Source organism: Pelophylax lessonae, assembly GCF_965119305.1.
Source record: "Pelophylax lessonae genome assembly, chromosome: 7".
NCBI classification, from domain to species: Eukaryota; Metazoa; Chordata; class Amphibia; order Anura; family Ranidae; genus Pelophylax; species Pelophylax lessonae.
This window is the reverse complement of record NC_138774.1, coordinates 59,874,418-60,005,160: the sequence shown is the minus strand read 5'-3', so window position 1 is coordinate 60,005,160 and position 130,743 is coordinate 59,874,418. Positions and strand designations below refer to the sequence as shown.

The 130,743-nt window shown below is 44.1% G+C and overlaps 2 protein-coding genes across 6 annotated transcripts in view; one reads left to right on the top strand and one right to left on the bottom strand.

Moving 5' to 3' along the window:
* The first annotated feature begins 25,789 nt into the window (after window positions 1-25,789).
* BAG6 (BAG cochaperone 6) lies at window positions 25,790-89,479 on the top strand. Of its 2 annotated transcripts, XM_082264596.1 has the most exons (26): window positions 25,790-25,877; window positions 38,603-38,720; window positions 38,814-39,001; window positions 40,711-40,770; window positions 41,169-41,225; window positions 45,866-45,940; window positions 50,330-50,460; window positions 50,596-50,722; window positions 58,304-58,498; window positions 58,885-59,140; window positions 59,235-59,279; window positions 60,677-60,772; window positions 62,818-62,969; window positions 68,862-68,934; window positions 71,768-72,084; window positions 72,920-73,217; window positions 74,162-74,331; window positions 75,740-75,793; window positions 77,314-77,416; window positions 78,741-78,865; window positions 81,944-82,090; window positions 83,232-83,288; window positions 84,601-84,750; window positions 84,869-84,976; window positions 85,057-85,203; window positions 89,193-89,479. In XM_082264596.1, exons 1-26 carry the CDS (start codon window positions 25,800-25,802, stop codon window positions 89,286-89,288), a joined length of 3,423 nt encoding a protein of 1,140 aa, XP_082120722.1. In that variant the 5' UTR covers window positions 25,790-25,799; the 3' UTR covers window positions 89,289-89,479. The 2 variants fall into 2 exon arrangements, with proteins under 2 accessions (XP_082120722.1, XP_082120723.1); XM_082264597.1 differs by lacking the exon at window positions 41,169-41,225.
* Window positions 89,480-110,046: 20,567 nt separating this feature from the next.
* PRRC2A (proline rich coiled-coil 2A) overlaps window positions 110,047-130,743 on the bottom strand; it is a 184,656-nt gene continuing 163,959 nt past the window's right edge. For all 4 annotated transcript variants that reach the window (XM_082264592.1, XM_082264593.1, XM_082264594.1 and 1 more), the window contains 5 exons: window positions 123,020-123,115; window positions 122,724-122,882; window positions 117,572-117,651; window positions 112,769-112,832; window positions 110,047-110,422 (listed from right to left, as the gene is read on the bottom strand). In XM_082264592.1, the coding sequence (XP_082120718.1) occupies window positions 110,306-110,422; window positions 112,769-112,832; window positions 117,572-117,651; window positions 122,724-122,882; window positions 123,020-123,115 (516 nt within the window). In that variant the 3' untranslated portion in view covers window positions 110,047-110,305. The remainder of the gene's footprint in view (window positions 110,423-112,768; window positions 112,833-117,571; window positions 117,652-122,723; window positions 122,883-123,019; window positions 123,116-130,743) is intronic.

The following is a 130,743-nucleotide window of genomic DNA, read 5'->3' as shown; positions in this document are numbered from 1 at the left end:
TAAATTTCCCGTAGTTAGTAGCTACGATAACTTTTGCGCAAACCAATCAAAATACGCTTATTGCGATTTTTTTTACCAAACATATGTAGCAGAAAACAAATTGGCCTAAAATGTTAAAAAATTTTGATTTTTACATTTTTTTGGGGGAATTTCATATAAAAAAATGTGAAAAATATTGTTATTTTTTTCAAAATTGTCGCTCTTTTTTGGTTTATAGCGCAAAAAGTAAAAATCTCACAGGTGATCAAATAACACCAAAAGAAAGCTCTATTTGTGGGGAAAACAAAGACATAAATTTAATTTGGGTACAGCGTCGCACGACCGCGCAATTGTCCATTAAATTAACGCAGTGCCGAATTGCAAAATATGGCCTGGTCAGGAATGGGGTAAAATCTTCCGGTCTTAAAGCGGTTAAAAATACGCTCATTGAGAATTTTTTTGTCAAAGACATGTAGCTAAATACATTTTGGCCTAAATATATGACAAACATTGAATATATTGGATATTTTTTAACTGTTAAATTAGAAAAATAGTTATTTTTTCAAAATTGTCGCTTTTTTTTATTAATATCGCAAAAAATGAAAATCGCACAGGTGATCAAATACCACCAAAAGGAAGCTCTGTTTGTGGGAAAAAAAAGGACGTAAATTTTGTTTGGGTACGGCGTTGCATGACCGCGCAATTGTCAGTTAAAGTCGCACAAAGCCGGATCACAAAAAGTGGCCTGGACGTAAAGCAGGAAAATCCTCCGGTGGTAAAGTGTTTAAAAGTCAGTAGCTACAGTACATATACTGTAACTTCGGACTTGCATTTCAAAACGGGTGAAATTCTTTAAAAAGCTGAAGAACACTAGCTAAATGGGAAAACTTTCAGAGAATAAGTTTATCCAAAATGAATGTTACATGTGGAGTTTGTTGGGTAAACTCCCCACTGATTTCTTTATAAGGACCCCAGTGCTCAGATCTCTCTGTTGAGGTTTCTGTATCTACCCCTCCACTGTAACAAATTCTTCTGTATCCATTCTTCATAAATTTAATTATATGTAAATTGCAACATGAAGAGTGAGATTTTTCTCAAAAAGTCAATGACAGGTGGTCTGAGTTGGGAAATCAAATTGTCTATGATCCTGGGGTTTTGAAGGGTCCAACCATGAACATTTTAAATAGCAATGTTCTCTAGTTTTTAAAGTGAACTTGTGCTTGTCCCATGCTGGACAGCTAAGCAGATTCACTTTATTTAGCCATTCCCAGCAGCATATACTTAGTTTTCTTTTGCTTCCCCTCCGCTCCATTCAGCCAGAGGGAAGAAAAATCCTATGTAAGCTACTGAGTCAAGGGACAGTAGGACCTATTTGGGTGGGACTTTGAGTACACCACTGGTGACCACCAAATATAATAAAGCCCAATATATATAAAAATAAAAAAAATAAAAATGTTATTGTATATACAGTATCTCACAAAAGTGAGTACACCCCTAACATTTTTGTAAATATTTTATTATATCTTTTCATGTGACAACACTGAAGAAATTACACTTTGCTACAATGTAAAGTAGTGAGTGTACAGCTTGAATAACAGTGTACATTTGCTGTCCCCTCAAAATAACTCAACACACAGCCATTAATGTCTAAACCACTGGCAACAAAAGTGAGCACACCCCTAATTGAAAATGTCCAAGTTGGGCCCAATTAGCCATATTCCCTCCCCGGTGTCATGTGACTCGTTTGTGTTACAGGGACTCATGTGTGAATGGGGAGCAGGTGTGTTAAATTCGGTGTTATCGCTCTCATTCTCTCATACTGGTCACTGACAGTTCAACATGGCACCTCATGGAAAAGAACTCTCTGAGGATCTGAAAAAAGAATTGTTGCTCTACATAAAGATGGCCTAGGCTATAAGAAGATTGCCAAGACCCTGAAACTGAGCTGCAGTACAGTGGCCAAGACCATACAGCGGTTTAACAAGACAGTTTCCACTCCTCAGGGGTTATTTTTGTTCCACTCAGAACAGGCATCGCCATGGTTGACCAAAGGAGTTGAGTGCATGTGCTCAGCGTCATATCCAGAGCTTGTCTTTGGGACATAGACGATCACCAGATCATGGGTGCAATGAAGGGCTCTTGCAGACTGTCAGTGTAAGCTGTCTGCTTGTACCTTGTACAGACAGAAGTTACACAATGATAAGAAGCATTCATGAATTACCTAGAACGATTAACAGCACCCTGGTAGTTTATTGAAAACTACAAACTGACATCTGCAAAGGCTGTCGGAACTTGTAATTCTCACATTCACAGAACTCTGTAAATGAATAATGCGGCCGGCAGGAGGAAGTCCTGCACGGCCGCAACTTTTTTAAATTGTGACAGAGAGTGAGGGGAGATGAACCCCCACTCGCTGTCGCAACGGGGGATTGAGGGGGGGTCGTGGGGGCTGCTGCATCTGTAACATGTTACATGTTACACCCTTAATATGAATGAACTTATCCTTTAAAGCGGAACTAACCCCCCCCCCCCCCAGAAATGCTCACCTCCAACTTCCAATGATGCGGAGGTTACATCTCTTGCTGGTTGCTGTCATCTTCTCCCCGGCTACTTCCCCAGCACTGACACTAAGGGCTCATTTAGATGGGCAGCAAAGGGACAATAAAAACAGGCATTCGAGCCACGGTTTTACTGTCCCTAAACTGCCTACCTAAAAAGATAACATAAAGCGGGAGGGGGCTGTACCCATGCTGCTGCCTCAGCAAATTTGACTTGGCCTACCGAGTTTGACAGGCTTCACTGACAGTGCCTGTAAAACCTGTCCATTGAAGTCAATGGGACTGCAACATAAACCAATCACTGGGCTTATGATTGCGGCACTAAAATTACATTGTAAATCACTGTTTGCCAAAAAAACCCAAAAAATTAGAAAAAAGAAACGAAACAGGAGCTGGCAGAATTGCCCCCTGAATGCCTGCAAGCTGCTCCTGTAATGCTGTCTGATGTCCAATCTAAAGCGTAGAGCGGAAACTGCCACATATCTAAATGTAGCCTAATGCTAACCCAGATAAAGCCCTTATCTAACTTTTTTATCCCTGTTTATTTTTTCAGCAGACTTTTTTTGGCTATGCCCCAACATGGGCGTCTGCAGGTAGGGGCAGGGGGGGGGGGGGGGAAATGCCCCCCCCCCCCTGGAATCTCAACTTCCCCTTTCAAGTGCTTGTTAAGCCACTTTATACCATCCTGTCTGGTTTGTTTAATAATCCTGTGTGCCTGTGTGTCTGTGTTTTAAAAAAATAAGCCGTTCTTTACCAGTTTTCAGAGGGCCGAGCACCGCTCTTGTGACCCATCGGCTCTCTCCTCTCCCTGTCTGACAGCTGCCTGCAGCAGGCGGGGCCGAGGATTCCTCACTTATGTCAGTCGGGAGGGGAGGGGGAGAGGAGGGGGAGAGGAGGAGAGAGGCGCCCGATCACGTGAGCGACAAGTGGCGCTCTGAAAACTGGTAAAGAATGGCTTATTTTTATAAAACACAAACACAGGGGCACACAGGATTATTAAACAGACTGTAGACAGGATAGGAAACTTTAAATGAGGCTAAAGCAGCAGGAAAAGAGGGGGGTGGGCACTGACACAGGAGCAGACAGGCAGGGAGTGAGGACAGAGGAGGACAGGAGACCTGCGGATGATGGAGGCACGCAAACTGACCATGGTGTCAGGGCTCAGCAGCCATGGTATACCGTGGTCAGTTTACATAGGGGAGGACATAGCCAGGCAGGATCAGCCGGGTATTTTAGGTGATAGAAGGGTCCAAATTACACAGCAAAGCGCTGTGCTGTATAACTATGCTTAATTATTATTATTTTTTTTTTTTTAAGGGTTAACAAATGCTTTTAAAAATAAATGCTGCTGTTTGCTCTTTAAAAATGAATACTCAAAATAAGTATAATGACTAAGCCCCTCCCCACCATGACATTGTTGAAAAGGGGCGGAGCATGGGTGACCTTAAAATGATGTCCCCCCCTGAAAAAAGTTCTGCGGACACCCATGTTTCCCAATCTTATAGGTGTTGTCCAATCTGATCAGCATGGGGATCTGTTAATAGACCCTCATGCTGTATCGGAGCAGAATGGGAAGAGATGTTACTTTTGCGACATTAATTCCTATTCATCAAGTTTCACAGACCTGTGTTGGGTCTATCTTCATTTATATCAGACTGCACCAATCTATTTAGGTCTTTTTTTTTGGACCTGGATGAACCTAACAGGATAGGGGAACAGGGGTGTGATGTTACACAGGATACATTAATAATGTGGAAGTCAGATGGAGGAACCATTGAGAGCCATGGGGGGGTCCCTGGAGATTGACTCTCCAGGAAGTGTCAGTTACCAGGGGACTTTAGCAGATTTTTTGAATTGGAGCAGCATTTAGCAGCACAAGCCGCAGAAACAGTATGATTAGAAGATCCGCTGAGGTTTCTGTTATTTTGTCGAGTGCACGCCCGCGCATGCGCAGTATAGCCATATCGTTGAAATCAGCTGCTGGAGAGTCACCGGAAGTAATGTAATTGGACATTTGGCTATTTCGACAGAACACCGTTGTTCTGTCGATATGGGACGCTCTGTTGGTATGGAACGTTTGCAAACTGCGCATTGCAGTACAGCACAGGTGTCAAACACAAGGCCCGCGGGCCGAATCCGGCCCTCCAGGCCATTTTATGTAGCCCTCGCACCTCTCCTGTAGCTGCAGGAGAGCTCCAGTCCTCCTCCAGATCTTATACTCTCTGCTTTCCAGCAATGCCTCCAGCTTCTTCCCAGCAGCACCACAAGCTAAGGGAGGTGCACTGTGATGTAAGGGAGGGTGGGGGACTCAACTTTTGATGGTGGTGAGGCTCTTGACGTCTTATGTAATGGTAGGGGATGCTCTTTACATCTAGTCTTACAGATACAACCGGCCCTTTTGAGGGCAATCATAATGCTGATGTGGCCCGCGATTAAATTAGAGTTTGACACCCCTGCAGTACAGCCAATTTGTCTAAATCTGCTGCTGGAGAGTCACCGGAAGTAACGTAATTGGACATTTGGCTGTTTCGACAGAACACAATGGTTCTGTCGATATGGGACGCTCTGTCGGTATGGGACGTTTGCAAACTGCACATGGCAGTACAGCCAATTTGTCTAAATCTGCTGCTGGAGAGTCACTGAAAGTGACGTAATTGGAGATTTTGACGAGTTGGCTATTTCAACAGAACACCTGCAGGAGCACAGTCAGGGCGGTGTTCTGCCTAAAACTCCAACTCACCAAAATCTCCAGCCACATCACTTCCGGTGACTGCACAGCAGCAACAATTGTAGATTTAGACGAGCCGTTGTTTTCACAGAACCCCGGCAGCCTGTACACTCCAGTACACGATGAGTTGAGTGCTTTGACAGAACACCGGGTAAGTAGGAAAAAAGTTGTAGCTGCCTTGGAGGCGGCCATGTTTTTGGTTAGTATTGGGCAGACTAACAATGTCCACTCATTATATTGTGTACCGGTGTTCTATCAGAATACCTCTACTCATCAGTTGAAAAAAATTGGATTTGGATCTTACATTGGAAGGTTAATAGTCGTGTCTGCCACCATCCCAAGAAATGTTTGTAGTTTGTGGTGCCTCAAGTCAAAAGTGGGATTTTAAGGGCAGGAGTAACAGGAGTAAGCGGTAGTAATGCAATAAGTAAAATTTATTTACAAATAATATTATGTACAAACTTTCAAGGTGAAAAATGGGTGAAGGCCCATTGTGCCAGTGAAAGAGGAAAAGTTCAGATGTGATAACAAGTGACAATTAAGTGACTTGATTTCGTTATAGGTGGTCCTGCTCTGCTGGTTCTCGTGTCAAACGACCGGAATGCATGCAGAGGAGGTATCCTATCGGTTATCCGACATGTTTCGGCCAAATGCGGCCTTTATCAAGGATGTCACCGATTCTAAAATAATCAAAAAGTAGTATCAAGTAATGGCAATTAAACTGAAACATAATTGTAGTGCCAAGAAACGCACAATATATAGGTTACATACATGTTGTATATGTCCACTTCCTAAGGTTGAGCCTCCCCGGAGTTTCTCCAGGAGCTACGGGAACAGGATGCTGTGAGGGCGAAATAGGTGGGTAGTTGAGTATAGGGAAGGGAGGGATACGTTACTGGTAAATATACTGGGTAATAATTACTTGCTGGGCAGAAAGATCTGGTCCAGGAGTCCAATGTGAAGTTGGATATTCATCAAAAATCCCACATGGTTAAGGATTGTTCTGTAATCTGGTGGGGTACAGCATATAAAATTGCCAAGGGGGCAACGTGTAAATAGTATGAAGTATGGTGTATATAATGAACATAGTAAGGGTTAGGACTAAAAATAATGATAGCCCTTGGAGACTTGGTAGGAGAGATATCTGGAACTCTCCTCCAAGTCTAACTTACATTTAAGGAGATCGTTGGTAGGGTCACAGCATAAGGGCTCTGGGTCTGCCTTCTCCCTCGGTCGGAGAGAGACTGACAGGCTCAGAGTGTTCCCCGGCCTATAAAGGCAGTCACGCATGCGCAGTGGTGTGCTGTGTGACGCTATCTGGTATCATCCGTGGCACAGTGTAGAGTGCGCTTGCATGCAGCAAGGCGCATCCCTAGAGACCGTGCGGATGTGCCAGTGAGGCCGCCGACACAGTGTGAGAAGCCAAGTCATCCCCGAGGAGATGGAGGAAGGTGCAGAACCAACCATATGGCTTCGAGTGCCCCGATCCAAAAGGATTCGGGGCTTGCTGTGCCGGGAGTTCATGGAGTTTGGGGTTGGGGCTGAAGGAAGTGGACAGTAATGTAGACAATAGCAAAAGTACAAGTGATACATAGAAAACCAGTGTGGTCATGAAAATTGATAAAGTAAACAGAAATTATTAATTAGCAGCAATCATTTGAAGAAGAATTTCTGTGAGAGAAAAAGGAAGGGGGGCAAGGGGGAGATACAGTCAGGCATCGATGGTTGGTTAAGTAATGGTGATACGGGGAACAGATTTGGTATATCGAATATGAGGTCCATACAATATGGTTGGCTCACAGTCTGTCAATCTGTATTGGATCGAAGATTGTAAGGTTTGTGCAATCTGATTGGATCAAGATTGTACAATCAGGTTGGGTCAGGTATTAGAAAAAGTGGATGGAGAGAATCTGAGGGTAGAGAGTTTAGTCGGTTTTGCCTGATGGATGGCCTTAGAGGGATGGGCGGAAGCTTTTTCTTCCTCCGGTTCCTTCTCCGGTGGGTTCTGTTTTTTTGAAGGTTTGGTGTTCGTTTTTCCAAAGAGAACCCCCTGTTGTTTGGGGTCGGTCTGTGGTCTTGTGAAGATCTGATGAGGTCTAGGGGGTGGATTCATTTCCCCTGAATGTGTAACTTGTTCATTCGGTATCTGATTGGTTTCTTGAGGTTGTGTTTCTTTGATGTTTCCCTCATCTGTTGTGGATTGAGGGTCCTGTTGTTTAAAGGCACCTCTTCTTCTGCTCTTGTACTGTTCCGTACCCGAGGTATATAAGGAGGAGTCTGAAGAATAGTAGGGTTGTCCAGTTCTGTCAGTAGGTCTTCCATATTGATTTTGGCGATTGGGGTGTTGATTGGACCATTTGTAGGCCCTGCCTTGTGCAAAGGCGTTTTTGTCACGCCAATATGTCCTCTCTTTTTTTCTAAGAATGTCTTTGCCATATTCTTCCAAATGGGATTTGAGTTTGTTTTCTTGCACACTGTATAATTGTACCTTCTTGAGGGGAGCCAATTGTTCGTAGGTTTTTTTGATATCTAAATCAAGAGATTTGATTTGTCTCAAATATTCTTCTTGCAATAAGATCATAAGATTCCGCGAGCATTCATTTAATTGATCTTCCCACTCTTTCTTAAGTTGGACTGAAATGTTTTCCATGGTAGGAAAAATTTGGATTCTTAATCCTACGGGATTAATTTTCTCGCTCATACTATTTACACGTTGCCCCCTTGGCAATTTTATATGCTGTACCCCACCAGATTACAGAACAATCCTTAACCATGTGGGATTTTTGATGAATATCCAACTTCACATTGGACTCCTGGACCAGATCTTTCTGCCCAGCAAGTAATTATTACCCAGTATATTTACCAGTAACTTATCCCTCCCTTCCCTATACTCAACTACCCACCTATTTCGCCCTCACAGCATCCTGTTCCCGTAGCTCCTGGAGAAACTCCGGGGAGGCTCAACCTTAGGAAGTGGACATATACAACATGTATGTAACCTATATATTGTGCGTTTCTTGGCACTACAATTATGTTTCAGTTTAATTGCCATTACTTGATACTACTTTTTGATTATTTTAGAATCGGTGACATCCTTGATAAAGGCCGCATTTGGCCGAAACATGTCGGATAACCGATAGGATACCTCCTCTGCATGCATTCCGGTCGTTTGACACGAGAACCAGCAGAGCAGGACCACCTATAACGAAATCAAGTCACTTAATTGTCACTTGTTATCACATCTGAACTTTTCCTCTTTCACTGGCACAATGGGCCTTCACCCATTTTTCACCTTGAAAGTTTGTACATAATATTATTTGTAAATAAATTTTACTTATTGCATTACTACCGCTTACTCCTGTTACTCCTGCCCTTAAAATCCCACTTTTGACTTGAGGCACCACAAACTACAAACCTCTACCCATCAGAAAATGCAACAAAAGTGACGTTGCAAACAAAATTGCTTACTGCACATGCGCTATGCGTTCCAACATGGCCGCTATGCGTTTCAATAGGTTTCCTAATCTGACAGAACACGAAGGCGGCAGTGGACATGTTCCTATACCCAGGCAACTCTTCGATTTCACACTTATTTTAGCAGTGAACTCACCTTATATACTGAAAAAGACTATTTCACTGCAACTGAGTGAAGTAGACTATTTCATTATATAGTTTGGCGCTGAGAAGTGTGGGGTGTACCGAAATGGGCGTCGCCACCTTCTGCCTGCAGGCTTGTTGCTGTATTTACTATAATACTAATAATATTTTAATAATAAAAAATGTCATACTATATTTCAGCACATAAGGTTAGTTTACTGCTAAAATAAGTGTGATATTGAAGACTTGGCTGGGTGTGAGAAGATGTCTGCTCCCGCCTTCATGTTCTGTCAGATTAGGAAACCTATTGGAACACATAGCGGCCATGTTGGAACGCATACCGTATGCGCAGTATGAATTTTTTTGCTCATAACGTCACTTCCGTTACATTTTCTGATGGGTAGCAGTATTCTGCCAGGACACCGGTGTTCTATCTTATTTCCCTACCCCGTCAGATTTCCCTACCTACATCATTTCCGGTTGAGATCAGCTGTGGATTCGTCATGCAGCAGCTTGTAACCGCGTCACACGTCCTATTGGGCATGCGCAGAATTGGTAGGGAATTTGATAACATCGTAAGGGGTCAGGCAAAAGTCCTAGTGCGCATGTGCCGGTGTTGTAAAATTTTGTCAGACCCGTGAAAAAATCGGACCTCGTCACTTCCGGGGACAGAGCATCACAAAACAACTGATGGGAGTCGTCCGTGCGCATGCGCAGAAGACATTTTTCGAGGTTTGGCAAAATTATAACAGACAGCGGACAGTTGCCTGAGAGGAGGCGGGGCTGAGGGGGGACGGAAGACACCGCCGCGTCATCTGCAGAGCTGAATAGAGGAGGCGGGACGGAGGTGCGGCCGTGTAATAAATGCAGGGCTTAAAGCGGAGTTCCAGCCATTTACTCACCTGTCCAACGGTCCAGCGATGCGGCCGCCCGAAGCCTCGATCCTCTCCCTCGGCGCCGGCATCACTGCTGTGGGCACCCGGCTGTTACAGTTTGCGGCTTCACAGCCGGGTACCCACTGCGCATGCGCGAGTCGCGCAGCGCGCCGTGATTGGCCGGCAATCTTCTGGGACCTCTGACGTGTCCCAGAAGATTGCAGGGAGGGAGGGGGAGAGGAGAACTTCCGCTCAGGGCGCCGCGGCGCTCCGAGCGGAAGTGGGAGCGGGTACCTGTCAAAACTAGGTACCCGCTCCCCCCCCCAAAAAATGACATGCCAGATGTGGCATGTCGGGGGGTCAGGACTCCCTAAAGCGGAAGTTCCACTTTTGGGTGGAACTCCGCTTTAAGCGACTCCTTCTGTTTTATTATCTTTAGTAATTATCGTATTATTTATCCTTAGGATTTCATTACATTTAGTATTTCTTATTTTGTATCATAGAAATACTAAATGTTATGAAATCCTAAGGATAAATAATACGATAATTACTAAAGATAATAAAACAGAAGGAGTCGCTTAAGCCCTGCATTTATTACACGGCCGCACCTCCGTCCCGCCTCCTCTATTCTGCTCTGCAGATGACGCGGCGGTGTCTTCCGTCCCACCTCAGCCCCGCCTCCTCTCAGGCAACTGTCCGCTATGTGTTATAATTTTACCAAACCAAGATAATGTCTTGTGAGCATGCGCACTTGAGACTCCCATCAGCTGTTTCATGACGTAGGGCCACCGGAAGTGACGAGGTCCGATTTTTTCATGGGTCAGAGAAAATTTTAGAACACCGGGGCATGCGCACCAACGGGTCGGGGTCTTATAACAAACATCCATCCTATCTCCATGGCCCACACTGCGCTGACCCGACACTGAACCGACCCGACAATCCGATCTCCATGCCCCACACTGCGCCGACCCGACAATGAGAAAGTGGGTGTGTGGGTAGGGAATAGGATTGTCCCATTGTCGGTTCGGCGCAGTGTGTGCCATGGAGATCGGATGTATGTTTGTTATAAGAGATGCCGCTTCCCGATCCATTAGTAGGACTTTTCCCTCACTCCTTACGATGTTATCAAAATTCCCTACCTATTCCGCGCATGCGCAGAAGGACGTGTGACGCGGCTACAGCTGGTGCATGACGAACTCGCACCGGAAATGACGTAGGTAGGGAAATCTGACGGGGTAGGGTTTTCTGATAGAACACCAGAGTGTACATGCTACCTATGTTCTGTAAAAACAGCAACTCGTCGAAATCTCCAATTATTGCTGCTGTAGAATCCCCGGAAGTGACGTAGTTGGAGATTTTGGCGACAGCTGCAGCAAAGGAATCAGTGTCTAAAAGGGTAAGCTCCATTCACACCTGGGCGTTTTTGTTTTAGGTGTTTTTTCGGGCGTTTTTTCAGGCGTTTTTAGGCTTCGTTCACATTATAGCGTATGGATCACGGGCAGAACCGACGCGGTTCCGCCCGCGATCCGGAGATTAACGCTGAGCGATGTTGCCGCGATTTCCGCCTGCCGAATCGCGGTAACATCGCGCAAAAAAAAAATCGCGGGACGCATTACGACCAAAAAAGTACAAGAGCTTCTTTGGATCGTATTGCGTCCCGCGATTTTTTTGCGCGATGTTACCGCGATTCGGCAGGTGGAAATCGCGGCAACATCGCTCAGCGTTTGGGGGTCTATTGCAAATCAACGGGCAACGCACAGGCGTCCCGCGATTTGCAATAATCTCCGGATCGCGGGTGGAACCGCGGCGGTTCTGCCCGTGATCCATACGCTATAATGTGAACGGAGCCTTATGGGCGTTTTTTCAAGCGTTTTTTCTGCAGGCGTTTTTAGATTGAATAGAGAACAATGGAAAACGCCTGTAATCTGCCCAAAAAGAAGCTCATGTACTTTTTTGAGCATTGGGCGTTTTGCTTCAGGCATTAAAACGCTCAGATGTGAACAGGGGCCATTTAAATGAATGGGATTTTACTTGTTGGGCGTTTTGGAAACGTTTTTTTTAGCGTTTTTGGAGCTGAAAATGCCCAGGTGTGAATGGAGCCTTAGAGCAAAAATGGGAACAAGGTAAGGGCGAAAGTAAGGAAACAGCGCCTATAGCGGAAGTAAAAGGAACAGCAACAGCGACGTGTGGGCGGGAGAAACGGAAACAGGATGCACAGTGTGAGGGCGGAAGTAAAAGAACTAGCGTCCACAGTGTGAGGGCGGAAGTAAGAGAAACAGCGTCTACAGCGTGGGTGCTGAACGTGCGTTCCACAGGCCGGAAGTCGCTCACTTTTAACCTTCGCCCTCAGAAGCGGAAGGCAGGGAGTGAGAACCCGGAAGTTGGCCGGCTGCTCCTGTCTGCGTTATAACAGTTGATAACTGCCGGTGTCTCTGGTTGCCGGGGGCCCGGATTCGCAGGTGAGATTCATTGGAGGGGATGTAGGAGGAGAGTGGGGGAGGGAGGCAGGGGTACTAAGCTGTATAGCACAGTGGGTCAGTCCTATGGAGACAGGCACATTATACAACATGGCTGCTGTCATGTCATACATAGATGTGAGGAGCTGGCCCTGGAATGTTGTCTCTGGTCTACAGATATCACCCTGACCTGGTGTACTATCATCCCAGATTATTGTGTCTATTAGATTATCCCCTTGTAGGCCTTCTGTATGTGTTTCTGATATGAAGAGGACCTGTCATTATAGATGAACTCCAGACACACCTACAACTCTGATTAAAGAGACCCTGTCACCATGCCAGACATTTCACAACAACCTTCCCATAAGATTATATGTGTATTTCCCTGAAAAATCCTCCCCTGTCTAGACATCCACAATACCTGGAGACCGCAGCGGGTTGCTGCCATCTTGGATGTGAAGTCGGCAGCCTCAGCGCTGTCATTTACGTGATTCCCCTTCACTCTTGCTCGGGCAGCTGTAGTTATGTAGTAAGGGGAGGGGCACAGGAGCTGGGCCAGCACAGACTGTAATAAGATGCTCCCAGAATAGGAGAGGGCTAGCAGGCAGGGATTTGCTGGAGGATGGACTCTCCTTGGAGTTGTCTGACATTCTAGCACATCCAAAGGTACATTGCACAAGAAAAAAAATAAAAAAATTATCTGTTAAGGAAAAATGCTGCCAAAAAGCAGTTGAAATCCTAATTTCTCTGTCCTTTCATCTGCAGATTTTTATGTTGGGGGGAGGGTCACTAATGACCGTGCCTACAGCTCACCATACATTACTGTGTACAGTAATAAAGAAAATAAGAAGCAGTGTAGGGTATTCGGTGTATATGACACTCAGGGCTGCTCTATACAGAAAATTTATACTCTGCAGTAATAATGAAAAAACTAGCGGTATAAATAAAAAGGCCAGATGAGAGAGACAGTAAATTTGTAGTCTTCCCTCACATTTGTGGTCAGTGAAATGTCCTTCCTACATCACTGGTCAGTGAAATGCTCCCTTAGATTGGGGGGCTTGGCAGAGAAGGGCCCCCCTTAGATTGGGAGTTGGCGGAGGAGGGCCTCCCTTTAGATTGGGGGCACCTTGGCGGAGGAGGGCCTCCCTTTAGATTGGGGTGCCTTGGCGGAGGAGGGCCTCCCTTTAGATTGGGGTGCCTTGGTGGAGGAGGGCCTCCCTTTAGAATTTGGGCGGCTTGGCGGGGGAGGGCCTCCCTTTAGAATTTGGGCGGCTTGGCGGGGGAGGGCCTCCCTTTAGAATTTGGGCGGCTTGGCGGAGGAGGGCCTCCCTTTAGAATTTGGGCGCCTTGGCGGAGGAGGGCCTCCCTTTAGTATTTGGGCGGCTTGGCGGGGGAGGGCCTCCCTTTAGAATTTGGGCGGCTTGGCTGAGCAGGGCCGCCCTTTAGATTAGGGGGGGGGGCTTGGCTGAGCAGGGCCTCCCTTTAGATTGGGGGGGGGGCTTGGCTGAGCAGGGCCTCCCTTTAGATTGGGGGGGGGGGCTGAGCCTCCCTTTAGATTGGGGGGGGGGCTGAGCCTCCCTTTAGATTGGGGGGGGGGGCTTGGCTGAGCGGGGCCTCCCTTTAGATTGGGGGGGGGCTTGGCTGAGCAGGGCCTCCCTTTAGATTGGGGGGGGGGGCTGAGCCTCCCTTTAGATTGGGGGGGGGGCTGAGCCTCCCTTTAGATTGGGGGGGCTTGGCTGAGCGGGGCCTCCCTTTAGATTGGGGGGGGGGGGGCTTGGCTGAGCGGGGCCTCCCTTTAGATTGGGGGGGGGGGGCTTGGCTGAGCAGGGCCTCCCTTTAGATTGGGGGGGGGGGCTTGGCTGAGCAGGGCCTCCCTTTAGATTGGGGGGGGGGGGCTTGGCTGAGCAGGGCCTCCCTTTAGATTGGGGGGGGGGCTTGGCTGAGCAGGGCCCTCCTTTAGATGGGGGGGGGGGGCTTGGCAAAGATGAGCCCCCTTTAGATGGGGGGGGGGCGGGAATATATTCAAGTAATATGTGCATTGGCATTACAGCCAAAAGATTTTACACTTTTTGCTTTTTTTATATTTTAAATTTGCACTTCTATTTGTCAAAAAGCAATATTTTTGTTTCTGAAACTTTTTTTTTTTTTTTTTATGAAGACGTTGTATATCACAAATCTGTGTCTGTAGTGCATTTTCAATCCTAATACCATAAATAATAACATGTTGTTCGATTTTTCCTCCAGGAGTATATAATGAGTTTGGCATTTCTAGAGAAATGCTTTAGTAATGCATTACAATTTATCACCTTGGTGGCACGGGGCTGCATATTTGTGTGAATTGCTGTCAGTAGAGTTGTGTTGAGAGTGTCTCTGACACGGTTACCGGTGCCTAACCAAAAGCTCCGGATCACTGCTTGTGAACAGGAGTTTTCGGATCACGTGACTGCCATGACAGCCAATCACGGCAGTCACCTAATCTTAAGCCCCGCCTCGCCTCCTGCCGTCATAAACCTCTTAAGGGGCTGGGAGGCGCTAGTGTGAGGAGGTTAATTAAGCCCATAAGATTTCAACTGAAATGTACTGGAGATTTTAGTAGACTAAAATAATTCAGATGACTAAAATACAACTAAAATGGAATTTTAGTCAAAAGACTATGACTAAAACTAAATTGAAATTCATCATCAAAATAACACTGCTGACAGCTCATCACCCAGGAGGTAAGTAAAGCCAGGACCAGAGGGGGGGGGGGGGGTTGTAGAATGGTCTCCTTTTCTTTCTTTTTTTGAAAAGGTGAACTAACCCTTTAAATTTCTGGCTTGCTATGAATGGGCGGTCTTGGATGGCCTGGACTGACCTTGTAAATAACATCGTATACAATACCAGTGTTCCTATTCAGATAAAATCACTTTTAGATGACTGTAAAGTAGGTAAAACAGTAAGTTTAGGATCTTCCATAGTCTTGGTCTTGTTGATAATTACAAGGCTAATTTCCCTGAAACTGCCTTCCATCAGATAGTGCCGCCATGACTGTCATTTCCCATTTATTGTAATGTCGGGTTTAACGTGCGCAGTGACAGGGTCATTCCCTTGTCCTAGTTGGAGAAGTTTTTGACCAACCCCCACTCTGCAAGTTAACCAGTAAACTCCTTAACCACTTGCCGCCCACCGTAGTTTTACTGCGTTGTAAGGCTAATGAGGTGGGTGGCGCTGCCTAAAGATATTGTGGTATATTTGTAGTGGTGGTGATTGGGTGTTTGACACCACGGAAAAAATATATAGTAGATAATTTTAGTTCAAACACAATTAGCATTAAATAGTATTAGTAATACAACAGTAACAATCAGTAATATAGCAGGTGCAATAAAGTGATAGTGATCGTGATATTATAAAAAAAAAACTGTAATAAAAATAAGGTGCTAGGTGGGCAACAGGTGACAAATTAAAGTACAGTGATATCTGGGAATAAAGAAGATAAAATTGTGATAAAAAATACAAAGTGACTCTATGCTGGGTGAGTCCAATTATTCAATTGGCAATGATAAATTAATTGAAATAAATAGGTAAATATAATATGACTAAAAGTGATCCAAATGCAATCTCTCAAAAAATGTGCCAATGTCAATCAATAAGTGAAAGCTGTGATTATAAATTTATAAGAAATATAAAAAATGTATACAAAATGTGATAAAAGTCCATAAGGTGATTAATTGGTGAATGAGGCTTCCAGAAAGAATTGATGGGTGACTTCCGAGGTGATCCAGGTATACGTGCCAGGTGAGGAAACCAGTGCTCCCCTTTCAATATCCCCCACATTCACCAGAGCTCAGCACCTGTGCAGGGTAACCAGCATGAAGTAAATGAGGTGTTCCCTCAGCCAGGTAATTCCCGTGTGCCGATCTTCTCAGAGGTTATTCCTGGATCAGCTCTCCCATAAGTGTGATATATTCAATATAAACTATATGTCCTCATATATGTTTCACATCCATCATTTATATAGGCAGATCCCAGGTTATATAAAGAAGAGCCTCATATGGTGAAGTACTGTATAAACTCACTTCTTTTTTTTTTTTATATAAAAGTATAGTACTCACATTTAAAAGCAGGTAAACAAATGCACAATGTAATGGGGACCGCAAACTTCCGGGATGCTATGCGTTCCAGCAACCGGATCTGTGTTCCAGTGGAGTGGAAATGATGTAATTACGCTCTACGTGTTTCGTCACCATTGACGGCATCAGGAGCAGCGTTGGTTGCAGTGGGGATGCTGATGCACGGGGCCGGCGATTGCCGCCAACCACCCGTGATCGCTCCCCGCTGAGAGAAAAGGACGGTCTGCTGTTGTAAACACAGCTGACCGTTCTTCTCTCCGAAATGATCAGAGTGCCTGTGATCCTTCTATATAGGATCACATGTCTCTATGGTCATTTCAAAAGCGCATCCCCCCACAGTTAGTTAACACTCCCCTTTGATCACCCACTAGGTTAACCCCTTCCTTCCAGTGTCATTATAACAGTAACATTGCATATTTTTAGCACTGATTACTGTAGTAATGTCACTGGTCCCCCCCCAAAAGTGTCAAAAAGGTCAGTTAGGGGGTCCGATCTGTCCGCCACAATGTCGCAGTCTCGCTAAAATTTGCAGATCATCGCCATTACTAGTAAAAAAAATAAATTAATAAAAATGAAATAAATCGTTCCCCTAGTTTGAAGACGCGATAACTTTTGCGCAAACCAATCAAAATACGCTTATTGCGATTATTTCTTTTTACCAGAAATATGTAGCAGAATACAAATTGGCCTAATAGGGTGAACATTTTAGATTTTTACTTTTTTTTTTTTTTTTTTTTGCAGAATGTGAAAAATATTATTATTTTTTTTTTTTTTTTTTCAGGATTGTCGCTATTTTTTTGTTATACCACCAAAAGAAAGCTCTATTTGTGGTTAAAAAAAAAAAAGGACATCAATTTTATTTGAGTACAGCGTCGCATTATCGCGCAATTTTCCGTTAAAGTAACGCAGTGCCGAATTGCAAAAAATAGCCTGGTCATTAAGTGGGCAAATACTTCCAGCCCAGAACTGGTTAATTATTATTTGCAGTGCTTGTTATCTCCATTATTAGGGAACATTATGTAGTGCTTGTGTATGCAAATTATTAGAGAAGTCAGGAGCTTGTCAGTTCAGGCGATGACCTAATAAATGTATTTGTTACCTTGCTCCCGGTATTTGGTTTTGGATTCTAGGTTTATTGGCAGCATTAGCACATGAGCTGCTGTTAGTAGAGCTATCATGCTACTAAAATTACTGTTAAATGATGGGTAGCATTTGATCGCTTGGAATCTGGGAGGGTACGATGAGCCATTTGGGCCTGCTGACAGGAGAAGGGAGTAGAGGGAAAAGAACTGATAACTTATCAGTTTATTGCTGCTCCTCCATTGTCCAGTTAGCAAGCCACAGGTAGGGATCTGACACTATTGTATTACCTAAAGTGGGGTACACACTAGTAGAAAATCTGCCGAAAATTCCCGTCAGAGGTAAAATCGTACGATTTTCGCCTAGTGTGTACACAACTTTCAGCAGCCGATGCCGACATTTTCAACGAAAAAAAACAGAGGGACAAACGCCAAAATTTTTATTGTCCGTCCCCAGACGACCAATTTTCATTTAATGTGTATGCAGTACATCCACGAAAAATCAGATACGAAAGACCGCGCATGATCTGAAGTTGCTGACGACCCGGAAGTCCAGGAACAAATGTGCCAAAAAAAAAAAAAAAAAAATGGGAGGAGAAATTTCGTGAACATTTATGCACTGTCAATTAAAAACGGTTATGACCGCTGAGCATGAGAGAAGAATCTGAGGATATTTCGTCCGATTTTCGTCAAGTGTGTACGAGCCTTAACTGGCTTATGTTGGCCACACAACTGCCGAAAAATCATTTGAAAATCTGTCATTTGGTCCATTTTTCGTCCAGTTAATGGGCAGAAATAGAAAATCATTTTTAACTTTTTAGAGCCGAAATATCGAAGGAACAGTTTTTAACGATAAACGAACGATAAATTGAAAGGTTAATGTGTTTCTTGGTCGACCTGCTTGCACTAGGTATATGTGACAAACTGAATTAATTTATGTCTACAGTAAACCCCCCTCCATTGCGGGGGTTACGTTCCGGATTCGCCCGCGAAAAGTGAAAATCCGCGAAATAGAAAAACCCTATTAAAATGCATTGTAGGCATGATTATTTCATTGTCGCTGTACGTGGGAAAGCATTTTAAGGTCTTTAAACACACTTTTAAAACAATAGAAACTCATTTAAACACATAAGATACTGAGAGACAGAGCAAGAGCTATGAAAAACACAAAAATCTTTCATTTTTAATGATTTATATAGTAAAATAACATTACAAAAAAAAACGCGAATTACCGGGACCGCAAAAACTGAACCGCGATGTAGCGGGGGATTACTGTATTGAACGAATTTTTCGAAAGATAAAATCGTTCATTACATGATGGCACGATCGTCTGCTCTCACGGCTGAGTTTTCATTTTTCTAAAAATTAGTCCGATATTTCGGCTAGTGTATGGCCAGCATAAGTTCAAACTGGAGGCAGAATGGTGGAAAAAAAAAACAGGAGGTTTATCTGTGTTTTAGCCACCCCCTAATGGTTTGTCTATGGTGGACAGTGGGGTGAGTTGACATTGCTGTAGCTGCAAATGCTTTGGGACAATGTAAACTTGCAGTGTGGAATATGACAGGTGGTAGCGCTGGTCATACTTGCCCATTGAAGTTAATGGAACCATGTGCTAACTGTGACCATGGCAGTTGCAGGGCAGTAGTTTGATGAAAAATCATCTTTGGGGTAAAAAAAAAAAAACTTTTCCACTGGGGGTTGAAAAACAGGCATGCTGAAGGTAGCAGTATCGCCTCCTAAACTCACGTGAGACCGGTGTCAAGCCCAGTCAGAAAAACCGTCCACCACAGATCACTTTTTCAGAGTGGAATAAAGTTTGCCACCCATGACTGCAAAAAGAAGGGTCATCCTCCTGGCAGTGCATGTACAGTGCCTTGCGAAAGTATTTGGCCCCCTTGAACTTTTCGACCTTTTGCCACATTTCAGGCTTCAAACATAAAGATCTAAAACTGTATTTTTTTGTGAAGAATCAACAACAAGTGGGACACAATCATGAAGTGGAACAAAATTTATTGGATATTTCAAACTTTTTTTAACAAATAAAAAACTGAAAAATTGGGCGTGCAAAATTATTCAGCCCCCTTAAGTTAATACTTTGTAGCGCCACCTTTTGCTGTGATTACAGCTGTTATGTCGCTTGGGGTATGTCTCTATCAGTTTTGCACATCGAGAGACTGAAATTTTTGCCCATTCCTCCTTGCAAAACAGCTCGAGCTCAGTGAGGTTGGATGGAGAGCGTTTGTGAACAGCAGTTTTCAGTTCTTTCCACAGATTCTCGATTGGATTCAGGTCTGGACTTTGACTTGGCCATTCTAACACCTGGATATGTTTATTTGTGAACCATTCCATTGTAGATTTTGCTTTGTTTTGGATCATTGTCTTGGAAGACAAATCTCCGTCCCCCAGTCTCAGGTCTTTTGCAGACTTCATCAGGTTTTCTTCCAGAATGGTCCTGTATTTGGCTCCATCCATCTTCCCATCAATTTTAACCATCTTCCCTGTCCCTGCTGAAGAAAAGCAGGCCCAAACCATGATGCTGCCACCACCATGTTTGACAGTGGGGATGGTGTGTTCAGGGTGATGAGCTGTGTTGCTTTTACGCCAAACATAACGTTTTGTATTGTTGCCAAAAAGTTAAGTTTTGGTTTCATCTGACCAGAGCACCTTCTTCCACATGTTTGGTGTCTCCCAGGTGGCTTGTGGCAAACTTTAAACAACACTTTTTATGGATATCTTTAAGAAATGGCTTTCTTCTTGCCACTCTTCCATAAAGGCCAGATTTGTGCAGTATACGACTGATTGTTGTCCTATGGACAGAGTCGCCCACCTCAGCTGTAGATCTCTGCAGTTCATCCAGAGTGATCATGGGCCTCTTGGCTGCATCTCTGATCAGTCTTCTACTTGTATGAGCTGAAAGTTTAGAGGGACGGCCAGGTCTTCGTAGATTTGCAGTGGTCTGATACTCCTTCCATTTCAATATTATCGCTTGCACAGTGCTCCTTGGGATGTTTAAAGCTTGGGAAATCTTTTTGTATCCAAATCTGGCTTTAAACTTCTCCACAACAGTATCTCGGACCTGCCTGGTGTGTTCCTTGTTCTTCATGATGCTCTCTGCGCTTTAAACAGACCTCTGAGACTATCACAGTGCAGGTGCACTTATACAGAGACTTGATTACACACAGGTGGATTCTATTTATCATCATTAGTCATTTAGGTCAACATTGGATCATTCAGAGATCCTCACTGAACTTCTGGAGAGAGTTTGCTGCACTGAAAGTAAAGGGGCTGAATAATTTTGCACGCCCAATTTTTCAGTTTTTTATTTGTTAAAGTTTGAAATATCCAATAAATTTAGTTCCACTTCATGATTGTGTCCCACTTGTTGTTGATTCGTCACAAAAAATTAGTTTTATATCTTTATGTTTGAAGCCTGAAATGTGGCAAAAGTTTGAAAAGTTCAAGGGGGCCAAATACTTTCGCAAGGCACTGTAAATGTCTGCAGCAGCTCCACAAATCTTCCCCAATGAATTTGAGATTGAAGCTCCTCACCAAGGATTGAGAGTCCATATATGGATTTATTTCAATGTAGGATTGGGTAAAAAGACTTCATCACTGAGCCAATGTGTTTTTCAAGGATCAGAAATGACCCCCTTCCTTAGGGCTGAAACCCAAGAGTTCAGACACTTTGGGAAATGTCTTGGATTACTAGGGGGGGGGGGGGGGGGGAGTTATTTAAGTCCAACAAGGTGCATGTCAACTTGTGGACTTATCTCTAATTTACAATTTTACAGAGTGCCAGAAGCATAGTTCTCTCTATACTTCCAGCGCCCCAAAGCTGGACTTTCTGGTGCCTACTTCAGCGGATGCAGAGTCGCCCGCATCCATTTATGATTCTGGTCTGAATTTTTCCCTAAATTTGCACCTTAAACAGACCCAAGCACGCACAGAACCCTTTTGCAATCTGCTCCACGGCCACTCCAGACCTGTGTGAACCGGCTCCATTGAGAGCCTGTCATGCAAATTGAATGCAGAGAAATCTGCATCCAATTCGCCCAGCCTTAAAGGTGTTTCCACCTTTACTTCCTAAGATGAATTCCCAACACCTTCCCCGCTCCTCCAGTCCATGCTGCTCTTATCTGCTATGCCAATTGGTCAGTGCAGTTAAGTGATGGCACTGACCAGTTAGAATCTCTTTTCCAGTCCTTGAAATAAGCAGAGATTTCCATTGTGCTGACCGGTGACTGCTTGCCATTGTTGGCATTATTCCGCTACAAAGGCTCTGGGACTGTGTACAGCTCGGTAAACCTACAGATGTGGGTAGTAGATGAGTGCAGCAGGAAGGTGTTGGGAATTCATCTTTTTACATTTTTTATTTTTATTTTTTTAAGGAATTCCTCTTAAAAAATGAACTCCAGACATGAAACAGTTAGGCATTTATTAAAAAGGACATTAATTTACTGCTAATGTAAATATCAGAATATATGCCGACACCACCGCTCTCCGACTAGGAGAGGGAGGGACAGCACTAAGTACTAGGGATGTATCTTTGCCGGTACCAAGAATTTGCACGAGCATCGGTACTCGCGAAAATGCTCCCAATACTGAAACTGATACTTTGTGGTGCGATTTGCTTCAATACAAAATGAATGGGTGCAAAGATTTGCATGTGATTTGAACAGGAATGCGGTGCGATTTCTCCTTACTGCTTGTATGTGTGTAGAGAAAGGGAAAAGGGCCATCTAGTGGGCAGTTTATTAAAAATATTAGAGCTCACAGTACATATCTGGCCAAATGCAAAATCTGCATAGGTGTCCTGATCCTGCCAATAATAACAAATCGCGGCCGCTGGATGTAGGTGTTCACAGTATTATGGATTTTTTTAAATAAACCTTTGAGCATTTTTTAATTTACTACACGATGAGGTGGTGTCTGTTTTCATTTTGACACATGTGACCTGCCCGGAGATTGCCTCAGAGGGGCTACCAGGACCTATTTGGATGTCATTATTGAGGATTAAAGACAAGCCAGGGGAGTTTTTGAACGCTTGTATGACCACCTATAATCTAGTGGTCCATACCTAAGGGGCAGTGTTTCTCAACCTTTTTTCAGTCAAGGCACCCTTAAATGATTGACCGTCTCAAGGCACCCTTTAAAAATTATTGACCGTCTCAAGGCACCCTTAAAAAAAATTGATTGACTATCTCGAGGCACCCTTAAAAAATTATTGACCGTCTCGAGGCACCCTTAACAAATGGTTGACGGTCTCGAGGCACCCTTAACAAATGGTTGACGGTCTCGAGGCACCCTTAACAAATGGTTGACGGTCTCGAGGCACCCTTAACAAATGGTTGACGGTCTCGAGGCACCCTTAACAAATGGTTGACGGTCTCGAGGCACCCTTAACAAATGGTTGACGGTCTCGAGGCACCCTTAACAAATGGTTGACGGTCTCGAGGCACCCTTAACAAATGGTTGACGGTCTCGAGGCACCCTTAACAAATGGTTGACCGTCTCGAGGCACCCTTAACAAATGGTTGACGGTCTCGAGGCACCCTTAACAAATGGTTGACGGTCTCGAGGCACCCTTAACAAATGGTTGACGGTCTCGAGGCACCCTTAACAAATGGTTGACCGTCTCGAGGCACCCTTAACAAATGGTTGACGGTCTCGAGGCACCCTTAACAAATGGTTGACCGTCTCGAGGCACCCTTAACAAATGGTTGACGGTCTCGAGGCACCCTTAACAAATGGTTGACGGTCTCGAGGCACCCTTAACAAATGGTTGACGGTCTCGAGGCACCCTTAACAAATGGTTGACGGTCTCGAGGCACCCTTAACAAATGGTTGACGGTCTCGAGGCACCCTTAACAAATGGTTGACGGTCTCGAGGCACCCTTAACAAATGGTTGACGGTCTCGAGGCACCCTTAACAAATGGTTGACGGTCTCGAGGCACCCTTAACAAATGGTTGACGGTCTCGAGGCACCCTTAACAAATGGTTGACGGTCTCGAGGCACCCTTAACAAATGGTTGACGGTCTCGAGGCACCCTTAACAAATGGTTGACGGTCTCGAGGCACCCTTAACAAATGGTTGACGGTCTCGAGGCACCCTTAACAAATGGTTGACCCTCTCGAGGCACCCCATTCTAAAAGTAAAAGCAATTCTTATAATTTTTCATAATGCAGCAACATCCACAAGTCCAAGTAGGGCACCCAACATTTGAGGTGATTTATTCTTCCAAAGAAAATACACTTTTGCAAACTGGTACTGACTAGTAATCCTATGTTTCTCTTCTCCCTCAGTTTTTCTCTATCACTCAGCTAATGTGACCCAAACGCTGATAAAGCGGGGCAGGGGAGGGTCAAACAATGATACTATGCAGGTGACTGACATCCTCCTCTTTAACTGATTGGGCCATTGGTCATTAGGACCTCGCCAGCTGGAAGGTTGTAATGGTGAAAACCCGTGGCTTTGTGTAACTAAAAAGGCAGCCTTCATCCACACGCCGTCTTGTTAAGTTTTTGGCCAATTTTTAGGCGTTTTGCCAAGGCACCCCTAAGGAAACCTCAAGGCACCCTGTTTTAAAAAGGCTGCCTTAGGGTAAGAGGCCCGGTGTGCTATCGTGTCCAGTGCTTTTTTCACATAGGACAGTGGTCCTCAACTCCGGTCCTCAGGACCCACTAATAGGCCAGGTTTGCAAGATAACTGAAATACATCACAGGTGATATAATTTGCTGCTCAGTGATTGCAGTATTCTAGTCTGCATCTCCTTAAGGTAATACTTAAAATCTGGCCTGTTAGTGGGATCTGAGGACAGGAGATGAGAATCACTGACCTATAGTATATTTTTATGCACCGTGGGTGTCCCCTGGGACTTATGGACTTTTACATTTAGGAACTTTTATTTCCTGTTCTAAATTCTTGGCGTTCTCAGTAATTGTGAACTTTTTTATGAATGAACTTTTAAGCACTGCATTTCTTTCCTAAAGTAGGGGAAATCGAAAGCGATTCAGACAGGAAGCGCACTGCATTCCTGTTCAAATGTAATGCGATCCTTTGCAATGCAATTTGCGCCAATTTTTTTTGTATTGACGCCAATCACACTGCAAAGTATCGGTATTTGGTATAGTTACTTGACTAAATGTATCAGTGCTGAAACTCGCCGATTTTTAAAAAAGCAGTATCGGTGCAATCCTACTACCGTAGGTACCATTCGGGTATTTTTTTTTATACACGTGCTGAAAAGGGAAGATGCTGACAGGAGGGCAGAGTAGAGCGAGTAGATTGATGACTTCTCGGTGTGCTGGTTCATTATTCAATATGTAGGCCTGAAATGTGTTCTTGACCAAGCCAAACTGGAGCTGTGATGAGGCCCATGATCTGGCTGTACTATCTGGCTCAAAATACTGGCCACACAAAGTTAATTATACTTTGCTTGGTGTAAGCAGTTTCCACATCTACTGTGTAATTTTTTATTTTTTTTTGCTTTAACCTTCTTAGCGGTATTCCCGAGCGTGGCTCGGGGTTAAATTTCAGAGCCAAAAGCGACAACCCTGAGCCACACTCGGGGTACCGCCAGAAGCATCGCTGGATCCTGTAAAATAGGTTTCTTACCTTGTCACCGGGATTCAGCGATGTGTCTCGCGGCAGATCTTCCTCCGGATCGTCTCCGTGCCCCGGCTTCCGTCTCCTGCGACGTGACGTTCGCAGGGGGGTGGAACCGGCGGCAAATTCAAATGTAAAACACACCAAACACACTGATACTATTCAAAATAAATTCACATTACATTGCCCCCCAGTGCCCTTTCCTGCAGTCTTGCTGTACTTTATATGTATGTGTAATATATATAATATCTTTTTTATAGTTTTTTTTTTTTTTTTTATTATAATTTATGATTTTGTGTCTCAAACTTTATCATACCCGAGATGTTATAAAGAAGAATGCACAGTAAAAAAAAAAATAGTTGGTTTGGACTGCTCATTCTCAAGAATTGCATGCAAAATAATGGTACCGCTTTCAGCACCTAAAATCCGAAAGAATCATACCGCCAGGGAGGTTAAATAAACCTTTAGTGTTCCACTTAGTCCTGATTCATTTTATGGTAGTTGGGTTTGGCAGGGACCGTGTCCTCTGAGCACTTGGGGTTATTTATGTCCCTAGATGTTTGTCAGAAGTCTAATCGCTGTGTGTAAATAGCGTCTGATAATTCTAAAGCTGTTTTTTTTGGACTGGAAACACAGGCTTTTACTTTATAGATATCCAAAGTCAATGTTAGGGTCTGATTTCATCTTCTATTTTGTGGAACTACAAGCCACAGCATACCTTCTCCTCCAATGACGGGTCAAAATTCTGCCTGGAAATGTCCTTCAGCTCACACCACTCTTACCTTCTCTTCTTTGTATTTCAGGGAGGGAGATGGCGGCTGACGAGAAGATGGAGGTGACGGTGAAAACATTGGACTCGCAATCGCGGACCTTCACAGTAGATGCAGAGGTGTGTTTACAGCGTGTATTCTAATTACTGGATGTGTGAGGAACCAAAATACATCAGCTGCCCCATATTGTTTTAGGTCTCATTTACGCAGGCTTCTAAAAGGCCACACCGACCTATTGCAATACCATAAAGCATTTATTGGAAATGGTTAAAAGTCACAACATACATTATACTTACAAAAGTATGCTGTGTGTAAGCATAAAACCAAAGTATTCCTTCGGCTATCCAGAGACCTCAGGACCAAATTCCTAAATAATGACAAGCAAACTTGAAACTATCCATATTGTTTATATGCTTTCAGTTTGTGTGGATACCCATCATCCTGAGAGGGCAGCAAGACCCTAGATGCCAACTATGTAACCACTACCTCTTTGGATTTCACGCAACATTTCAGTGCAGGAGACATTTACTTGTCTTTTTTATTTTTGTCTGAAAGGCCACGTTTAGATGTGTTTAGTTTTGTATGCGTCTAAACACAGCACTATAGTAGTCAATGAGGCCGTACACACAGTTGCCTCTACAATGGAAAATGTGCGCTGCGTTTCGTTAAAAAAAGTAGGACACAGTTGTGTGCAGGGCTGCACAGCTTTGCAGATTTTACACATGTGCATGCATAAATGCATCTAAACACAGGCATGCATAAGCCATTAGAATATTTCACTCTTCTAAACTTGAGTACTTTAGGCACGTACATTATATCACCAAAAGTATTGGGACGCCTGCCCTTACACATTAACGTTAATGGCATCCCAGTCTTAAGCTGGATACACACTATCCATCTTTTGTGGTTAGATTTCCTTCAGATTTACCTTTTCTATGTAGTGCAAGGGCCTGCCAGATTGCATACAAATGGAAAGTGTTTAGGTTTGACCTCATATTATATGGTTTTGGTAAGTCTAAAGGAAAAAGTCTTCAGAAAATCTTATAGTCTGTATGGCCCATTAGTCTGTAGGGTTCAATATTGAGTTGGCCCACTCTTTGCAGCTATAACAGCTTCAACTCTTCTGGGAAGGCTGTCCACAAGGTTTAGGAGTGTGTCTATGGGAATGTTTGATCATTCTTCCAGAAGCGCATTTGTGAGGTTAGGCACTGATGTGGACTAGATGGCCTGGCTTGCAGTCTCTGCTCTAATTCATCCAAAAGGTGTTCTATCGGGTTGAGGTCAGGACTCTGTGCAGGCCAGTCTCTACCCCAAACTCCCTTATCCATGTCTTTATAGACCTTGCTTTGTGCACTGGTGTGCAGTCATGTTGGAACAGGAAGGGGCCATCCCCAAACTGTTCCTACAAAGTTGGGAGCATGAAATTGTCCAAAATGTCTTGGTATGCTGACGCCTTAAGAGTTCCCTTTACTGGAACTAAGGGGCCAGGCCCAACCCCTGAAAAACAACCCCACACCATGAGTGCTGCCAGCATTGCTGCTGAGGTTGAAGGGGTGGGGGGTCAGCCTGTCAGTGTTCAGACCATATGCTGCACACTGCATCAAATTGGTCTGCATGGCTGTGGTCCCAGAAGGAAGCCTCTTCTAAAGATGATGCACAAGAAATCCCGCAAACAGTTTGCTGAAGACAAGCAGACTAAGGATATGGATTACTGGAACCATGTCCTGTGGTCTGATGAGACCAAGATAAATGTATTTGGTTCAGATGTGTCAAGCGTGTGTGGCGGCAACCAGGTGAGGAGTACAAAGACAAGTTTCTTGCCTACTGTGAAGAATGATGGTGGGAGTATCATGGTCTGGGGCTGCATAAGTGCTACAGCTCATTAAGGGAATCATGAATGCCAACATGTACTGGGACATACTGAAGCAGAGCATCATCCCCTCCTTTCGGAGACTGGGCTGCAGGACAGTGTTCCAACATAACTGCAAACTTGCCTCCAAGATGACCACTGCCTTGCTAAAGAAGCTGAGGGTAAAAGTGATGGACTGGCCAAGCATGTCTCCAGACCTAAACCCTATTGAGCATCTGTGGGGCATCCTCAAATGGAAGGTGGAGGAGGGCAAGGTCTCTAATATCCACCAACTCTGTGATGGGAGGACTGGAAGTGGACTCCAGTGGAAACCTGTGAAGCTCTGGTTAAGGCAGTGCTGGAAAATAATGGTGGCCACACAAAATATTGATACTTTGGGCCCAGTTTGGACATTTTGACTTAGGGGTGTACTCACTTTTGTTGCCAGTGGTTTAGACATTAATGGCTGTGTGTTGAGTTATTTTGAGGGGACAGCAAATTTACACTGTTATGCAAACTGTACACTCACTACTTTACATTGTACCAAAGTGTCATTTCTTCAGTGTTGTCTCATTAAAAAATATAATAAAATATTTACAAAAATGTGAGGGGTGTACTCACTTTTGAGAGATACTGTACATACAAAGGAACCAGAACAAATAAGTTACGAAATCAAGTTATGTGTAATAAGATGATTGAAACAGGGAAAAAGCATTAAACACATGAACAAAGGGAGGTGCAAAAAGGCATGGAGAGTCAAGACACTAGCTGAAATGTATCTATAATTAAAAAGCAATCCTACCCCTTGTCAGTGCAAATGTATGTCCGCTGTTTCAGTCTCAATTAATGGCCTATAAAAAGGTGTCTCGTTACCAAGGTGTCTAATGATGGGTAAAAGCAAAGAGCTTTCTCAAGAGCTTTGCAATCTTATTGTTGCAAAATATACTGATGGCATTGGTTACAGAAGGACTTCTGAATGTTCCAGTGAGCACTGTTGGGGCTATAATCCCGAAGTGGAAAGAACATCCTTTTACCATAAAGCGGCCATGACCAGGTGCTCCTTGCAAGATTTTTGGCAGAAGATTTAGCAGCTAATATTGTTTTTTTGAAAAGGTAGAAATGTAAAAACATAGAAAAAGTAATGCACTCAACCGCCATGGCCTGTATGCTGAAGAAAAAGCGGGCTGAAGCTTGTTTAAAGTTTGCTGCACAACATTTTAGACAAGCCTGTGAAATACTGGGAGAATATAGTCTGGTCAGATGTGACCAAAAATGAACTCTGGATGCCATGATACACGCCATGTACTGCACATCACCCCCATACCAACAGTGAAGTTTGAAGGTGGGAACATCATGGTGTGGGGCTGTTTTTCATCATACGGTACTGGCAAACTTCATATTGTTGAAGGAAAGATTAATGGAAAAATGTACCAAGACATTCTTGATATAAATCCGCTGCCATCTACCAGGAGGATGAGGGTGGACATTTCAGAAAGACAATGACCCCTAACACAAAGCAAAAGAAACTATTGATTGGGTTCAAAGAAAATAAAGCTGCTAGAATGCCCCAGCCAATCACATGAATTGAGTTGAGTCCAATGGAACATCGATGGAAAGAACAAAAGATTCGAGTTCATAGAAGAGGCCCACAAAACCTTCAAGATTTGAAGACTGTGTGGATGAATGGGCCAAAATCACATCTGAGTAATGCATGTCACTAGATTCTCCATACAGTAGGCATCTTGAAGCTGTCATTACCAACAAAGGATTTTGATGAAGTATTAAAAAAATTTCAGCTAGCATGTTTAATACCTTTTCCCTGTGTCATTTTATTTTTTATTACACATAACTTCATTTCTGAACTTAATTGTCCTTTGCTGCCCTGTTCGCCTGTCGGAGCCCTAAGTTTATGATGGAGCTTGCACAGATTTAACCCCTTCCCGCCAACGCAATGCAAATGTATGCGGCCTCGGCTTCGAGGGGTTGTACCGGGTGATGCCTGCAGCTAGAGGCATCGTCCCGTACTAGTTTTTAGAGCAGACAGTTGGCTTTCTTGTAATAAAAACCAAAGCAGCTGCTTAGTTATTACAAGGAGAGGGAGACCCGAGTGACAAGCTGGCACATCCGCCGGCAGGCGGAAGACCCAAATAAAGCCGGATTCGGCATTGATCGGGTCTCAGATGTAGAAGCCCGGAAGTGATGTCCGGTTACTGGAGCCTTCGATGCCAGATTTAAATAAAATAAATAAAAATTACAGTATTCAAAATAGCCAAACTTGGCGTTTTTATGAATGCTTTTAAGTGCAGAGGAGGGATTTGGGGTCTTTAGACCCCCAGATCCCCCCATAGAGAGTACCTGTCACCGTCTATTACTGTCACAGGGGATATTTACATTCCGTTGTGACAGCAATACAAGTGATAAAACAAAAAAGTTTAAAGGGACAGGATAGTGTAAGAATAATAAAAAAAAAAAAAAATTAAAGAGCCCCTTCCCTCCGTACTTGTGCGCAGAAGGGAACGCATACGTAAGTCACGCCTGCATATGTAAACGGTGTTCAAACCACACTTGTAAGTTAAAGCGGTAGTATCCCGCTTTTTTTCACTTTTACCTACAGGTAAGCCTATAATAAGGCTTACCTGTAGGTACAAATAATATCTCCTAAACCGGCACGGTTTAGGAGATATTTACAGTGCATGCAGCCGCTCGCGCGAGCGGCGCATGCGCTCTGAAGGTCCGGGGGGACCTTCAATTAACTTGCCGGGAGCTTGCCGGAAAAATCACTCCCGCGCGCATGCGCGGGAGTGACGGCATCGCGGCTCCGGCCAATCAGCGCGCCGGAGCCGTCTCTTCCAGCCAATCAGCGCGCCGGAGCCGCCGAACCCGGAAGAGACGATGAGGGATCATGGCATCGCCCGCATCGATGTCCGGGGGTCCGTGTCGGGGCTTCGTTTTAAGGTAAGATACACATAATGGGCTAGTATGCGATGCATACTAGCTCATTATGCCTTTGTCTTGCAGGTTTTTTTTTTTTATTTTATTTTTTATAGGGTTTACAACCGCTTTAACGCTGCGATCATTAAGACCCTAGTTTGTCACCATTCCCCATGTACGTAATTTTTAAGCATGACATGTTTGGTATCTATTTACTGGGCGTAACATATTCTTTTTCTCATTATACAAAAAAATTGGGCTAACTTTACTGTTTTTTTTTTTTTTTTCTAATTAATGAAAGTGTATTTCCTACAAAAAAAAAAAATGCATTTTAGAGACCACTGTGCAAATAGTGTGAGACAAAAAAGATTGCAACAATTGCCATTTTGTTCTCTAGGGTCTCTGCTAAAAAAAAAAAAAAAATATATATATATATATTATATATAATGCTTGGGGCTCTAAGTGATTTTATAGCAAAAATAACAGATTTTAACTTTAAGCAACAAATGTCAGAAAAAGGCTTGGGCGTGAAGGGGTAATTGGCCACCTTCCCTCTCTGCATGACAGTTTTTAGCCTAGGAATTAGCTGCTAAAGCCCAAGGTTTGCGATTGGTAAAAATAAAAATGACATTGCGTTCCCTTTTTACAGTAAATGGGTCATTTGATATCATTAGTGGGACCTGGGGATTAATCTTGGGAGAGATTATTTATTATTTTTTTTTTCTGCTTTTATTTTGAAGCAAAAAAAACTAATTTATAAATTGAATATATATTTTTGTGTGTATTTTTTTTTTTTTTTTTTCTTTTTCTTTTCTTCAAGGGGGTTCTGCATCTGGTCAAATCCAGACTCCCCATGTCAACTCTGCAGCAACAGATCTCTTCAAATAGTGATTTACTTCTGTAGTACCACTGCCAATGTAAACCTAATGTGACATTGTATTTTCATGAATCTTTCACAAGCTCTTTATTGGATTGCTGTGTAGCAAGCCCTGGAGATGATTGTTTCAGCTCCCGGGCTTAGTGCTGGATGCTAGCTGTCACAGCCTAAACCCCCACTGGAGCCGCTCTCCCAGTGCCATTTCCAATCTGCACTGGGGACACAAGCGGTTCAAATCACACATTGCTTTTTTTATTATCTTTTGTCTGTGCCTGGTATTTATAGACAGTAGTTTTTTTTTTTTTATTTTAATTTTAAACAACCTTTTGTATAGACAGACATGGAAGAAACATTAGCCAATGCATACCAAGAGCTATAGCTTATAGCATAAATCGCATTGAGAATACGCACACAAGGCATAGAGATTATAATCCTAGTAATAAAACACCACTGATAGCAGACACTGGGGTCTCTACCATCCTGACTGTACATTATTTCCTTTAGGCTACATTCACACCTGAGCGTAGCGTTTTCGCGCATTTTTTACCGCAATTTTTACCGCGATTTACAGGCGTTTTTAGATTGAATAGAGACCAATGGAAAACGCCTGTAATCTGCCCAAAAAGCAGCTCATGTACTTTTTTGAGCGCTGGGCGTTTTGCTCACAGCGTCAAAACGCTCAGATGTGACCAGGGGCCATTGAAATGAATAGGATTTGTCTTGTTGGGCGTTTTGAGAGCTGATCCTAGAGCAGAAAAACTCCCCAAAAACGCCCCAAAACGCCTACATGTGAACGGAGCCTAAACAACAAACTAACAAAACCTATAAAAAGAAGAGAGAAAAAAATAAAGGGGGGAGGGGAAAATAAAGCAAAAAATAATTGACTGAGTTTGGAGTCTCTATTCCCCCTCCAGTAGTACGGTGCCATATTTCCTAGAGCAGGTATAAAGGGACCAATAGAACCACTTTTTGTTAAATTTTACTTCTTTACCTCTCAAGGTTGCAGTAATCCTCTCCATGGCATAAATATCACCTATTGATGAGCCATAGTGGGACCGAAGAGGGTGATTCCCACATCCACAGGGCTGGAATGCAGGCCTTTCGCTGCGTTTAGAAGGTGGTCAGCATTGAATTTTTATATTTTAAGTTTTGAGAGATCTGAATACTGTAGTGGAGAAGATATCTGGCCAGGTCAGAGCCCAAGTCATAGTCAGTGAGCTGCTTTATGGTGCCTTGGAACAAAACCCCTCTAGTTTTTGACAGGACCAGAAGATATTCAACATGGTACCCACTGCCTCTCTGCATCGCCAACAGGTGTTCACCGCATCGGGATAAATTTTCTTCAAAAGAGACGGGACCTTATACTAAAGTGTGAGGGCCCTATAACTCAACTCTTGATACTTACTAGCCACTGAGGATTAAGGTGAAAGATAGAGGACATGATCCTGCTGCTCAGGGGAACGTGTGAGACCCAGGTCCCTTTCCAATTTCTGGAGAAATCCAAGGACAAATCCCCCAGGAGGACATATTAGCAGTTTATAGGCCTCCGAGACCCCATGAGCAGAGGGACCCTGTTCCAGACACAGGTTTTCTAGTGGTGTGTTAGGACGGGTCGAACACCCCCATTGAGTATACAGCTAAGGAAGTGGGTGAGTTGCTGCATATGCCAGGGGTCTACAGCTCCCTTTCCCCCCCAGAGCCCCCTTTTACTTACTTGAGCCCGATCCACTCCAGCGATGTGCACGAGCACAGGGGCTCCAGGCGCTGTCTCTCTCCTCGTTGGACAGATCGATAGCAGCAGGAGCCATTGGCTACCGCTGCTGTCAAAAAAAAAATCCTGTGACGAGGTGGTGGGGTCGAGTCCCACTGTCTGTGTCAATGGACGCAGCAGCCAACTCAGGAGCGCGCTAGTACAGGTACCCCAATGGAAAGCGGCTTTTCACGGGGGTACCTGCAAAAAAAAAGACAATTTTGAAACTTTTTTTTTACTTTCTGCTATAAAACCTATCCAATAAAAAGAAAAAAAAAAATTTGTAAAAATCAAATTTCTTCACTTAGGCTGCTCTGTATTCAGCTACATATGTTTGGTAAAAATAATCTGTCTACAAACTATGGTATATACACTTACTGGCCACTTTATTAGGTACACCTGTTCAATTGCTTGGTAACGCAAATTGCTAATCACATGGTATCAACTCAATGCATTTAGGGTCAGATTTTTTTTTTTTTTTTTTATTGAAAATTTTCGCATACAAAATTCATTATTTCAATCCCTCCCTTAAAGGGGAGGACATAACTATGTGCATAAAACATACAGCAACCTTGATTTCCCCCCCCCCCCCCCCAAACCCACCCGCCCTCCCTCCCTCTTTCCAAAGGACATTCGGTGAACCCTTAAATTTCCTTTTTATATTCTTGCCATACTTCCCAAATCTCTACTCTACTTTCAAATTCTTGTTCTCCCCAGGGCCTTGGTAATTCTAATTTTCTTGCTTTCTCCACCTGCACCACCCAATCTTTATATGACGGAGCTTCTATTTTCTTCCAGTTTAATGGAATTAAACTTTTTGCTGAATTTAGCAAGTGGGGTATTTAAGGTTTTTTTATATTGTTTAATCGACATTGACGTCCCATGAAAGAGACATGTCCATGGATCTTCTTTAACCTCTGTTAGTAATTCTTTTTGATTGATTGCAATACCTCCTTCCAATATTTGTTAATTTTTGGACATTCCCACCAAAAGTGTGTCATAGTACCCAATACCTTACATCCTCTCCAACAAAATCTTGAGGTCTCCTGATGGTATCTCCCCACTTCATTTGGGGTTTTATACCACCTTGAGATCAATTTATAGTTCATTTCCGCAGTACTTCTATCAATCGCTGAATTATGAACCAACCTTACACATTTATCCCACTGGACTCCCTCTCTTCGAGCGCCCAGTTCGCTCTCCCATTTCTCCACCGTTGGATGGGCTATCTGCTTACCCTCATTCAATATTTTATAGATATTTGAGATGTTATTCTTATTCTTTTCGGATGTGCATATTTGTTCGTATGGGTTAAACTCGTTTCTATCTCTAATTGGATGGGATAAAGATGCCACAAAGTGTTTTAATTGGCGATATCTCCACTCATCAAGTTCCAAATGATTTTCTTTTTTTTGAGCTCGGAGAGCGTAAATATTTTCCCCCTCTCCATTATATCTTTTAGTCTGATATCTCCTCCTCCTAGCCAATTTCCATGTTCTTTCCCTTCTCCCGGTGCGAAAAATTTTGTGTCCTGTAGTGGAATTAGTGGTGAATTATACTCCCCTTTTCCTCTATTATATATTAAATCCCACACTTTTAGTGCTTGTCGTGTAATGGTGTGTGTGTCATTTTTCAATTCTCTATATTTTGGTGGGATCCAAATAATTTTTCCTAGTTTCGTACCACTTATTGTGTTTTCCATTTTAACCCAATTTTTCCTACTATCTTTTTTTCCCCATTCCATCACCCGTGTAAGAATTGAGGCTTGGTAATATTTTTTAATGTCTGGTAGTGCAAGTCCCCCCTCGTTTTTACTTCTACTTAATGTTGTGTATTTTATCCTTGTTTTTTTATTTTTCCAAATAAACTTAGTTATTAATGCCTTTAGTGTCCTAAAAAATGCCTCCGGGATCTGTATTGGTATCATTTGGAACTTATATGAGATTTTTGGGAGAATCCCCATTTTTATTATATTTATTCTGCCCATCCATGATATAGCTCTTAGATTTAATCTATTTATTTCGGATTTTATTTCATTCAATAATGGGATGAAGTTAGCTATATATATATAATTTTTCTGGCGTAGGTGTTAATTTAATTCCTAAATATTTTAAGTCCTCACTTCTCCAGACAAAGGAAATTCAGTTTTTAACCCTGTTCTCTCGAGTGCTCATTTTGATACTTAATATTTCGGACTTAGTTTGGTTAATTTTTAAATTTGAGAGTTCTCCATATTGCTTAAACATTTTGACTATGTTTGGCAGGGAGATCCTTGGGTTGGAGACATAGAGCAACAAATCATCGGCGAATGCCGCCACTTTATGCTCCACTCTCCCAACCACCACTCCCTTGATATCTGGGCATTCTCTTATTGTTGCCAACAGGGGCTCCAAAGAAATCACAAACAACATTGGAGACAGGGGACAGCCCTGTCTCGTTCCGTTGTACATGTCAAAGGATTCTGACATTGTCCCATTTATTTTTGCTGATGGTCGGCTGTACAAAGTACCGATCCATGCCATCATTCTGGGTCCAATGCCCATTTCCTCTAAAGTTCTCAGCATGAACTCCCAGTTGACCCTGTCAAATGCTTTTTCAGCATCAATCGACAGTATCAAACTGGAGTCCCTGTTTTTTAACATTTGATCTATTAGTAGGGTTGTTCTAATCCCATTATCTTTCCCCTGTCTACCGGGTATAAAGCCCACCTGGTCAGCATGGATCCACTCTTCCATCAGCCCTTTCATCCTAGTTGCTAATATTTCCGTGAATAACTTTGTGTCGGCATTCAAGAGGGAAATGGGCCTGTAACTTGAGCACAGCGTTGGATCTTTCTCTTCTTTTAAAATAACTGTTATCGCAGCTTGGAGTGCCTCTTTACTCATATTAAACTGGGTACCCAGACCATTCATATACCCTCTTTATCTTGGGATCAGAAGATTTTTATATTGTTTGTAATAACTGATGGTAAAACCATCAGGTCCTGGGCTTTTTCCTACGAGGGTTTCTTTTATAGCTTTTTCTATTTCTTGTTCCGTAATTGGTGCCTCAAGGAGTATTATTTTTTCCTTCTCTATTTTTTTCATTTTTGCATTTTCCAGATAGTTTTTAATCTTCTCTTCTCTATCGGGGTTATTTTCCTGTTTACCTACCCCCCTTACCGCATATAGATTTCCATAATATTTTTGGAACTCTCCTGCTATCTCAGTAGATGAGTGGACCAAGTCCCCCCCTTTATTTCTGATCTTATCTTTGAAGTTTGATTTTTTTTTTTTTAAGAATTCTTGCCAGATTTTTTCCGATTTTATTACCCTCTACGTATTTCTCTCTTGCTACTTTATTAAATTCTTGTCTAGTTTCTTGTTCTAATAGTTCTTTTAGGTCTTCTCTTTTCCTTTCTAACATAGATATTAGGGTCAGAATTTGACGTTAAACATCATGAAAGCATTGATCCATCTGCCTTGTATCAACGTTCAGGCTGGTGGTGGGGGTTTAATGGTGTGAGGGATATTTTCTTGGCACACTTTGGGCCCCTTAGTACCAATGAAGGATCAAGCCAGTCCCATTGGTTTCTGATTTGTAGCCCAAACTAAGAGGTGTCTGTGACAGCTTGGTCTATGCACGAAGAGCACGCAGTGAGTGCTCTTTAGGCACGTAAACAAATGTCAACTAGAAGCGCATATGTGCGATATGTGGGCGTTAAAGACGCATATGTGTTGGGCAACCATAAAGATGTTAAAAAAACAAAAAAAAATTGACTTTACACTTAACCACTTGCCGACCGCCCGCTGCATAGCAGGTTGGCTCGGCTGCCCAAACCGCCGTACCTGTACACTGGTTCGCGGAATCGCGGGTGCGCTCCTGTGGGCACGCGCCCACCCCCTTTAGGAAGTGGGAAAGCCGATCCATGGGGCCGGCAACTGCGATTGCCCCCGGGTACCTGCAATCGCTCCCCGTGGAGAGAGAACGGCGGTCTGCTGTTTTAAACACAGCAGACCATTGCTCTCTCTGGAATGAACACGGAGCGCCTGTGATCCTCCTATTTAGGATCACAGGTCTCTGTGTTTCCACAAGTCCCTCCCCCATACAGTTAGAAAACACCCCCTAGGCTCACACTTAACCCTTTAAATGCCCCTGGGTTAACCTCTTCCCTGCCAGTGTCATTATTACAGTAACGGTGCATTTTTTTTTAGCACTGATTACTGTAGTAATGACACTGGTACCCCCAAAAGTGTCAAAAATGTCAGGGGTTCGATCTGTCTGCCACAATGTCGCAGTCCCGCTAAAAATCGCAGATCGCTGCCATTACTAGTAAAAGAAAAAATAGATGAGAAATCTTTCCCCTAGTTTGTAGACGCGATAACTTTTGCGCACACCAATCAAAATACGCTTATTTGGATTTTTTTTTTTTAACAAAAATATGTAAAAATACAAATTGACCTAAAAGGATGAAAAAATTTGATTTAGATTTTTTTTTTCAGAATGTTTTTTATTTTTTTTTTTTTTGTTTATAGCACAAAAAATAAAAATCGCACAGGTGATCAAATACCACCAAAAGAAAGCTCTGTTTGTGGGGAAAAAAATTCAACCAATTTTATTAGGGTGCAGCATTGTACAAATGTGCTATTGTCAGTTAAAGTAATGCAGTGCCAAATCACAAAGAATGGCCTGGTCATTAAGGGGCTAAAACCTCCCGGTCCAGAAGTGGTTAAGACCCTCTTTAGGCTTAGGCTCCATGTACACGGGACGTTGTTAAAAGTCCCTTTTGAATGCTGGAATTTTTAGGACGTTTGAAACGTCCGGCCGCGTTTGTACCCGCGTTTAGCGGGCGTTTAGTGGGCGTTTGCGGGCGTTTGCGTTTAGAACCGTTCCTAGAGGTCAAAAAAATTATTCCCCTTTAAAATGTAAAAACGCGAACGCTAAACGCGGGTAATCGCGTTCGGACGTGTTTGTGCGTTTCAAACGCCGGGAAACACACGTTCGAACGCAAATAATTGCGTTCTAAAAAAAGTCCCTGAACGCAACTGCCTGCAAATGACTGTAAACGACCTGGTGTACATGGACAGATAAGATAAAATGTAGATGGGTTCAGGGGCTTCTGAAAAAAATGCCCAACTGCTCCTAAACGGCCATTTCCAGCGTCCCGTGTACATGGAGCCTTAAAGAGGTCATTTTATATTGTTTTATATCAGAATTACTCACAGCCACCTGTATATTGGGAAGAATCTCCTTACAGCTAAAGCTTGTTTACAGTGTATGCAGCGCTTATAGCTTTGTGTGTATGGATGTTTTATGTTCTTACATTTTATAAACCAAGGGTAAGCTTACTAGTCTCTGGGTTTAACACCCAGAGCAGAATTTTGATTGTACTCTGTGTGTGCACAACAGGCCTTTGTCTGAGCCGCCATCTTCCTCTTTTTTTTTTTCTTCCCTACAGATAACTGTGAAGGACTTCAAGGATCACATATCTCCCTCGGTTGGCATTCCTCCAGAGAAGCAGCGGCTCATATATCAGGGTCGTGTGCTGCAGGAAGATAAAAAGCTGAAGGAATACAGTGAGTACCTGACATTGTCAGCTGCACAGGAGGCTTTGAACAGAGGTTGTGGCTCTTTTTACCTAATAACCAGCTTGTGTTCTGCTCTTTCAGATGTGGATGGGAAGGTCATTCACTTGGTGGAGCGTGCGCCTCCTCAGACACAGACCACTACTGGGGGAGCTTCTGGATCGTCCAGCACATCTTCCAGCTCTAGCAGTAGTGCTGCGGGCGGACCAGGATCCAGCGGTCCTGAGAGGAACGGAAACGGCTACGTTATGGTGGGAGCGTTTAATCTGCCGGTGAGGAAATCTACTAGATCTATTCACATATTGGCTACATTTCATATGTCTCCCTGTCTCCTTTTTCACCATTGCTGTGTACCTCTGTGGCTCAACGTCTTTGTTAAAGTAAGCTGTTGTTGAAAAAATATCTGAAAAATACCAGCGTTCAACGCCTCAGCCTCAGCACTCACCTGCGGTTATGGCATTGACATCTTGCTAGTTTTGCGGCACTGCTGCTTATAAGATGAGCAAAATTCTGCAGAATTTTGGCTCACAGTGTAGTAATGCAGTAGGGGCAAGGTTTCAGCCTCTGTACTGATCCTCTGGCTGGCTTTTTGCCACCAGCAACATGATTGCTAGTGTGGCCCCAACTAATATTTTATATGATTCCATATTTGCAGTGTTCTCAGATTGGGTTTTGTAGTTGGGTACACGTCACACACCATCTTCAGGCTTCTATGCATCTGTTTTTCCTCTAATGCTGCAGAGCACTATACTCTGTACGAACTGTGGTCACAAACAGGCTTGGCTGCTCATAGAGGCCTCCAGAGAGAAGTCCATGCATTGCAGTCTAAAGTACAGCTTTTATGTTAAAATGGTACTAAACGTACCTCCACTCCAGCGATGCAACGTCCAGCATTTTCATCTTGATTGGCCAGCTCACGGTGACATAAGTCCTTTGCAAGCGCAATGGATTGATTTACCCCAGCCCAAGATGGACACAGACACAGTGTAGGACAAGGCATAATGGTAAGTCCATAATAGAAAAAGATCAGCTACAGGGAGAAGACAGGCAAAACTGGTGACTAGTTCTCTGCGTGCCTTTTATTTAGGCACAACTTCCACCATTTAGTTCCCTCCAAAGTGAATTTATACCTTCCTCACTGACAACTGAATATAAAAACAATAAAAATGCCGGTGCTTGCTTGTTCAATTCCCCCCCCCCCCCCCCCCCCTTTCATGGCCTGCTGGTTTCATGCTTGGATAAGGGCCTGGTATGCACTTTAAGGGTAACCACATGCCACAATTTAAAAAAATAAATAAATGGCGTGTGGCCCCCAAAAATGTTGGTAAAGACAAAGGCCCCTTCCCCACAACCCTGGCCGGTGGTTGTGGGAGTCTGTGGGCGGGGTGGCTTATCGAAATCTCAAGATCCCCCCCCTAATGTGAATGAGTAGGGTTACATAGTACCTAATTCTCCAAAAAATAAAGTGTAGTGCACTCGACGCTGACTCCCGCTGTTTGACAGTTCTTGCATAGCTAAGGGGCGGGGTCACCTGATGAGGTCCCCAGGTTACCCCGCCCCTTTGTGACGTCATCGACCGGGGGCCATGCTAACAGCTGATGACATATTGGTTGCTATGGACGCAGTCGGCAGCTTGCCGGCCCGCTCCTAGTAACCAGCTATTCTTCAATTAGAATTTGGATCGTTCTATTATTATTATTATTTTTCAGAAATAATTTTTATTGAGTTTTATAATATTATTATTTTTATTATAATTTTTTTTAATCTAATCATTCCAAAAATGAGAAATCCGTCAGAAAATAGATATACACAACGGATGTAAAAACTAAGTCTGGATTAATTTTTCATCCAATTTTCTAACAAAGAAAACTTGACTGAATGGAAATAGAAAATGGAAAGGGGCCTTAAAAACCTTTGACAAGTTTTGTTGAGCGCAGAGTAGTTCTTTAGGTTAACATGCTTTTCATCTCTCTTCCTATAGCATGTCATGTCAGGTCTGGGCGAGGCTGGCAGAGCTCCACGTGTTTCCACAGTCAGTGGGGTAAGTTTTATAAAGCCTCCATCAGATTTCCCTTTCTCTGTGTTGGTTGACATCCTGTCCCTGTAAGCAATGTGTCTTCTCCTGTGGTGTTTGCATGTATAACCCTTTCCTGGATGGGTTGGTTTACATGTAGAATAGGAGATCTAATATGTTTAAAACAATTCTCTGATTTATACCGTTTACTGTTGTCCTCCTTCTTCTTCTCTTCTCCCCCACCTGTCCTGCTCCTCTTTCACGTCTTTCTGTGTCTCTCCTTGTCCTCTCTACCTTCTCTCGTCCTTCTTGCTGTTTCTGCATCCTTTCTGATCTCTTGTTAATGTTCCTGATTTCATCCTGCCCTTTCTCATCCCGCCTGATCCCCTCTGGCTCTCTTCTTCCTTCCTACCTTCTCTGCTTAGAGTGATGGCTCCTCTCTTGATGTCCATATAAACTTGGACCAGCAGCTCCCCATCCAGGTACGAGACGTGGAGATTCTGCCTCTAGTCCTATGACATGTATTATCATGGTTGATCAGTTGCTGCTGTTTGTCAAGTTTTCTTAAGTGTGCAGTTATACCACAGACAAACAGTGTTACAATTGTGTTTTAGCCGGGGATTTGCTCAGATCTTTAATTCATTAGAAGAGATGTAATGGTCAAAGATTTTGGTGAAAGAAAAGGAGGAATTGGAAAATTATACTTTTTTTTTTTTTTTTATGATCGTTTTAGATAAATACACTGAAAAAAAGTGTAGGAACCAGTTAAATAACCAGAGGAAGGAATAAATGACTAGGCAAATGCCTAAGTGATGCTTGTACGTAGCCCATACTGGAAAAAGTAACAGGCTTACAGTGAAACTTTAAAGTAAGCATGTCACCAGTTTGAGCAATACAACTAACAGATTTGAACACATGAAGATTGGTTATATTACAGGGAACATCGGGAAATGTTAAATGTGACCGAAAAGATTTTCCTCCTGAAAAAACAGCAGTGTACTTCCTGGTTCATGAGTGTGCCTAGGCACACTAGGAAAATCAGGAACAGGGGCCGCACTCACAACGGGGTAACCACCTGTTAGTCAAACATGGATCCAAAAATGGGTGCTTTGACTTGAGTGTTTTTCAGCCATCGATTAGTAGTCAAAAACAAAAGGTAGAGCTGGTAACTCTGAAATCCATATGAATATCTTTATTGCTTACATGAATTTAAGTATAAAAAGGGCTGACAAGTTTTGGCAAGTAGCCCTGCTTACAGCCTGCCAAAACGCGTTAGCCCATTCATATTCGCAGTAAAGATCTTCATATGGATTTCGGAGTTGACGGCTCTACCTTTTTTTTTATTTTTGTGCCTAGGCACACTCCTGTGCTTACAGCCTCATAGCTGTGCAATTCAGTATCTGCAGTGTGAAAGCTAAGGCACTGCTTCCTCTTGACTGCTAGTCTCACCAGATTGAGATACTGTGCTGCTCACTGTTCTCCTTGCTGGAGGCTTTGACATAAGAAAGCAAAGCCCTGCCTCTGCCAAGATGGCCACCTCCACCCAATGACAGGGTGCAGAACAAGGCATGGTAAGTCAGTAAGTAAGTCGGTAAGTCTGCTGCCTGGACACAGCAGAAAATACTTTTGACTTCGACAAATCTGAAAGTGTCTTTGATATGACCACAGGGTTTTGTTGATGACTTTTGGAAATTCTAGTCGCCTTTATTTAAAATGAGTTTTATTTTTGAGTTTTGCAATAAAGAAATACAGACAGCAATAGCAATTGGAAGCACCATGGTTTAGGTACATCATAAGATTACTGCACCCTCACTTTCATACATTTGCCCCTGCCTATTTCCACCTAAAACCCTCTAGTTTGGGAAGGGTCAGTGCATAGAAATATGCTCACTGGAGTGTCACTATGCACAATATGTATGTAGTTTAGCAATGCGCTTTTTTTTTTTTTTTTTTTTGGAGTAGATTATAACTACGGCCCCCAAAATTCTAGCTGCTTAGGTGTCATAATCTTCTAGCTTGAATACTCCCTGAGCTGCTGACCCAGAAGATGTATGTAACCAGTAAAGTTAATGACTTCTTTTCAGCAGAAGGGCACCATTGGCAAGACTGCACATTATTGGCTTCCTTTTATACTTGATAGGCCCCTTGCAAACGAGGCGGATCTCGCCAAGCGTATCCGCCTGCTCAGTGAGGGATCTGTCCGCTGATCCCCGCTGAGCAGGCGGATGACAGGTCAGAACTGATCCCCATCTTTCTGTTTTAGCAGATCGGATTGGGTGTCAGTGGACACATGTCTGCTGATATCCACTGCTCCATAGAGAGCTATGGATGGTCCTATCGGGTGCGCCTGAAAAACTGATGGTGTTTTAACCCGTATTATGATTGATAAATACTGACCCTCCTAAAAAAATCCACTTGGAAGCATCTTTTTATTTATTAGGCGCCTCTATTGACCACTCATTGGTTCTATATTAGGGCCTCATGACCTTTTATCATTGTCCAGTGGACCTGCCAGCATCACCATAAAACCCAGATGAGCATCAAGTGTGACCACCCACACTCTGTGTGGAGACATATTCTCCACATGTGCTAATATAGGTTGCGTGACCCTAGGATTGGAATCTTTAGAGGGGGAAAAAAAAACATGTTTTTGAAGATTTAATGGCCACCTTTTAAAATGTATATTTAGAAATGTACAAAAATACAGATGTGGAAAGAGACATAAAATTAGGTCTTTGTAGTGCACAGTTCCCATGTAATGTATAATACTGTTCTCCAATCCAGTGTTTTTTTTTTTTTCAGTCACTTTTCCTTGTTTGCTGGGGTTAGAGACCCACCAATCATCAAAGTTCATTGTGCACAATTTTTATTAGGCAATATTTAACGGTCATTAGCCAGGGTTTTTGCTTCCTTACCTTGCCTTTTTGGAGTGAACTCTATCTGTCCTAAAACATTGAGCCTGGGTTCACACTTGTGCGACGCAAGACCCCATATGTAATTCGCACTGCAGTCCTGTGCAAATCGCACGCGATGTCTGTGTGGTGCGATTTGAGCCATTCATTTTATTTTGTATGGCTCAAATTGCACCGCATCCATACCAAAATGGTGCAGGACCCTTTTTGTTTTTATGGCTGCACTGGAATTGGATCGTATGGGTGTGCGAGTATGATTCAGACAATTGCACTGCATTTTGCGAGCCGTTTTGGGGTGTTATTAATTTTAACGTGGACACCCGCAGCAGATTGCATGAACACCATGCAATTTCAATGCAGTGTGGGAAACGCACAGAATTCACTTTAGCTGCGTTTCCCACATCGCATATTATTGAACCAAGGCTTAAAGTGAAATAACCTAGGCTTTAAAAAACAAACAAACATGTTCTACTTCCCTGCTCTGTGCAGTGGTTTTGCACAGAGCAGCCCGGAACCTTCTCTTCTTGGTTCCCCCACTGCCACTCCTGTCCCCTCCCTCCTGCCAAGTGCTCCCACAAGTAGCTTGCTGTGGTGGCACCCAAGCAGGCGCTCTCCCGAGCCCCAGCTCTGTGTGTCCATTCACACACAGAGCCGCAGCTCAGCCCTACCTCCCTACCTCTCCTGATGGGCTCACTGGCTGCGATTGACAGCTGCTGCCTTGGCCAATCAAGAGTGAGAGTCCCTGGAGAGCAGAGGCTTTCATGGGCATTGCTGGGTTGAGAGGGGCTCAGGGAAGTATGGGGGGGGGGGGCTACCACACACTGTTTTTTAATCTTGAGCCGTTAGAATGGTTTTAAGGTAACCGAAAACCTTATGAAGCTTGCAAGTACTCATGTAGCTTTTGTCTGGCCTCCCCTTGGGTCCTTGGCCTAAGCGGTACATTGCAACTTCATTATGGCACATGGGGCCTTGACTACTGCCCAAGTTAAGATTGATCCAGGGTCAAGGCCCTGTATGCTGAAATGAAGCTGCGACATTGGCTATGAATTTCTGCTAGGTCCATCGCCCCCCCCCCCCTCTCAAACCAGTGAGATCACCTCTGCAGCCAAAAACGGGCATCCGTTTGGATTGCGAAGTGCAGGGGTTGATCCTAGAAGACCTCTTAAGTCAGGACCCCCTTATTTTTGTGTGTATGACATCGAAATTCCCCAAAATGCACTGAAGAGGACTAAAAATGAATGAAGTGACTTTCAGGCAACTTTTTAGAAATTCATGGATGTACATTCCCATTGCATTCTGACGTGAAATGTGGCAACTCTTAATAAGTTGCCAGCTTTGCATTGTGTTCTGCAGTGGAGTTGTGTGGGTGCTCCACTTTGCCGTAGAAGGCGTTGTACTGGATTGTGGGGGCTCTTAGGTAAATTGTAGGTTTCCGTGACAGTCCCTCTCAGTTCCTGCAAGTTCTGAGTGATACCTGTTTTGTAAACTGTAACACATTATCTGATTAAAGTCAGACAAAACTTCCATTTACATCAGCTAAACACATTCCAGAAGCATCAAAACTAAAAAGTAGGCAAAGTCTTGCAGTTTTTCTTTAGAAAGCAACCACCTCTTGAATAATAAAGACTGCCCCCTGCCAACCTAATGTAGAGGAGGACCCTTGCTCTTTAGTGGTCTCCCAGCGGAGATAGAACTCCCTATCTGGCGAGTCGGAGCCATCTGCTTTGCTGATTGGTGAGCAATAGGTCTGACTGCAGGGGAATTCTCTGATGTTTACAGAGAGACCACTGTTTCCACACAGTCAAAGCAAGGGTCCTTTTTTGCAACATGCTGGCAGGGAATAGGCTTTTTCTGCTTAGAATCCAATCCAGAATATGGAGGGCTAAGAGGCATGTGAATGTAGATGGTGGGTGGGGTTCTTGTCAGCTGCTCTTATCCAATGCTGCACCTGTGTCTAGCTGCAACCGTCTAATGCATTCTTTGTCTCTGTTTTCTTGCTTCTGTCCACCTTTTACTTGTTGTCTCTGGCGCTCCTTTCCAACTCTCTCTCCTCTGTTGGTCTTCATTGTGTTTTTGCTTTTGCTACCATTGCAACCTTGGGCCTTTTATCTTTTCACGTCCACTTCACTTGTTTTCTGCTTGCTCTTATTAATATCCTTCTATATCCTTTTCTCCTATGTCTTTCTTCCTTCCTACTACTCCCTATACAGAGTGAGCCTCGTGTTCGTCTTGTCCTGGCGCAACATATATTACAAGATATTCAGTCGATACTGGATCGCCTAGAGGTGAGTGTTCAAAATCTGGCTCAACCTGTAACATCTTGATGTATCATGTGAGGACGGAGATAGCATTGCTGTGTGTACTGTACCTTTTCTATGTATACATATCATGGTGTAGTGCGTGAGGATGAAGATAACACTGCTGTGTATACTTGACAGGTGCTGTGTGTACATGTCATGGTGTAGTCTGAGAATGGAGATGACACTGCTGTGTGTACTATACCTGTGCTATGTATACGTATGATAGTGTAGTGTGAGGATGAAGAGAACGTTGCTGTGTGTACTTGACCGGTGCTGTGTATATATGTTATGGTGTGAGAATGGAGATGACAATGCTGTGTGTACTATACCTGTGCTATGTATACATATCATGGTGTAGTGTGTGAGGATAAAGATGATGCTGTGTGTACTTGACCGGTGCTGTGTGTGTATATGTGTATATGTGTGTATAATATATATATATATATATATATATATATATATATATATATATATATATATATATATATATATATATAATGTATGTGTATGTATGTGTGTGTGTGTGTGTATGTATGTGTGTGTATATATATATATATATATATATATATATATATATATATATATATATATATATATATATATATATATATATATATATATATATAATAATGTGTTATGTTATGGTGTAGTGTGAGGATGGAGATAACACTGCTGTATGTACTATACCCGTGTTTTGCATACATGTCATTGTGTAGTGTGTGAGGAGGAAGATGACACTGCTGTGTACAGCCATGGCCAAAAGTTTTGAGTGACACAAATATTCATTTTCACAAAGCCTGCTGCTTCAGTGTTTTTCGATCGTTTTGTCACGTTACTATGGTATACTGAAGTATAATTACAAGCATTTGTAAGTGTCATAGACTTTTATTGACAATTACATTAAAGCGAAATTCACTCATTTGCTTCCTCTAACCCTCCGGTGGTGTGGCACCTTTCAGGGGGGGAACGGGTACTTACTTTCGACAGGTACCCTTCCCCACTTCCTGGAAATGGCGCCGCGGCAAAAGTTTGGCCCCCTCCGCCGCCAAGCCAATCCGAATGCGAAGCGTGCTTCGTGCATGCGTAGTAGGGACCCGCCCGTGAAGCCTTGAAGCAGCAAGGCTTCACTGCCAGGTTCCCGTATCGGCGATGGCAACGGCAGCACCTGACAGCCAATGGAAACATTGGCTGCAGTGCCGACATTTCTGGACTCCAGGACAGGTAAGTCATATTAAAAGTCAGCAGCTACAGTATGTGTAGCTGCTGACTTTTAATTTTTGGAGGGGGGGGGGGCGGAACTCCACTTTAAGTTTATGCAAAGAGTCAACATTTTTGCAGTATTGACCCTTTTTTTTCAAGACCTCTGAAATTCACTCTGGCATGCTGTCAATCAACTTCAGGTCCACATCCTGACTGATGGCAGCCCATTCTTGCATAATCAATGCTTGGAGTTTGTCATAAACTGTGGGGGGTTTTTTGTTCACCCGCCTCTTGAGAATTGACCACAGGTTCTCAATGGGATTTAGGTCTGAAGAGTTTCCTGGCCATGGACCCAAAACTTCGATGTTTTATTCCCCAAGCCATTTAGTTCTCTCTTTTGCCTTAAGCCAAGGTGCTCCATAATGCTTGAAAATGCATTGTTCATCACCAAACTGTTCTTGGATGGTAGGAAGAAGTTGTTCTCGGAGGATATTTTTGTACCATTCTTTATTCATGGTTGTGTTCTTAGGCATAATTGTGAGAGAGCCCACTCCCTTGTTGGCTGAGAAGCATCCCCACACATGAATGGTCTCAGGATGCTTTACTCTTGGCATGAAACAGAACTGATGGTAGCGCTCACCTTTTCTTCTCTGGACAAGCTTTTTCTGGATGCCCCAATCATTCAGAAAGGGGATTCATCAGAGAAAGTGACTTAACCCCAGTCCTCAGCAGTCCAGTCTCTGCTTCTTTGCTGTCCTTGACACCAGGCCATCATCCAAAAGTTTTCTCCTCAATGTGCACTCACACCTGCCTTCTGCCATTCCTGAACAAGCTCTGCACTGGTGATGCCCCCCGATCCCGCAGCTGATTCAACTGTAGGAGAAGTTCCTGGTGCTTGCTGGACTTTTTTTGGGCGCCCTGAAGCGTTTTTCTCAAATGCAGTGGAAATATTTTTTTGGGATTAAGTTAATTTTCATGACAAAGAGGAACTTTGCAATTAATCGCAATTCATCTGATCACCCTTTTAAACATTCTTGAGTAAATGCAAATTGCCATAAAAAAAGAGGCAACAGACTTTGTGTAAATTAAGATTTGTGTCATTCTCAAAACTTTTGGCCACGGCTGTATACCTGTGCTGTGCATACTGTACATGTCATGGTGTAGTCTGAGGATGGAGAGAACACTGCTGTGTGCACTATACCTGTGGTGTGCATATGTCATGGTTTAGTGTGAGTATGGAGATCACACTGCTCTGTGTACTTTATCTTTTTGTATATACGGGTAGTAGCCTGAAAAGACATTTATGCATTTGTGGTCTGTAATATTTCTCTTTCCTTCATTGACAAACACAGCTTCTGTTCTCCATAACCTTTGGATTATGCTGCCCCCTACAGGAGTAGGACACTAGGCAGAAAAAGTCTGGCTTCACCCATGGGCAGTCCCAGGGGAATACTCCCTCTCTCTCCTATAGGCACTTAGTTTTTTTTTTTTTCGACTAGTGAGCAGTAAGGACCTTGTTGATCTTGGGTCCTGGCAAATTTTTTCTTTTTAGATAGAAATTTTTTCTCCTTGTTTTTTTTTCCCTGGGAGATCTACAATCAACTGCCTGACTGGACGACAGGCTGGATAATCTAGATCCAGTGGTCACCCCAGTCTGGCCAGCAACCCCATGCAGACCTCAGCTCTGCACTAGGTCGGCCACTTCATAGCCCCACTGGACGGGGGCTGGCCTGCGAGTTAAATGCCTCGCGAGGTCGCATATGACCGGGTCTCGGCTCAAGTCGCAGCGTTCCTCACTGACTCAGGTTTATCTGTTAAAAGCTAGGAAATCTACTTCTAGGAAGATCTTCTATCGTACGTGGAAGATGTACATTGCATGGTGTGAGTCTATTGGAGTTCATTCTAGCTCCTTCTCGGTGGCTCAGATCTTGACCTTCCTTCAACAGGGGTTTGAACAAAAAATTGGCCTTGAGAACCATCAAGGGCCAGGTGCCGGCTTTGGCAGTCTTCTTCCAAAGACCTTTGGCCACACACTCCCTGGTGCGTACCTTTCTTCAGGGTGTCTGACATTTGGTTCCTCCAGTGCAGTCTCTGTTGTTTTTGGTGGCTATCACATCTACGTGCAGGGTGTCGGAACTGGCGGTTTTATCCTATCGTTCACCTTTCCTGTGATGCACGGCGATAAGATGGTGCTTCACCCTTGTCTGTCATTCCTTCCAAAGGTTGTCTCTGATTTTCATTTGAATGAAGACATTGTGTTGCCTTGCCTGTGTCCCAAGCCTAAACATCCGAAGGAATTTGGTCCTGGCAATTAGGGTGTACCTGGCAGCTACAGAGTCTTTCAGGAAGTCAGACTCACTCACGGATGGGCCTCGTAAAAGGGTTATCTGCTTCCTCTGCGACAATTTCCAGGTGGATCAGACAGACAGTGACTCAGGCCTATTCCATCAGGGGTCAGGTTCCTCCTTTCCCTGTCAAGGCTCACTTTACTTGGGCGCTTAATGCCCCCTGGGCCTTTCGTCATCAGGCGTCGGTGACACGGGTTTGTAAGGCAGCCAGCTGATCGTCGGTGCACACTTTCACAAAGTTTTATAAAGTGGATGTATTGGTATCTGCGGATGCTTGTTTTAGCAGCAAGGTTTTGCAGGCTGCTGTTGAGAGGACCTGGTCCTCTTCAAGGGTGTATTGTTTTTTTTTCAGGTGGGCTCCAGTTGTTTTGGTTGGGCTCCTGTTGCCTGGTTGGCTACTGTTTAGCCTTGGGAATATTTTTTGCTCTTCCCACCCCTCCTGTTTAACACTGCTTTTGGACATCCCAACAGTTATGAAGATCTGAAGCTGTGTCTGTCAATGAACGAAAGTGAAAATGGGATTGTTGACTTGCCATCAAATTCATTTCTCTGATGTTCATTGACGGACATAGCAAACACCCCTCTGTGGAATTGTAATTCTTCTGACACTGCTTGTAACTAAACTGAGTGCCTATAGCAGAGAGCGGGAGTATACCCCCTGGGACTGCCCATGGGCATAGCCAGACTTTTATTTTCTGCCCTGTCCTACTCCTGTAGGGGGCAGTATAACCCAACGGTTATGGAGATCAGAAGCTATGTCCGTCAATGAACATCAGAGAAATGGATTTTACGGAAAGTCCAAAATGCAATTTTTCCTGTTGTGCAGCAACAACCTAGTAATGATCAGACTGCAGAACCTATGGAAACAACAGGACCTGAAGGTGAATCTGGAAGTCGGGAAATGCCATCCCAAAGTGCACAGAGCTCAGAGGGACAAGCTGGTACAGCACCGACAAGGTAACAAGATTTCTTCCTACCCTATGATTGCTTATAGGATTCAAAGCTCCTAGAGTTCATCAACCCCCTTTGTTTGTCTTGTGTATTTTTTTTCTACACAATCCTGCTAATAATGTACTTTATATCTCACTGCAGCCACCCCACCCCTACTGAGTATGTGGAGGTCCTCCAGTCTTTATCCCGAGTGGAAGAGCGCCTGGCTCCCTTCATGGATCGCTACCGAGAGATCATCAGCAGTGCTACCAATGGCACTTATGAGAATGTAGGAGCAACTTCTGCCTATCTTTTAGATCCTCTAGGCTTTTGTAGACACTTAATTCTTTAAAACTAGTTTGGGATCCTTTGTAAGGGAGAGGGAGCTGTTTTTGTTTTCATATTGGCCTCTCTGATTTCTATTTCAAACTTTATTTTATTATCCACTATTACTGATAGCAGCAGCCTGTTGGACCTATTTATGAAAATGTAACTAAAACTGGTGCTGTAGCCCCTAGGTGCCAATTATATTCCTTGTTTGGTTTAAAGGCTAACTTCACCTTTAGGAGCATATTACACCCATATTTAGAGTGTAATCTCCTCCTATGCACTCCCTTCGTGTCACCAGTGCTCCACTCAATCCTCTCCCTGCACTCGCTGCCACAATTTGAAAACCAAGCAGCAGTGCGGGGCTCCATTAATTTCCTCGTGACTAAATTGACTACAAGTATTGTCAGCCATTGCAGCTGACGGCTTGTAGTTCTCAATAAAGTGCGAGGGTGCTAGTAAGTGTTGTTGAAGTTTGATTCTTCCTGCCAGTCACTAACTGCCTGCCCGAAGTTTAGCCAGACAGCTTACGGAGTGTCTGCAGTGCAATGCTTTACAGTCTGCAATGTACCATTTAAAGATGTGCATTTATGATTTTTTTTTAACAAAAGTTAAACTTATCCATTAGGAAATAGTCTGATTGGACATTTTTGATTTACCCCTTCCTGTCCGGGCTATAGCTGAAAGACAGTGCGGGCTTACTTTGCTGGGAGGGCATCCATGGACATCCTCCTGTGATCGCACTGTCAGTGCGCCCCCCTGCAGTGTGTGGGTGGCGCGCTCTGTGATCACAGATCAGGGAAAAGGGCCAATCACAGCAGCCCTTTACCACGTGATCAGCTGTGTCCAATGACAGCTGATCCCAATGTAAACACATGCTGGTTATTGGCTTTCCTTTCCTCACTCTGACAGTGTGAGGAGGGGAGAAGAGAGCCGATAGCCAGCTTGTGTTAAAGGGACATCTACACTGATGATCAGGACACTGATTTATCAGTGCAGTTCCAACAGTTCCCACCAGTGCTGCCAATCAGTGCCTCGTCGTCACCAATCAGTGCCGCCTCACTAGTGCCCATCAGTGCAGCCTCATCAGCGCATATCAGTGAGGAAGAAAAATTACCCGTTTGCAACATTTTTTTTTTAGTTCAACAAGGTCTTTATTGTAATGAAACAAAACAGGAAATATACAACAGTATACAATACACATCTTAAGATTTTAAGGAATGAGAAAACCAGGCTAGGGTACATATGTCAAACAAAGGTTCATAAAAGGAACCTGTACTACAATTAGAGGAAGCCGAGGAACACAATACAAGTAAACTGATATCTGTCATTTTGTACATACTACTAATAATATACAATACTGAATCGTCCAATCCCTAGGGAAGAAAGGGAAGCAGAAGAAACACAAAGAGTGTAGACATACAACTGCAACGCTCACTGAAAATAAAAAGGTCACTTATGTGGCTTTATTCTGATGACATACACGTCTCCAGGGCCTGAACCCACCTATCCCTTATTATACTTGGATACACATCCTCTATGGGAATAGATCAGTTTTTTATAGGGCAAAGTTACATTGACCTCCCGGAGCCAGTCCCGTAAAGATGGAGGTGAATCTCTCATCCAGCGGCGGGCCAGACACTTCCTAGCAAGAAACAGTGTCTCATGTAAAAACAGAGTGGTATATTTATCTACACTAGCGTCAGGGGGTATTCCTAGTAGACAGAATTTCGGGGCCAGAGTCAAAGGGGACCCCATGGTATCATGTAGAAATCTAACCACCTGCTCCCAAAAGCCCTGGACCTCAGTACATGTCCAGAGCAAATGGTAAAAGGTGCCACGCTCCACCCTGCACATGGGACACTGACCAGTAGCCTCGCTACGATAGGTAGCCACCACAGTCGGTGTCAGGTAAGCTCTATGGAGGATATATAATTGAGTCAGATGATCCGAGAGTTTCGGGGAAACCGATTTGCAGTTATCTAGGGCATCCCCCCATTCCTTATCCTCAAGCGTCCCGATGTCTCCCTCCCATTTAGTCTTGATGGCATACGCCAAAACCGTTGACTCTGGCAAAAGGAGTGCATTATACATATATGAAATAAGTTGTTTAGATTTAGAGCCCATTACCACCTCCAAAACCGGGATCGAGGTCAATTCTTGAATAGGGCAAGGAAATTGAGCTGCGAAGGCGTGCCTAAGCTGCAAATACCTAAAATACATATGATTAGGGAGATCGTATTGCCCTTTTAACTCATCAAAAGATTGGAGAGCACCATTGGTAAGTATGTCAGCCAAATAGGAAATTCCATAATGGGCCCACACATGTGCATCCGGAATAGAGGCACACTCACAGAGACTGGTATTATGCCACAGCGGCGTATGTGCATGCAGCAAGGGTATATCCAATTTGGTTGACACCACTTCCCATATTCGCCTATACTGATACAGCATAGAGGTCTTATCCCCACGGGTTTCAGCCCCCCGTACACCCACCAGAATCAAGGATAAAGGTTCAACTGATGCATGGGCCCATACAGGGGCTAGAAGGGTCAAGAATCTCTCCCTATCAAAACTATGAAGATGAAAGAAGTGGGATAGCTGTGATGCCAGGTAGTTTAAATTGAAATCTGGAAGAGCCAAGCCACCCAGGTCTACGGGGCTTTTAAGCTTCCGCCATGCCAGCTTATGTCTACTGGTGCCCCAAATAAAGGGCTTAAGTATAGCTTCTATCTGAAGAAAAAACTTAAGGGGAAGGTAAATTGGAGAGTGCCACAAAATGTACAAAAACTTAGTGAAGTAACACCATTTTTACGAGGTTAATCCGGCTGCGAACCCCCAACGGGAGACGCGCCCATATCTGTGTCTTAGCTTTTAACAATATGAACAAGGGTTGTATGTTGTTCTGTATGTAATCCATCGAAGATTTGGTCACCTGAATCCCTAAATATTTAATGCGATTGACTACCTGCAAAGGGAAAAGTGGGTTTACAGGGAAGGGGGAAATATTATCTATGGGCAAAATTTGAGATTTGTCCCAATTGATTTGTAATCCAGAAAAGCGGCCAAAGTGTTTAATAAGGGAGAGGGCTACCGATAGGGATGTACCCGGGTCAGCCAGGTACAGCAGGGTGTCATCCGCATACATACTAATTTTTTCCTCTAAAATACCCACCCGGAGACCATGAATATCGGAGTGCGACCGGATCGCTATCGCAAGTGGCTCTGCTACCAGCGCGTACAAAAGGGTGAAAGGGGGCAACCTTGCCGAGTACCCCTAGTAAGAGAAAACCCCGCCGATGTCCTCCCATTAGCCAGTACTTTAGCCACCGGTGCCTGGTAAAGAATCCGTACCCACCGGATGAAGTTGGGGCCAAAGCCATAGCCCTCCAGGCATCTCCAAAGGAAGCCCCATTCTACTGAGTCAAATGCCCTTGCCGTATCTAAGGACACCACGACTCTTGAGCCAATGTTATTGTGAGCGGCCTGTAAATTCATAAATAGACGTCTCAGATTGAAGGAGGTGTTCCTGCCTGGCATAAAACCCGACTGGTCCGCATGAACAAGAGAGAGAATAACCTTGCTAAGGCGGATAGAGAGGACTTTAGCCAGAATCTTGACGTCGACTTGCAGCAAAGAAATTGGGCGATAAGAGGCGAGTTGATGGGGATCTTTACCTGGTTTAGGGATAAGAACAATTAAAGCTTCCCGCATAGTAGGAGGCAGTGTGTAGGATTCAAATGCACACTCAAACATAGACAGCAAGTGTGGCACCAACACCTCAGAATATGTAGAATAAAATTCTATGGGTAATCCGTCTGTTCCCGGGGACTTAGACCTGGGAAATCTAGCCATAGCCTCAATAATCTCTTCCTGCGACAGCGGGGCTTCAAGAAGCACCAGCTGCTCGTCCGTCAATTGGGGAAGAACGTCCGGGGACATGTACATTGAGATCGGAGAGTCATCAGCCGGGGCTGTAGAAGTGTAAAGGTCACGGAAAAAGTCCCGAAAACGGTCAGCCACTAACCCGGGATCGGACACAGGGGGTCCCATTGGAGGATGAAGGGTGATCACCACCGGCGGCCTATCATTGCAATGTACTAGATAGGCCAAAAGTTTACCCGCCCGTTCACCATGCTCATACAACTTTTGTTTTTGAAAAAAAAGGGTCCTACAGGCTTTTTCATACTCCAGCTGTTCCACTACCCTTGTCAATAATTTTAATTGATCTGCGCCAGTGGGTGTCGGGTCAGCTATATACGCAGCCTCTGCGGAAGCCAAGGTTCCAATCGCCTCAGCATGCGCCTGAGCGGAAGTTGCTTTAATAGTATTGATGGTAGTCATTAATGTCGATCTGGCATGGAGCTTAAAGGTCTCCCACACTACCAAGGGAGAGGCCGAGCCGACGTTATCGGCAAAAAATTGTTGCCACCTAGCGGCCAAGTCAATCTCCTCAGGAATGAGGGAGAGCCAAAACGGGTTTAATCGCCAGGCTGGCCGGATTCGTTCACTGTGAATCCGGAGCGTAACCCAATAGGGACAGTGATCCGAAAGACTGCGGGCTGAAAAGCCCGCATCCAAAAGTCTGGGGAGTAAGAAGGGGGATATAAAAATAAAGTCAATACGAGACATGGAATTATGAGAGGCAGAAAAACAGGAGTACGCTCTTAATGACGGATTACGAACCCTCCAAGTGTCCAGCAAATTAAATTCCTCCATCAACCGTGCAAACCTAGTTGTCAGTGTCTGGGGCTGTGTGGCTCCGGGAGCATGCAACCTGTCCAAACTGGGGTTCAGGGTGTTGTTGAAATCCCCTAGCCAGATCGCTGGAACCCGTGGATGCAACACCATGAAGTCTAGGCCCTCGTGCAGTATAGAAGCCGAAAACGGCGGAGGAACATAAAAGGCTAATAACAAATAAAGCTCACCATACAACAGTACATCTAAAAACACATATCTGCCCTGCGAATCTACTAGGGACCCCCGGAGCTCAAAATGCACTGCTTTGGCAACCAAGACTGCCACACCACGGGAATGAGAAGTGTGCATGGAATGAAACGTCCATCCCAACCAAGGGCGCTTCAGCGCCCTTTGAAGAGTACCTTCTAGATGGGTCTCGAGTAGAACTATAACGTCCGCCCTGTGGCGTTTTAAGGCATCAAAAACAGCTGACCTCTTAAGTCTGTCCCTCATGCCCCGAACGTTCCAAGTAAGGAGTTTAAGGTGCGCCATGCAAAGGAATCAGCATAATATCGTGCAGGAGCTCCGTGGATACCGTTCGGCTCTGATATCTAGGGAAAAACAGTACTGTAAGAAAATATATATCAGTAAAGAACATAAAAAAATATATAATTTCACTCGGCAAGAAGGGGAAAAATAACACAGAGAAAAAATTGCAGTTCTCATTCCTCAATACATAAAAAGAAAAAACATATAGTGACAATAAAGACATCCCAACCACCCACCCCGCCCTGCACCTACCCCAACTAGTGCGGGCTCTTAATCCAAAAAAAACCCCATCCACCCTATCAACCCGTGAAAAACCCAGGGAAAAAAAAAGATAAATGGGAGGGATCCAACACAAAAACGTGTGAGAGATGTCCCTTCTGTCCCGCAGGGCGGTAGCAGAGGGATGGTTGGTGCATGTGCCTAACATAGGCAATCATATAGCGAAACTTCGCTGGATAGCAGTACATGTATCTAGGACAAAAAGTGAGAGACTTCAATGGCTCCGCCAGATTACAATAATAAATGTGACCATTCAGGTTAAAAAGGAGCATACAAAGAACAAAAAGAAAAAAATTTTTCCCTTTTTTTTTCCTTTTTTCTTTATTTTAACCCCCCCCCCCTCCATGGGCAAAATACCCCAAAAAAAAAAAAATAAATAAAAAAAAACAAGGGAAAAAAGAAACATCCATAGGGGGGGGGGGGAGAGGTACCAGCCACCCCACCGGGGAACCCGGGTGATACCTGACCATCTCAGGTTCCATCCAACATATCTACAAGTACAAGTTAAGAATCTGGGTGGTCTCAAAAAATAAACAAATGTATCATCCAGCACAGGAGAGGAGAAAACAATCCGAAAATTCAAAAATTCAAAAAATACAACCAGGATCCAGCACACGACAGGGAAACTGAGGCATGAGGCAAACCTAGCCCCGCGCCTCAAGATGTTCCAACCAGGAGATGACTGCCTCCGGATCATCGAAGAAGTGTACTCTGTCTTCGCCCTCCACACGGAGGCGGGCAGGGAATAGCATGGAATACTTAATGTTCTTTACGCGGAGCCTGCGTTTTACCTCAATAAAGGTTTTGCGTTTTTTCTGGACATCCGCCGAGAAATCCGGGAAAATTGCAAGCCTGCTATTCCCGAAGGGGATATTGCCCTTCTCCCTGGTGAGGCGTAGCACAGCATCCCTATCTCTAAAATTTAATAACTTGGCTATGAAGGTACGAGGGGGGGCCCCCTGCGGCGGTGGTCTGCCAAATAGGCGGTGGGCTCTCTCCACTACAAAGGTCGGGGAAAAAGCCGCACGCCCATAAGTATCAATAAGGAGTTGCTCAAGAAAGTCTGATGGGTGAGCCCCCTCTGCTCCCTCAGGCAGTCCAATCATCCGAATATTACATCTCCACAGTCGGTTCTCCATGTCATCCTGTTTAATCATAAGCTGAGTAACTTGGAGCTGGAGATGGTCTGAGGAGTTTTGCAAAGGTGGGAGGGAATCCTCCACAGCACTGATCCGCTGCTCAGCCTCGGTCACTCTCTCCCTCACCCTCTGGAGATCCTGTCTGATCAAGGAGATATCCGCTTTCACCTCCTCGATCTTACTGGTTAGTGAAGCCTGACATTGAGAGAGAGCCTCCAGCACCTTAGCTGTCTCAGCGCCCATGGCGCTCGTCTCCGGTCCTGCCTGGGCGCCATCTGGAGCCGGGAGGTCCTTGTCCGTGCGGCGATATTTATCAAGCTTGGCGGCAGTGTCTGTCTGCTTCTTCGGTGGGGACATACTGCAGACAGTCCGGTTTCAGGTGCGGAGGTGTCGGGGAGGCTGTAAAGAATCGCTAAGTGCAGGATTTACGAGTTAAGGAGTGTGTGTCGGCGGAGCTGCTCTCACTCACGTCCTAACCCATGCTGCTCCAGGCCACGCCCCCCGTTTGCAACATTTTTATACCAAACTATGAATTATTTTTTTTTGTTTAACAAAATATAAAAAAGCCAGTAGTGTTATAATACCACCAAAACAAATCTTTGTGTGAAAAAATGATACAATTTAATTTGGGTACAGTGTTGCATGACAGCCCTGAAAGCTGAAAATTGGCCTGGACACGAAGGGGGTAAAAGCACCCAGTAAGCAAGTGGTTAATTTAACACGTTTCTTCTATTGGTGACACTCATTTTATTCCATTATAACTCTGTCTGTCTGTTTGAGTGGTTCACATCTATACATATCTGTGTGTTTCCTGTATTTTGTCTGTTTTTCATTTTAGATGTAAAATGCTGTCACATTATCTTTTTTGACTCTGTCTCTGTGTGCTGCTTCTATAGGAGGAACGAGAACAAGCACAGCGAATTATAAATCTTGTTGGCGAGTGTCTTCGGCTGCTAGGGAACGCGTTGGTTGCAGTGTCTGATTTGCGGTGTAATCTTTCTATGGCAGCCCCTCGCCACATGCACGTGGTCCGACCCATGTCACACTACACAGGTCCAATGCTGCTCCAGCAGGCAGCCATCCCTATACAGGTAAGATGATCTATTACCTTCTCATTTTTATTCTCTTTTCCCCTCTGTCTCTTTCCCTCTCCCTCTTTCTTTCTTTCCTTGCCTCTCCTCTTCTCCAAAAACGCACAGGCTTGCATTGTTAAAGTAGACCTTGCAGCAAGTTCCGCATATACTGTCCAGACCCCCTGTATAAATCTGTTTTACTGCAAGGCATCTCGTTTCCGCATTTATTGTGTAAGTTCTACCGCATGATACTTCGGTCCACAGGTCCACAAAGCCTTAATTGAAATGTCACTACGGTAACAGCTTCAATGACGGTACACATGAATGGCAGAGGCCACCATAGTGTGGCCAACCACTTTTTTTTTTTTTTGCTTATTGTGTATGTGGAATTGTTTTCCTTCCAGATTAATGTCGGTACCACAGTGACAATGACAGGGAATGGAGCCCATGCTAGTCAGACAAGTGAAGGAACGACAACCTCAGCCACTGCTACTAGCACTTCAGACACAGCTCGTGGAGCCAGTGACACCCAGGGCCCTCCTCCTGGGGAGTCCACCCCATCTCCGGCCCCTCCCACCGCTACTCCTACTCCGCACCCTCGCGTTATACGCATCACACACCAGACAGTGGAGCCAGTCATGATGATGATGAATATCCAGGGTGAGCTGGTTAGACTTTGGATCTGGTTAGCTCCCTTTATCCATCACCATACTTTGCTTCAAGTTATAACATTGTGAATTCCTTTTTGTTTCAGAATCAGGACCCGGTGGGTCGTCAAATATTCCACCAACCTCCGCAGGTGAGATATGGTAATTGTGCTTAGCGATGCTCAGTGTGCACCTCCGCCACTTGATTCTGTTCAGCCAGTTTTGTGATGCAGCTAACCCCCCCATGCAGCACAGCCAGGTCATTGACTTCACTTTTCTCCATTGCTGGACCCACCTTTAACTTGTTGATTGGGCAATGCGGAAGCATTCCAAAACATAATAGGTCATTACTTTATTCACTTTGCTCCCTCCCGTCAGCAAGCTACAGATGTTAAATTGACAGCACTCTGTAATGTTGTTAAAACAGATTGGTCATTAAGCTTTAAAAAACCTCAGGATTGAAACTTGGTAAAAAAAAAAGTATGAGTGTGCTTTCAAGGATAAGTTAACCTTTTCAAAAAAATAACAAAAATAAATGCACATGTTTTTGCAGGTCAAGGTAATTTATTAATATGTTTTTTTTATATGGGAGCCAGCAGATCACTGGTGCAATGCAGGACTCTTGCAGACTCTGTGTGTAAGCTGTTTGGCCATACATCGTACCAGCAGGCATTTGCACACTGACAATGGCAGCTGCGGCAGTAGTAACATGTTACGCCTGAATATGGGTGTAACATGTTGTTATGAAAGGTGAACCTATCCATTAAGCAACGAAAAGAGTGTAAGAGGTCATTATGAATACCAGAAGTAGCCAGCTATCAAAGCATAATTTACTATCAGCTCAAGGAGGAGAACAGAAGATGTTCAGATATAAGCGCTATGAAACTGGAGAGTGCCCCCTCCAAGGGGCAGACCGATTATCGGCAAGGCCGATATGCACTTTCACCAATCTATCGGTATCGGCCCCCGGAACTGGCCGATATTGTCGATATTTTTGTCATCCTACCTTCTTAGGCCGCCTCCCTCGCCTTGGACAGCCTCGTCTGGAGTCAGGACTAGTCTTGCGGAGTGTATCACAGCCCTAAACACACACCCACAGCAGCCGGTGTCAGCCAGCCACCCACACTCACAGGCCCTGTACCAGCCAGCCACAGGCACTGTACCAGCGAGCCAGCCACCCACAGGCACTGTACCAGCCAGCCATCCACCCACAGACCTTATGCCAACCACCCACCCACCGCAGGGTGCCAGCCACCCACCACAGGGTGCCAGCAAGCCAGCCATTAAGCATTAAACAAAAATGTCAGTACCAAATTTGTGTCACAAATTGTCTTTTTTTTATTTTTCAAAACTTTAAATGTACAAAATATTGGATGATACCGATACGTTGTGACCAAAATATCGGTATCGGGCCCTGAAAAAAACATATCGGTCTATCCCTACCCCCCTCTTATTATGTATTACTGTCTGTGTCCTGTTTATTTATTTTTTATCATGCATGCCTGCCTGCAATAAACGCGGTACTAGTAATTTGTTTTCTGTGTTGCAGGTGGTGGCACGCATATACACATGCCTGGATTACCTCCTGAATTCATGCAGGCAATTTCTCACCAGATCACTCAGCAAGCCATGGCTGCTGCCTCAGGTGAGTACAGGGCACTAGTGCATGTTCCAAGCCCTGAGCTCAGGCAAGAGACGGGTCAATCCTCATGGGGCCTTACAGCCTGACACTGCTGGGCTCACCTTAAAGTGGATCTTAACTGCATCTGAGCACCAAAAACCCAACGCGTATGAATTCATTTTTAATAAAGCAAACTCCCCCATCCATCCATGTCTCCTATGCTTTATTTTGTTAAGAAATCACTTTAAAAAACAACCCCCTAGCATTTCTGGCTGTGGCCATCTTGTGTGAGGGAAAATGATTCATGTAGCATTTTCTAGAATCCATATGCTCCTGACTCAAGCATGCATGCAGGAGAGTGTGCTTAGCTGTGAGAACCCCTCCTCCCCTTCTGAAGACTCCAGGGATGTATGACATAATTTGCCCAGGCAAGAAACCAGGAAGTAACTAAAGAAATGTAAAAAAAAAAAAAAAAAGTTTAAAACAAGTAAGGCTCCATGTACACGGGACGTTGTTTAAAAGTCCCTTTGAATGCTGGAATTTTTAGGACGTTTGAAACGTCCGTTCGGTCGCGTTTGTACCCGCTTTTAGCGGGCGTTTGTGTTTAAAACCAATCCTAGAGGTCAAAAAAATTATTCCACTTTAAAATGGAAAAACGCGAACGCTAAATGCGGGTCATCGCGTTTGGACGCGTTTGTGCGTTTGAAACGCCGGGAAACACACGTTCGAACGCAAATAATTGCGTTCTAAAAAAAGTCCCTGAACGCAACTGCCTGCAAATGACTGTAAACGACCATGTGTACATGGACAGATAAGATAAAATGTAGATGGGTTCAGGGGCTTCTGAAAAAATGCCCAACTGCTCCTCAACGGCCATTTCCAGCGTCCCGTGTACATGGAGCCTAAATATGATACGAGGTGTGTCTAAAAAGTTTGGTGAATGGTATCGGAAAACAAACAAAACAGAAGATACTTTTTATTGGCCTTCAAACAACACAGAAGATACTTTTTATTGGCCTTCAAACAAAACAGAAGATACCTTTTTTTTATTTGCCATCTTTCACAACGCACATTTGGCAACGTTCATAAAGCTTCTGAAAACTGTCAGCAAAGGCCTCTTTAGGAATCTATAACAGGTATGAGGCGCTGAGCCAAGAATTGGTGCACACGGATGGCATAGTCGAAGGATGGATCCTGGTCACACATGGTAATGAAGTGGTTTCCATCTGTTTTCCTTTTTGTTCGTCTGTCAGTATGTGGGGCACAAACGGTTAACAGATCATCCGCTTACACAAATCTTGGCGGGCAAGAGTACGTACCGTTTCCTTGCTAATGCCCAATTCCCCCGCCATCAATCGTAGACTCAGTAGCCGATTTCGTGCCAGCATTTGTTGTACTTGCTTGATCATGTCTGGGGTTCTGCTTGTCAATGGCCGACCACAGTGTGGCTCATCCTCAGTCCTTTCCCAACTGTTGCGAAAGCATTTAAACCAGTCCTAAATACATTTGTGCTCACAGCTTCCATCCCGTACACTTGCACGCGTCTCCGTCGCCGTTTTCCCCGAACTCGATGTTCACTCATTGCTCCATTGCACTGTGGTCCTACCTCTGACTGCCCGCAGTGAGTGTACCCTGACGGTCCCAAGTGCTCCATGCTAGGTTGCTCTTCTCAACATCTCTGGATAGCCATGTGCATTGTGCGCACACCTGACCCATGTTGCCATTGAGATATCGGACCATTCACCAAACTTTTTAGACACCCCCCTCGTATACTTTCCCATCTTTTTACAAATGCTAGTAGCAATGAGGATTAAAAATAATCAATGATTGGGAGAGTAAAGTTCCACGTTAAGTGGAAATGGCAGATTCTTACAAATGGCCATTCCTAACAGCTTCCCTAAAACTAGGTTAGGCCTTAAAACTGTGTGTACTTACTCTACTGCCACTGATATCTTAGTGTCAAGATCTTGGTGTCAAGATCAAGAAAGCAGACTTTGTATAGTGTTCTTTTCCTCAGCATATGATCTTATTCCAGGACTTAACACATTTATTAACAAAATTGTTTGCAGGGCAGCAAATTCCTGGCTTTCAGGCTGCTCCTTCTCGTTTTGTATTCACAAGACCAGCTGCTCCCCCACATCCACCCCAGCCTGGAACCACGACCACCACCCCTCCTTCCACTGGATCAGCGACTTCTCCTGGGGCAGGATCTGGAACAGCGGTAAGGACAAGTTACCTCGTATGGTCATTATTTTTAATTTTTTCCTCCAGAGCTCCAGGTGAACCGGTGAATTCAAGTATGTGAGCGATTTTGTTATACCTAAACCTAAAAACCAAAATAAAATTGTGTATTGCAGCTTAAAAGTCATTAGATGTGGTGGCTGCATTTGTTTTCTTGTACCTGGGGAACCTGCCCTTAACACAATTACTGTCCTAGGATGAAAACACTCAATTACTGTGCTATATCTATGGAGGAGCAGCAAAGGTGCTTCAGAACACTTTCACCTTTCATCACCTTTATAACATAATGGTGATGTAGTCCAGCAATCAGTCCGCATAGAGAACTCTTGTCCTAATGCACTTACTGATAAGTTGTTTGAGATAACGCTACGGAGTGTACAGGACAGCACTGGATTTCTGTCAGAAGAAAAAAAAAAAAGAAAAGAAAAAAGTTTCCACCAGTTTCCTTTATAGTCACTACCAATGTAAAAATGGACCGTTTGTCCATTTACTTCCGTTTTTTCATCCGTTCCATTTTTTAACAGAACAAAAATAGGGCTTTGATCTGCTTAAAAAATGGATTTTGACGGATGCCGATGAAAATGGATTATCATCCGTTTTTCCATAGAGCTGCATTGATGTCCGTTTTTTTTTCATCCGTAAAGGGATGGATGAAAAACGGACAAATGGTCCGCATGTATAAAGGGGGCCGTGGGCCCCTTTCACACTTGCAGAGCGTTAATTTTATTAGTTCTGTCACTTTTTTTTTTTTTTCAAAGAAAAAAATGGATGAAGTTTATTTCCCTTTTTATCCAGTTTATATCCGTTTTTGACCAGTTTACATCCGTTTTTCACCAGTTTCTCATTAATTTTTTTTACATCCACCACCAATGCAAAAACAGACGCAGAAACATTTTGGTGGAACAAAAATAAGGGCTTTGATCTGTTTCAAAAAAGGATGATGCCGGATGCAGATGTAAATGGATGATCATCCGTTTTTCCATAGGGATGCATTGATGTCGGTTTTTCATTTGTCAATGGATGGATGAAAATTTGACAAACGGTCCGCATGTGTGAAAGGGGCCTAAAGGTGACCAGGCGGTACCACAGTGACTACTTCAGCCATGAGCTTGTTTTAAACCCTCCATCCAGAGAGGTGAAGTGGTTAAGGTTTTTAGGCGAGGTTGTGTAGGTGGGTATTAAAAGCACCACAAAGATATACAGTGGGTACGGAAAGTATTCAGACCCCCTTAAATGTTTCACTCTTTGTTATATTGCAGCCATTTGCTAAAATCATTTAGGTTCATTCTTCCTCATGAATGTACACATAGCACCCCATACTGACAGAAAAACACAGAATTGTTGACATTGTTGCAGATTTATTAAAAAAGAAAAACTGAAATATCACATGGTCCTAAGTATTCAGACCCTTTGCTCAGTATTTAGTAGAAGCCCCCTTTTTGATCTAATACAGCCAGGATTCTTTTTGGGAAAGATGCAACAAGTCTTTCACACCTGGATTTGGGGATCCTCTGCCATTCCTCCTTGCAGATCCTCTCCAGTTCTGTCAGGTTGGATGGTAAACGTTGGACAGCCATTTTTAGGTCTCTCCAGAGATGCTCAATTGGGTTTAAGTCAGGGCTCTGGCTGGGCCATTCAAGAACAGTCACGGAGTTGTTGTGAAGCCACTCCTTCGTTATTTTAGCTGTGTGCTTAGGGTCATTGTCTTGTTGGAAGGTAAACCTTCGGCCCAGTCTGAGGTCCAGAGCACTCTGGAGAAGGTTTTTGTCCAGGATATCCCTGTACTTGGCCGCATTCATCTTTCCCTCGATTGCAACCAGTCGTCCTGTCCCTGCAGCTGAAAAACACCCCCACAGCATGATGCTGCCACCACCATGCTTCACTGTTTGGACTGTATTGGACAGGCGATGAGCAGTGCCTGTTTTCTCCACACATACCGCTTAGAATTAAGGCCAAAAAGTTCTATTTTGGTCTCATCAGACCAGAGAATCTTATTTCTCACCATCTTGGAGTCCTTCAGGTGTTTTTTTAGCAAACTCCATGCAGGCTTTCATGTGTCTTACACTGAGGAGAGGCTTCCGTCGGGCCACTCTGCCATAAAGCCCCGACTGGTGGAGGGCTGCAGTGATGGTTGACTTTCTACAACTTTCTCCCATCTCCTGACTGCATCTCTGGAGCTCAGCCACAGTGATCTTTGGGTTCTTCTTTACCTCTCTCACCAAGGCTCTTCTCCCCCGATAGCTCAGTTTGGCCGGACGGCCAGCTCTAGGAAGGGTTCTGGTCGTCCCAAACGTCTTCCATTTGAGGATTATGGAGGCCACTGTGCTCTTAGGAACCTTAATTGCAGCAGAAATCTTTTTGTAACCTTGGCCAGATCTGTGCTTTGCCACAATTCTGTCTCTGAGGTCTTCAGGCAGTTCCTTTGACCTCATGATTCTCATTTGCTCTGACATGCATTGTGATCTGGAAGGTCTTATATAGACAGGTGTGTGGCTTTCCTAATCAAGTCAAATCAGTATAATCAAACACAGCTGGACTCAAATGAAGGTGTAGAACCATCTCAAGGATGATCAGAAGAAATGGAAAGCACCTGAGTTAAATATATGAGTGTCACAGCAAAGGGTCTGAATACTTAGGACCATGTGATATTTCAGTTTTTCTTTTTTAATAAATCTGCAACAATGTCAACAATTCTGTGTTTTTCTGTCAGTATGGGGTGCTATGTGTACATTCATGAGGAAGAAGAATGAACTTAAATGATTTTAGCAAATGGCTGCAATATAACAAAGAGTGAAAAATTTAAGGGGGTCTGAATACTTTCCGTACCCACTGTATATACAAAACAACAACTGGTAGAAAAGTGTGAGACTTTCAGGGTGCAAAAAACCTCAGGAAAGGACAAAAGACACTAATATATATATATATATATATATATATAAAATACATAATTTATTAGACCTTGTATATTTAGAAACATGATAAAGAGACTGCAGTCAAAAGACTGAAATCAATTACAGCCACTAAGAATGATCATGTGACAAGACAGAACACCTTGTATATCCCACCTACTTCAATGATATAAATATAAACCAGCAACTGCATGATGGTATAACATGTTGCTGAATGATGGGGGTAAAGCAATACTGTCTTAACTCATTTCGCAGACTTCTTCAGAAGACTTCAAGGTGCTGGTAACAGAAAGATCTATACGTTTTTATTATTTTGAACAATATTTGTATACAACTGTAATACATAGTATGTGTGACATATAGGGGGAGATTTACTAAAACTGGAGGTTGCAAAATTTGGTGCAGCTCTGCATAGAAACCAATCAGCTTCTGGATTTTATTGTCGAAGCTTAAAGTGATACTAAAGTCTCCTTGTTTTTTTTTTTTTTCTTTAACCACTAAAGCCCCGGAAGATTTTACCCCCTTCCTGACCAGGGGGTATTTTGCGATTCGGCACTGCGTGACTTTAACTGACAATTGCGTGGTCGTGCGCCGCTGTACCTAAACGAATTTGACATCCTTTTTTTTCCCACAAACAGAGCTTTCTTTTGGTGGTATTTGATCACCTGTGCGATTTTTTTTTTTTTTTTTTTTTTTTTTTTTTTTTTTTGATGCGCTATAAACAAAAAAAAAAGCGTCAATTTTGCAAAAAATAACAATATTTTTCACATTTTTTTTTATATGAAATTCCCAAAAAAAAAAAATGTAAAAATCAAAATTTTTTAACATTTTCGGCCAATTTGTTTTATGCTACATATGTTTGGTAAAAAAAATCGCAAAAAGCGTATTTTGATTGGTTTGCTCAAAAGTTATCGCGTTTACTAACAAAGGGAAAGATTTTTGTCATTTTTGTTTTTTTTTATTTAACGCGTAATGGCGGTGATCTGTTACTGTAAAATGACACTGGTAGTGAAGGGGTTAACTTTTTTTGAGAGGGAGGGGTGGTGTGTGTCCCTAGGGGCGTGATTCTAACTGTGATTGGCTGTGGCTTGAGGTGTAGGAACAATGATCAACGGTCCTACATAGTAGAACCGTATGATCACTATTCCTACACAGGGGAGAATGACAGGCGGCTTGTTTACATCAGCCGCCTGCCTTTCTCCCGCTGTCGCGGATGATCGTGAGTGAGCAGCGGACATCGGGTCCGCCGCTCACACGCGCGGGGGGGGTGCCTCCGGCGGCGCTCGCTCCCGAGAGCCTCAAAGGCAAGTGACGTACCGGTACGTTACTTTGCCTGTGAGGGGCTGACCGCCGCAGTATATGTACTTGCGGCGGTCGGCAAGGGATTAAAAATAACAAACATGTCATACTTGCCTTCCCTGTGCAGTGGTTTTGCACAGAGCAGCCTGGATCCTCCTTTTTCCTGGTTCCCTCTTCGGCTCTCCTGGCCCCTCCCTCCTGAGGAGTGCTCCCACAGCAAGCAGCTTGCTATGGGGGTAACCAATCCGAGCTGCAGCTCTGTGTGCATTCAGACATTGAGCTGCAGCTAGGCCCCGTTCCCTCTCTCCTCATTGGCTCACTGATTTTGACAGCAGCAGGAGCTAGCAAATGTGTTAGCAAATGAGGAGGGAGAGTCCTGGGCAGCCGAATCTCTCCTGCAACATCGTTAGATTGAGATGGGCACAGGTAAGTATGAGGGGGGCTGCTGCACACAGAATGTTTTTTTATCTTAATGCATAGAATGCATTAAGATAAAAAACCTTCTGACTTTACAACCACTTTAATTGAACAATCTTAAGTTAGAAGCTGATTGGCTACTGTGCACAAGTGTTAGTAAATCTCCCCCATAGTTTCCATCAAAAGGAATCCTACTTAAAAAGACCATATTTAATCAAGTATGTGAATGCTCACAAGCCAGCAGTATGCTCACAAGCCAGGAGAGGAGAAGCGACCCAGGGTCAAATCAGCCCGAGGAGGCTGGGCAGGCATCAGGGGAGGCTCAGACCACAAAGCTATCAAACTTTAACACCCTATAGCCGAAACAGTTCTAAATAAATGAGCTCAAATAGAACTGCTGGTGTAAAATATAAGCAGGGGAGAGAATCCCATGCACAAGTATGTTCCAAAAGCTATGTATGAGGCTCTATGGAGAAAAAGAAGGGAGCAGAAGAAATCCTTTTTAAAAAGTGCTTGGCAAATCTTACCTATTAAAGGGCCGAAGAGCAAAAGCGCAAGGTATAATTACCTCCTTTTAACATGCACCACCCGTCTGGAATGGGGTAGAAAGTACTAGCCCAAAAAATGGCCCCTCATATATGGCTATTATGAGAATGATCTATCCCATCCCACGCCCACTGCCCTAAACACGGCGGCATGTGCAAGAGAGCCACAATTGCTCAGCGTTTTGGGGGGAGGGGGTGCCCAAGAGAGCACGCCAATTGACCGCTCGGCCCACTGCATAAGAGTCCTGCAAGACGGCAGCATGCCCATCCTGGTCCACAGCATCCAAGCAACCAGGGCACCAGGACTGACAGTCACCGGCTGTCTGCTCAGGGAGCTCTGAGAACCAGGCGATCGGTAGTGTTTGATCGCTCGGTTCTCAGCCTTCCTGCCAGCGGGGGACAGATGCAGGTAGGTAATGATTGTAAAATAAAGAAATCCCATACACTCTTAAGGTTTTTTGTTTTACTTTCGCTATACTTACACTAGAGCTCCAGATAAATAGATTCACAGCTGTATTACAAATGTCTAAGCTGTTATTCTGGCCAGCACAGTAGGAGTGTGTGAATCATGAGTATTTGCACATAATTACAAATATTTTGGAAGGTAAAACATTTCAAGCGTATAAATGACCTTGGTATTTGTCCTCTAGGTTGTGTTTCTGTTGTCCATTATCTTTATTACCCCTTTCATTTGTCTCCTAGACTGCTCCAAGCTCTCTAACACAGATGATCAGTGGTCTAGTGGGGCAACTTCTCATGCATCCAGTCATTGTGGGTGAGTAATCCGTGTAGTGGTGTGTTTCTCAGTCCTGCTTTTCTGACTCTTTCCTTTGGTGTAAAGGCATTTTTTTTCTTTTTATTCAAGAGTTGGACCCCTGCCATGTTCTTATTGCAATATGTGCCCCCCGTTGGGGTGATCTACCTTTTTATTTGTCTCGGTGACCACTGTCCTCAAGATAGAAAGTTAGGGGACATCTTAAAGCAGAATTCCGAGATACATCTAACTAATCTTTAAACCCCCCCCCCCACACCTCCTAACACCTATGCTGACCAACCTGTGTAAGAAATATCGTCACATGACCTATGTCAACCAGCTGCAGAGGAGGGGAGGGGGCGCTGACAACGAATGGGTAATGTCAGCGGTCCCAGGCATTACCTGCCCCCCCCCCCACAGAGGAGATCACGTGACTGGAGCAGCCTGAAATTAGGTAAGCATACAGATCTTTCCTACACAGATTAGTCAGAATTTAGGAGGGTAGAGAGGACATTTTTAGGATTAGTTAAAGAGGAAGTAAAGTCACAAAAATAAAGGAGAAAAAAAAGCCCTGTGCATCGCATACTAGCTCATTATGAAGTACTTGCCTTAAAACGAAGCCCCCGCCCTGCCGCCCCCTCAGCGACAGGACGGCCGACATGTCCGGCCGTCCTACTTCCTGGTTCGCGTCCTCTGGCCATCTCCCGTGCGCGCGGGAGCCGCTGTTCATTGCACTGGGCTCTGAAGGAACGGCACGGGTGGTCGTTCCTTCAGAGCGCATGCGCCGATGACGTCATCGGCAGTATGCACTCTAAATATCTCCTAAACGGTGCATGTTTAGGAGATATTTATAGCACCTATAATTAAGCCTTAATATAGGCTTACCTAATAGGTAAAAATTTGTGAAGTGGGTTTACAACCTCTTTAAGTAATGTATATCCTGTAATTCTACTGTAAATTTTAGAGTTGTCATGAGACCAAGAGGAGAGGAAAAAAAATCTGCCAACGGGGACAAATTTTCTGTTGACAGCAGCCCTAAGATGGTAATTGCTCTTATTTTAGCGAGATTTACTCTCTCACTTCCTGTTTCGTTTTTAAGACGGCAAGTGTATGTGGTACATTAGGCCACAGATGGAAAAAGAAAATATGATCAGGATTTTGTACTCTATCCAAAACAAATAAATTGGGCTATACATATACTTTAGCTGTGAGTATCACTGTCATTTGCTGTTGGCATGTTGCATCCAAAAATGTATTTTATTGGGATTTTATGTGATAGACAAACATGGCACATAATTGTGAAGTGGAAGAAAAATTATAAATGGTTTTCAAAAGTTTTTACCATTAAATATGTGAAAAGTGTGGCGTACATTTGTATTAAGCCCCCCTTTACTCTGATACCCCTAATGAAAATCTAGTGCAACCAATTGCCTGCGGAAGGCCCCTAATTATTGGTGTCCACCTATGTGTAATTTATTCTCAGTATAGCTACAGCTGTTCTGTGAAGCCCTTAGAGGTTTGCTAGAGAATCTTAGTAAACAAACAGCATTATGAAGGCCAAGGAAAACATCAGACAGGTCAGGGATAAAGTTGTGGAGAAGTTTTTAAAGCAGGGTTAGGTTATAAAAAAAGAGCGCTGTTCAATCTATCATCTGAAAATGGAAAGAGAATGGCCATCCACCTAAACTGACAGGCCGGGCAAGGGGAGCAATAATCAGAGAAGCGGCCAAGAGGCCCATGGTAACGCTGGAGGAGCTGCAGAGATCCACAGCTCAGGTTGGAGAATCTGTCCACAGGACGGCGATTAGTCGCGCACTCCACAAATCTGCCTTTATGGAAGAGTGGCAAGAAGAAAGCCATAAGAAGTCCCATTTGCAGTTTGCGACAAGCAATGTGGGAGACATAGTAAACATGTGGAAGAAGGTGCTCTGGTCAGATGAGACCAAAATTGAAAGTTTTGGCCTAAAAGCAAAAAGTTGTGTGGTCAGAAAACTAAAACTGCACACCATCCTCACTGTGAAACATAGTGGTGTCAGCATCATGTTGTGGAGATGCTTTTCTTCAGCAGGGACAGGGAAGCTGGTCAAAGTTGATGGGAAGATGGATGAAGCCAAATACAGGGCAATCGTAGAAAAAAATCTGTTAGTCTGCAAAAGACTTGAGACTGGGGTGGAGGTTCACCTTCCATCAGGACAACGACCCCAAACATACAGCCAGAGCTACAATGGAATGGTTTAGATCAAAGCATATTCATGTTTTAGAATGGCCCAGTCAAAGTCCAGACCTAAATGCAATTGAGAATCTGTGGCAAGACTTGAAAATTGCTGTTCAGAGACTCTCTCCATCCAATCTGACAGAGCTTGAGCTATTTTGCAAAGAATAGGCAAAATGTCACTCTCTAGATGTGCAAAGCTGGTAGAGACATCCCCAAAAAGACTTGCAGCTATAATTGAAGCGAAAGGTGGTTCTACAAAGTCTACAAAGTATTGACCCAGGGCGGCTGAATACAAATGCACACCACACTTTTTACATATTAATTTGTAAAAGAAAAATTCGAAACCATTTTTCTTTTCCTTCCACTTCACAATTATGTGCCACTTTGTGTTGGTCTATCACATAAAGTCCCAGTAAATCACATTTACGTTTTTGGTTGTAACGTGACAAAATTTGGAAAATTTCAAGGGTTATGAATACTTTCAAGGCACTGTACATTTTTGCTGAGGGTCCGTGCTGTTTAGCTATACTCAGCTTTCTTTTTCTTTTCTCCTTTTTGTTTTGTTGACCTCATCTGATCTTCGTTATTGTGTCCTGTGTCACACTGTTGGGGATTTAACAGTTTCACCATTTCTTGTAGCTCAGAGTGGCGGCACAACCAGCACCTCTTCTTCCTCCTCCACTTCCACTTCTTCCGGCTCAACGTCAACCACCACCACTACCACATCCTCCTCTACCTTTCCAAGCACTCCCGCTGCACCCTCAGCACCCTCTACCCCCTCTGCTCCTCCCTCGCAGCCACCTCCTGGTCTGGAACAACAGCTGTCTCAGCTCCTCGGCTCATTACTGGGCACTGCAAGCTCTGGTGTGGCCAACATAGCAATGGGATCGCCAAGCATTGCCGTGGCAGTTCCTGGAATGCCCTCGTTCATGCAAGGAGTCACTGACCTGTTGCAGGTATTTGCATTTCCACATTTCTCTTTGCACAGTTTTCCTTTTTTGTGGAGGTGACCATACATGGGCCATAATCACCAGAAACCCTTCCCACATGTGTTTTTAGATTGAGCATTTTTATCAGTGGATTGTAGAGACTAACATCATTAGCAGTAAAATGTGTTGGGATTTTGTCACCCTCTATCTCTTTTGTAGAAGCAAAGATTAAAACACAACTTTAGTTTGGGCAAAGATTTACCTTTACTTGCCCCTGCCACAGACCTACCAGGCCACTGATCTACTGATGATTGTCTTTCAAGTAAAATGACACCCAGCATCATATATTTTTTTTGTTAAGAATCTTTATTTAATTTTGTGTATAAATCACAGATAAAGAAACAGTACCCAGAGATAGAGAACAGGGGGTAGGCCAAACGGTGCCACACACCCATGAACATAACCTAGCCAGTCAGAATACAGAGGCACATGTTTGGCGGGTATGATAACTGGAGCAGCACAGGACAGAGGTCAGGCTGCCGGCAACTGAAATCATATAATAGCCACGGGCACCCACGGGTGCAGTCTATTGAACAAAGCTAGTCCTGAGGGGCCCCAGGTTGGGGCCCACCCAGAGGGAGGGGGGCGAACTAGCCTCCATCAAACCTCCCTCGACGCAGTCCCCCCAGCCAGGGCCCCCCCCCCATTCATGTCCCCGCCACCCAAGACGGGCAGCGTGAGGGCCCAGCAGTAGCCTGGGTCCAACTACCCAGCATCATTAAACCCACTTTTGTTTTTTTGTTTTGTTCTATTTTTAGAATGCTATGATTTCTATGTGTTTTTCTATTTTTCTCCTCTACAGGCTACACAAAATATCAATGTGTCTGTCACACCACCTCAGTCGTTTGCACAGCCCTCTGCGTCTGCACCTCCACCACCTCCACTGCCAACTGCCTCAGCACCACCACAACCACCACAAGCAGCTGCTCCAGATTCTCTCCCACCAGAGTTCTTCACCAGCGTGGTGCAGGGTGTTCTGTCCTCTATGCTGGGCTCACTTAGTGCAGCGGATCAGAGCGGGACAGAAAGCATTGCAGCCTTCATCCAGCGCCTCAGCGGTTCCCCAAACATCTTTCAACCAGACACAGAGGGGCCTGGAGGTCGGTATCTTACCTGCAACGCTCTCCTCCACTGCACCTTATTTTATCACTGAGCTAAGGATGTTTTATGTGTTCTTTCCCCTAAACTGCGCTCTGCAGGTCCGTCCACCTTTTGTATTGCAGAACACTCATTCAAGCTGCCATTGATTTCTTCCTTCTGATATGCTGTTGTGCTGATCATCTTTATTTAGTTACCAGCACAGAGCAAATAGCCAGATCAGAAAAGTCATAAAAAGAGGCCCTTCACTGCTACAACTGAGGATAGGTAGAAGAGATGAAATGCTTCCCAGGGAAAAAAAATGCGGCCAGGCCTTCCAGTGTTGCTGACACAACCATACACCTAGATATTTGGTATCCTGATCTCTGCTGAATCAGGCCTGGTCCCCCTCCTCCAAAGAATAACACATCACCAGTTGCCTAGGATGTTGGTTATATAAGCAGCACTAGAAGGAGCCTGAAATGGGATGTTCTCCAGGAAAGGTACGTATTTTAGGCATTTAATGATGATTTAGTTTTCTTCTCAGTGAAAACATGGCAAGTAGTTTAAGTAGAGGTTCATTTTAAAGTGAGTTTAGGGTTCAGATAGCCTGGATTAAGAATTTTTGCTCTTGAGTTCAACTAGTGCACATGGCTATCCTGATACGAAAACTATTTTAGCTGCTAGTATGTTAGGCTTTAGAAATGCCCCTGGTTGGTGGCTAATGTGGCCCCTGCTTCCACCACCACCCTCTCTCTGCAGCCTCGCCTACATGCATGGGAGCACAGCAAAGGATCATTTGAGAAATGGGCTGACTGAGAGGCACTGGGGAAATCCTGCTGAATCTATCTGAAATTGAATACATTTAGCATGGTTGCAGTGTTTCCTTGATCGCATTAGCTTTCCACTTGCTGCTTATGTGCCTGAAGTTGCTGTTTAAACTGTCTTGCCTTTCCTTTTTTCCCAGGGTTCTTTGGTGATCTCCTGTCTCTCATCTGTCATCACTTTTCACTTGTGGACGTAGTGATGTTATTACATGGCCAGTCCCAACCGCTGCAGAACCTGCAACCTCAGCTGCGATCCTTCTTCCTGCAGCAGTATTTACGACAGGCTGACCCCACACCACAGAATATTCAGGTACACCCATCGCTGTCAATATACGGTCATCCTTATGTTTGGTAAACTATATCTCCAAGCGTAATGTGCCTGTTATTAGGACTCCAGGCTGTTTTCAGATTTGCTGACAGGGATTGGGAAGTTAGACATTTTGGGAGCTGCCATTGTTGACTTGAATTTTAAAGTAGATTTCCAACTTTTTAATTAAATAAATAATCTGTTTTGGCCAAGCTGGGTGGAGGTGGAGAGGCAGGGAGATGACGTCACGACTTCTACCTTGGCCAATCAGAGGAAGCATTGTAGTCATTGATAAAAATACAAGGCTTCTTCTGAATGGGGTAGAAGCACTTGGCTCAAACTATTTAAAGTGATCTATTAGAGCTACATTATCATATGTATTATATCAAGGCTCAAAATTTCAGGTCTTGAGCTACTAACCAGGCCTTAAGAGTTACTCGCCACCAGTTGCCCCACCCAACCCCTGCCCTGCCAGCCCCTAATCCTGCCCCTAAACGGGCCCTCGTAAGTTGGCTGAGAGGGGGAGGGGAGGCCTAACAGATGGGGTGGCTGAGTGAGAATTGGGGCTGAGAGGGGAGATGAGAGAAAGAGACCCCTAGCCCAGTTCTTCCTTTGCCCCCTCTCTGAGTCTGTGTCTGCAGGTAGGTCTGTGTATCAGTGTATGATTCCCGGTACCTTCCATGATTTTGATCTGGGAGGTGCTCTGCTGCTCCTTCCAGCGGCTCTCTGGCAGCCTGCATCTCCCGCCTGTTCTCGTCCCCTGGGCCTTACTACTGATGCTGGAGCGGAAAGGAGGAGACCGAGTCCAGGCTTTGGAAGTCCGGGGCTGCTGCTGCATGCCTCTTCAGAGTTCAAAGAGGCTGTGGTGATAAATGCCCGCACCCCCAGGACGCTATCGCACTGCACTCCCCTGCCGCCACCGAACCTGACATTACAAGGGGCAGCTGCTTTGGGCCACACAATGACTGAGTCCCAGGCAGCACACTTGGGACAAACAGCCATAGCCCTGGCTGCCCCCATCCATGTTGGGCCACTAGTGATAGGCGTGTGGGGCGGCCAATGAGCAGGGGGAAGGGTTTCAAGCGTGAATTAAAAGTCGAGGCAGGGGGGAGAGGCCCCTGTTCAACCATGTCTGCCTTGAATAAGATATGCATCTGTTAAAAAAATAAATAAAAAAATTCCCTAAAAGACACTCAGTATATGCATGTGTAGTCGCAATAAAAAATCTCTGGGAGAGGAATTATGCCTTTGAAGCAGTATAAAGGCCAGAATGTTACTATCAAATTAAACTTAAATTAGATTAGACTTTCACTTTAATGTTGCCCAACCAATCAATTCAGTGTTGATATTTTATTAAACTGTCGAAGAGGGGACAGAATAAATTAAAGTATACATTTTTTTTTTCTTTCAGATGGCATCACGTAATCTTACGAATGGTTTGGAAGAATATATCCGCGAGAGCTTTGTAAGGGATGCCTGCCCATTCCAGTCCTGCCATGTGTTTTTTTTTTTTTCTTATCCCACACCTGCATCTCCTATTAAAATCCATTGCTTCCAAACAAGGCTTTCTCTGATTGGCCGAGATGGAGATCTTGGCATCATCTGCCTTCCTCCAAGCTAAGAAAGTCTTGCATTCACTGATTATAAAGACAAGGCTTCCTCTGAATAGCGGAGAAGCACTCATCCCAACTCAGTTTTGTTCCGGCAGCAGGCGGAAGTTGCCTGTGACTTCACTGGAACACAGCACTGCATACTGTATGTAGTCAATGCTACTACAGTATGATACAGCTCTGACAGCAGACAAAAAAGTTAGTTCTAGAAGTAATTCATTTGGACCAGCTTGACCTAAACTAATTTTATTTAAAGTGAAGGGAAACATGGACTTAGAGCAGAACATTACCCATAACAACCTGTTAAAAAATAATGTTCTTTCGCAAGGAACATACATTCCATATTAAAAATGATGCTACCAAAAATAGTGTGTGCTGTAAATTGCCTCCAGCATTGCTCCTGTTTCTTCTTGCTGGAGGCTGCCATTTTGCTGAAGCCCAGAGCCCCTGAACAGAAGTAAATCATAAAGCGGACCTAAACCCATCGATTTAAGTTTCAAAAAGGTTGAATTCCTGAAATGCCGGGATTGCTAACTGTAAAATCTGCTTGTTTCCTTAACCGAACTGTCAAACAATCAAATGGCTGGTGTCCTAACTGATCACATGTGTAGCACCATTGCAGTTGCAGATAAAACAGAAGCAGCTTTCTTGGCTGTAAAGGATAGGAGGGTTTAAATCTGCTTTAAAGCGAAGTTCCGCCCCCCTTAAAATAATTTAAAGTCTGCAGCTACAAATACTGTAGCTGCTGACTTTTAAATAGTAGAACTTACCTGTCCAGGGAGCCCGCGATGTCGGTACCCGAAGCCAATTTACGTATCAGCTCTCGGGTGCCGCCGCCACACACCAGATTAAGGGAACTCGGCAGTGAAGCCTTCCGGCTTTACTGCTGGTTCCCTACTGCACATGCGCAAAGCGTGCTGCGCTTTGTAATTAACCCAGTGGTGGAGAAAAAAGGAGGGGGCCGAACTGCCGAGGGACAGCGCCGCTGTCTCCCAGGAAGTGGGGAAGGGTACCTGTCAAGAACAGGTACCCCCCCCCCCCCCCGAAAGGTGCCAAATGGGGCACTGCAGGGGGGGGGGGAGGAAGCAGATCAGCGGAGTTCCACTTTTGAGTGGAACTCCGCTTTAAGGCTGTCAGCAGATCGGTCTCTACAAACTCGACCGTGTCTAAAAATAGAGAGCAACTGGGCATGTGCAGAGAAGGGTGAGACGGTGTATTACTGGATTTTTAAACTGTATAGGCACTTATTGTTAATGTTTTAAATAGATAGTCCTGCAAAAGGGGCCAGCCTGAAGCGATCCAGCAGGCCTTAATTTTTTTATTAAAGTTCCACATTAAGGTTTAGTTCCTTATCATTCTGTCCCTTCATATGCAGGCCACCGCCCCTGTTCGCGAAGATGTCGACATAACAAGAACTAATCTCGAGTTCCTGCAGGAGCAGTTTAATAGGATCACAACACACATCCTTCATTGTGCAGGTAAATAACACACAACATTTTAAGGAGTGTTGCAAAGAAACGCAGAGCAGAAAAGGGTCAGTATCTTGCTCTTTCGATCCTTAACCACCTGAGCCCTGGTACACACCAGGATAGTTGATGGCAACATTGGCACATGCGTGATATTTTGATCTTTTTAGGCCTGAGTGAAGGGAGATTTTCCAACGGTTAGACAATCTCTGTGCAATAATTGTTTGCGCTTGCTAGAGGCTTATGTTTTTTGTCACCAAGATGTCAGGAATTGCTAAAACATTGTGTGTAATGCTTGTATATCTGCAAGTGATGGACCACTATAGATACCCTGTCTCCATACCATTCTTTTAAACCACAGTCTTGCTATAGGATTATAGGTACGTTTTAATAGGTTTTATGAATTTTATTTACCTGTTAATCCTCCCTTGTGTAGAATCCTAGAGACTGCTGCTGGGTGCTGCTGTCTGGGATGTGATGTCAGCAGCCTTCAGAGCTATATGCCCAGTATTATTACCCTTTGCTCCTCCTCCCCTGGCAGTTACATCAAAGGTTATGTAGGGAGGTGAGGGGTAAGGGTGGAGGAGATGGGCCAGCACAGACAATAATTAAATGATCCCAGAAGAGGAGAGAGCTATGACGGGCAAGGAGGTAGGGGTTGTGGTCGGAATTACCTCATCTTGGAAGTCAGATTTGATAGCAAGTTCAAAGGCACATTGCAAGTAAATAAAACATTGTTCATGAAATGGAAAAAAATAAGCATTTAAGATACTTTATTTTTCTGAGAATTTACCTGCAGTCTTTAAATGTCAGGGTCTCTGTAAACTCTACTTCTCTGCTAATGATGTACCATTCTAGTTTGTCGCTGGACCCCGCCACCCCTAAGTTATTTTCTAACTTTCTCAGGAAAGTAGACCGTGAAAATGAAGCAATTCTGGTTAGAAAAGCAGAGAAGCAATGATGAGCTCTGAAGGCAGGCTAAAGCCTAGTACACAGGATCAGAATATCGTACAAAAAATACTGCTTTCCAAGCGATTGTACAATAATCTGATCATTCGTACACAGCTTCCGTCCAAAATGACCATAACCGATCATAAGATTTTCGTTTAATCAGTACAGTTTTTGTCTGAAAATAAAATAAAGTACAAGTAAATTACATCACTTCTGAATTTTTATTCTGTCGTGAGAATTTTTGTACCTTAGTAACCTGTTTTCAATATAGAGAGTAGCATGCAAAAAATAAAAAAACGCCAATCATTTATCCGATAATCTCATAGTTTGTACTAGGCTTTATTCTGTCATGGAAGCTAGTAAAATGTTTTGTATTGTCTTATAGACTCCACGTTTGGGCAGCGTCTTCTGGAGATGTGTAACCAATCGCTGTTTGAATGGCTTGCCCTCAATTTGTACTGCCTGCGAGGAGACCAGCACGCTCTCACATCTGTCATTAATGAGAGAATCGTAAGTGGTGTCCTACACATGTACGTGTCACTTAAAAGCGGAACTTTTAGCCATGACTTGATAAAAATATTTAGAAAGGGACATATATTCCACATTAATAATCATGCTACCAAAATTGGTTTGTGCTGTAAATTGCCTCCTGCATTGCTCCTGTTTCTTCTTGCTGAAGGCTGCCATTTTGCTGAAGCTCAGTTCCTCTGAACAGCAGTACATTTTTATTCTGTAGGCAAATCAGCCTCTACAAATTTGGCACAGCTCCTAAAAATAGAGAGCAACTGAGCATGTGCAGAGCAGGGTGAGAAAATGTATTACTGGATTTTAAACAATACATTTATTTATTGTTTCCATAGTTATACCTGTAAAAGGGGCCAACATGAAGTGATCTAGCCGTACTTAACTTTCTAAGGTTCCACTTTAAGTGGTTGTAAACGTAAAAAAAAAAAAAATTTACCTTAATGCATTTCTGGCATTAAGATAAAAACCTAAGAGAAGCTTCCCCCACAGTCCCCCCTAAATACTCACCTGAGCCCAATCTCAGTCTAGTGCTGTGCACATCTGCAGCAGCTTCTCTCCCCTCTCCCGGGTGTCTCTGAGCCATTGACTCCTGCTTCTGTCAGTCAAACGCGGGTTGGGGGCGAGCCTGGCTGTGTCTAGAAAAAAAATGCAAGCAGCTTGGCTTGGGAGCGAGCTGGCACAATGACCACCATAGGAAGCGGCTTCCTATGGTGGGCACTTGGCAGAGGGAGGAGACACGAGTGCCAGCGGGTTCTACCTAAGGAGGAGGATCGGGGCTGCTCTGTGCAAAACCATTGCACAGAGCAGGTAAGTATTCCATGTTTGTTATTTTAAATAAGAAAAAAAAAAAAAGAAGCTTTAACCACTGAAGAACCAAGCCTATTTCTGACACTTGTTTACAAGTTAAAATCAGTATTTTTTGCTAGACTATTACTTAAAACCCCCGAACATTATATATATATATATATATATATATATATATATATATATATATATATTTTTTTTTTTTTGCAGAGACCCTAGAGAATAAAATGCAGATCGCTGCAATACTTTGTCACACCGTATTTGCACAGCTGTCTTACAGACGCACATTTTTTTGGAAAAAAATGTACTTTTTGTAATAAAATAAGAAACCTGTAAAGTTAGCCCAATGTTTTTCTATAATGTGAAAGATAAAATTAAGTAAATTGATACCTAACGTCATGCTTTACAATTGTGCAAGCTCATGGAATGGTGACAAACTTTGGTACTTCAAAATCTCCATAGAAGATGATTTAAAAACTTCTACAGGTTACCAATTTAAAGCTACAGAGGAGATTGAGTGCTAAAATTATTGCTCCAACTCTAAGGATCGTGGCGATACCTCACGTGTGGTCTGAACACCGTTTATATATGTGGGTGTGACTTGCGTATGCGTTCTGCACGCGAGCTCGGAGGAACGTGGCGCTTTTACATTTTTCTTTTCTTGTATTTTACTTTTTATTTTTACACTGTCCTTTTTTTGATCACTTTTTCCTATTACCAGCAATGTAAACATCCCTTGTACTATAAATAAGCAGGACAGGACTTCTTTAATGTGAGATCTGGGGTCACAAAGACTTCAGATTTCACATTTACACTTAAAAGCAATAAAAAAAAAAAGAAAAGTGTTTGGTTTTTTTTTCCATGAAAAAAAATGGGCCCTTTGAGGCCGGTGTGTGGAAGTGATGTTTGACGTCGCTCCGGTCCTCCGGGGGCATAGAGTCGAGTGGAGGCCATCTTGCCCTTTACTTGACTTCCAGCCCATCTGTACACGGGATCAGATCGTTTCTGCTGCTGCCGATCTCTCCAGGAGGGGGAGGGAAGTGGGCACCTCTCCCTCCGCCCATAAAAGTGATCCTGCGGCAAATCCGCCGCTGGGACCACTTTTACGTTAAAGCAGTTATGGCATCTATCTGCTTCCATATCCCCGGTATTTAACGTCAAAGTAGCAATGTAAATATACTGTGGGAGGTCCGGAAGCTGTTTAATATTTAGTTCATTGCAAAGTTTTAACTTATTCCAACTCCACCGTTCAGTTGAAATCTATTTTAATCTTAGAGAAGACAAAGGTAGGAATTTACAGCATGGAGAGAGGGCGCAGAATATTTGCAGCAGTCAGTGAGCTGATAAAGTAACAGCTTGTAGCCTGTGAATTCCTTTCTTCTTAGAAGAAGCACTGCTGAGCTTTGTGAAAAACCTGGAATAAAAGTTGGTGTCAAGCCAAAAACATTTCCTTTTTTTGGATAGAGTATGGACAGATTAAAACCCCTCTCTGTAAATGATCCCCAAATATTAATAAAAGATTTCCCCTCACTTTCTGCCCAAGGGGCACCTAAATGTGAATGGGGTTCTAACCTTCCCCTGCTCTGCTAAAGGATGGCATTTTTTCTGTGTTTCTGTTAGAGGCCCAACTCCTTTCCTGTCTGTTGAAACAGTTGTCAGCCAGACAGGAATTGATGGGAAATCTTTCCAGAGCAGCCTTAGATAGCCGTAAACCTGATGGATCTTAATTCTTCCCCCACTCTATCCAAAACGAAAACAATTTTGATTGGACATATACTTTAACTTAAAGGAAAAGCAGTCAAGCTCACAAGATTATAAGAAAATCCTCAACGAGGTAGGATAAAACTTTCGCCACAGCAGTGATACTTTTATGAAGGGTCATAAATGGCAAGCCAACGTTAGTTATGATACATGTATTCACAGCACATGTCATGTATGACCCTTCAATACCTGGATGCAGCAAGATTTGATGGCCAAGGTTCTTCATTTCGTGATTAGAGGTAGCCCCAACATGATGAGAACATACAAAGTGTGCAGATGAGATTTCAGTTCTATAAAACAAGACCATCGGCCATCATGTGCTGTTTCCTAGCCTTGGGGAAGAATATTGGATCAGTTACTGGATAACAATATCGGATAACCATCATGATGCACAATCTCTTATACGGGGTTGGATATCCATGTTTCAGGACTGTGACTTTTGTTTGTTTGCTTTACCATTCCTAACCTCTTCTTCTTTTTTTTTTTTTTTTCTTACAGAGAAGACTTTCCACAGATGTTTCTCCTGCATTAGTTTCCTGGGTGACTTCTGTCTTGTCCCTGCGACTGCAAGCTCTTCTGGGCCAAATGCCAGTGACGGAGGGAGAGGTGCAGAGGCACGTCCGCAGAGTGGGGGACCCTCCTCGAGTGAGTTTTAACATTCAATACCAGTAGGCCTTACTCTCATTTGCAGAGACCAGATTCCTCCTTTTAAAGATAAGTTCTCTTTGCTGAACATGTTACAGGAGTGTATCATGGTCAGCATTTGCTTGCTCTTCTCCTGACCTCCCCCCCCTCCCTGTGACACCCACCTGTTCTGACACCACCCACACGGCCCCATCATTCATTCAGAGATTCCTGTAAACTGTGACTTGTAGTTCTCAATTAACTACCAGGGTGCTGATGAGTGCGGTAAGTAGTTCATTGAGCTTCCTATCATTAAGTAACTGCCTGCCCGAGGTACAGGCCGACACATAAACTGACAGTCTGCAGGAGCCTGGCATTACACCCATGATTTTCTGATTGTGGGTGCAGTGCTTTACAGGCTCTTTTAAAAACACTGTGCACTGTCTCCCTGCTTCCTATATGAGTGGCCAAACATCAGCACTGTTACATAGGCACAAAGGAAATGGTGTGCACGTACTTGGATGTGCCAGGTATTTGTTTTGAACTTAATGATGGAAGTGAAAGAATGGACAAGCATTTGTCCATGCAGGGCAAAACAAGGGGTTCACTTAAAAGGTGGCTGTTTCTGGGGTCCCCCACCAGCGCTCCAGGCTCCTCCTCTTTGGCAAGTGCCCCCAGGGAAAGCCACTTTCCCTGGGGGCACCTGTGCATGCTCCCTCCCAAGCTGCCCTGTCTGCGTCTATTGACACAAACTGGGTGACTCGGCTATGCCTCCCGCTCCCTCATCACATCATATGATTGACAGTAGCAGGGGACTCAATGGCTGCCACTGCTATCAATCTGCCAAAAGAGGAGGGAGACAGCGGAGATACCGCTGCTCTTGTGCACATCACTGGATTGGTTTGGGCTCAGGTAAGAATAAGGGAGAGGGGCTACTGCAGCCCAGAAGGTTTTTTTTTTTTTTTTTTTTTACCCTAATGCATTTAGGGTAAAAAAAAAAAAAAAAAAAAAAAAAAACTTGAGACTTTATAACCACTTTAATTACTGGGGGCTACAAGAATAGTTCTTCTTTCAGATACTTTGGTTTCACAGGAACATCTTGTTCTATCATGGTTTTCTTACATGGCTGTTCATGCTGTCCTTCTGTTCTTTATCTCATTAGGATACAGAGCAGTCCCCACAGGAGCAGCCAATGGAGACCTCTCCTGCCGAGGCTCAGGTAAGACCAGCAAGGTCCTCGTCAGGGTGTCTTATTGCCCATATGCATTTCACACCCAGTTTCTAAATTGTGCATCATTTTTAACACTTTGATCTATGCATCTGAATTACCTTGAAATTCACATATTGCAGATTATTTTAGAATGAAATTAAAAGTGAACATTTCGATAGATGCATTTCAAATATTTGTCTTCTTTTGTTATAAATGGTGTGTGGCATAATCGGGTATATTTTGAAAATGTGACTTTTTTTTTTTTTTTCTGTTTTGAGCAAATTCCAGTTGTATTGAAAGGGGTGGGTAGGTGGGTGTGTGTGTTTTTTTTTTTTTTTTTCAGTTGAATTTAAAATATTATGTTCAGAAATATTGTGTGTGTGAGGCTTACATTACTTCAGAAACAAGTTGTGTTAACTGATACTAGTTGGGTAGGCAGCAATTCCAGTTTTTGCTCTGTTACAGGGCATACCCTAATCCCCCCCCAAACAAAATTGGTGTTTTTTTTTTTTTTTTGTATTTTTCCTGGGAGCAGGTACCTTTTTCTGACAGGTACCCCGTTCCCACTTCTGCAATTCTCACCTAGGCAAGAATTATGTCAGCTTGGCCAGATCCCCCCCCCCCCCCCCCCCGCGGCCTCCTGGGACATGTCACGCATTCCAGAAGGCTGCAGGACCACTCTAACAGCTAAGCGGGATCTCCCACATTCACGATGGGGAGCTGGCTGTGAAACAGCAGGAGGTCACAGCAGCTCCCACATCCAATATGCTGACACCGAGGATTCAAAGAATGGCGAAGAATGGGCTCCAGTGAAGACAGCAATTGACTATTTGTTAGAAGTCAGCAGCTACAGTTTTTTTGTAGCGGTTGACTTTTATTTTTTTAAGCAGTCCTCTTTATGGTTGTGACTATAATCTGACTCTATGGTATATCATTTAGTACACTTTTTAAAATTTTTGCTTTTCTGATTGCCACACTAATGTGAAAGTGAGCAAGAGGGTGCTAAAAGCTAAAACCCAGGTGAGCAAATATTGTGTAAATGCAGGAGTCGTGCTTTTTAGTACACACAAAATAGATTTATATATATATATATATATATATATATATATTTTTTTTTTTTTTTGATTAGGTTATTTAGGTTTATATTTAAATTTAAAGCTTTTATGCCTGGAGTTCTGCTTTTGAGGTTAAAAAAAAAAATAATCTTGTTTAGACTGATTGTGCCCCCATTTCCTGTAGCATTTTATTACACATTGATATTTTCCCTTTTATTCAGTCTGCTACTTTGTCTCCACCTATGTTTTGTCTATGTGTCCCACAGCCGGGAGCTTCTTCTCCAGCCCCTGCCACCACAGTGGAAGAGGTCCTCTTCATGCCCACTCAGGCTTCAGCACCAGCTCTATGTCCAGACTCAGAGCTCCCTCCACAAGAAGAAGCTGGGTCTGAGCCATGGGCCGCAGCAGTGCCACCAGTGAGTGCCATATGCTCCCTCTACTTTTCTACATTCTGTCAAACTTTTTGGTTCGTGTTTTGTTATGTTACTGTTCTTAACCTCAGTTTTATGACTGCTACTTCTCCCTCTTATCTAGGAGTGGGTCCCTGTTATTAGGCAGGACATTCAGACCCAAAGGAAGCTAAAGCAGCAACCACCACTGAGTGATGCCTACCTGAGCGGGATGCCTGCCAAGAGACGCAAGGTAGACTTAATATGGCCGGAGCAATGTGTGTGCCTTTTTTTGTTGTATTTTCCTGTGACTCATCATGGCTTCTCCTTTAGACAATGCAAGGAGAAGGACCTCACCTCTCCCTCTCTGAGGCTGTGAATCGGGCAGTGAAGTGTACGGGAGCCAAACCAGAGACCAGTATGGAGGGTCTGAAGAGAGAGTTGGACAACAGCGAGGTACAAGGCCGATACAGAGAACAGGTGAGAAGATTTGACCGGTTCTCAGTGAAGAGCAATAACTAAGATGGAAATGCTGAGAACTGATTTTGATGGAGTGCATGGAAAGCGAGGAGCTCCTAAAATGGAACTCTAGCTACAATAAGTATGTGATTCTGTTTTATTATCAGCCTCCTGTCATCTCTTGCACAGCAGCTCTTAGGGTGGGGGGCATGGGGTGCACAGCACATTAAAATCAGGTGAGAGCAGAGTGAACAGAGATGACTTCCTTCATTCCAATCAGCAGCCTGTGGGCAGAAAAGTGGTACCACTATATATTTTAACTCTAACTGTGAAAGTTGTGACACCCTCCGGACTGTGCTGAGTGGGGGTGTAAAATCACAAAAATGACTGGACAGAATTACTACCTCTGGCAGATAAGTTCACAAAATTCCCCATCTCTTTCTGTCTCGGTGCCCACCATCACTGCAACAGGAAGTAATGATCTCCATTTTTCACAGCAAGAAAGACTGCTCCACATTATATAAAACTAAAAAAATTCTACTTTAACTGTTCCAAAGAGAAATATATGGGCTACCTATGGTGACTTCTTTCTGAAAGTGCTAGATGGCTGTTATGCTGACCCGCTGACTGCAGTACTTTCCGAGTCTGTGACTTGGAGGAAGTATGCAGATCAGAAACTCAAAGAAAAGTCACAAGGCTTTATCTGTGTACTTTTGGATGGGTGATTTAAAATACTTAAAGTGATTGTAAAGTCACACTCATTTTAAAAAAACAGTTGAATTACGAAAGGCAAATAGGCTGTTCATTTTGTAAGAAAAGTTACATAGTTACATAGTAGGTGAGGTTGAATAAAGACAATAGTCCATCCAGTTCAACCTGTGTAGGTGTGTGTGACTGTAATCATCTAACATAGCCCTCAATCTCCTGATCCTTGAGATGTAAGTCTAAGAGTCTTTTGAAAGTCACCATACTACCCGCAGAAACCACCTCTTGTGGTAGACAATTCCACAATCTTGTAGCCCTAACAGTAAAGAACCCCCCACGTTGCCTGAGGTTAAAACGCTTCTCCTCTAGTCGCATTGTATGTCCTCGAGTCCTCATGCAATTCCTTCGAATGAACAGCTTTTCTTCTAAGCTGAGATCCCCATTAAGATATTTATAAATTGCTATCATGTCCCCTCTCAGACGTCTTTTCTCCAGGGAAAATAAATCGAGCGATTGCAGCCGCTCTTCATAGGTAAGGTCCTCCAACCCCCTAATCAGTTTAGTTGCCCTTCTCTGGACTTTCTCCAGCTCCAACACATCCCTCCTGAGGACTGGCGACCAGAACTGGACAGAATACTCCAGATGCGGTCGGACCAGAGTTTTATAAAGTGGAAGGATTATAGTCTTATCTCTGGAATACATCCCTTTCTTTATGCATGCTAGTATTCTGTTGGCTTTGGAAGCTGCCGCTTGGCATTGCATGCTGTTGCCTAATCTATCATCAACTAAGACTCCCAGATCTTTCTCCATTTTTGATTCCCCCAAGGGTTCCCCTCCTAACGTGTATTGTGTTTTTATGTTTTTGGTCCCCAAGTGCAAAACCTTACACTTCCCCACATTAAACCTCATTTGCCATGTCGTTGCCCACTCCGTAATTTTGTCCAGGTCATTCTGTAGGATATCTGCTTCATGCTGTGCAGTTATTGCCCTGGCCAATTTTGTGTCATCTGCAAAAACTGATAACGAACTACTGATCCCTTCCTCAATGCTGTTTATGAATAAATTGAACAAGGTTGGTCCCAGGACTGAGCCCTGGGGCACCCCGCTTACTACCTCAGACCAGTCTGAGTATGCGCTGTTTATTACTACCCTTTGGACACGGCCTTTTAGCCAATTCCTTATCCAAGAGCAAACCCTGCTGTCGATACCTGCAGACCTTATTTTATAAATTAAGCGCTTGTGGGGAACTGTATCAAACGCCTTAGCGAAATCCAAGTACACCACATCCACTGGTCTCCCCCTATCTAGCTCACAGCTCACTTCCTCGTAGAATGCTAAGAGATTGGTTTGACAAGATCGCCCATTTGTAAACCCGTGCTGGTTACTACTGATGATGTTGTTGTCTTTAGCATACTCTACGATATAGTCCCTTATCATCCCCTCCAAAAGTTTACATATTATTGATGTCAGACTGACAGGCCTATAATTTCCCGGGATATGTCTCTGGCCCTTTTTGAATATCGGAATCACGTTAGCCTTCCTCCAATCCCCTGGTACATCTCCTGTCCTAATACTGTCAGCAAAGATCAGGAACAGTGGTCTAGATATAACCATACTGAGTTCCTTGAGCACTCTCGGATGTACGCCATCCGGGCCTGGTGATTTGTTTGTGTTAAGTTTATCCAGTCTTTCCCTGATTTCCCCCTCTGTTAGCCATAGTGGCAAGTCCTGTGTATTACTACTAACCATACAGTCATGGTCAGTGTACCCTTCCTTTTCCTGCGTAAAGACTGACGAGAAAAAAGAATTCAGCACGGTTGCTTTTTCAGTGTCCTCTGTAACCATCCTCCCATCATCGCTAATTATGTGTGCAATATGCTCTGCCCTAGTTTTTTTGCTGTTGATATATTTAAAGAATTTCTTTGGGTTTTTTTTACTATCCTCCGCTATTTGTCTCTCAAAGTTGATTTTAGCCATCTTGATTTCATGTTTACACTTCTTATTTTCCTCCTTGTATTGCTGGAAGGCCGATACGGTGCCCTCTGATTTATATTTCTTGAAGGCCAATTTTTTTCCCCTAATAAGTTTAACGCTACGGTTTAGCCAGCCAGGTTTGGCTTTGTCTCTTCTAAATTTATTCCCCATAGGAATGCACTGCAAGATGCCTTTGCTTAATATTGTTCTAAAGCATTCCCATTTTTCCTCTGTGGTCAGTGATCCCAGGGTTTGGTCCCAGTTTACCCTTTCCATCAATGAGTACAATTTTGGAAAGTCTGCCCTTCTGAAGTTTAGGGTTCTTATGTTCCCCACTTGCCTTTTTATATTGTTATTTATACTAAATGTGATCATCCTGTGATCGCTAGAGCCCAGGTTGTCCTGGACTCCTACCTCCGAGATTATGTCTGGGTCATTAGTGATCAATAGATCCAGGATAGCATTCTCTCTAGTAGGGGAATCCACCAACTGCGACATGTAGTTATCCTGTAAGGTTTCCGTGAATAGCCGGGCCTTATGCGAGTGTGCAGTCCCCTCTTCCCAGTCAATGTCGGGATAATTGAAGTCCCCCAATATGATGACTGATCCTAGTTTTGCCGCTTTACCTATTAGTGCTAAAAATTCCAGCTCTACCTCCTCCCCTTGGTTAGGTGGCCTATAGCAAACCCCCACAACTACTTTTCCCTTATCTTCTTCCCTATCGAGTTCAACCCACACAGATTCTAAATCCATGCTCATCCCATCCGTAATGTCACTCCTTTCTAGCACCTTTTATATTGTTCTTGACATAGAGACATACCCCTCCCCCTCTTTTACCAACCCTGTCCTTCCGGTACACCGAATACCCTTGGATATTGGCCAGCCAGTCATGTGAGGGGTCGAACCAAGTCTCCGTTATTCCCACAAGGTCTATGTCCTCCTCATGTACTAACATGTCCAACTCATCCATCTTATTAGCTAGGCTAATAAGATTGGATTTGCAAGGGAATTTGCAGCAGAGCTTATTGAATGAGGTGAAGCTCTACTGACTTCCATCAATGTAATGTATGTAAGCAAAAATGCTGTTTGATGTCTTTTGTATATGATTGGGTATTCATGGAAATTTCAACACATTCAGTAATCTCTGGGGAAAATTCCCTTCCAGAGTGCAACTTCCCTTGCAAAATGAACAAAGCCTATTTGTCTTTAGTAAATTAACCCTAAGGTCTTAGCCCCAAAAACTGTTTTTGTCTGACATTTTACTTTGAAGGAGATCTCTGGGCCATGTGCTATTGAGGTGTTAAGATTAATATTTTATTTTTACTTTTCAGCTGTGTCAAGATATTCAGAAAATTCTACAAGACAATGAGTCGTATAATCCTCAGAGATTCCCGAACACGCAGAGAGCATTCAAGGGCGACCCGTAGACCGTGGAGGCTGGGAAGACCCCTCTCCTGTGTATTCCTATATAATTGTCTTACGTGTACCTCATTTCTGTTGTATGGATATGGCTTACATGACTTTAACCCCCGTATCAGGACTCCTACTTGTTCACTGTGTCCCCCCTCCCCCCGTGTATTATTGTGCTACAAGACTCACAAAGCTTTTATATGGAACTCTGCATCTGAATTATGAAACTCAGCAGGTCCGCCAGACACCGGAAATCAGGACTTCATGTCAGCATGATGAGGTTTGCCTGGAAACAGAATGCACTTTTCTTACTGCTATGAATGGGATGACTTTCACGTGTGTAATGGCTGCTTTACTTCCCTTTTTAAAAGCAACGCACAGTTCCTGATTCCTCCCCCCAACCCACACCCACCCAATAAAAGTCTTCTGAGACAACACTGAATTGTATGTTCTATCTTAAGGTTGATGCTTGTAACCTGGAGAGTACTTGCACATGGTACTAATGTTTGAACATCATTATTCCTGGCTAAAATTTCTTGCATTTATTTTGTACGCATTTCCAAGTATGCGCGTACATGAGTAAAATAAAGTCTAGCTCCCAGAATGCAATTCTAACTGCTTCAAATTAACATTTTACTTGCACATGCAAATACATGCAAGTATGCTTAAAATATTAACTGGCAACATATTTTTGTGTTTTTTACTCCTCTATACCCAGTGAATGTTTATGTCTGTGTGTAAAGACACAATGGAAAAAATGAGCTGTATTTAGATCAGTAAAAAAAAAAAAAAAAGCATGTATGCCTAAAAATGCTGAATTTTTAGACCGTGTGCAAGAGGCTGAAAATCTTAGAAATGTTTGGCAAAGATTAGCATGGATCAAACTGCCATGTAATCCTCCTTGGCAGCCATCTTTGTTGTAAAGGCTCAAGGTTTTTTACCTTCATGCATGCTTTGCATGAAGATAAAAAAACCTTCAGTGTGCTGCTGCCCCCACAGTCCCCCAAATACTTACCTACTCCCGATCCTGAGACCCAAGGCTCTCCCTTCTGATTGGCTGAGATGCAGTAGCCATTAGCTTCCTCTGCTGTCAATCACTAACGGATCCCAGACCGGCAGATGCCCAAAGGAAGAGTGGGGGCTTCAGCTAAACGCTGCCCCCCAACCAAGGCGAAAGCCGCTGTCTAAATTTTTGTGGGCTCCTGGACGCGAGCCCCAGCAGAGCCGACCACCCAGGGGCAGTGGAAGGGGAGGGCAGATGCCCAAACGGGAGGCAGTGGCTTCAGCCAACCTCACGTAGTTTCTGACTAGTAGGCTGCAAAGCCGTGGCCTACATTTTTGGCCGGATCCGGCCTCGTTAGCCACATACCCGCGGAGCCCAGAGGACATCTCTGCCCTAGTCACCAACCCCCAGGGTGGCAGGGAACCCTGCTCAATTCCCTGTTGCACACTAAGAAAACCCGGTCAGCAGCAACTCCAACCAGCCCCCTTAAGAGCATATGGCAACATCCAGCTCAAAACCTCACCTGGGGGGGGGGGGGACGACAGCTACTTACCATACCAGGAACAGGGTGGGCACCGCTCCAGACAGACCACCGCTCCATTGTAATATGGGTGCTGTCGGCCAGGAGAAACGCTGTGACTCAGGCCGGGGCCAGGTCGTATGCTTCCTTGTGAGATGTTTAACTCGCAGGCCAGCCCCCGTTCAGTGGGGCTATGTTGCAGCCAAACTAGAATAGATCATTAAACCAGGTATTGGTACTATTGGCAGTGTGGGCAGGTGCCAAGTCCTGCTGGAAAATGAAATCCGCATCTCCATAAAGCTGGTCAGCAGAGGGAAGCAGGGAGTGCTCTTGAAATTTACTGCTCGAGGGTTGCGCTGACTTTGGACTTGATAAAACACAGTGGACCAACAGATGACATGGCTCCCAAAATCACAAACTGTGGAAAATGTTGGATTTCATTTGGAAATCAGAGTCCCACAGTCTGGAGTAAGAGTGGGGAGGCACAGAAACCAAGTTGCATGAGGTCCAGTGTGAAGTTTCCACTGCCAAAAGTACCAATACCTGGTTTAACGGTCATGGTATCACTGTGCTTGATTGGCCAGCAAACTCACCTAACCTAAACCCCATAGAGAATCCGACCAAGTATAAAGTGCACACTGTACTGTACATGGACTTGCCTTTCAGTAAGGCAACATTTCTGTATTAAAAATTTTTTTTTTTTTTTTTCTCGGTTTTATGTAATATTGTATTTTTCTGACATACTGAATTTTGGGTTTTCACTAGATGTTAGCCATAATCAAAATTAAAAGAAGGAAATGCTTTAAATATATCACTCTGTGTAACACCTCTATATAAAAATGGGATTTTTGACTTACCGTAAAATCCATTTCTCTGATGTTCATTGATGGACACAGCTTCAGATCTTCACAACCGTTGGGTTATACTGCCCCCTACAGGAGTAGCACACTAGGCAGGGGAAAAAAAAGTCTGGCTATGCCCATGGGCAGTCCCAGGGGGTAGATTACCTCTATCTGCTATAGGCACTCAGTTTGGTTTCAAGCAGTGTCAGAAGAATTACAATTCCACAGAGGGGTTGGTGCTGTGTCCGTCAATGAACATCAGAGAAATGGATTTTACGGTAAGTCAACAATCCCATTTTCACTTTTCGTTCATTGAGGGACACAGCTCCTGATCTTCATAACCATTGGGATGTCCCAAAGCAGTGTTAAACATGAGGGGTGGGATAAGCAAAAAAATTCCCAAGGCTAAACAGTAGCCAACCAGGCAACAGGAACCCATCCAAAACGCTACAGGAACCCATCCAAAACAACTGGAGCCCACCTGAAAAAAACAAAACTCTCGAAGAGGATCAGATCCTCTCAACAGCAGCCTGCAAAACCTTGCAGCCAAAAGAAGCATCCACAGATGCCAACACATCCACTTTACAGAACTTTGTGAAAGTGTGCACCGATAACCAAATGACCGCCTTGCAAACCTGCGTCCCTGATGACGGAAAGCCCAGGAGGCACTAAGCGCCTGAGTAGAGTGTGCCTTAACAGGGAAAGAAGGAACCTGACCCCTGATGCAACAGGCTTGATAAACTGTCTGATCCATCTGGAAATGGTCGCAGAGGAAGCGGACAACCCTTTACAAGGCCCATCCGTGAGCAAAAAGAGACTGACTTCCTGAAAGACTCCGTAGCTGCCGGGTACACCCTTTTTGACTGGACCGCATGCAAGGCAATTTCCTTCAGATGTTTAGGCCTTGGACACAGGGAAGGCAACACAATGTCTTCATTCAAATGAAAATCAGAGACAGCCTTTGGAAGGAACAACTGACAGGGACAAAGAACCACCTTATCTCTGGGAATCACCAGGTAAGGTGAGTGACACGATAACGTCGCTAGTTTAGATACCCTGCGCACAGAGGTGATAGCCACCAAAAAGGCCACCTTCTGGGAAAGTGTAAGCCGGGGAATCTCCCAAAGATTCTCAAGGGGAGGCTTTTGGAGGACCAAAAGCACCAAATTGAAGTCCCAAGGCAGCAACAGAGCACGCACTGGAGGAACCAAACATCAGACACCTGAAGAAAGGTGGTCCTTGATGGTACTGGAAGCCAATTTCTGTTCACCCTCCTGTTGACGGAAGGTCAAGATCTGAGCCACAGAGAAGGCGCGAGGAAGAACCCCAAGAGACTTAACACCACACAATGTACGTCTTCCACATAGGATCATAGATACGCGTATAAGTAGATTTCCTAGCTTTTAACAGTGTAGGAATCACCGACTGATATGAACCTCTTTCTCTATCGTTCATTAATGGATGCAGTCTCTGTTCTTCTTAACAGTAGGGTTATACTGTCCCCTACAGGAGTAGGACACTAGGCAGAAAAAAAGTTCTGGCTATGCCTATGCACAGTCCCAGGGGGTATACTCCCTCTCTCTGCTGTAGGATGTCAGTTTTGTTTTGCCTATTTAGGAATAAGGACCTAGTTCCTTGCTGGGATCTCTGGTCCTGGCAAAAAAGTTTTTTTTCTAGTTCGTTTTTTTTATCCAGAGTTTGTCCTGTGAGATCTACAATCGACTAAGCCAGACTGGGTGACAGGCTGAATATATATAGATCCAGTTGTCACCACAGCTCCACACTATGTAGTTAAATGTCTCGCCAGGTCGCGTACGACCGGGTCTAGGTCCGCGTCGCAGCATTCCTATTGGCCGACAGCCCCCCCACTTTGGTGGAGAGGGGTTCTGTCAGGAGATGGTGCCCGTCTGTTCTAGGTATACTGAGTAATTGTTCCCCCCCCTCTCTCTCCCCCCTGGTGGGATTTGGGGTAGACGGGGGCTCCTCCTTAGGACGGTCACCCCCCCCCACCCTCACTTTCTGGGGCTGTATCGCACTTAAAGCTACCCCGAGGGTTGAGGCCGGGCGTCGTCATGCTGAGGGGGGGGGGGGGGGGGGCGCGACTGGATTGATCGTGTGGGGAGTCCGCCTATCACTACCAGGGCCCCCCCATCCTGTCAATCCCATGCTGAAGCTCCGCTGGCCGCTTTGGGCCGCCCTTTTCCTGTAGCCTATTTGCTAGTAAAATCGGCGGCCATGTTTGTGTAGCCCGGCGGCCATTTTGCGGTGGATTCCCATTTGAAAATCAATGGAGGCCATGTTTTTGGAGTCCCTAGAGGCGTTTTTTTCTGGCAGTGAAGCCCCTCCTCATACCCCAGTGCTGACACTCAGGTTTCCTTCTGATCGCAGCAGACACGTGCTGTACAGACATCCTGGGGATCTCCTGGTGCATCTCTGGTGTGGGTAGTGAATCTGGGGGGTCTCTCTCTGCTGGGGGTCTTTAGTGCCTTGTGTTTAACCTCTTGGGGGCGCTATAGCGCGGTGGGACCTGCCTAAACAGTGTTGTTTTTTTTTTTTCAATTTTTTTCTGTGGGGTTCCCCTGGTGCCACATGGACTCTGTGGAACACGTTTCCCGACCCCTCTCTGAGGCCGCAGGGCCTTCCAGATCCCAGCCATCCATAGATGCACTGTCGGTGGTCTTGGAATCCTTTGTGTCCCAGGTGGAGGTGGCCTTTGAGGCGAAGTGCCAAAAAAATGTCCACCGCCTCAACTGATGTCAGATTTTGAATCTGATTTGGCCATCGCAGACGTGGGTCTCCCTGCCGGGTCTATTACCTTGCGCCCTGTCTCCTCTGATGGTAAGGATGACACCTCTCCCTCCGCCACCGTGCAAGAAAAGGCGCTGGTGGACGCACTGGTTGTATTGGTGTGTGAGACCCTAAAAAAGGAGGACGCAGCTACGCCTGCGGTGCAGGTTATGTTTGGCACTCACAAGCCATCCAGAGCGGCAAAGGTTTTCCTCTTTCTTGTGTAAACAAAGCGGGCGGATCTCTTCTGTGATGGGCAGGGACAGATCACAAGATTCAGCATAGCTGAACCTGCGATCTGTGTCACACAATCCCCTCCCCCCCCCACACGTCAGTAAGCATGAGGCACACATTTAACCCCTTGATCACCAACAGTGTTAACCCCTTCCCTGACAGTGTCCTTATTACAGTAACAGTGCATATTTATAGCACTGATTACTGTAGTAATGTCACTGGTCCCTCCCCAAAAGTGTCAGGCAGGGGTACGATATGTCTGCCGCAATGTCGCAGTCCCGCAAAAAAAAAATTGCAGATCGCCGCCATTACTAGTAAAAAAAAATTTAACAATATAAATGACAAATCTTTCCAGTAGTTAGTAAACGCAATAACCTTTGCGCAAACCAATCAAAATACGCTTATTGTGAATTTTTTTTTTACCAAAAATATGTAGCAGAAAACAAATTGGCCTAAAATGTTAAAAATTTTGATTTATACATTTTTTTTGGGGGGAATGTTGTATATCAGAATGTGAAAAATATTGTTTTTTTTTTTTTTTTTTTCAAAATTGTCGCTCTTTTTTTCAAAAATTAAAAATCACACAGGTGATCAAATACCACCAAAAGAAAGCTCTATTTGTGGGGGAAAAAAAAGGACATAATTTTAATTTGGGTACAGTGTCGCACGACTGCGCAATTGTCTGTTAAAGTAACGCAGTGCCGAATTGCAAAATATAGCTTGGTCAGGAATGGGGTAAAATTTTCCGGTCTTTAAGTGGTAAAAATACGTTCATTGAGAATTTTTTTTGTCAAAGACATGTAGCTAAATACATTTTGGCCTAAATATATGACAAAAATTGAATATATTGGATATTTTTTAACTGTCAAAGTAGAAAATGTCAATTTATTTTACGTGAAATTTTCACGTTTTTTTTATTAATATCGCAAAAAATGAAAAGCACAGAGGTGATCAAATACCACCAAAAGAAAGCTCCGTTTGTGGGGGAAAAAAAAGGACGTAAATTTAGTTTGGGGGCGGCGTTGCATGACCGCGCAATTGTCAGTTAAAGTCGCACAGTGCCAAGTTGAAAAAAGTGGCCTGGACGTTAAGCAGAAAAATCCTCCGGTCTTAAAGTGGTTAAAAAGTGGACTGTGCCACCTACGGTGGACCCCCCAATCTCAAGACTGAATAAAGCTACCATGATTCCAGTGGAGGATTCCCCATCCTTTAAGGATCTGGTGGCTAGAAAGGTGGAGTCTGTGGCCCGCAATATGTGCTTCCTGGCGGGATCTGCACTAAGACCGATGTTTACTATTGCCCTTGTGTCACAAACCTTGACTGAATGGGCTAAGTTACTACGCCGTGACCTGGAGGGGGAACAACTCCCTCCTGCCTTTGCGGAGCTGGCGGACCAGTTGGTTCAGGGGCTGCAATTTTATTGCGATGCCTTGATGTATGCAGCTCCACTATTGGTCCGACTGTCAGTTTCTGCACTGGTCCTCTGGCGTATACTTTGGCTAAAATGCTGGTCTGTGGATCAGACCTCAAAGAAGGCCTTGTCTGATCTAGCTTTTCAAGGTGATCCCCTGTTTGGGGCTACCCTTGATGACATTATCAAAAGTCTTACAGGGGGTAAGAATACCTTTCTCCCACAGGCTAACAAGGGTAAGGACCCTCGTCGTAGAGTCCCTCCTCAGCACACAAAAAGTTTTTTCATCTCTCAGGGTCAATTGATAAGAGATCAAAGTCCTTTAAGGCCCCCTCGGGTGGCTCCAAGCGACCCTGGTCTGGCAAACCGAAATCGGGTTTCTCCAGACCTGCGGTTAAGACCCCTTCGGCCTGAAGGTGCGCCCTCATCTGTATCTGGGGTGGAGGGGACGTCTTTGCTGGTTGCCAGACCTGTGTTTATCCAAGATACAAGACAAGTGGGTTCACGAGGTCATAGGGTCTGGTTACAAGATTGAGTTTCGATCTGTCCCTCCGATAAGGTTCCTCCCTGCCAATGTGCGACTGTCCCTGGATCACTTACAGGATATCTGTGGGGCGGTACAGGACCTGTTACAACAAGAAGTAAAAGTTCAGGTTCGTCTTTGGAACGTTTTCAGGGCTCTTACTCAAACCTGTTTACAGTCCCTTGGAAAGAAGGCAAGGTGCGTCCAATTCTGGACCTAAAGGCACTGAATTGCTTAGTGTGAGTTAAAAAAATTCAAGATGGAATCCATTCGCATGGTGGTGGCTTCCCTACATCAGGGGGGGATTTCCTGGCCTCCATAGACATCAAAGATGCCTACCTTCACATCCCAATATGTGCAGGACATCAACAGTTTCTGCGTTTTGCCGTCGGAGTGGATAACTATCAGTTTGTGGCATTGCCCTTTGGTCTCGCCTCTACTCCTTGGGTCTTCACAAAGGTCTTGGCTCCAGTCATGGCGTTATTACGCCGGCAGGGGATATTGGTCCTGGGTTACCTGGACAATCTGCTTCTCCGTGCAGAGTCTCCCACGGCGCTGGTAACAAGAACTTAGAGTTCATCATGAGAGCTTTGGGGGAGTTTGGGTGGGTTCTCAACCTTCAGAAGTCGTCCCTGGTCCCTTCCATGAGACTGGACTATCTGGGCCTGACTTTAGATTCGTCCTCAGCTAGGGTGTTTCTTCCTCTGGACAAACTCCAAAAACTCCAGACTGCAATTCAGCTATTGCTGTCCAGCAAATGGTCGTCCCTTCGGACTTGTATGAGAGTCCTTGGGCTGATGATGTCCTCCTTCGAAGCGGTCCCTTTTGCTCAATTCCACATGAGAATCGTCCAAAAGGAAATTCTTCTGAAATGGAACAAAGATTCAAATTCTCTGGACACCCAGATCCAGCTGAGTCAGGTGACCAGGGGGTCCATGATATGGTGGCTTCGGTCCCCGAAGCTCAAACTATCAAACTAGGAAAATCCTTCCTCCCCCTGTATTGGACAGTGATTACCACAGATGCCAGTCTGTCCGGGTGGGGAGGTGTTCTCTGCTCAAGGGGTCTGGTCCCTGGAAGACTTCAGGCTACCGATCAATGTTCTAGAGCTGAGAGTGATCAGACTTTGCCTAGTCCACTGGACGAAGTACCTCCAAGGCTGTCCAGTGCGTATTCAATCAGACAATGCCAGGGCCATGCCTTTTGTCAATCACCAAGGGGGCACCAGAAGTATCCTTGCAGCCTTGGAGGTGGCAGGCATCCTTCGATGGGAATGATTTGTCCCAGCTCTTTCTGCCGTTAGCATTTCAGGAGTGGAAAATTGGCAGGTGGATTGCCTCAGTCGACAGACTTTGGATCAAGAGGAATGGTCTCTCTACCCAGAGGTGTTCCAGCAGTTGTGCCTTCATTGGGGGCACTCCAGAAGTAGATCTGTTGGTGATCAACAGGAAAGTGCAGAGGTTTGTGGCCCACTCTCGGGACCCTCTGGCAGACCCCACAGATGCACTTGTGGCTCCGTGGGGTCAGTATCAGCTGATATATGCCTTTCCTCCTCTCGAGTTGCTGCCAAAACTTCTTCACAGGATTGAGGCAGAAGGGATTCCTGTCATCCTTGTCGCTCCGGACTGGCCTCGCCAAGCTTAGTATGCCGACCTGGTGAGGCTAGTCGCAGACGTTCCTTGGAGACTTCATTCTCAGGGAGGATCTATTGTCTCAACGGCCAATCTTCCATCCTGTTTTACAGTCGCTGGCTTTGATGGCTTGGCTGTTGAAAGCCAGGTGCTGAAGGACAGGGGATTGTCTGCTTCAGTGATTCCCACTCTGTTTAAAGTGACTTCTAGAAAGATCTATAATCATACATGGAAGTCGTATATTGCGTGGTATGAGTCTCTTGGGGTTCCCCCTCGCTCTTACTCGGTGGCTCGGATCTTGGCCTTCCTTCAACGGGGAGTTGATCAAAAATTGGCCTTGAGTACTATCTGATCAAAAATTGGCCTTGAGTACTATCAAGGGTCAGGTTTCAGCCTTGGCAATTTTTTTTCCCCAAAGGCCACTAGCCACCCGTTCCCTGCCGCATAACTTTATCCCTGGGGTGCCGTTGACCCCTTTGAAAATATTTGGGAGATTCCCCTGCTTACCTTATCCCAGAAGGTGGCCTTCTTGATGTCAATTACTTCTGAATGCAGGGTGACGGAACTGGCACCATTGTCCTGTCATTCTCCCTATCTGGTAATTCACAGGGATGAAGTGGTGCTACTTCTGGATCCGTCCTTCCTTCCGAAGGTGGTTTCCAATTTCCACTTAAATGAGGACATTGTGCTAAACTCTCCTTGTGTCCTAAGCATAAACATCCTAAGGAATTTGCACTGCATACTTTGGATGTGGTTTGCGCAATCAGGTTGTGTACTTGGCGACTACTGAGTCTTTTCAAAAGTCAGATTCTCGCTTTGTACTTACGGATGGACCTAAGGAAGGGCTGCCTGCGTCTGCTGCGACTATTTCCAGATGGATCAGACAGACAGTTGTGCAGGCTTATTCAATTAAGGGTCAGATTCCACCTTTCCCTGTTAAGGTGCATTCTACTCGGGGGCTTAGTGCTTCCTGGGCCTTTCGCCATCAGGCATCTGTGGTTCAGGTTTGCAAGGCGGCTACCTGGTCGTCTCATACCTTCACAAAGTTTTATAAGGTGGATGTGCTAGCATCTGCAGATGCCTCCTTTGGCTGTCCAGGGACAGGTGCAAGTTGGAAGGAAAGAAACTTGCCGGGGGACAAGAGCGAAACTTGATCGTGTAGCCAGACCGAATGACTTTGTGGACCCACTGATCTTGCACCAGGGAAGTCCACGAGTCCGGAAACCAGCAAAGATGTCTCCCCCCCCCCCCCCCCTTGATACGGATGAGGGTGCACCTTCATGCTAAGGAAGCCTTGTCCGCGGGTCTGGAGAAGCCCACTGTTGGCTTGGAAGACCAGGTTAGTTTGGATGCCCTGAAAGGCTTCGAGCCCTTGTCAGTCGACCCTGAAGGAGGAAAAAGAAAACGTCATATAAGCTGAAAAGGAAGGTCTAGGTCGAGGGTCGTTGCCCTTATTAGCCTGTGGAAGAAAGGTACTCTCCCCCCCTGTGAGACCATTAATGATGTCAACCAGGGTAGCACCAGACGATCTCCTTGAAAGGGAAAATCAGTCAAGGCCTTTTTAGAAGTCTGGTCCACAGACCAGCATTTGAGCCAAAAGACATGCCGAAGGACCACTGCCAAAACAGAGAGCCAAGCCACTAGGGGCGCTGCATCGAAAAAGGCATCACAGAAACTGCAGCCCCTGGCCCAGCTGGTCCATCAGCTGAGCAAAGGCAGAGGGGAGCTGTTTTCCCTCCAGGTCACGGCGTAAAAGCTTAGCCCACTAGGTCTACTTAAGAATGGACTCCTCATAAGGGTAACACCTAGTGAAGCGCTAAGGGACCCCGCGGGGGCGCTTTGGTCATCCTCACTCTTTGCCGCTTTGGATGGCTTGTAAGTGCCAAAGGGAACCTGCGCTTTCGTCGCAGCTGCGTCCTCCATCTTCAAGGTCTCACGCACAGATACAATCAGTGCTTCCACCAAGCGCCTTTTCGTGCCCAGGTGCAGACGTGGAGGAATCATCCTCACTATTAGAGGATTCCGGGCACGTGGTTGCATACCCAGCAGGGTGACCCACGTCAGCAGCAGCAGCCGAATCAGATTCAGGATCAGATAAGGCGGGGGTGCTTTTTTGCTAGACCATTGCCCGAAGACCACCTCTACCCGGGACACAAAGCACTCCAGGACCGCTGTCAGTGCATGGATGGATGGTTGGGACCCAGAGGACCCCGCAGTCTCAGAGAGGGGATCAGGCGGGGAAATGTTCTCCAAAGACTCCACGAGTCACCAGGGGGACCCCACAAAAAGTGTATAACACTGCAAGGGACAACCCCCACCGCTCTGGCAGCACCACCAGGTCGCTAGGCACAAGCACCAAGCAAATCTCAGCAGAGAGGGAGAGAACCCCACCACCCAGCAGAAACAGGCACCAGCAGCCACAAGTATAATCTGCACTCGACAGGCGGCGATCAGGAAGTGAAAGGATCCATGACTCAGCACCAGGGGAAGAGGTTCCCACCACTGAAATCACCCCCCCCCCTTGGGCTCCACTGTCATGGCCGCCGCTATTTTCAATGGCAAACCATTGCAAAATGGCCACCGTGTATAGCCACACACAGGCTACAACAAAATGGCGGCCCCGTGCAGCACCACACAGCCTACAGGGACCCAGGAGGGAACCAGTCCTCAAGGACAGACCCAAGCAGGAGCCCCCACCAGGTACAACACCCCCCCCCCCTCGCCAGCATAGCACCCTGCCCCCACCCCAGGAGGTGGACCAGACCACCCAAACAGCCCCAACATATGTGGAGGGGGGTAGATGACAGGGGAGGTGCCTGATGGGAAGGAAGGGCCCCCACCTCCCCCCAAAAACCCTCCAGGGGGAGACAGCTACTCACCATACCATTAACCAGACGAGCAGCGCTCCAGACAGAACCTCTCTCCATCGAAATGGGGGGCTGTTGGCCAGGAGGAACGCTGTGACTCGGGCCAGGACCTGGTCGTGTGCGACCTCGTGAAGCGTTTAACTCGCAGGCCACCTAGGTCACGGCCGACCTAGCGCAGGGCTGAGGTCTGCGCGTGCTTGCTGGCCAGACTGGGGTGACCACTGGATCTAGATTATCCAACCCGTCGCCCTGTCCGGCAGTTGATTGTAGATCTCACAGAAAAAAAATTTCTATTGAAAAAGAAAAAATTGCCAGGACCAGAGATCCCAGCAAGGCACTAGGTCCTTACTCCTGACTGGGCAAAAAAAACTATGCCTATAGCAGAGAGAGGGAGTATACTCCCTGGGACTGCCCATGGGTGTAGCCAGACTTTTTTTTTCTGCCTAGTGTCCTACTCCGGTTGGCGGCAGTATATAGACTCCTGTAGGGGCAGTATGAAGATCTGAAGCTGTGTCCGTCAATGAACGAAAGAGAAATATGAGTTTTACTCTTTGAATTGAATTACTGAAATAAATTAACATTTTGATGATATTCTAATTTTATGAGATGCACCTGTATTGCCTTGCAAACCAGTAGCGTGCTATACAGGTTCAGGGCAGTGATCCCCAGCTGGGGAGTCGAATCAGTGAAAGCCCTTGTGCTTATTGTTGGCCATGATGGGTGAAGACTGGATACATAGGCTCCTACAGCTTGGACATGTGAGTGTCCTGGGGTAGTCCCTGCTGCTTTTGTGACCGAGATAGAGAACGTCACCAGCACACCATGGTTCTCCAGACTGCAGTAGCAATGTTTTGGAGCCTCACAGGCCCCCTTCGGCATGTCACGTTGCTGAATAAAGCTTTTCTGGAGATTCATGGTGTGCTGGTGATGTTCTCTTGCGCCGTCTATGGTTCCAGCCAATGGTCACTGCAGTACCCACTAACACATACAGCGTATTGTGCATTGGAATCTCCTTTTGTGACCCACCCCCTTCCTAGGGTGCAGGACTATGTACTGCGTACAGGGCTTGGTGCATTACTGTATAGCCTCCAGGACCACCCCAAACACTACCAAGCAGCAGAGGTGTTCATGGATGGCCTGGGAGCCTCAAGATGGCAAATTCAATCTGGGCTGTCTAGGCTGTGCATGCGCAGTGCAGCTGATGTTAACAGTGGAGTGCTCTGGCAATGGTCATCTTAGATCCCCATGTGAGATCAAGCATCAGGTCTCAGCAGAGCATTTCCTGTGGTACTATAGGTTGTAGAACAGCAATGCTTGTGGGACTACAGGTTGAGGCAAGTATTTAAGACACAGGTTTGGAAGTAAAGCCCCGTACACACGTAGCGATTGTCGGCCATAAATATTCGGCCGCCAAAAGATCGGCCGATTGTCGGCTTGTTAGTATGATGCTTCCGACAACCGACAGCGACTTTTCGGCCAAACAGAATCTGTTGTGCAGGCATTAAAATTTTTGTTGGCCAACACCAGAACGGCCGATTGTTTGCCACTCAGTACAGAATTCGGCCGACAAACAGCCAATTAGCAAGACTGGGCATGCTCAGAAAAGAAAAAACACACGGAAAGTTAACCATCACATGACATCACTTTTGCAGTCGGCTGTTGTTGGCCGACAAAATTCATGTGCAGTCTTTTGCAGTTTTCAGCCGACGGGACAGCACCGGACAAAAGACGGCCGTACGTTCGGCTGACATTCGGGACGTGTGTACGGGGCTTTAATCTCCTGGGGTAACCAGTGCACTGTTGCTTTTAAGGACAGTCCACATCTTATTGACATCAGAGGGGATGTAGAGAGTGAAGGGTCACAAATTTCTTCTTTAAATAGGGAGGAACCTGGGTGAACAGTTGTCCCTGGAGGGTCAAGCATGCTTCTAAAAGCTCCAACTCCTTGCACCAATTTGGTATCTTCACTACCATTGTAACAAGGGAGGAATTCTCACCTGCTATTACTGAGGTACAGCAACAGCTTTCTGTAATGGTTGTTGGCTTGGTCAAACCTTCCCCCTCCTATTCCCTCTCCCTTTTACCAAAGAAGAAACCAGTGGAGGAAAAAAGAGACAGCTTTGGCAGAAAGGGATACAGGAGAATCTGCATAAAGGAAATCTACCCCTGAAGAACTTGAGGGTCACAGTTTATCTCAGACACATAGGGTCTTCTTGCAGAAGTTGTCTAAACTAATTTGAAGTTACCACTGCCCCAGTCCTCTACTCCAAAGATTACAAGCTTTGGATCATGGCGCCTCTTATATTATACTCATTTAAAAGGATTTTTTTTTTGTTGCATAGACTGAGTTTAATCTGACAAGGTGTTCGTTCCACCAAAAAAGGTTTGCCCTTAATTCCTCTATGGAGGAGCTCATTAAAGTGATACTAAACACACACTGTATAATTTACATTGTTTTCTTTCTTTCTGTATATTGATGATGGCACTGTAATTATTTTAACAAAAAAAACATCCAAGTACCCTTTTCCTAATCGATATACAGCTGGCACATGAACCAGATCTTTCCGAGCCTGTCTGCAGGGAAACATAAGCAGGAGGAGCTTTTAGTCCTCTGCTGCTGGTCACATGTTAAAAAAAAAAAACAAAAAAACAAAAAAAAACAGCCTTCAGATTACATAGTAAAAATTGGATTTTTGTTTTACCGTAATATGCTTTTCTCTGATGTTCATTGACAGACAGCTCCAGAATCTTCTTGACCACTGGGTATGCTGCCCCCTACAGGAGTAGGACACTAGGCACGGAAAAAGCTTTACCACGCCTATGGGGCAGGCCATAGGCTCTCGGTTTAGTTGCAAGCAGTGTCAGAAGAAAAAAATAACTCAACTCAACAGGGGTTGGTGCTGTGTCCGCCAATGAACATCAGAGAAAAGGATTTTACTGTAAGACAAAAATCTAATTTTCTCTTTCGTTCATTGACAGACACGGATCCAGAATCTTCTTGACCACTGGGACGCCCCAAAGTAGTCAAACATGAGGGGTGGGAAAAAACACAACAAAAAAAAAAATTGGAGTGGAAAAAAAAAATCAGTTTAAAAAGGAAAAAATGCTAGGATCAGAGATCCCAGCAAGGAACTAGGTCCTTACTCCTGACTAGGCAGAAAAAAACCTGATTGCCAATGGCAGGAAGTGGGAGTATACCCCCTGGGACTGCACCATAGGCATGGTAAAGCTTTTTCCTGCCTAGTATCCCACTCCTGTAGGGGGCAGCATAACCCAATAGTCAAGAAGATTCTGGGGCTGTGTCTGTCAATTCACAAAAGAGAAAATTATTATCAATAAACTGTTTAAATTGTCATACAAATATATATTTGAAATCAAATCTCATTTTTTTGGCAATAACATGGTGTTGGTGGATTTCTGCCAGTCACATCCCTCCAGCCTGTGTTTTACAACAAGAGGGAGGTGAAGCCACCATTAATCTACATGCAATATTCCACCACCATTGTCTTTAGCTGGTTAGTGGGCATGGAGTAGGAAGCGAGTGGGCTATCATTTACCACCGTATACGCCCACATGTGACTCTATAGTCACATGGGCTGCTCAGATGTGATAGGGGGGAAATGCTCAGCATAGAAACTCACTGAAAACTGAACATGTGTAGAGTTGCCACCACAGCTGCAAAATCACCAGCTGAATTAAGGACATGAATAGAAGGGGGGAGATAGAGAGCAGCAGGATCAATCAGGTCTTTAGCAGAATACAGAAAACGAATTTCATAGTGACTGAGTGAGCATGAACACCATTTATTGATAGTTTTTTTTATGATGTGGGTTTAGTGTTACCTTATGGTGGGTCACTCTGTGCATTAGGATAAAAAAAAAGCCCCACAACCTCTTTACCACCCTCTGTACCTAAACACCGATCTTTCTCTATATAGCCGCTCCAGCACCTCTGCCCTCACTTGCTTTTCAAAGAAGAAACTGAGGGTGGCACAGCCATTAGCTCCTGCTGCCATCAGTCAAACTCCTGTTAGAGGGGTGTGGCTTACTGTATGTGGCTCTATGGATGTACACAACCCAGCTTTGGACCTTGCATCAAGTAAAGGAGGCACCTGAAGGAGGGAGCTGCTGACAGCGTTAGAGTGGACTTAAGTATCATTTTAAGTCTTTGTTGACTCCATGGAACCTCAATTTGGTACTTTGTATATTGCAGAAATCTTTGTTTGAACACATTTGAAATATGGTTTCCTAAGAAATAAACACTCCAGCGCTCATTCACAGTGCTCTAGGAGAATAAGATGCACAATGCTTCTTCAGGTGCAGCCAGGACCGGTGCTAGACTATTTTGCACCCTAGGCAAGACTTGCCCCCCCTAAATTATGGGATATATTTATGGAATTTTTATTTAAATTTTTATTATTTTTAACAGTAATGGCGGGGATCAGTGATTTTTAACGGGACTGAGACATTGCGGCAGATGAATCTGACACTAAGTGACACTCTTTGAGGACCAGTGACACGAATACAGTGATCAGTGCTAAAAAAGTATGCACCGTCACTGTACTGACAGTCAGGGAAGGGGTAAACATCAGGGGCAATCAAAGGGTTAAATGTGTTCCCTGGGGAGTGTTTACCGAGGGGGAAAACAGAGATCTGTGTTCCTTCTTAGCAGAAACACAATCTCCATAATCCCCTCTCCAAAATGGCGATCTGCCTTGTTTAAATAGGCAGACCCCTGTTCTATCTGCCTCGGGAACGATTGACGGGTCCCGGCAGATATCGTGTCCGCTGGATCTGCTGATTGCCTCCCGCTGTGTCCCAATAAAAAATTTTAAAAAAGACATACAGCTATGTTACGTAATTTTGTACTGAAGGGCCGTCCTGCCGCAGTATATGTGCGTGGGGTGGACTGGAAGCAGATATATACAAAAGCAGCAGTCTTACTATAATTATATATATAATATTTACTGCTGATATATAATATTGGGGATCACACAAGACTGCAGCTTTTGTATATATTATTTTTTCCTGCTGACATAATATTGGGGAATGGCACACAAGACTGCTGCTTATATCATTTACATTATTATGTAAATTTAAAATATCACACACTGGTCCGTCCCCATCTCTTATCTAGATTATCAATCCAGTATCCAATTGTCCATGAACATACTATAATAAATATGTACAAGTACTTGATGCCATAATACTGTACACAGTCTGGGAATTCCGAATAGAATCGCTGCAGCTGCGTATAATACTGTTTGTCTACAGGGTACAGCTTGAGCCAGGCAGCAATTATTTTACAGGCCACCCTGTCTGTTACACACACACACACACACACAGTCTTGTACCTTCTCTTCAAGTTCTCAGTTTCAGCTTACCCGAGTGAGCCTCCACCACAGTCCGCACACACCGTTTGGGGCAGACATCCAGGGACTGCTCTCTTAAGGGTGCTGGCCTGCACCCTCCTGGCTAGGCAGCAGTGCGCCCTAGGCGGCTGCCTAGTTCACCAGCCCTGGGTGCAGCCCTCCATAGATTGGGAAATCTCTAATCAAACATACACAACAGGGCGCAACGCTTCGTGCATTACCACCATAAAATTTATTACATTCCAAACAAATGGATACTCACAAATATATTACCTCCCTGGTGTCCGCTAGCAGGTCTAAAAGTTGATCAAACTTCTCAGGCTCCGGCCTGCTGCAGACCGGCATGACATAGGCTGTGCGCTCATGATGGGCTTTGATCATGTTTACTTCCTTCTCTCAACCTGACCAAGTAGGTGATATCATTCAGACACCTCCTAGATTGTAAGCTCTAACAAGTATTGAATTGTATTGTAACTGTCTGCCCTCATGTTGTACAGCGCTGCGCAAACTGTTGGTGCTATATAAAATTAGCTGAGCTGGGGAGGTATCGGACAGTAGCCTGTCAGCACTAGTGTCGCCTCCCATCCGGCCACTTTCTAATACCGGGTTGGGATGTGGCACCCATTGTCAGATGGTTTTATGATTTATTTTATTTTGGCTTTTAACATACATATCCAATAAATACTACACTATGAAGACTTTATCTAGCTCCCGTGAGCTTTAATTTATTACCACAGCTACATCTGGATGCTGCGAGTTGCTGAACAGCCTTCCCCAAAACTGATGCGTGTTTGCTGCTGTAATGGCAGCCATCTTTTCCGGTGGATGTCCATTTCACAGGGTGTGGTGGATAATTCTGGAGCACTGTACTGGATCACTTCTTCACTTTTCAAGTCACCACCAATTGTTTGTGCACTAAACTTTGTGCTTTCACCAATAAGTTTATATTGCGGATCCTATCATGGGACTGTGCATTTAAATCTGTATTTTTCACTATATTGTTTTTTTTGTTGCCGATTTTCATTCAAGATTGGACTTATATATACATTATTTTCACTTTAGCAATTCTGTGGACTTTATTTCAATGTGTTGTTCATTTATAAAACACAGTATTCACAGTTCTTTGTTGTTCATTTACTTTTGGCGCTACACACTTATAATTAAGGAAAAGTTACAGAGCGTGGACGCGAGCATAATACAGACGTATCGGGCCTACAGTAGAACCTTTACTCAAGGTGACAAGCAAACCCAAACTCAACACCTGCTTCCTGTACCGTCCATACATATGCCATTAGACAAAAGGCCAGAAGGCTGTACAGGAGCAAAAGTCCCAAGAATGGAACATGTTAACATCCCACCAGTCTCCTGTAACACATTACCCCTGGTAAAGTTCTGAGCAGCCTCTTTTCATTTTGGAGCAATGACAGAAGACTGCTATTTCTCAGACGCAAGCTTATCCAGAAAGGACTGGGGAACTCAGAAATTCAGAGCCTGAGACCATGCGCAGATCAGACACAGAACCTGCAGGGGAAGGCACAGGAGCGCGCCTGTATCCTTTGACATCAGATTTAGAAAATAGGCGATTCAGGCCATAAAGTCATGCAAGACTGTATCAGAGACATTAGTCAAGAAATCAGAGAAGCTGATCACACCTGACGGAGAGAGGGAAAGACTCTGAAGATGGGAAAGATTCTAGGAACCGAGCAGGCCACATCAGTGGTGCAAGCAGCGTCAGAGCCATTAGAGTGTGAGCTGGAGACACCTGATACAGCAGGATTGTATACTCGGGTGTCTAGAATCAGGCATGGTGAGAATGTATGCCGGTTAACCACTTCCGCTCCAAAAGGTTTTACCCCTTTAATGACCAGGCCATTTTTTTGAGATACGGCACTGCGTTACTTTAACTGACAGTTGCGTGGTCGTGCGACACTGTACCCAAATAAACTTGATGTCCTTTTTCCCCCCCCCACAAATAGAGCTTTCTTTTGGTGGTATTCGGTCAGCGTTTTTTTATTTTTTTAGGACTATAAACAAAAAAAGAACCACAATTTAAAAAAAAAAAAAAAATTATATATATATATATATATATATATATATATATATATATATATATATATATATATAGGTTTTACTTTCTGCTATAAAACAAACCCAATAAAAAATTTTTATTAAATCAATTTTTTTCATTAATTTAGGCTAATCTGTATTGTGCTACATCATTTTGGTAAAAAAAAAAATCCTAATAAGCGTATGATTGGTTTGTGTAAAAATATATAGCGTCTACAATCTATGGGATAGATTTATGGACTTTTTATTGTTTTTACCAGTAATGGCGGCGATCTGCGTTTTTTAGCAGGACAGTGACATTGCGGCGGACAAATCTGACACCAAGTGACACTTTTTGGGGACCAGTGACACCAATACAGTGATCAGTGCTAAGAAAAATGCGCGGTTACTGTATAAATGACACTGGCAGGAAAGGGGTTAACACCAGGGGTGATCAAGGGGATAAATGTGCTACTGGGGAGTGCTTTCTAACTGTAGGGGGAGAGGATGCACTAGAAGAAAACAGAGATCTTGTGTTTCACAAGATCTCTCTCTTCCTCTGTGAAAGAATGGTGGTCTGTTTACATAGGCAGACTGCCGTTCGGTCATTCCGCTGAACAATCAGCGGGTCTCGGTGGCCATCATGGTGTCCAATCGCAGCAGAGGCAACGCTCCAATCGCGCACCCCCGACATCTCCTGCACAAAATCACATACATGTACAGTATATATGCGGCAGGCGGTCTGGAAGTAGTTAAACAACATACGGCCAGAGAATGCGGTAAGGCCTCAAGAGCTCATGAAACCTAAACAGCTGGTAGCAATTTAGGGTCAGATGGCTGGAGAGGACCACAGGAATAGACAGAAGACCGGAGTTCCACGTGGCTTTTCACAATGCAGGAGCACTAGGGGGGAGAAGCTTCCGTGGTGGGAAAGAGTGGAGACAGCATCATCAGCATTTACACCTGCGGTAAATGTCAGAAAGTGGGAAAGTCCCCAGCAATCTAAGCGAGGAAGTATTCCTGGTGCTTAGTCCAAATTGACCTACTCACAGAAGTCTTTAGATACAGAACAAGCACTAAGGCAATGCCAATGGCCCTGAACCTGGAATAACCCGAAGGTGACAGACTTCCGATGTCCCTCGACAATGGAACAAAAAAAAGGATTGAATCCAGAGGGTTAAGCATAAAGACTGAGCAAATAGCATTTTGAAAAGGTGGTCAGCATTGGCAACTCTAGAATTTAGCCTAAATCAAATTTGAACATTTCTGACCACAGTATCTGAAACAAGAATAGTCTGTTCAACCAATTTGCTTATTTTCCTACTCTGGCAATATGAAGACGTGATTGGTTGCTATGTACCGCAATCAATACTTTTAGACACAGGACACAAGACCTGCGGTCCATCCATTGGACTTACAGCGGGGACCAAATCACGCATTGTACCGGTTTCCAGCAGGCAAATGTCTTCCAACCATAGCATCCATTCTTCTCTATATAGGGTTATATACAGGAAGCTTGTTTTACAAAACATAACAGAGCGGGAGAAAATACTCTTTATTTATCAGAAAAAAGGGACAAAAAACAAAACAAACAAAAAAAACAAAAAAAAAAAAACAAAATATAAATTTGTTGAGGAGCTTCTGGATGTGGGAAAAATGGAGCAAAACTCTGACGGTAAGAACTGGACAGGGGCTTCTATTGTCAGTCGTAAGAGCCTCTCAACAATCGCTCCCCTTAATAACTGGGCAAGGGGACATATTTTAAGTGACAAGGACCATATTACGAGGTGACGAGAGAGTCAAGGTGCCGCTTTTCCATCTGTGTGGGAATCTCTTGTATTTTGGGTTTCACTATCCTGGGTTGGTGGTCTTTCCCAAGATCTGGGGGTCCAGCGGGAAGCATTTGGAGGAAGTACCTAGAAAATTGTTATAAAAAAACAAAATGTCAATTATTACCAAGTCACTAAGCTTGACACAAGAGGCATATTTTTCAAAAGATCCTGACACCAGATTTCAACAACAATCTTCCCATAAGATTATACAGTACAAGCATATAATATATTGTAGAGCATATTATTTACCTGCAGAAGCCTCCTTTGTGTATAACAAAAACTGAGACTGTCAACAGACTCAAAGCTATCTCCCGAGAGAAACTCTAGTAATTCCCTTCACTTCTCCGATGGCAGCTACATAAAACGGTTATGTGAGGGGGAGGGGTGGAGAAGCTGACTAGCATACAAGATGTGCTACAGGTGCACCTCAAAAATTAGAATGTCATCAAAAAGGTAATTTGTTTCAGTAATTTAATTCAAAAAGTAAAACTCTTATTATATAGATGAGTTACACACAGAGTGATATATTTCAAGCATTTCATTCTTTTAATTGCTTCTCCGAAAATTAGTTTATTACAGAATGCATGGATGCAGACCCAGCAGAGTGACTCGCGTCCGCGGCGGCCAGAACAATTTCAGGATCTGATGCAACAATCAGGGGAGGGCTGCCGACTGCGATCACGCAAAGGGGACGCCAATCAAGGGCCCACCAATGGACCCCCTATAGGCTTGTCAGCCTAACCTCAAAAGTGTGTAAATTACTGGAAGGGATAAGGGACTATATTCAAGAATTTGCTAAAGACGGTATCATCAGTAGTAATCAGCACAGGTTTACAAAAGGACGTTCTTGTCAAACCAATCTATTAACAGTTTATGAGGAGGTGAGCTGTGAGCTAGATAGGGGGGAGACCTGTGGCCGTGGTGTATCTGGATTTTGCTAAGGCATTCTATACAGTTCCCCAGAAATGCTTAATCTACAAACTAAGGTCTGCAGGTATCGACCACAAGGTTTGTTCTTGGATAGAAAACTGTTTAAAGGGGCGTATCCAAAGGGTGGTGATAAATAAGGCGTACTCAGACTTGTCTGGAGTAATAAGTGGGGTCCCCCAAGGCTCAGTCCTGGGACCAATTTTGTTCAATTTATTTATAAACAATGTTGAAGACAGGATCATTAGCTCAATCTCAGTTTTTGCGGATGACACAAAAATAGGCAGGTCAATAACTTCTCACCAAGATATAGAAATCTTACAGAATGACCTGAACAAAATAACAGAGTGGGCAACTACATGGCAAATGAGGTTTAATGTGGAAAAATGTAAGATATTGCACTTGGGGACTAAAAACATAAAAGCACAATACACTTTAGAGGGGGAACCTCTGAGGGAATCAAGAATAGAGAACGATCTGGGAGTCTTAGTGGAAAATAGACTAAGAAATAGAATGCAATGTCAAGCTGCCAAAGCCGGCAGAATATTAGCATGTATAAGGAAGGGGATTTATTCCAGAGATAAAGCTATAATCCTACCACTTTAAAAAAGCATGGTCCGGCCATATCTGGAGTACTCTGTCCAGTTCTGGTCGCCAATCCTAAGAAAGGATGTGTTGGAACTAGAGAGAGTCCAGAGAAGGGCAACTAAACTGATTAGGGAATTGGAGGGCCTTATAAGGAGCGTTTGCAAGCGCTTGATTTATTATTCCTGGAGAAGACACGCCTGAGAGGGGGACATGATAGCAATTTACAAGTACCTCAATGGTGATCTCAGCATAGGAAAAAAAACTATTTAGTCTCAAGGAATGTAAGAGGACACGTGGCCAAACAATGAGATTAGAGAAGAGGTGGTTTAACCTCAAGCTACGTAAGGGCAATAAGATTATGGAACTCTCTACCACAAATGGTGGTAACTGCGGGGAATATAGCTACTTTTCAAAGACTCTTGGACGTGCATCTCAAAGATCATAACATTCAGGGGTATGGGATAGGTTGAACTGGATAGACTGTTGTCTTTATTCAACCTCAACTACTATGTAACTATGTAAATGAAAAAAAAGCTTGAAATATATCACTGTGTAATGAAACTATATAATATAGGAGTTTCATTTTTTGAACTGCATTGCTGAAATTCCAAATAACCTTTGGATGATATTCTAATTTTTTGAGATGCCTCTGTACAGAACATTAAATTTTACATTTCCTTTGGCAGACTACCAGATAAACTATGGGTCCCAGTGGATTACAATTATACTCTATGGCAGATCCAGCTTTACTCCCAGGTATTCATGGGTCTTTCTGCTGGGGATTTACATAGAATGAAATGCAAGCAGCACAGCAAAATAATCATCACTATTTAGGATGAGATATGGGTCTTGGAGGGCCAAAACTCCTTCTAACAGAACTGCATGAGGAGCATATGGAAGGAATGATGGACTAACCTGCTGATAAAAATCTAGGCGCTGATTTCGGGCAGCTCCATAGCTTGAATGTGATGATTTTGTCCTAAACACAATAAGGAAATGTGAGAGATATCCAAATACCTTTAAAAAAGATAAGGTAAACTAAAAAGGTAAATCACGACATCTTGAATAAAGACAATAGAAAGTAAACAGGACTTTCTGGTACTTGCAAGCAAACATTTTCAGCTGAACTTTAAAGGGAAAAAAAAAATGATTTTACAATGCCATCTTTATACTACAAAAAAATAAAAACCAAACACAGCTGATAAAGCTACCAAAAATATAAAAAGGGACTCAAAGTGAATAGGGTTACTGATGAACCCTCATGGCCATATGCCCACTCACTAAAAATATAAAAAGTATGGCTCTATGGTCAGCTTACAATATACACAAAAAAAAAAAGGGCAGACAAAAAGACCAATGGTTCTCAACTCCTGTCCTCAGGACCCAACAACAGGCCAGGTTTGCAAGATAACTGAAATACATCACAGGTGATATTTGCTGCTCAGTGATTGCAGTATTTTAGTCTGCATCTCCCCAAGGTAATACTTAAATCTGGCCTGTTAGTGGGACCTGAGGGCATGAGTTAAGAACCACTGTAAAAAGACAATCTGACAAAAAAAGCACCATATGTCTGAGCCACCGGGAGCTTTTAATGGACCAAAAAAATCACTCTGAACTCAGAAATCTAGATAATATGGAAAAACCTTTATTGAATATACAAAATATTAACGAAAATAATAAAACCACCTTCAACCACCATAAAAAAAAAAAAAGACAACTTCTTTAGTACAAAAGAGTGCGTCTAGATGTCATACATACATTCATAGACCACAAATCATAGAATACATACCATCAACCCTATGAAATTAGCATTGGGGACTGTATTACACACCCTCCACAGTCGTCCCATGAGAGAAATTGCAGGGCTGTGGTGCACCACCTCTTAAATAGCATAGGATGTGTAACCACATTTCTCATACTCCTGTTGGCAACCCACAGTACTGCACAAATCAACCAGGCTTAAATAGCACATTGGGACAGCCAGGTATAGTTGCTAAAACTATTCACCATTAAAAAGGCAACAAAAACATTTTTTTGGGCAATCTAAAAAAATGAAGAGTGGTTTAGGGATGATGGAGCAGCATAGAAATAAATGTAGACAGGCTGTAGTGCATTGTTGAGCGAATTCAGTAGTAGGAAGAAGAACATTGAGTAGTATAGTACCCTAGTAGATTTACTGCTACAGGGTGGCCAGGCTGTGCAGGATAACGTATATATAGGTAATCCTGCACTTCCGGATATCGAGCATGAATGTGCACTGCCAGCGGCTCGCTTCTGCTGTGATTCTACTGATGTTTTCAGGCACCCACTGATTGTTCTGTTTACAGGCAGAACTGCGATCGGTCAATGTAAACAAGGCAGATTGTAGTTCTGTCAGTACAGAAGGAACACCGATCCATTCCCTCCACTAGTAAAAGCGCCTCCCCCACTACACCAGCTAGGCACACAGTTAACCCTTTGATCACCCCTGATGTTTAACCTCTTCCCAGCCAGTGTCATTAGTACAGTGACAGTGCATATTTTTAGCACTGATCACTGTATTAGTAAAACTGGTCCCCAAAATAGTGTTGAAAGTGTCACATTTGTCTGTTGCAGTCCCACTATAAGCCGATGAGCGCCACCATTACTAGTAAAAAAAATAAAAATTCCATAAATATATAGTTTAAAAAATCCAGATATGCAGAGCTAATCAAATGTATAAAACATTCAAATCAGAATGGGATAACAAGTCTATGTAATTAAGATGGAGAAAACGGATGAAAACCCCACACCAGCTTCAGTGCAGCAGGAAATGCACACAACACCAGCGTGTTTCCAGCAAGTCTCCTTATCAGGGAGGTTGGACCCTCAAATTATAGAGTGGTTGTGTGAGCATGTAACACGAAAATATCCACAGATCATCACTAAACATTTGGTGGGGGGCTCCAATAACCTTCACAGGACGGTACTTGTAGGCTCGCAACCGTGCATAAATTCCCCAATCACGTAAGGCTCACCAGGATAAGAAAAAAAAACTCCCAAAGTGAAGCACGTAAGGAATGGTACAAACGGGCTTTATTAAAATGTACTTCCAGACAATGAAGTGTAATTGAGCATCCAAACAAATGAATTAAAAAGGCCATGGCTAGTAGCGTGCTTGCGTTGTATGTCAGATTTCATCTAACGCATTCTGATTTGACTGTTGTGTTCTACATTTGATTAACACTGCATATATATATAATTTTTAATTTTTGCATTTGTAATCAACAAATTATTGCTTACTGCTATTTGTTCATTTTCCTTTCTGGAGGTAGCACAGATGAATTGTAGTTCTTAAATCCCATAGTTTGTAGACGTTATAAATTTTGCACAAACCAATGGGATTTTTTTTTTTTAGCAGAATACATATTGGCCTAAATTGATAAAGAAATTCGATTTTTTTATTGGATATGTTTTAAAGCAGACAGTAAAAAATATTGCCTTTTTTTTTTAAACGGATGGTCATTTTTTGTTTATAGCGCAAAAAAAAAAAAAAAAAAAAATCCAGTGGTGATTAACCACTTAAGGACCAGGCCTATTTCTGACACTTGTTGTTTACAAGTTAAAATAATTTTTTTTTTTAGCAGAGACCCTAGAGAATAAAATGGAGATGGTTGCAATACTTTATGTCACACCGTATTTGTGCAGCTGATTTAAAAAACGCATTTTTGGGAAAAAATACATTTTTTAAAAATTAAAAAAATAAGAAAACCGTAAAATTAGCCCAATTTTCTTCTATAATGTGAAAGATAATGTTAAGCCGAGTAACTAGATACCCAACATGTTATGTTTCTAATTGCGCACGCTCGTGGAATGGCGACAAACATTGGTACTTAAAAATCTCCATAGGCAACGCTTTAAGGTTACCAGTTTAGAGGTACAGAAGAGGTCTAGTGCTAGAATTATTGCTCTCACTCGAATGACCGTGGCGCTATCTCATGTGTGGTTTGAACACACCGTTTACATATGTAGGCAGGACTTGCATATGCGTTTGCTTCTGTGTGCAAGCTCGGAGGGACAGAGGGCTTTAATTCAATTTTCCCACATCTCCCACCCCCCTATAAGAGTGATCCCGCTGCAAATCCGCCGCTGGGACCACTTTTATGTGAAAGAGGACCGCCCGTCCTGTAAGAAAATACCGGGGATATGGCAGGTATTTAATGTCAAAGTACCGATGTAACACTGTGGTGGGTGGTCTGGAAGTGGTTAAATACCACCAAAAGAAAGCTATATGGGTGGGAAAAAAAAAGGACATACATTTTATTTGGGTAAAGTGTCACACGACCACGCATTTGTCAGTTAAAGTAACAAAGTGTCATATTTACCCCCTCTTCCTCTGGTCATGAAGAGGGGGTAAATCGTCTGGAGCTGAAGAGGGTAATCATGTGGCAAACCAGCAGAATATAGTCTTTGGAGGGAGAGAAGCATAAAAAGGCAACCGTAGGATGCGACTGATTTATGCACATCAAGTGTCAAAGCAGGCTCTCACCACCTCCAAATATGAGCTGCAGGACACGACATGAAGCAGGGGATGCAGAGGAAGAGAAGGCAAGCAGCGTTAGCAATAGGGCAAATATGTAATGGAGTTTCCTCCACAGTCTCTCTCTCAAACTCCAGCCACAATCGATCTGACACTACCAGAGCACGTATATTTGATTATCCCAATGACGTCATTGTTATGCTTATAAATGTTTGCAGAGGCAGGTGTAGGGAGGTCAGCTCCTCATGACACCACAACTACATTTCCCAAGAGCCTTTTCCCTACATACAGTATGTCCTGGGGAGGCAGCATCCTTATTTTACTGTAAAAAAAATCAATATATGCAAAAGGAGAAGGACAGATAGGGGCAGGTATAGGCAGAGATTTCTATTCCAGCCAGCAGTGTGGATGCCGCCTGTTGGGATTTTAGAGCAGAAAAGCCACCATGTGGTCAGGCTCAGATAGGACAGTTTAAGCTCCCTGGAATTTTGGCAGATCGACAGGTATTTTTCCGTACTTGCAGTGTTTAAAATGATTGTATGGTCTCGTTTTCTTTTTTCTATTAAAAAAAATAAACATGTTATACTTACCTCCTCTGTGCAGTTGGTTTTGCACAGGGCAGCCCCGATCCTCCTCTTCTCGGGTCATTGGCTGGAGTTCCTGGCCCCTCCCTCCTGTTAAGTGCCCCTTGCAGCTTGCTATGGGGGCACCTGAGCTAAGCTGCAGCTCCGTGAATCCATTCAGAAACAGAGCTGCTGTTCCGCCTCGCCGCTCTCTCCTGATTGGCTAATGGAGCTTGATTGACAGCAGCGGGAGCCAATGGCACCGCTGCTGTGTCTCAGTCAACCAGGTGAGAGAGTCCTGGATAGCCGAGGCACTCAAGGACATTGATGGATACAGAGGGGGCTCAGGAAAGTATTAGAGGGACTGCTACACACCAAAGGCTTTTTATCTTAATGCATAGAATGCCTTCTGACTTTCCAACTCCTTTAAGGGATACAAAATAGGAGAACGTTCATGGTTTCCAGAGATTTTTTTATCTTATATAATTTATTTCCATGTAATTTCACTGGGTAAGACTAAGCATGTTAACTAACGTTTGCTGGCACCAAAAGAAAAAAAAATCCTATTGTAATTTTGTGCTTAGATTATAAGATGGTAGAGTGGAAATATATAAAAAGATTCCCATCCCCCAGAGATGACCAGAATATCATCCTCACCTTCCTCCTGCTGCATGGATACCAGCTCCGACACTTTGTAGATTATCTGGCTGCTTCACATCCAACGAATGGCTCTGATACTGCAAATGGAGAAATGTATGTGTGATTACACTGTGTAACCCCTAAAAATGTGCCACATAAGGTTCCTGCTATATACATATTCCACCATGTTTAGTGATTGTATGACTTGACTGGGAACTATGTAAAGACCTCATTCCAATGGGCACTGAGGCCCAATCAGTGTGGTTGAGCCATTTCTTTGCACTACATAAACAAACACCTCCACCAGAAGCACTACTCACCATTTAATGGTAAATTGCCATTTCTGCCTATAACCTGGTGCAGGGTCAGCTGTGTGTTCATTTCTTTCTTAGCCCCAACTCTTTCCCCTGGGTCCTCAGCCTCTTTTCTGCTCTCTTCATGGCAGCCCTCTGTGAACCGGCTACAGTTGTGCTCATAAGTTTACATACCCTGGCAGAGTTTATGATTTCTTGGCCACTTTTCAGAGAATATGAATAATAACACAAAAACTTTTCTTTCACTCATGCTTAGTGTTTGTCTGAAGCCATTTATTACCAATCAACTGCGTTTACTCTTTTTAAATCATATTGACAAACAGAAACTACCCAAATGACCCTGATCAAAAGTTTATATACCCCAGTTCTTAATATTATTCAGGATTTATATAGCGCCAGCAGTTTACAATATAACAGGGAGACAATACAGTTACAATACAAGAGGATTAAGATGGCCCTGCTCAGGAGAGCTTACAATCTAATGGATACCGTATATTGCTCCCTTTAACATCAATGACAGCTTGAAGTCTTTTGCGGTATTTGTGGATGAGGCTCTTTATCTTCTCAGATGGTAAAGCTGCCCATTCTTCCTGGCACAAAGCCTCCAGTTCCTGTAAATTCTTGGGCTGTCTTGCATGAACTGCACGTTTGAGATCTCCCCAGAGTGGCGGTCAGGAGATGAGACGGCCACTCCAGAACCTTCACTTTATTCTGCTGTAGCCAATGACAGGTCCACTTGGCCTTGTGTTTAGGATGTCATGTTGAAATGTCCAAGTACGTCCCATGCGCAGCTTGCGGGCTGATGAATGCAAACTTTCCTCCAGTATTTTTTGATAACATACTGCATTCATCTTGCCATAAATTCTGACCAAATTTCCAGTGCCTTTGTAGCTCACACATCCCCAAAACATCAGCGACCCACCTCCGTGTTTCACAGAAGGAATGGTGTACCTTTCATCATAGGCCTTGTTGACTCCTCTCCAAACGTAAAGTTTATGGTTGTGGCCAAAAATCTCAGTTTTGGTCCCATCACTACAAATGACTTTGTGCCAGAAGGTTTGAGGCTTGTCTCTGTGCTGTTTGGCGTATTGTAAGCGGGATACTTTGTGGCATTTGCGTAGTAATGGCCTTTTTCTGGTGACTCGACAATGCAGCTCATCTTTCTTCAAGTGCCTCCTTATTGTGCATCTTGAAACAGTCATACCACATGTTTTCAGAGTCCTGTATTTCACCTGAATTTATTTGTGGGTTTTTCTTTGCATCCCAAACAGTTTTCCTGGCAGTTGGGGCTGAAATTTTAGTCGGTCTACCTGACCGTGGTTTGGTTTCAACAGAACCCCTCATTTTACACTTCTTAATTAGAGTTTGAACACTGCTGATTGGCATTGGATATCTTTTCATATCCCTTTCCTGTTTTATACAGTTCAGCTACCTTTTCCCACAGATCCTTTGACAATTATTTTGCTTTCCCCATGACTCAGAATCCAGAAACGTCAGTGCAGCACTGGATGAAAGATGCAAGGGTCTGTCAAGAATCAAGAAACTCATTGACCTTTTATACACACACACTAATTACAAGAAAACAGATCACAGGTGAGGATGGTTACCTTTAATAGCCATTCAAACCCCTTTTTGTCAACTTGTGTGCATGTTATCAGGCCAAAATCACCAGGGTATGTAAACTTCTGATCAGGGTCATTTGGGTAGTTTCTGTTGTCATTATGATTTAAAAAAGAGAAAAGGTTGATTTATAATAAATGGCTTCAGCCAAACACTAACCACGAGTAAAAGAAAAGTTTGTGTTATCATTCATAATCATCTCCGAAAAATGGCCAAGAAATCATAAATTCTGCCAGGGTATGTAAACTTATGAGCACAACTGTACTTCTGTTTTGTTGGACATCTACACTTTCCTGAATATTACCCATTTATTCCAACTTAGCCCTGCAAATAAATTTCCACAACAAGCTAATTTTAAAAAGTGCCACGTGGTCTGCTGTGGTTGATTAAACTTAAATAACTAATAAAATTCTCTGCTTTTGAGATTATATACGCTAAAAAGTTTATAGAATACACTTCTTTTTACATAAATAACATAGTATGTGTGTGCGGCACAATTTGTATTTGGTGCTACAAGTTAAACATTTCAGTTTTAGTGATGCACCAAAATTTTGGCCGCCAAAAAAAAAAAAAAAAAAGGCAGATAATGGCCGCCCACAATTTTACCTTGCTTATGGTGTTTTTTTCATAGGTCATGTGACAAAAAAAGGCATCAAAAACGCAACACAGATGCATTTTTGATGCGTTCTGGCTGCATTTTTAATGCATTTCAATGGGGAAGGGCGTTTTTGGTGTGGTTTGAAAAATGTGCACCAAAAATGAAGCAAGGACGTGTTTTAACACCGGTTCAAAAGGTGCCAGTAATAGCCGACAAATTCATAGTCATTTGAATTCATGAAATTATTTAAAAAGTCGGATACAATTATTTATAAAAAATATATACAGTACAGAGCCTTGCGAAAGTATTCGGCCCCCTTGAACTTTGCAACCTTTTTCCACATTTCAGGCTTCAAACATAAAGAAATAAAACTGTAATCTTTTGTGAAGAATCAACAACAAGTGGGACACAATCATGAAGTGGAACGAAATTTATTGGATATTTCAAACTTTGTTAACAAATAAAAAACTGAAAAATTGGGCGTGCAAAATTATTCAGCCCCTTTACTTTCAGTGCAGCAAACTCTCTCCAGAAGTTCAGTGAGGATCTCTGAATGATCCAATGTTGACCTAAATGACTAATGATGATAAATAGAATCCACCTGTGTGTAATCAAGTCTCTGTATAAATGCACCTGCACTGTGATAGTCTCAGAGGTCCGTTTAAAGCGCAGAGAGCATCATGAAGAACAAGGAACACACCAGGCAGGTCCGAGATACTGTTGTGGAGAAGTTTAAAGCCGGATTTGGATACAAAAAGATTTCCCAAGCTTTAAACATCCCAAGGAGCACTGTGCAAGCGATAATATTGAAATGGGAGTATCAGACCACTGCAAATCTACGAAGACCTGGCCTCCCCTCTAAACTTTCACCTTATACAAGGAGAAGACTGATCAGAGATGCAGCCAAGAGGCCCATGATCACTCTGGATGAACTGCAGAGATCTACAGCTGAGGTGGGAGACTCTGTCCATAGGACAACAATCAGTCGTATACTGCACAAATCTGGCCTTTATGGAAGAGTGGCAAGAAGAAAGCCATTTCTTAAAGATATCCATAAAAAGTGTTGTTTAAAGTTTGCCACAAGCCACCTGGGAGACACACCAGACATGTGGAAGAAGGTGCTCTGGTCAGATGAAACCAAAATCAAACTTTTTGGCAACAATGCAAAACGTTATGTTTGGCGTAAAAGCAACACAGCTCATCACCCTGAACACACCATCCCCACTGTCAAACATGGTGGTGGCAGCATCATGGTTTGGGCCTGCTTTTCTACAGCAGGGACAGGGAAGATGGTTAAAATTGATGGGAAGATGGATGGAGCCAAATACAGGACCATTCTGGAAGAAAACCTGATGGAGTCTGCAAAAGACCTGAGACTGGGATGGAGATTTGTCTTCCAACAAGACAATGATCCAAAACATAAAGCAAAATCTACAATGGAATGGTTCACAAATAAACATATCCAGGTGTTAGAATGGCCAAGTCAAAGTCCAGACCTGAATCATATCGAGAATCTGTGGAAAGAACTGAAAACTGCTGTTCACAAACGCTCTCCATCCAACCTCACTGAGCTCGAGCTGTTTTGCAAGGAGGAATGGGCAAAAATTTCAGTCTCTCGATGTGCAAAACTGATAGAGACATACCCCAAGCGACATAACAGCTGTAATCGCAGCAAAAGGTGGCGCTACAAAGTATTAACTTAAGGGGGCTGAATAATTTTGCACGCCCAATTTTTCAGTTTTTTATTTGTTAAAAAAGTTTGAAATATCCAATAAATTTCGTTCCACTTCATGATTGTGTCCCACTTGTTGATTCTTCACAAAAAATTTCAGTTTTATATCTTTATGTTTGAAGCCTGAAATGTGGCAAAAGGTCGCAAAGTTCAAGGGGGCCGAATACCTTCGCAAGGCACTGTGTGTATATATATATGTATATATATATATATATATATATATATATATATATATATATATATATATATATATATATATATTTATTTTGTTGTTTTTTTGTTTATTAAAGACACTGACAGGAAGCTTAATGATCTACCTAGATTGTTCATTCATTGAGAACTACAAGATGGCAGACGCAAAGACCGTCAGTACTTGTAGTTTTCACATTTACAGAACACTGTATTAATGGCGTAGCCGGGTGGAAGAAAACGGGGGATCAGGGGATATGGATTTAACATGTTACAAAAGGTGAACTTATCCATTAAGCAACCCATACATGGATCAAAATTTGGCCGATTCAGCAGGAACCAACCAAATTTTGATATATGTATGGGCAGGCTGATTGTACTAAAGTCATTACATTGATCTACTTGGATTTTTGCCATGCGATTACTGCAGGCGGCTGTCGCTGCTTGCAGTAATTATGTTTTGCCAGCAAGGAAAGCTCCCCGGCCCACTCCCGCCAGCAGAATAAAATAGAACTGCAGGAGGCATTCCGTCGGTCAGTGTTCATGGGGGAAGGAAAGAAAATCAATTCATCAATGGCATGCTTTACAATCCCACCTAAACAAGAATTCTGGTAGTGAGCTTAAAAGGGAAAAGTGCTTGTGCAATTCCCTGATCAATCCCTAAGGTAAGCGAGCCACTAACAGGGAAACAATCAAAGCCAAAACAGAGAACCTCACCTCATTTCTGACACTGTGCGATATTCGGCCTGCAGCAGAGAGTTGATGAAGTGGAGGCAATGTCTGACCCACAGTGACAAGTGAAGGCTGCTGGGCTGCAGATGATAAGGATCCAAATCCCATGACTGGAAGAGGAGTATCCATCATAGACAGGAGAACCTGTAAAAGACAGTGAAAATTAAATTATTTAGCAGCAGTAAGGGCAGATATCTCCTCAACATGACACAGTACACACAATAGTGTCACCTCCTCCTCAAACACTGTTACCAATACACTCTGCATGAAATTGAACACACATGTGCCTGTTGTGTCGGAGCTGTAGGTAGGTATCCACTCTGACCAGCATGAAGAGAAGAAAAATAATCAGATGCAGAGGTCATATCCTGCCGAACCTAAAGGAGGGAGAAATAAACATTACAGTCCATTCCAGCTGTGCTCAAACTTAATACATCTACTCTGCCCCAAAGTGGCAAAAACTGCTTGTCAGTATTTAAAACGATAAAATATAAAGTCTAAAGTAGTTTTCTGACAAATTTGTCATCAAATATGATCAACCAACCAATGGCTACACAGGTCTTTTTTTTTTTTTAAATCTCAGAAGTGTTTTTCCTACTGCAGGAGGTTGCTGGGAGTTTGTTAGAGCGTTAGCCCAATGAGATGATGATCCTGGTGTACACCTAAAAGGAAAAAAACTGCACTAGAATCCTTTAAATTGGGCAATGTTAAATCAAGTAATCTCCTGATCCAATTGAAGTTCATAGAGAAGCGAGAAGATTAAAAAAGGAAAAGTTTCTGCTACGTAACTGATCTGCAGCACTGTGGAAAGGTGGGAGGGTGACTGCACTTGTAAGTACAATTTTATGTTAAAGAGGATCTGTAGTGTGGATACTGTGCCCAAAAAAAGTCAGGAGGACAACAAAAAAAATCACCACAAGTATTGCCTGTAAGATCCTAGCAGTTAATCTTTTCCCCCCCTCCATCACTGACTTATCATGCCTTGGTTTGCACTCTGTTTGTAGGTGGCTGTCTTGCTAGATGTTGCTACCTCACATCAGAGCTACCCACCTAATGAGGAATGAGGAATAATCAAGCAGAGATTGAGAAGCAAAGAAAACAATAAATGAAGCAGTAGCAGATTCTTTCACTGCAGATCCTCGTGTGTACAGCTTCTTTTCCAGCAAGAAAAGTTAGCAGAACAATAGTGACCTCGCCAAATCCAACCCCAAAACTTGTGAGACTAGCAGTCAGATGCAGCAGTGTCTTAGATCTCAGATATAAAGCTTTTAGGTTGTAGGCCTAGGCACACTCACATATATACATATAGTGTGTGTGTGTACACACACAAATACACTATTTAAAAGTGATTGTAAAGGTAATTTAAAAAAAAAAATTTTTTAAAGAAAAATAAACATGCTTATGCTTACCTACTCTATGCAATGGAACAGAGCGGCGGTGAACCTCCTCTTTTAGGGTTCCCCATTGGTGGCTCCATGCCCCTCCCCTCTGTTCAAATCCCCCCATGGGAAGGGGTATTGGACAGAGGGGAGGGGCCAGGAGCCTCTTCCTATGATGGGAACTCGTGCATGCTCGCACCCGAGCCCTGCTGTTGCATCCTTTGACGCAGACAGTGGGACTTGGCCCCATCCCCCTTGTCACTGACTTTGACTGACAGCTCCCGGTGCCCCAGCAAAGCCAGCAAGACAAGGAAGTGAGGTAAGAGAAGAGCTGCAGACGTGCACTGCGCTGGATCGAATAAGGGCTCAGGTAAGTAAAGGGGGGGGGGGATTCTGACACCTAAACTTTTTTTACCTTAATGCAAGGAATGCATTGAGGTAAAACAAGATTTTTGACTTGCTGTAAAATCCGTTTCTCTGATGTTCACTGATGACCACAGCACCCGATTCTTCTTAACCATTGGGTTATAATGCCCCCTAAAGGAGTAGGACACTAGGTAGGAAAAAGCTTGACTATGCCTATGAGCAGTCCCAGGGGGTATACCCCCACTCAAATATAGGCACTCAGTTTTGTTACAAGCAGTGTCAGAAAAAAGCCAACTCCACAGTGGAGTGGTTGCCGTGTCCGTCAAACATCAGAGAAATGGATTTTACGGCAAGTCAAAAATCCCATTTTCTTTCGTTCATTGATGGACACAGCTCCTGATTCTTCTTAACCATTGGGACGTCCCAAAGCAGTGTTAAACATGAGGGGTAAAAAATTCCCAAGGCTAACCATAGCCAACCAGGTAGCATGGAGCTCAACCATAAACAACTGGAGCTCATCTGTAAAAAACAATACACCCTCAAAGAGGACCAGGTCCTCTAGAGAGCAGCCAACACATCCACTTTATAAGAGTGGATAAAAATAAAAATTTTGTGAAAGTGTGCACCGACGACCAGGTGGCTGCCTTGCAAACCTGCGTCACTGACACTTGATGACGGAAGCCCAGGAGACACTAAGCGCCCTAGTAGGAGTACTCCTTGACAGGGAAAGGAGGAACCTGACCCCTGATGCAATAGGCCTGAATCACTGTCTGTCTGATCCATCTGGAAATGGTCGCAGAAGAAGCAGACAACCCTTTGTGAGGTCCGCAAGCACAAATAGAGAGTCTGACTTTCTAAAAGACTCCGTAGCTGCCAGCTACACCCACATTCCCCGGACCACATCCAAGGAATGCAAGGCAATTTCCTTCGGATGTTTGGCCTGGGAAACAGGGAAGGCAACACAATAGCTTCATTCATGACAGTGAGAGACCACCTTAGGAAGGAATAATGGACAGGGGCGAAGTCCCACCTTATCCTTGTGAAACACCAATAAGGTGAATGACAGGATAACGCCACCAGTTCTGACAACCTGCGTGCAGAGATGATAGCACCAAAAAAGGACACCTTCTGGGGCAGCGCAAGCAGGGAAACCTCCCAAATATTTTCAAAGGGAGGCTTGTGTAGAGCGGAAAGCACCACATTAAGATCCCCAGGGCGGCAACAGAGCCCGCACTGAAGGAACCAAATGTCGGACACCCTGAAGAAAGGTACGCACCAGGGAGTGTGAGGCCAAAGGTCGTTGGAAAAAGAACGACAAAACCGATAGCCCTAGCCCTTGATGGTACTAAAGGCCAATTTCTGTTCAACCCCCCATTGAAGGAAGGTTAAGATCTGAGCCACCGAGAAGGAGCGAGGATGAACTCCAAGAGACTCAAACCACGCAATGTGCGTCTTCCACGTACAATGGTAGATCTTCCTAGAGGTAGATTCCCTCACTTTTTTTTTAACAGTGTAGGAATCAACGACTCAGACAAACCTCCATCCTTTAGCACCTGGCGTTCAACAGCCAAGCCGTCAAAGCCAGCGACTGTAAAGCAGGATAGATCGGTCCTTGGGACAGCAGATCTTTCCTGAAAGGAAGTCGCCAAGGAGCATCGGCGACAAGCCGTACCCGATTGGCGTAACCAAGACCGGCGAGGTCAGTCTGGACAGAATCCCTTCTGCTTTGAAGCTGCACAGGAGTCATGGCAGAAATTTGAGAGGGCTGGAACAAACCAGTCAGCCCACCTTAGAATGGCGGCTACTTACCGAGCCACCAGGACACAACTTGTGCCCCTTCGTGATTGACATAGACCACAGCCGTGGCACTGTCCAAATTAATTCGTACCAGACATCCCTGAAGACAAATTGTCCAAAGAGCCAGACAAAGGCTGATCGCTCGGATTTCCAGAACATTAATCATCAGTCTGCCAGAGTCCAGACCCCCTGAGCACATCTGTGCTGAGGACGCCTCCCCACCTGGAAAGGCTGGCATCCGTGGTGACAACCGTCCAGTACAGGGGGAAAAAGGATTTTCCCTGTCAAAGTGCCAGGGAACAAAGCCACCTCTAGAGACCATTGATCCTTGTCCCATTTCACCAGAATCTCTTTAGCAGAAATCTTGTGTGGAACTGTGCAAACAGACCGCCTCGAGGGTGGACATCATCAGGCCCAGCACCCCCATGCAAGCCTGGAGGGATGACCATCTGCTGAACAACAGAAGCTGAATTGCCTCCTGCAATGTCTGGAGTTTTTCCAGAGGAAGAAACACACTGGCTGAGGCCGAATCCAGAGTCAGACTCAGATAGTCCAGTTTTTATGGACAGACCAAAAGCAGAATCCAACCAAACTCCCTCAGAGTTTGCAGCACAATCTCCAGTTGTCCATCAGAGCAGTCAGGGACTTTGCTCGCAGAAGAGGATCGTCCAGCCAACTCTAACAATGCCAGCACCGGGGCCAACATTTTTGTGAAGACCCGAGGAGCGAAGGCGAGGCCAAAGGTCCACGCCACAAACCGATAATGCTCCTCGCCAACGGCAAAACAGAGAAACCCCCGTTGGTTACTGGCACATATTAGAATGTGCAGGTAGGCATCCTTAATAAAAAATACCCCTGACTTAGGGACGCCACTACCGTATGAATTGCCTCCACGTGCAACTTCTGTACTCGCACAAGCAGTTACAGTCAGGTCCATAAATATTGGGACATCAACACACTTCTAATCTTTTTGGCTCTATACACCACCACAATGGATTTGAAATGAAACAAACAGGATGTTCTTTAACTGCAGACTTTCAGCTTTAATTTGAGGGTATTTACATCCAAATCAGGTGAACGGTGTAGGAATTACAACAGTTTGTATATGTGCCTCCCACTTTTTAAGGGACCAAAAGTAATGGGACAGATAAACAATCATAAATCAAACTTTCACTTTTTAATACTTGGTTGCAAATCCTTTGCAGTCAATTACAGCCTGAAGTCTGGAATGCATAAACATCACCAGACGCGGAGTTTCATCCCTGGTGATGCTCTGCCAGGCCTCTACTGCAACTGTCTTCAGTTCCTGCTTGTTCTTGGGGCATTTTCCTTTCAGTTTTGTCTTCAGCAAGTGAAATGCATGCTCAATCAGATTCAGGTCAGGTGATTGACTTGGCCATTGCATAACATTCCACTTCTTTCCCTTAAAAAACTCTTTGGTTGCTTTCGCAGTATGCTTCGGGTCATTGTCCATCTGCATTATGAAGCGCCGTCCAATGAGTTCTGAAGCATTTGGCTGAATATGAGCAGATAATATTGCCCGAAACACTTCAGAATTCATTCTGCTGCTTTTGTCAGCAGTCACATCATCAATAAATACAAGAGAACCAGTTCCATTGGCAGCCATACATGCCCACGCCATGACACTACCACCACCATGCTTCACTGAGGAGGTGGTATGCCTTGGATCATGAGCAGTTCCTTTCCTTCTCCATACACTTCTCTTCCCATCACTCTGGTACAAGTTGATCTTGGTCTCATCTGTCCATAGGATGTTGTTCCAGAACTGTGAAGGCTTTTTTAGATGTTGTTTGGCAAACTCTAATTTAGCCTTCCAGTTTTTGAGGCTCACCAATGGTTTACATCTTGTGGTGAACCCTCTGTATTCACTCTGGTGAAGTCTTCTCTTGATTGTTGACTTTGACACACATACACCTACCTCCTGGAGAGTGTTCTTGATCTGGCCAACTGTTGTGAAGGGTGTTTTCTTCACCAGGGAAAGAATTCTTCGGTCATCCACCACAGTTGTTTTCGGTGGTCTTCCGGGTCTTTTGGTATTGCTGAGCTCACCAGTGCATTCTTTATTTTTAAGGATGTTCCAAACAGTTGATTTGGCCACACCTAATGTTTTTGCTATTTCTCTGATGGGTTTGTTTTGATTTTTCAGCCTAATGATGGCTTGCTTCACAGATAGTGACAGCTCTTTGGATCTCATATTGAGAGTTGACAGCAACCGATTCCAAATGCAAATAGCACTCTTGAAATTAACTCTGGACCTTTTATCTGCTCCTTGTAAATGGGATAATGAGGGAATAACACACACCTGGCCATGGAACAGCTGAGCAGCCGATTGTCCCATTACTTTTGGTCCCTTAAAAAGTGGGAGGCATATATACAAACTGTTGTAATTCCTACACCGTTCACCTGATTTGGATGTAAATACCCTCAAATTAAATCTGAAAGTCTGCAGTTAAAGCACATCTTGTTTGTTTCATTTCAAATCCATTGTGGTGGTGTATAGAGCCAAAAAGATTAGAATTGTGTCGATGTCCCAATATTTATGGACCTGACTGTAAGTGCCTTGAGGTCCAGAATTGGACGTACCTTGCCTTTCTTCCTGGGAACTGTAAAGAGGTCTGAGTAAAAACCCCTGAAAATGTTTTGAATTCGGAACCGGAACAATCGCCCCTTGAAGGAACAAGTCTTGCCCTACCCCCAGAGAGACCCGTAAGTGATCTGGGGACAAGTGCAGGTTGGAAGGGAAGAACCTTTCCAGAGGATAAGACCGAACTTGATCTCGTAGCCTGACGGAATAACTTGGTGGACCCATGTGTTGTATACCAGGGAGGTCCATGGAACCCGGGAATCAGGAAGACGCAGGTGAGGGCGTCCCTTCATGTGGAGGCAGCCTTGTCCGCAGGTCTGGAAGAGCTCGCTCGTGGCTTGCCAGACCAGGTCATCTTTGAACATCCGGTGGTGGCCCTGACTTTTGATCCCTTGTCTTGAGACCTTGAGGGACGAAAAAAATGCTTAAGAGCCGAGGAGAATGGCCCACGTCTACGACGGTGCTGGATGCCCTTGGTAGAAGAAGAGTACTCTTCCCCCCTGTGAGACCACTTGTCCTGTACCAGAGAGGTCCATGGATCCGGAAACCGGCGAAGATGTTCCCCCACCCCAGGATACGGGCGAGAGCGCCCTTCATGCAGAGGCAGCCTTGTTCGCAAGTCTGGAAGAGCCAGACCAGGTCCTCTTGGAATCTCCAGTGGAGGCCCTAATGTTAGATCCCTTGTCTTGAGACCCTGAGGGATGAAAAAACCTCTCATGAGCCGAGTAGAATGGCCCATGTCTTCGAGGGGGCTCCTTGCCCTTGGTAGCTGGCCAAATAAGAGTACTCTTTCCCCTGTGAGACCCTTAACGAGGTGATCCAAAGAAGCTCCAAACAGGCGATTCCCTACAAGGGGGGGGAGATCAGATAAGGCCTTCTTAGAAGTCTGGTCCGCAGACCAGCATTTCAGTCAGATAATATGTCGAAGGAACACTGCTGACACAGACAGTCCAAAATTCAAAGGAGTCACATCCAAAGAGGCATCACAGATAAACTGTAGCCCCTTGACCAACTGATCCGCCAGCTCCGCAAGACAGGGGGAAGCAGTTTCCTCTCTAGGACCCGGCGTAAAACTTTAGCCCACTTGGTCAGAGCTTGCAAGACCAGGGCAATAGTAAATACTGGCCAAAGTGCTGAACCAGCCACAGCGAACATATGGCCGGCCAGAGTCTCCACTCTATCAGCTGGATATTTAGAGGCCGGGACTCCTCAACCGGAATGAAGGTAGCTTTATTTAACAAGGAAACCGAAAAGTCCAGAACGCAAGCAAAAAGGGCTTAGGAACCACCCCACTGTTTTATGACAATGTTGTCAAAGTAAGCAGAAAAGTGAACACCCTCGCCGCTTTAGAGAGGCAAAAGGGACTGATGCAGCATCAGCCGCAACCTCCATTTTTAAAGTGTCACGCACTGACAAACCATGCATCCACCAGCGCCCTTCATGCGCGGCTATAGGAGCAGAGGAATCATCTTCACTATCTGAGCACTCCGGTTGCGTGGACGCAGACCCAGTAGGGTCGCTACATACCAAGATCACCTGGAAAACATAACCAGGGGAGGCCGCCAACTGCGATCCCGCAAAGCGGACAATGACCAAGGGCCCAAGAATGGACCACCTACTGGACCTCACAAGAAAACAAGGGGGGGGGGTCGCCCAATGGCAGACGCGCAGGCAGGGTACCCTGATGGTCCCACTGCGCTAAAAAGGGCAGGTGCCCCACACAATGGTGGCAAGACTGTCATTAAAAAAAAAAGGAGGGGCCCCACAGAGCATCCCTTCCAAGGGAAGCGCCAAGCTGACCACATGGCCTAGCAAGCGCGGCCTAGATTTTTGGGGAGGCCCAGCTGCAAGTGCACGG

What these genes read in the sequence shown, in the direction of transcription:
- BAG6 (XM_082264596.1), top strand. Translation starts at nt 25,800, where the DNA reads ATGGCGGCTGACGAGAAGATGGAGGTGACGGTGAAAACATTGGACTCG. An exon ending in CTGTCATTAATGAGAGAATC is followed by an intron (nt 78,866 to 81,943) that starts GTAAGTGGTGTC and finishes TTTTTCTTACAG; the next exon opens with AGAAGACTTTCCACAGATGT. An exon ending in GGGCCGCAGCAGTGCCACCA is followed by an intron (nt 84,751 to 84,868) that starts GTGAGTGCCATA and finishes CCTCTTATCTAG; the next exon opens with GAGTGGGTCCCTGTTATTAG.